Below are 144,179 nucleotides of genomic sequence, written 5' to 3' on the forward strand. Positions count from 1 at the left end.
CATTATTTCTACTGATGATGTATGTCTAAAGTTAAATACAGCTGATGACTTGCTAACATTGTCTGTTAGTAAAGTTTCAGCAGCAGACGGGGAAGATTTTAGAGCCTGTGTCGTAATTAATGGAATATTAGTAAAATAAGATTCGAATGTATGCGCGACCTCTGTGTCGGAATTTACCAATTTGTTATTAATATTTAAAGCTATTTTGCTATTTTGAAAATTAACTTTTCCAGTTTCGCTATTTATTACTTTCCAAGTGGCTTTTATTTTATCTTTAGATTTAGTTATTATTTTACCTAAATAGAGAGACTTAGCTGTATGACAAACCTTTTTAAATATTTTCGAATAAGATTTTACATGTTCATGAAATAAGGGATCGGATATATAGCTTCGTTTTTCGTAAAGTTCGTAAAGATTAGCCCTAGACTTATAAATACCAAACGTGGCCCAGTCACAAAACTTTGATTTTACACTAGTTGAAAATGTTTTTGTTTAAAATTCACTGCTAGCTTCATGTTCAATTAAATTAAAAATATGTTCACATACAATGTCCGGGTCATATTGAGGTACTATGACACTAGATATTTTATGTTCAATTTTATTTTTAAAACGTGCCAAATTCTTTTGTGTTATTTGTCTGCATGTAATTGTTTGAGTCCCTTTAGATCCCTTAGTTTCAATTATAACTTTTTGTCCGTAATGATCAGATCCAAGACAGTCGAAATTCATTTTCACCTTTACTTCACAATTACAAAAAACATTATCTATACAAGTGGCAGAATTTCCTGCGACCCTAGTGGGTTCTAAAAAAAGATTGTGCAAATTAAATGATTTAAATAAGTTAATCAATCTTAAGCTTATTGAGCATTCCGATAATAAATCAACATTAAAATCGCCACATACAAATAATGTTTTATTCCTCCGTGCGACTCGTCTCAATGCTTCCTCCATAGCCAGTTCAAAAGAATCAAAACAAGCCGATGGCGGACGATAAACGCAAATTATTATACAAGTAACTAATTCTACGCAAGATAGTTCAATTGTTTGCTCAATAGAAATATTTACAATGTCTTGACGGTTTTTATATTCTACATCATTTTTTAAAATAATAATTGACCCGCCATGAATGGCATTGTTCCTAGCAAAAAAACTAGCTATATTATAATGTTCAAAAGGACAAATTATTTCATATTGTTTAAGCCAATGTTCTGTCAGACATAACACCCGTACATTGTTAGATTCTAAGAAAAGACTTAATTCTAATTCTTTGCTGGAGAAGCCACGAATATTTTGATGAATAATGACCATATCCTGTGGCTTAACCAATGTCGTAGATGTTAGTTTAAATTAACACATGTCACATTATTAGTATAATTACTAATATTACTAATTAAACCCGTTATACTACTTATAATGGGATCATAAATGTTATACGCTAGTAAACTAGCAATAGTCTTTTTTTGTTTTTTAGGAAGATAAAAATTACCTCCCGTCATATAATAATTTGTAACAAATTTGTTACTTTCAAAATAAAATATATCATTACAATGATATGTCATCGAATAAATTAAATTATTTATACTATAAATGAACTTATTCTGTTCATTAGTCAGGGATTGAGAGTAGGGAAATGCGCATAATAATATTTTACCTATACCAAGCTCCACTATATTATATAATGATTTTATTAAATTAACTATATCAGATTTACGCATATGCAAACAATTCCCTAACGCTATTACTAGGGTCGTGTGAATATCATATTTTTCATTTACTATATTTTTTATAATCTTATATATACCTGATCCCGGAAAACAATTATTTATTACTTGTTGCGAGAGGCAGTTCGATAATAAACTACCTAAATCCTTGCCAAATTCATCTGAATAAACAATTGTTCTCCTGATGGTTTCATGTACAGTGCTGCATTTATTTACTTTTGTACTGTTTCGTGTGGGTAAACATGAAACGTCTGGTTCCGTGACGGATGAGATATCAATGTTCAACTGATTATGGTGGGACGGTTGGATATAGTTATCAGACTCTGGTGAATTACAGTGACATCTATCCGTAAGAGAAACAAACCGCTCCATGTTGTAGTTACCTAATTTTATTAAATTATCCAACTGATCAGAATATTCATGTATTTCATTCTTAGCTGATTCGTATTTCAAAGATAAATTGGACAACGAGTTCTCTAATAGTTTAATTTTTTGTGATAATTCATCTATTTCTAAATCTTTGTTATATATTTTTTCTTTACAATTATTTAATTCTATTGATAAGTCAATTTTTTGCTTCCTAGTAATAATTGATTTTAAACACTTTTTATGACTTTTCACTAAATTTTCTGATTTTCGAATAAATTTATTTAATTTTACATATTTTTTTAACTTCTTACTACTATTAATAGGTACTTTATTAGGACTATAGGAGCTTGGTGTATTTGTCAAATCTATGGTCACAAGGGGCAGAGCAGATGTTTGATCACTAGTAGTATTTAACATTTCTGTATACAGATCCATGGTCTCGTTATAACTACTCAACCGCCTGTGATCCAACAAAGATTTATTTTGTGATTGAACTTCCTCAAGGTGCCGCTCTAGATGAGTGATTTTCTGCAATGCTGACTCATATGTGTCTCTGCACAGATCATATTTATTTACAATTTCTTGGTTGAAACACGAATGGGACAGAGGTACCCAAGCAATCGACTTTTGTACAAAGTCTCCCTCTCCTACTTTTGAACTGTCTAAAACATTTCAAAATTTAAAAGATTTAAAGATTTTTGACGTATCTATTCGTAAAATCTTATCTTAATTTGTTATGTTATCTTATCCTGTCATCTCAATTATGAAAGTTAAATTTGAGCTTAGATAAATTGACAAGGTGTAAAAAACTCAAGATTTTACACTTGCGTATGAGGCGCATTACTGGCCATCATAATACGCCTTTTATATTTTTATATTGATTTTCTATTGTTCTTATGTTTTTACAATTCTGGCATTAGTGTTTATGTTTTCCTACCGATGAAGATCTTTTGTGATAAATTATTAAGCATTTTATTTATCAACCTGTTTCTTTTAACGTGTATATACTGTATTCATTAATGTAACTTAATGCACGTCTTACTTGATTTGTTTTGGAATCTTGCAATGAGGAGGAGGGCGTCGGTATTCACGCCACAGTTTTATATGTACTTCTGCGTATATCATCGGTTTCCAATAATATTGTAATCAATGTTTTTGTTCCAAATAAATTATTATCATATAGAATAAATAGAAAAATACTACAGTAGTGTAAACCTAACGTAGCTTAATAATGGAATTAAATAAAAACATAAATTACAAAGTTTGTTAAGTATGCAGTAAGTAATATTTATTATGTATGCAAAAATAGAATCTATATATTTATATTCTTTACCAGAGGGAGACTATACAAAAGTCATTTGCTTGGGTACCTCTGTCCCATTCGTGTTTCTACCGTGAAGCAGTTGTGTTTGCATGTTTCGGTTTGAAGGGTGAAATATGGCAGTGAATTTACAGGAATAGAGGATTAACACCTGAGTCGTCAGGAATGGCAACGCATGGGGGTACCATGTGCGAAACAGTATACTCTGTTATGTCCATGGTACTGCTCATGTGTATAGGCGACGGTTACCACTTTCCATCAGGTGGGCCGTCAGGTTGTTTGCCTTACACATAACAAAACTATTGTTGATAAAATATGTGTTATATTATAATTAATAAATGAATTTCTGATGAAATTTAGTGTCATCATTATCATATCATTGTCCACTGCTGGACATAAGCCTCCCTTTTAGGGGATTTAGCCAGTAGTTGCCATGATTGGCAGGCGAGTTGGCAAGTACTTAGTACCTAGTATATAGAAGAGAATTCACACCGCTAACGTTAAAGTAACAATGGAGTTCCCTCAGTAATGAAATTCAAGCAATACATATTTACAAGCGAATAACAAACAAGTTATTGTGGGCCAATCATGTGGCGAGCGTGGAGCAATTTGCCAATATACGAGTATAAGATTGGCGGACACCAAGGTCGGACGGCGGACGGTCGTAAATCATAAATCAACTCGCCGCTGCTACGTATGTGTTTTGCACTTGTAAATATGCTATAAATTCGGTATGACACGTGCAATGTCATTATTTTTATTTGTTTTTTATTTTTTTTTTATTTTTATAACACAGGGGGCAAACGAGCATGCGGCTCTCTTAATGGCAAGTGACAACTGTTGCCCATGAGCATTCGAAACACCAGAGGAATTGCAGGCGTGCTGCCGGCCTTCTGTTTATTTATATTTTATATTACTTTCATGTGGTTTCATACTACATATATAAATATAATAGAAATTTATACATATGTATCTTTTAGATATTGTAATAGGAGCGAGAGTGACATCTTATTTTTTTTAATGGACGATAATGGAATGGTAACTCCACCCGCGCTATCGGTATACACCGGCGGGGCACCAGTGAAGGATGATAGGTGAGGATGAAGTAGGTCAATTAGCCCATCGTGACGAATTCAACAAGAATTGTTCACGATGGTTTCCAGGCGGAAACACGTGGAGGTCGACCTAATAAGGCATATTGCTAGCAATGGGGCTGACAAACTCCATTGCTAACAATTCCTTTCCCCCCAATGTGACATCCTATTAGGACAGGACAGGTTATCATCACTGAGAATTTTTTTAAATGAAATTTAGGAATGAATATGCTTTTTTCTTGAAGGGTATAATGTCGTATCGATTCGGAAATACTGCTGCTCGAAGTTGATTCAAAAATATGGTTGTACGTAGAAGAAAGTGCCGTAAAAAACAACAATGGAGACCCTACTCATCTAAGTGGTGGGGACGGAACTTTAGTTTGTAACGAGTTATACGATGCTAAAAATTAGCAGCAGATATCAATTCGAACAATTCCTTAAAATACTCTTTATGATATACTCAATAAAAGATGCAAGGAGATGCAATGTCTCCACGCAGTTTCAGTATTAATTCACACACACACACACACACGCACGCACGCACGCACTCACGCACGCACGCACGCACACACATACACACACACACACACACTTGAATTATTAATAATAATAATTAGGATTCTGTTGCACAAAAAAAAACTTTCCTTTTAGATAAAAATAAATAAAATTATAATTTATAAATACATAATATTTTCGTCATGAAACCGACATTACTGTGTAGATAAAATAAACTGACAGAAATTCTGATAAATATAAGTATAAAATATAATAATTTTAGACGCGTAACATCTACGAGCTACGGCGTAATTGCGCTACGTCGTAGCAAATTATTGTTGATTAAAAAAACGGTAAAAGTACAATATTAGAATAGTATGTTCTTGTATATATAGCAAGTTACAAATTCAAAATTTGTGGATTCAAAGTGGTCACGAATGGAATAGAAAAATAAATTATAATATTTTCCGACAAGCAGCTTATACGGGCTACGGCGTAGCTGCATCACAACGCAGCAAATTATTCATAGCAATGTATAAAGTGGGAGATATTTTACTGTACTGCAGTTATATTTGTGACTACATAAAATATATTTTTATGCAACTTGCAATAGGAACAGGCTACATCATATCAGCCGTTAATTGTTCACTGCTGAACATAGGTTTCACCTATAAGGGTTTTGCCAGTAGTTGCCACTCTTGACAGCCGAATTAGCCACAACAGTCAGGCCTTAGTGATGTTTTAAGAGGGACACTGCTACCCATTCCTAAACTATTTAGTTCCCTCAGTCGATTTACTACATACATGCGAAAGAAAATACCTATTGTATTGTACCGTGAAACAATTGTGTTTGCATGGCTGTGTTTCGGTTTGAAGGGTGAGATATGGCAGTGAATTTACAGGATACAGAGGAATAACACCTGAGTCCTCAGGGATTGCTTCGCATGGGGGGTATCATGAGCGAAACAGTATACTCTGTTGCGTCCATGGTACTGCTCATGTCTATAGGCGACGATTACCACTTTTCATCAGGTGGGCCGTCAGATTGTTTGCCATTATAAGTTGTATAAAAAAAACCTATTATATGCCGTGACCTTACGGTAAATCTAATAATTATTTCAAACAAATTTTGTATTTCAGTTTTCAGCTAGCAAATACGAGTATATTGTATATAAACTGCTGGGGATAATCTGACATAGTATGTTACGTCGACACAATATATAGTGGATTCGCTAAAGAGACACTATGTATCGCCCTATATTATGTATATAGACGCAAATGGCCGCGTTATCTATATCCAGAGGAATGCAGAGCCGTGCGCGTCTCGTCGCCTCATAAATTGACGTGCTTTGTATTGAAGTCGCCACTATTGTATCCTGGATGTTTCTTTAGAGTCGGCTCGGAAAATATGTCGGAAGCCGACATTGAGGATAAATGAGGTCCGGATCCTATTCTTGGTCGAGCTACGTCACAATGAATGTCAAGAAATCAAAATCGTTTATTCATATGAAAGTAATGTATTAAGTATAACAAGAATCAACCTGGTGGAAACGTATTCGAGACACAGAAAGCTGTTTTTTTTTTATACAACTTAGAATGGCAAACAAGCTGACGGCCCACCTGATAGAAAGTGGTGACTGTCGCCTATAGACACGAGCAGTACCATGGACATAACAGAGTATATTGTTTCGCCCATGATACCCCCCCATGCGTTGCCATTATTGAGGACTCAGGTGTTATTCTTCTGTACCCAGTAAATTCACGCCATATGGGATATCCCTTCAAACCGAAACACAGCCATGCAAACACAGCTGCTTCACGGTTGAAACACGAATGGTATAGAGGTACTCAAGCAATCGACTTTTGTACAAAGTCTCCCTCCCTCTCAGAAGAAGCCATTCCTTATTCCAGTAGTATAATATTTACTGATATCGTAAAGAAAAAACGATTTGTTTGTTTGTAATAGATACACTAGAAAACTATAGAACCGAATTTAAAAATTTTCACCAAGAGAAAGCTACATTATTACACACACACACACATATACTAAAATAATAACTCCATCTAGTGGTCAACCTGAGAAGTATTTCTGTTGTTTCCATAATTACAAAATTTTATTCAATGCAAATTATACAAGTTTTATTATATTAGTAAGATTCAAAAATAAATTCGATGGGATCGTTAATTTATGGTACGATGCCGTTGTGGTAAATGTAGCAACCGCGCCGAATGTCGATTACTCGAGATATAATTATTATAATCCATCGCGGCAGGGAGCGACCACACTGTCGTCTTGATTTAGACAAATTAAATCAAGAAAGTGATATCACAGTGTAAGGCACTCTACCTTACTCTATGATATACTATTTTTACACTATGGTGGTATAACAGCAACTAAGATAATTAACACTTTTTTGCATGATTTTTTTTATTAGTGAAATAAATCAAGGTGATACAATTCATGTTCTAAATTAAAGGAAAAATGGTTAACAAAATAAATTTGACAGCTATGTTTTTTTTTCTACAATGGACATTAAAAAGGTATCCAGACACGATCAACTTAAAGTGAACTTGTTTTTTTTTTATATAATTTTTGGGCATTCAATGTTATGATGGAAATTTCCACCATTATACAAAGAAGGGTTAATAGTTGCGTTTCATAAAAAAAAGCCGACTTTAATTGTGATAAAATTACGGATAGATTATTTCCTAATTTAGTATATAGGATTCTTAACATATTAATACACCCAGGTGAAGCCGCGGGATACATCTAGTTTTAAATACTACTACTAGTCGCGTGAGAGTGCTGTCCTCTAGTGTCGAAAATTTTCAGTTTTTATAAGACCTTTATGTATAAGAAGGTCACTGGGGTAGTTTACTGGACGATGGCTTCACATGCTCTCGAAGTAAGTGACAACAATTTTTAAATGATTCAAACATAAATTTAAAAATAGAGAGAGAGAAACAAGAGAGAGAGAGAGAAAGAGAGAGAGGAGAGCACTGAGATTTGAATTTGAGACCTTTGAACCACAGTGAGGGGTTTTTTTTATGGTTGAAAATGAAATGGTAACCCCGCCTGCGCTAACGGGACGCTGGCGGAGCACCATTGAAGGGTGATCGATGAGAATGAAAACATGCCAGTTAACCCATCATGATGAATTCAACAGGAATTAACCATGATAGTTTCCAGGGGGAACCGCGAGGAGGTCGACATGGTTGGGTATATTTCTAGCAATGGGATTCTCAGTCTCCATTACTAACAATCCCTTTCCCCCCCCCACAGTGAGGGGATAACAAGCTGATCTATCACCGTTCTAAATAAAATTTAAATTGACGTATAATTTTATGTGTCAATCAAAGTAGTCAATTAAGGTTAATAAATAAATACCACACACGGGACAGCCTGCTGCGGTACACGAAACGAGTTCATACAAAATGTTCAAATAATTTTTCCCTCTTTGATGGGCGTCGACGGCCCGGAATTGTGTGAATGGTGCTTTATACCGATATCATTACCCTTAGATGAATAGACAGCGTTGAGTACTATAACAATAAGTTTTTGTTTGTACCCGAGTTGGTGTTACCTTGTAATTTACATACATATTTAATATTATGGTATTTAATTACCCAATAAATAGTATTTATCAATATCTGTATGTATTTTATAATTTGAAAAATTAAATTCTGTTTGAAAAAAGCAATAACTGAGTTTCTTGTCTATTCTTTTCAAACTAAAGTGCATACCGAATTAGGCTGTAGGGTCATAAAAAGTGACCATTTTAAAATGATTTTAAATAAGTTTATTTAAATAAAAAAATACTTTATATTTAAATATTTTTATAATCTTTAATTTGATTAATTACATTATAATGTCTACAATAAATATGTTAAAGTAAATAGACAGTTTTCATTGGATACTTTAAAATTTGTCTTTTGATTTTCAAATCCGAACGTGCCTAGATAACAAATTGACTGAATTATATGCACTTATTCTCGACTCTGCTACTGTCTCGCTCGTTTTAATGTGCCTAAAGTTTCTGTCTCACTCGAGTTTTCCAGTTAACGCCTGCGCAAAGAGGTCGCTCCCGAAAGATGTGGGCCACTCGAAGCTGCCTATGGTGAAAGATATTCGTGATTTTCCGACATTTTCCTAGATAAAATACTGTCTTATAGTTACTAATAAATTATCATTCCACGCACTTAAATATTACTTCCTCACAGTTAAAATAACAGTGATAAACTTTTGTCTAAAAGTATAAATTATTGTAAAATTATTATAATGGAAAAATATTAGTGTATATAACACAGGTAATACCTACAGTGTTATAATGCACGTACATTAAAATGATGTGATTGCGAAATGTTGATAAATAAATTGTCTATAAAAATTTATAACAATAGTTACGCAAGAGGGGAGGCGCAGCCTACGAAGCTTCTAGCAGCGGGACAGGCGAGCCGAGAGTCAGCCTCTGGAACCCGCGGGATCTCCCGGGCAGCCGGTCGACGTTCCCTCGCATAAAAATCGCGAATCGCAATCCACATTACTGTAAATTCAACGGAATAACCTAGAAAACAATACGTGAATAGTGTTTGTGCATTAAAATGCGTTTCCCGCGTAATTCTACGAATGTCAATTTTAAATTTGGAATATAACCTCACCTTGTGAGATGGCCAGTGTATGAATGAAGTCGTTAAGCCGATACGTGATATTCGAACTATTTCCTGTTCCTATACAAAAGTAATAGGTTTTTGGTGACCTTTTTTTTTTTGTAATAAGAAAAAGTGAACAGTGATGAAAATATGTTATCAAAGGTAAGTAGACGTTCTTATATTTGATACGTAATTTTATTTATATTGTGTCTATTACAAACTTATTTATTTAGGGATGTTTTATTATATTATTTATTATAATAATTCTGTGTACATTAATAGTATTATTAAAATTGAATTTGAAAACATAAGATATATAGTTACGGAAATAATATTTGAAATCTAAATAATAAAACCTTATATAAATGCATAGACAATTTTTTTTTTATTTTATAGTTTATTATATTAATATACTAGCTGACCCCGTAAACGTTGTTTTACCACTTATTGCGAAATATAAAAATCGCGATTAAAAGACAGGGGTTGATCGTAATACGATGAAAATTTTAAGTTGTGTGTATTTTTCAATGCTAAATCATAATAAAATAAAAATGAAAAAATTTGTTAAAAAAAATAACAAAAAAAAAAAATAGGGGTGGGTCACCTTTATCATTGAGGAGTATGAAAAATAGATGTTGGCCGATTCTCAGACCTACCCAATATGCACATAAAATTTCATAAAAATCGGTAAAGCAGTTTCGGAGGAGTTTGGTAACAAACACCGTGACACGAGAATTTTATATATAAGATAAATATCAAATTATAGTTTATTACTTTACATTTGTACATTATATACCAATTTAGATGTATTGTGATGTTGATTGAATGAATGATTATTATTAGATTTAAATATTTATTAAAATTTTGCTAGTATCTTGTGTGTTCTGTCTTATAAACATAAAAAAGAATTAATTAGACTTTGAATTTATAATATATCTAAATTAAACTGGTCAAGTGAGAGTTGTACTAATACACTGAGGGTTCCGTATATAGAATAATCTTTGAATAGGTTTTTGTTACCTGTAGAGAATAAAAAAAATATTTGAACATTATAAACACGAGATAAGTTCATGTATGTACTGAATGTGTTTATGGTCTTTGTTGTAAGAAATAGATACATTGTTTTTTTTTTAATGGGTGATAATGGTATGTTAACCCCGCTTGCGCTATCGGTATACACCGGCGGAGCACCAGTGAAGAATGATAGGTAAGGATGAAGCAGGTCAGTTGGCCCATCGTGATGAATTCAACAAGAATTGTTCACGATGGTTTCCAGGGGGAACCACGTGGGGGTCGACCTAATAGGGCATATTGCTAGCAATGGGGCTGTCAAACTCCATTGCTAACAATCCCTTTCCCCCCCGATATACTAGTTATTGCACTTACGATTTGCTTACTTTGCGACATAAATATTTTAAACTAGACTACATAATTATAGCCGAAAGATTTTCGATAACATTTTGTCTAAAACTAAGCTATTTAGAAACATTGCTTTTTCTCTACTAATACTAGAAATATGAAAGTAGGTTTGTTCATTAGTTTGTTACCTCTTAACGCCTTAAGGGCTTAACAAATAAATATATTTGGTATAAATAGACATATGGAGGTGAAATAACTTGGTCAAATATACAAAAAGATCTTAAGAATTATCTCATACGATTTTGATGAAATTTCTACAGAATCAATTCGAAAGCATATACTTTCAAATAAAAAAAAAAAAGATTTTTCAAATCAAATAAGTTTTCAAATTGCTTTCAAATAATGGAGTTCTGAGGTGACAAACATGAGAAAAACAACCGACTTGAGAACTTAGTTTTTTTTTAAATGAAATTAAAATAAATGAATTTACTTTGTTAGAATGTAGGTAGTTTTCGATGAAAGAGGTTTACATTTACCATATACATTCCGCCTCTATGTCGGCGTGCAAATTATTAACAATGTCAGAAATTTACATATATTCTACATTAAACTACACTAAAGTTATTTAAAAACAAATTGTGATTAATATACGATATCCATCAATAAAAATATAATGACATTTTGACGGCCATCAACGCTGGCTTAAATTCTGAAATGTAAATCAACAAGATGGACGCTCCTGTCGGCGGTCGCTTGATGAGCAGTATTCATCGTTAGTGTCAGTTGCTGCCAACTTAATTATCGGCCTACGCTCTAATTACAGTGAAACAACTTACAGAATATGCCCCCCCAATTGGGGGGGAGGGAGCTGGTAATTTGATTTTTTTATACAACTTAGAATGGCAAACAAGCTGACGGCCCACCTGATGGAAACTGGTAACCGTCGCCTATACACATGTGTAGTACCATGGACATAGCAGAGTATACTGTATCGCACATGATACCCCCATGCGTTGCCATTCCTGACGACTCAGGTGTTAATCCTCTGTACCCAGTAAATTCACGCCATATCCCACCCTTCAAACCGAAACACAGCTATGCAAACACAACTGCTTCACGGTTGAAACACGAATTGGACAGAAGTACCCAAGTAGACGACTTTTGTACAAAGTCTTCTTCTGATAAACGGACTTTAAATAATTTAAGATTCTTTTCCACAAAAACGAACTGTAATTGTGACATAACCTACCTTACGTCTATCCTAAGCAAGTTATAGCTTTTTCTCAAACATGCTTGAAAATGTGAGCATTATTTTGACAATCTTCTTCAAGATAAATCAAACTTGCCGTACTGGCCAGATAGATGCGGGCAGCGGCCGGCAAAAGTTGTATGAAAATCCATATCTGTCGTGTTTTGCGGCTAGATAAATTACTATGTAAATTCATATCTGTCCTGTAATTTACAAATGGAATGACCTTTTACTTCGAAAGATGGCTACCAAGGAGGTAACTAATACAAGGTTTTATTTAAATTTCGAACTGGCTTGCAAATAGAAAGCTGTTTATTGAAAAAAACAAAGGAACATTATGGCGAGTGAAAAATTATTATTTTTATTCGTTATTCGTCATTGAACTTAAAAAGTAAAATTGTATTTTTGATTGCCGCGCATTGTTTGAGAAAAGTACTATACAAGCCTTGGCCACAACTAGGCATTGATAGACTCACGTATGTGTGCGTCGGCTATGCCTCGGCCCACATTTGCGCGTTCGTCCATCAATGCCTCAGTTGCTGGCCGCTGCAGTAATGTACTATTAAACACAATTTGCACAACTATTTCTTAGAAAAATCACTTTCCCTTTAAACTTCTCCTGCTGGTTGCTCTGTTTGAGTCACAGATTGCTATTTGCTCTTCTATTGCAGTTGTTTTATTTAATTGTTTCATATAGTAATTAATATTTTACGTATCTATTTATGCATGTATTTATTATATGTATATATTTATTTATTTATTATATTATGTGTATATTTATATCAGTCTAATTAAATGTTTATATTATATGAATATATCAAGTATTGCTTTATTTTTTTCTCTATTCTAAAATGCACCGCCTACTTATTTCTCTGTTTGCCCAATGATTGACTGGTAGAGAACACCGCCCGGTGTTGAGTCCGCCAAATGTACATAATTTACTGTGCATTAAAGTTTAAATTAATAAGCAGTTATTTTGATTTCTTAAAACTAAACCATCGAACTGATTTTCGATTCGTCACTTTCAAACCGATTTGGAAAATCATTTTTTTTTTATCTGAAACATTATATTTCAAGTAGTTTTATCATGAAAGAGTAAGAAATATCTGTCTATTTATCCGTCCATCGTTACAAAGTTTCACATTTATTATATTTATTTTACATTTATTATATTAATAGAACGTTGTACCTTCATGCACATAACTATGAAAATCGTATCTAATTTGGTGCAGTAGTTTGCACGTGACATTGGAACAAATATACAGATAGATAGACTAAGTTAGCTCATTTGAATTATCTATTTTGAAAAGTCTTAATTTATTTATGTGAATAACTTTATTGACGAAAAGAAAATATGGCACAAAAGGCGGACTTGATGCTAGTAGCATTCTCTACCAGTCGACCTTTGGCATGAACAGCGAATCACGAACGCGGTACTTCATTATTGGGATAGGTAAAGAAAATAACAACTAATAATATTTTATGTCTAAAATAATACAATTTTGCTTTGAACATTGATTTAAGAACAAGAATATCATATCAAATCTTTCCAAACGATATTCAATTACAATTGGACAGTTCTAGAAGCGAAAATATTAACCCCGGGCACGATAAAAGATATTTTATTGCCACGGATAAATGTATCCCTTGTTTGGGAAACCATTACAATAATAGCAAAGTACATTACCAGAGGGAGACTTTGTACAAAAGTCGATTGTTTGGGTACCTCTGTCCCATTCGTGTTTTAACCGTGAAGCAGTTGTGTTTGCATGGCTGTGTTTCAGTTTGAAGGGTGAGATATGGCGTGAATTTACTGGGTACAGAGGAATAACACCTGAGTCCTCAGGAATGGCAACGTATGGGAGGTATCATGGGCGAAACAGTTTACTCTGTTATGTCCATGGTACTGCTCATTTCTATAGGCTACGGTTACCACTTTACATCAGGTGGGCCGTCAGCTTGTTTGCCATTCTAAGTTGTATAAAAAAAACAACTTGGCTACGGGCAAGGGGAAAAGTTGGACAGCAACATAGAGTATATCATGGTTTTGCCCGCGTGAATTAGTATATATTTAAAGATATGTATAACCTCCTCATGTACTAAATATTATTCAAATTAATTCAGTAGTTTTTGTGTGAAAGAGCAACAAACATTCATCCATACATTTTTTGCATCTATTTATATAATTATAGTGAGATGTTATATAAAATCAAACTTCACACGGTCTTGCCGTAAATTACTGTGGTTAATTCCTCATAAATTCATTACAAAAGAATCGATTTCAATTGTGGTAAACAAGTTATTTTATAGTTTATGTTAGTTATTTTATATAAAAACTAAATTGCTGAATCGATTTTAATAACATTTCTATTAGCCCAATCTATAAATATACTGTAACATAGTTCCATAGTTTTATCTTCTTAGATAAAACTATGGAACTATGTTACAGTAACCACTCATTATTAGGTGGGCCGTACGCTTGTTTGCCACCTAATAAAATAACATATGAAAAAAAATAAAAGAAGCATTTTTCAAATCAGTTTACAACTGACGGAGTTATGATGTAACAAACATAAAAAAATATACAACAGAATCGAGAACCTTCTCCTTTTTGAAGTCGGTTGAAAAATATACCATATTCCTAATTACAGCGTTCTAAACTTAATAGTTTTTGATTTAATAGCATTTGAAATTTATTTTAAAAGTTTACACAAGGGTACTCGTAAACTACTACAAGGAATCTAAACAATACGATTCGCATTGCTTAGTTTTATTAATTGTATCAAACAGTATTAGATTATAAAAGTGTTAGATATTTCTATAGTTATAAAAAGCATTGAATTATATGTGCTTGTTTTATTTCTCATCTTCAAAATCATATTACAAATGGTAATTCTAACTCTAACTGCTTTCAATACCCATGTTCGCGCGCGGAATAATCGATTTAGCGCTTAAAAACAACTCGAGGTGCTTTATCTGGAAACTATTCATGAACTAGTTTGAATTAGTTTAAACTGGATTTTAAGGGAAGTAATGTCCATGTCGTTTCTAAAAATTAATGAAAAAATAAAATCGAATTCTCTATGACGCTTTTAACAAAGTAGAGCGAAGTATGGGAGTCATTATTTTCAATATCAGCGGAGGGAATACATATTCAGACACTTGACACTCAGCAACTCAGACACTAGACACTCATATACTCGGACACCTAGACACGTCACATTCAGACACTCAGACACTAGACACTCGGACACTAGACACTCGGACACTAGACACTCAGATAATCGGACACCTAGACACTTGACACTCAGACACTAGACACTCAGATAATCGGATACCTAGACACTTGACACTCAGACACTAAGACACCAGACACTCAGACACTAGACACTCAGAATCTCGGACACCTAGATACTCACACACTAAATACTCAAACACCAGATATTTAGACACTTGACACTCAGACACTAGACACTAAGACACTAGAATAAATACTGCGCGATCACTTTGTGATACATTCACCATCGTTTATGTTTATGAATCACCTCGACTATCACTCACAGTGACCACATCAAGACCATATATAACATAGCATAGTGGCACAATTAAATACATTTTGTACGCCAGATTCTGGTGAAAAGTGTGAACAATATTTAAATATTATATACCATCCTTTATACCACTTTTCAAACAAAATAAAGCTATTTGTATTTGTATTTATAATAATTCCTGCAAATATCACAACATTCTGAGTTTGGAAAACCGGCGAATTCTATTGGACGTGATGTTTCTGTTTTTTTTTTACACCGGCCCCGGATATTAATTTCCAAGTTTTTAACATTTATTATGTTTTCCTAACTTATGTACTATTACATTCTACATATAAACTACTTATTCTATTATTAGAATCTTAATATGTCTATATTATCTATTCTAACTCCAAACTAGTCTACTATCTAATATATTATCTTGGCTAGAGTGTTTATTCTATATTTTATTTACATTTAATTTACTACCAGTTTTCCTATTTCTACTTATTTTTTAATCTAAGAGGGAGACTTTGTACAAAAGTCGATTGCTTGGGTACCTCTGTCTCATTCTTGTTTCAACCGTAAAGCAGTTGTGTTTGCATGGCTGTGTTTCGGTTTGAAGGGTGGGATATGGCGTGAATTTACTGGGTACGGAGGAATAAAACCTGAGTCCTCAGGAATGGCAACGCATGGGGGGTATCATGGGCGAAACAGTATACTCTGTTGTGTCCATCGTACTGCTCATGTCTATAGGCGACGGTTACCACTTTCCATGAGGTGGGCCGTCAGCTTGTTTGCCATTCTGAGTTGTATAAAAAAAAAAAACATATACTTATTATAAGACTTCAATATAGTCTTATTTGCTAGCATTTTGTTTGTTTACTTTTTCAATTATTTCATTACAATAATTTAGGAATATCTGCCTTGTTTTATTGTCTCTTATTATTTCTTTGTACTGACTTACTATTATTGGCACCACTATTTCTGTATAACGTTTGTAATGGCGTCATTGATAGTATTGATCTTACGAGCATGATGCTGAAACTTGGTACGTTAGCTACCAGAACAGGACATCAACATAAAACATATCATATCATAAAACACTAATTACACACACACATACACACGCACACACGCGCACACGCGCACACGCGCACGCACACACACACACACACACACACACACACACACACACACACACACACAAATAAGCCGTTAACTGTCCATTGTCGATTATAGGTCTCCCCCATAAAGAAGGTTTGCTAGTAGTTGCCACGCTTGGCAGGTGGTCATTTTAAGAATGTTTATTTTTCGACCATCAAGTTCCCTTAGTCATCTTTTACGACATCCATGAGAAAGGAAAAGTGGCCCATTCTATACCGGGATTACACGGTAAGTGCTTGTAAACATGTTTATTTGGATAAAGATTGTCTTATTTTAGATATAAATTGAGGAAGGGACACATGAACGTGTCGTCCCACGTTGAATTCGAAATGTACTGACTATTTTCGTCTCTCTTTCATCCTATCGGGCATTAGTATGTGTTAGTTGCCAAAATTGATACCATAATGATATCGTAATAAACTAAAAATCAAACTAAAAATCAGCGCTGAACGAACATCAGTCCAGCAAAAGCTGAGTTTTTTTTTATACGACTTAGAATGGCAAACAAGCTGACCGCCCACCTGATGGAAAGTGGTAACCGTCGCCTATAGACATGAGCAGTACCTATACATAACAATACACACACGTACTGTTTTGCCCATGATACCGCCCATGCGTTCCCATTTCTGAGGACTCAGGTATTATTCCTCTGTACCCAGTAAATTCACGCCATATCCCACCCTTCAAACTGAAACACAACCATGCAAACACAACTGCTTCACGGTTGAAACACGAATGGGACAGAGGTACACAAGCATTCGACTTTTGTACAAAGTCTCCCTCTGGTATGAGTTTGTACCTATTGCCAGGCATACGAATACTGCACAGTGTATTTATTAATTAATATATGTACATTATAATTTCTCTATTTTTGTAAAGAATGGCAATACATTTTTTATTATTTATTTTTTTTAAACACACATTAGAATGGAAATTTTTGTAATAATTTTAAGAGTGCATTCTTTTATTAAAACTGAATAAGGTTTCTTCAGGGCCGGCAACGAACACGTGACACCCCTAGTATTGCAGGCGTCCATAACCGTTTACAAAAAGACGGGTGGTGTGGCAAACAATACCACTTTCGTGGTATATAAAAAAACATACACAAAATTATGAGTCGAAATACAATAAATATTTTTTAATCTTTCATTCTAATTAACAAGGAGCCCCTAGTGATGCTGTCACATACATAGTGACACATACTTTAATGAAAGCGGTGACCCGTTCTACGCCGGGACCACATAGCAACCCTGAGTAAACTCTTCGAGTATTTTCGGTTCCACATTATACTTATATATGCATATTATTTATTTATTTATTTAACTCTTTATTGCACCAAAAACACAAAAATAAACAATGACATATAAACAATTCAAGTGAAAGTGAAGTAGCATGAAGTACAGATTAAAATATATATATAAAGGTACAAAAGTCGGTCTTATCGTTAGGGCAATCTCTTATTAGTGTATCATCGATACATATTAGTGTAACTTGCCAATGCAACCTATTGTAAACCAATTCCAATACTAACCTAATACCTAATTATCGGGGGAAAGGGATTGTTAGTAATGGAGACTGAGAATCCCATTGCTAGCAATATACCCAACCAGGTCGACCTCCTCGCGATTCTCCCTGGAAACTATCATGGTTATTTCCTGACGAATTCATCATGATGGGCTAACTGGCCTGTTTTCATTCTCATCTATTACCCTGCACTGGTGCTCCGCCAGCGTATCCCGTTAGCGCAGGCGGAGTTACCATACCATTTTCACACATAAAAAAAAAAACCTAATTATCGTGTCATGAGCGCAGAAAAAAATATTATTGGCAATAAATTGGATTAACACTGCCATTAGATTCAAGAGCACATTGTCAGGATTGTTACATCCACGTCGTCAATTCTCAAAAAAAATTAGTTCTTAAAGAACCCCCATACTGTAGTCTCTGTCTATACACAATCAATATTTTAAATGGCAACACATTATGTAAATATACAAGGAACATAACGATTGTAATTTGTCTGAGTACGGGCAGGGGTTGCGAGGAGATGTAGCTCGCGAACGGGCACTCACATCTCATGAATATAATTCCATGTATTATTAATGTAATTTGGACAACATTACTGCCAGTTTAGGCTTTTATTTATTAAAGATTAATGTCGACTATGCATATCATACATATAGAGAGACATTATATTCGGTATTTCTATTATGAAACCGATCACAATAAATGATTTAATTTTTTTTTATACAAGTTAGAATGGCAAACAAGCTGACGGCCCACCTGATGGAAAGTGGTAACCGTCGCCTACGGATATGAGCAGTACCATGGACATAACAGAGTATACTGTTTCGTCCATGATACCCTCCATGCGTTGCCATTCCTGAGGACTCAGGTGTTATTCCTCTGTACCCTGTAAATTCACGCTATATCCCACCCTTCAAACCGAAACACAGCCATGCAAACACAACTGCTTCACGGTTGAAACACGAATGGGACAGAAGTACCCAAGCAATCGACTTTTGAACAAAGTCTCCCTCTGGTATATAATTGTAAACTATAAACCTGTAATAGCACTATTGCTATTACAATAAATTTTGATCTGTATTGCTTTGCTAACAGACATACAAAATAAACGTATGTATTATTAGTCGACTTCGAAAAAAGAGGTAAGTTTCGACTCGGTTGTATTTCTTTTTATGTTTGTCACATCATAACTCCGTTATTTATAAATCGATTTGTAAAATTTATTTTTTTCTGAAATGATATACTTTTAAATTTCGTGGGCATTATTGAATATACTGTGACATCTACCTTTTTTATGTGCTTTTTACCCATTTACTTTCACGGGTTGCCATTTCCTGCCTATCTGGTAGAGAGTAATAACCGTTGACTATAAACATGAATAACACTGGACTTCGCAGAATACACTGTGACATCTTCGTACGCGGCCATTTCTGTGAACTAAGATGTTATGTTTCCGTACCTTATTATCTAAGTTACTTCTGAGCTTTCAAACCGAAACATAGCTATGTTGACACAGCAGCTTGATGGACAAAATACGTATGGGAGAAAGTGTTTTTTTTTGATGGGTGAAAATGGTATGGTAACCCCGCCTGCGCTAACGGGATACGCTGGTGGAGCACCAGTGAAGGGTGATAGATGAGAATGAAAACAGGCCAGTTAGCCCATCATGATGAATTCATCAGGAATTAACCATGATAGTTTCCAGGGAGAACCGCGAGAAGGTCGACCTGGTTGGGTATATTGCCAGCAATGGGATTCTCAGTCTCCATTACTAACAATCCCTTTCCCCCCTATGGGAGAAAGTTACACTGTAATAGTTTAAGATTGTGTTTTACAAAAAAATCTACTTCAGTTATGGCAATAACAGTAATTTTTATTTAAAAACTAAACTACTCAAGTGATTTTATTAAAATACTAGCTGTTGCCCGCGACTTCGTCTGCGTTTTCGTCATTTTTCGTAAAATAATTAGTGTAGGGACACCGTTAAGCGGTGGAAATACGTTTGTCCTTACTTCTGATAATGAGGATGAAGCGATTACAATATTTAAGAAGGTACGTGCACTTACTTGAAGGAATCTCATGCGCCGCACTGCTTTCCACCTTTGACTGGATGCTGTTATAAATTCTTGATTGGTAGGCCTACACAAATCTTTAAATACACAATATTTTATCTGTAATTTGATGATCTCCTAGATCACTGTTCGGTTATGCTCTTGATTCGCGACGGTACGTGATCTCAAGCCGAGTGCAAGGACAAGTTCACTAACTGCCCTCCAACTTAATAAATGTGTAATCGCTTCATATCCGCGAGGTGTGGACATTAGATTAAGAATCGAATAATCGATCGATTGAAGCGCCGTTTGGGACGATACAAGCAGTGCGGCGCATGAGATTCTTGATTGGTAGGCCTACACAAATCTTTAAATACACAATATTTTATCTGTAATTTGATGATCTCCTAGATCACTGTTCGGTTATGCTCTTGATTCGCGACGGTACGTGATCTCAAGCCGAGTGCAAGGACAAGTTCACTAACTGCCCTCCAACTTAATAAATGTGTAATCGCTTCATATCCGCGAGGTGTGGACATTAGATTAAGAATCGAATAATCGATCGATTGAAGCGCCGTTTGGGACGATACATAATTCCGCCCACCAAAATTCGATAGTAATTTTCTTAACAAAGACAAAAACGATACTATAGCTTAAGATAAGATTGAATACAACGATATGATACATACACTACTTGTTAATGACAATATATAATTAAATAAATAAATATATGATAAATGAGAATAATTTACTAGAATGGTTCATTTGGTAAAGGACATAGCTTTACTAGAGGTCTCTTGATCAAATTGTTCTTGTCCGTTTTTATAGTGGCTACACGAACCTGACCATCTGGTCCAGGATGTAATTCTACAACTCTTCCTATTTGCCAGTGCAGAGGTGGATGATTATCATCCTTGATAATGACCATTGAGTTAAGTTCTAATGGTTTGGAATCTTTCGTCCATTTGGCTCGTAAGGTTAATGTATGTAAATATTCATTCCTCCACCTATTCCAGAAAGAACGTTGAAATGTCTGAATTAACTGCCAACGATCTAGTCTATTGATATTAACGTGAGTTGAATCCGTATCCGGAACGGACGTCAATGGTTCGAGAGTTAAAAAATGCCCTGGCGTTAAAACCTGGAAGTCGTTTGGGTCTGAACTCATTGGATACAAGGGACGCGAATTCATGACCGCTTCGATTTGAGTAAAAAGAGTGGTGAGCTCTTCGAACGTCAATACTTGGTCACCTACAACCCGATATAAAAGTGTTTTTGCCACTCTCACTTGGATCTCCCAGACACCTCCGAAATGCGGTGCAGAGGGTGGATTAAATTTAAAATCAATTCGCTCACTTTTAGATGCAGTTTCGGTGAGAGACACTAGTTGATTGCGAGCACCGATAAAGTTTGTTCCACAATCCGCATGTATTGTCGAACACCTGCCTCTCCGAGCAACAAAACGGCGTAAGGCGGCAATGAATCCATCGGTAGAAAGAGTGGATACTGTTTCCAAATGAACAGCCTTCGTAGCCAAACAGATAAATAAACAAAGATAGGCCTTGTCTATTTTAGCTCCACGATATGGTCCGGTTTTAATACGAAAAGGGCCAGCGTAGTCAATTCCTACCACAGAAAAAGGTTTTACTTGATTTACGCGATATTTAGGAAGGTCACTCATGAAAGGTTGTAACGGTTTAGGTTGAAGTCGAAAACAATTAAAGCATTGCGATAAACAGCGTCGAATGACCCGTTTAGCCGATATTATCCAAAATTGTTGTAATATTAAGTATTGTGTGGTATTTATACCACAATGACAATTGTTCAAATGAACCGATTGAATTAATTTTGATGTAAACAAATTATTAGATGGTAACAATGCTGGATGTACCTGTTCGTATTCGAGTCCAGAGCGAGAAATCCTACCGCCCACCCTGAGCACCTCCTGGTTATCAATGAATAGATTGAGCTTACGATACGATTTAGACAACGATTGTCTAGAACGAATTTTCTCAATTTCGATAGAAAACGACAAGGATTGAATATATTTTACGAGCATAAGAAGTGATTGGTGTCGCTCATCGCTTGATAACACTGAATCTGTAGTATCAGATTTTCGAATGACTGCATAGGCAATTTTATCAATAATAGCATCTAATGATAGATCGCTATTGAGTAATTCCTCTAAAAAGGGATCGAGATTTGGATTAATCGGTGCGGTTTGTTGAATTAATAACGTGGTGTTTCGCCTTATCTCCGAAGATATTATGTTATCATCAATGTCAGTGATAGATGCAGAAGATGATGGCCACTCGGTGTGTGGTTTACGTAACCATGTGGGGCCCGCCCACCATAAAGTATTGTCAACAAGTTGTTGAGGAAACTGGCCTCGTGAGCAAATATCTGCGGGGTTGTCATGTGTGGAAACATGTCGCCACTGATCAATAGGCGCTATACTTTGTATGTGGCTAACTCTGTTCGCAACAAATGTAGTCCACTTTGATGAATGTGCTCGGAGCCATGACAGTACAACAGTCGAGTCACTCCAAAGAGTAATAGAGAAATTGATACGCGGCATGTATGTTTTTACGAACTTTAATAAGTCTACTAATAGCATTGCTGCACATAATTCCAGACGTGGTAAGCTTAGTTTTTTCAAAGGAGGACGCGACTTTGGAACATACAAAATAAGTATGTATACGATCACTATTGTCTGTAACACGTAAATAAATGACAGCGCCATAGGCCTTCTCCGAGCTATCACAAAACCCGTGAAGCTCATACGATATTGCGTGATCAACAGTACAACGACGGGGTACGATTAAATTTTGAATGGATGGTAACTGTTGTACATAATTTGTCCACATACGAACAACATTGTCAGGGGGTGTTTCGTCCCATGCTACGCCAGCTACCCAAAGTTGTTGGATTAAGATTTTGATGTGAATAGTCACTGGAGAAAGAAATCCCAACGGGTCGAAGATGCGACTAACCTCACTCAATATGGATCGCTTGGTACAAACTTTGGTAAGAGGTTGCACGTGAAAGACAAACGAATCACGCAGTGGATCCCATTTAAGACCGAGAACCTTGAGTGTGCAAGATTGTGCATCGATAAACGATTTAGCTTCCACAAGACAATGCTCTGGTGGAATTTCTTCCAGCAATTCTGGTTTGTTACTAGCCCATTTTCTTAATTCGAAATTGCCAGATTTGAGCAAAGCGATAACCTGCGACTTCAACTCGCGAGCTTGGAACATAGTATCGGTACCAGTAACAATATCATCAACATAAATATCGCATGTGACGGTTTCTTTTGCTAGAGGAAACGAATCCCCTTCATCTCTCGCGAGCTGCTGAATAGTACGACAAGCGAGATAGGGAGCCGAAGAAACACCATAAGTTACGGTGTTTAATCTATATTCAGATACGGGTTGGTCTGAGTTAGACCGCCATAATATCCGCTGGTATTCTCTATGGGCTGGAGCAACAAGAACTTGCCTATACATTTGGCGTATGTCTGCCATGAAAACAATAGCATGTTCCCGAAAATGTAAAAGAACTTTTGTAATATCAGTTTGACACTTCGGACCAACCCATAGAGATTCATTTAAAGAGTTACCCCGATTATCCTTCGCAGATGCGTCGAACACTACGCGAAGCTGTGTTGTAGGACTGTCGGGCCGTATAACACAATGATGCGGAATATAGTATTTACCGCGACGATTTTCTGAAACAGGTACTAATGACATGTGACCGCTTTGAATATAGTCTTGCATGAAATTAACGTATTGACATTTTAGGTCAGGATTCCGAGACAGACGCCGTTCAAGTGCATAAAAGCGCCTCTCCGCGATTTCACGAGAACCCATGAAAACAGGTTCACATGAGTTTTTAAACGGTAAATATACCTCATATCGACCAGACTTATCTCGAGTTGTGGTTGCGATATATTCTTTCTCACAAAGAATATCTTCAGGAGTATATGAATTTGCTTGTGGTACACTATCGAGTTCCCAAAATTGTTCAACCAATTTCACAAGACGTTCTGATTCAACATTCGATTGCAACGCGGCCAATGATGAACATGATAACAAAGTTTTGCCTAATAATAACCAACCAAACACTGAATTGAATGCTGGTGGCTGCGATGGACCGCCCTTAATGCGTTCGGTAAGGAGCGAATCCGCGAAGACGTCTGCACCAAGTAACAAATCCACAGGGCCGGGTATGTCAAACCCAGGATCAGCTAGATTTAATGGTTCGATGTGTGACCACCCAAAAGTGTTTAGTTTCGCAATGGGTTGATCACAACAGATCTTGGGAATGACGTGCATGTCAAGTTCAAATGACACTTCAGTGTTATTTGCCGATAAGCTTCCAACTACACAGCGTACTATACCGCTAGTTGCCGCCGACACGTCACCCAAGCCTTTAATTGAATAAGAAGAAGAAACTAAATTAAGATTCAAACGATTTACTGCTTCTTCAGTAATAAAATTATTCTGACTGCCAGTGTCAAACAATGCACGAAAAGTTTGAATGTTACCGAGACGGTCCTTTACCGTAACAATCGCTGTTGCTAGCAGCACAGTTGTATTGACACTCGAGTTATGTGTCAATAATGATGCAGTATTGACCGATTTTATTGTGTCTTTATGTAACAGAGTATGATGTTTACGCTTACATTTCTGACATGTAAATACAGAGGCACAAGTTTTTAACTGATGCGAAGATTTCAAACAATTGTAACACCATCTTTTGTCATTGACTATTGCCATGCGTTCGTCAATAGATTTATCGATAAATGATTTGCATGAAGCAATCGAATGAGCCTGGCCACAATATGGACAACCTTTTATTGAGCTGGCAACACTAGATGATGCACTAGTACCTTTGGATTCATTAGTTGCAACGAGTGTGTGAGAAACATTTACACGCCTTGCATGCATCCCGACATGAGTATTCGACGATTCATGATGATTGTAATGCGGTTTATTTGAGTCGGTAAAGTGTGTATCACGACTGTGTGCTTCGCATTTCGAGTGTAAGAAATCTCTAACTATTTTATAAGAAGGTATTTGGATATGTGAATACTTTTCTTCAAACTCACGACGTGTCTTAGTATCAAGTTTCGATAATAGATGATAAATAAGAACAAAATCCCACTCTTGAACGGGTAAATTTACCTGTCGTAATATATTTAAGTTCTCATCGATCATGTCTAGTGAGCGACGAAACTCCTTTACGTTATTAATTTTAAATTCCACATTTAAAATTTCACGCCAACAGGTAAACGCTAAATCACGCTTGTCCCTATAACGATTAACTAGTGCGTTATATGCGTCGATATAATATTCACCGGCTACAGGGTAGGCTCGTATCAACGCTAAAGCATCCCCTGAGAGTGACGATCTCAAATAATGAAATTTTTCCAAATTACTTAATGAGGTATTCTCGTTTATTAAAGAATTGAATGTATTTATGTATTCTGTCCAGCATTTAATATTGCCTGAGTACGTGGGAAGAGTGACCTTGGGTAATTTTATATGTGAAGAACTGTTCTGTTCCGGTTCATTCCGTACCTTAGGTTTAGTATATGTACGTTGCAAGGCTAGAACATTAAAATACATATCATCAAAACTCTCACGAACACCCTCATCATCGGACTCTGAATCATCATGTAAATCCAGAATGAGGAGATGTGCATTCTCGAATTCGGTAGAAATTTTCTGTAATTCATTACAGTACGATAAAAATAAATCCAACTTAGTTGCATCTAACTTCGCGTCATTGCCTATTTGCAATGCCTTAGATAAACGATTAAACGCGATAGTACGTTTTCTTCTTAATGATGGCAAATCACGAGTTGTGTATTCTTCATACTTCGATTTACTGCGCTTTGACAGACTAAGTTTACGTTTATTTATATTAACAGACATCGTGCAAAAACGATCAATTTATAAGTTGTTTACAAATTTAAACAATGAAGAACAAGTCTATAAATAGATTCGAGATTGTTCGAGAATCGAAACAAAAAATAAAAAAAAATATTAATAATTTGAGGGTAAATGTTAATTTCTATAGTCAACGGAACTTTATGTAGACAGAATTTATTACGAGAATATTTTATCAATAGAATATTTATAATTCCACAACAGATATTAAGTTTATTTATATATATCTATAAGTTTTCAATATTAAATTCACTATAAATATTACTAAAATATGCACTAGTTACGAATGAAATTCCTTTTGATAATAATATTTTACAATAATATAACTTGTAAACGAATAAATTTACAGAATCGATGAAAATATTAATATTAAGTCACTATTAATGTAATAAGAAATTTGTCTGTTTGTTTTGTTCACTAAAGACTTAGAATATTACAGTACTTATCCTATGGTAATATGTATTCAATAACTATTATGAACCGATAAGTAGTTATATAAGCACGAATTAAATGAGATTGCTTATATGATTTCACAAAATTAGTAAATACCTATACAATAGATGGATGATCAATTTACGATTTACGTTTAATGTTCGTGTAAGCCGATAAATTATAAAAACACCGATATAAATAAGATTGTTTTTATGATCCTACATAAACATTAAACATCGATACAATGAAAACTAGGAGGAACGAATAAATCACTATAAAATAGTAAAAATAAGCCTACTCAATGCACTGGCAATGGCAAAGTTACAATTCCGCGCGGACTACCCACTTGTTTCAGGAATGTGAATTCCGATTTCTAATTAAGGTTTTAATGATAAAATATGATTTAAAATATAACGAAATTAATAAATATGAGTATTAATTTATATGTAATCGGAATATGTAAAGTCCCAATGCAACGATAATGATCTATACAGCCGATATTTAGATATTACGAGATTTATTTCCCGGGTTTCGGCACCAAAAAGAATGTAGGGACACCGTTAAGCGGTGGAAATACGTTTGTCCTTACTTCTGATAATGAGGATGAAGCGATTACAATATTTAAGAAGGTACGTGCACTTACTTGAAGGAATCTCATGCGCCGCACTGCTTTCCACCTTTGACTGGATGCTGTTATAAATTCTTGATTGGTAGGCCTACACAAATCTTTAAATACACAATATTTTATCTGTAATTTGATGATCTCCTAGATCACTGTTCGGTTATGCTCTTGATTCGCGACGGTACGTGATCTCAAGCCGAGTGCAAGGACAAGTTCACTAACTGCCCTCCAACTTAATAAATGTGTAATCGCTTCATATCCGCGAGGTGTGGACATTAGATTAAGAATCGAATAATCGATCGATTGAAGCGCCGTTTGGGACGATACAATTAGCCTATGTCCTTCCTCAAGGTTCAGTGGTTTTGATGTAACAGACACATTCCCCTTCACTGCTCTACTCCTATTGATCGTAGCGTGATGAAAAGTACACTATAACCTGCCCAGGAGTATGAAGAATAATTGTACCAAGTTTCGTTAAAATCCGTCGAGTAGTTTTTGTTTCTATAACGAACATACAGACAGACAGACAAAAATTTTACTGATTGCATTTTTGACATCAGTATCGATCAATAATCACCCGCTGGTAGTTATTTTGGAAATATATTTCATGCACAGAATTGACCTCTCTACAGATTTATTATAAGTATAGATGTGTGGGATCAATCTGTAAGTATATCTTTTTAGATAAAAAAAGGAATTTTCCAAATCGGTTATTTCGATTGAGTTATAAATGAATGAACAAATAAAAAAAAATCGAATTGAGAACCTCTCCTTTTTGAAGTCGGTTGATAAAATTAGATATTGTTTACGTTTGTTGGTTGTTTCGAATGAGGTAATCGGAGATATTAGTTTGTTTGTTGCCATTGTGGTGAATGGAGTATTAAAGTTACGTAATATATACTCTGTATTTGCTCGCGAATCATAGCTTCACTCGTGTTTAATTGTTTCTTGCTTCCAGTAATAAGATTTTGTTGTACTAATACAGGTGTATTGCTCAAATATTCATGGAAATGAAACAGCTTATTAAATAAGCAAAGGAAGGGGTAAAGAATGCCAAAATAGGTATTTTCACCAGAGGGAGACTGTACAAAAGTCAATTGCTTGGGCACCTCTGTCCCATTCGTGTTTCAACCGTGAAGCAGTCGTGTTTGCATGGCTATGTTTCCGTTTGAAGGGTGGGATATGGCGTGAATTTACTGGGTACAGAGGAATAACACCTGAGTCCTCAGGTGTGTGTGTGTGTGGCAACGCATGGGGGGTATCATGGGCGAAACAGTATACTCTGTTGTGTCCATGGTACTGCTCATGTCTATAGGCGATGGTTACCACTTTTCATCAGGTGGGCCGTCAGCTTGTTTGCCATTCTAAGTTGTATAAAAAAAAAGAATTCAAAATGTAAAACACAATTAACGCTGTGTCGTCACTTCGCGTGGTAGATTTGTTGCGATGCAAACTGCTATAGTTTTTTTTTTTATACACCACTTGTAGTGTGTTATTTGAGCTTGATTAATCGCCTCCGCAAATGTATCGGATCCTTTTTGTTTACTAATCCCTCCAGAGACGTTGTCAGCACGTAATCTACTCTCTTTTATTTCCCGTGTGCACTGCTTATGGAGTGTCTAATCACGATAATAGTAAAATGGCCTATTCACACATTAGCGCCTTTATTCAGTTTCGAGGAAAGGAAATTGTATAGAAAATAAAATTTATATAATTTATCATTTATTACTTTACTAGTTTTTATTTGCGACTATTCATGATTAAGGGTCTCGAATTGATCACGAAACTAGTCGATACCTTTCTCGATCTAATTACATGTAAGTTCAAATGGTAGTTATTACAAAAAAAAAAAATTAAAACTTGTATGCATTTTTTTTATGTATAACACAAAGTGACAGCCCATAGGGAATCTCTCTCTATAAAGGTCTCTCCTTAAAAGGCGAATTAAGGTACGTTTAATTTTTTTTTATAGTGTATGGAGCAAATGAACGTGTAGCTTACTTCATGACAAGTGATTGGACTTCATACATACATTTTTTTTTCACTACTCGCCTTTATAATTTATAACATTTAAAATCAAACCTGGGTTTTCAATCACATAATACAAAGACAGTCAATGTTGCCAGATATCAGAAGTCTAAATAAAATTCTCATCGAGGTAAGAACCATTAAAAATAATAAAAAAAAAACCTCACCAGAGTAACGTCGAATCGGACACTACGTTCGTATCTGTGCTAATCCACGTCTTTCCCATTATTCTTTCTCAAATACTCTGATTAAATAATACCCTCAATGACATATACAAAGAACAATGTTCTTTCAACCCTCGACGTGAAAGGAATAAGACAGGATGGGTTTACATTTCTAAGCATTTGTCTGTCTGCGGCAAGATTTGATTAAATAACTGTCTTCTGAAGCGATTCATTTTATATATTACACACACACACATATACATATAGCTTTAGCAAAAAGTGACTTATCGTGATCACACAAATACACACACCATTGAACATTTCGTAGAAGCGTTTCATTAAAAATATTTGAATTCAGAACGCGGAATAACATTGAAAACAATAATTAAATTTGGAACGCAGAATAGAGTGTATACAAGTATTTTTTTTTTCACAACAGGCAGTTTTGACAATGTAAAAATAATGTTTTAATTAATGACGTTGGCATAGACTAGGGTTTTTTAAGTGGTATGCATTAATCTGGCAATATATATTATTTAACCAGCCAAAAAACTTATTATATCTTTATCTGGTATCACGTGATCGAAAACAAAATGTCCGTCCATGATGTTCCTTTGCGTCCTTGGCAGCAGTGTGCGAATCAAAATTATTTTGTTATTCGAATAATTAGTAATTAAAATTTTTGTTATTTGACTACAAATTAGAAATATACTGTATATTTTCGTTCTGAAATGTTTTTACTGATATAATATTTGATATAAATGAATAATGATGGAAATAATAAATATGTGTATGACATTCAATGATTGTTTACTTCAATATGACATCACGGACGCCATATTGCTTAAAATTATGTTTCGACAGTCTATTTAAATTTTACTATTTTATTTGCTATTTGAGAAATACTTTTATGAATTAAAAATAAGCACTTTTTGAGGGCTCTATATTCATAGACACTTCTAATAGTCTAAGATAATTTCCAGAGTTCAGTCTAATAGCCTAATAGTCGTCGAAAAATTAGACGGAAAGAAATTAAACGAGAGAAATGAATAATATATTTCGCTAACAGAACATTTTTTAATGAATCAGATTTTTTTTATACAATTTAGAATGGCAAACAAGCTGACGGCCCACCTGATGAAAAGTGGTGACCGTCGCCTATAGACATGAGCAGTACCATGTTATGAAGATATGTTGAAAATATTTAATTTATTCATAAAATTCGACAGATACATACATATCTGTCACGCCTGTCTCCCATTAGGGTAGGCAGAAACAATGGAACGCCAAATGCTACGATTCAAACAAACCTCTTTCGCTTCTTCTACATTCATCAATCTTTTCATACACGCTCGCCGGTTACGGGTACTTTTAATTTGGCCCTTCTTCAGCACGTCGCCTATTTGGTCGACATATGTCCGTCTAGGGCGGCCCCTACCAACATCTCCATTCATTCTATATTATTATTATATTATTATTCCATATATTCTAATTCGACAGATAAATCTGATATTGTCACACTTTGGTATATTTTAGTAAGAACGCTGTCCTAAAAAGCTTTTAGGCATTCTCTACACGTTGACGTATGACAAAAACACATGCTATAGCAAATTGTAATGTTAAAAATATACAATTATACGGACCGGCGGGTTTGTTAATCCGTGAAATTGTACATTCCAAATGAATAACCCTTTCAGGAAAAGCGAGAATGTTTTTAGAATTAAATATGACATGCTTTTCCATAATATATACAGAATTACAATGTAATAGAAAAAGTACATTTTAATTTGCAAATTAAAGAATATAACTGCTTTGTTAAAAACGAGTTATTTATTAAAGGTATAAAACTCATAAATACAAGATCTTCAGGGTCGGCAACGCGCGCGTAATACCTCTGGTATTGCAGGTCTTCATAGGCTACGGTAACCGCTTACCATCAGGTGGGTGGTGGTATGCTTGTTTGCCGCCTCAGTGGTATAAAAAAATACAAATTTGTTTATGTATTTAAGAGTTATAGTGGGACAAAGATACTCACATATGTATATTAATTCTGAAAACGTTACACTCCTTTTTTTATCATTCGTATAACAAGAAGATTTTGTTCCACAAAAAAAGTGCATATTCCTTTTTAAAAGGCCGGCAGCACACCTGCAATGCCGTTGGTGTTGTGGGTGATCATGGGCAGCGGTAGTCACTTACCATCCAGATGATGCGCATGCCCGTTTGCCCCTTGTGTTGTAAAAAAAATATATCCATCATAAATTGGCCGGGTGGTCCCGGCATAGAATAGCACACTGCTTCCTTTCGCGTGGATGTCGTAAGAGGCGACTAAGGGAGGGTGACTGCGGTTGCCAATCCGCCTTCGAAGCGTGATAAATACTGGTAAAACCCCCCAAGAGGGAGGATTATGTTCAGTAGTGGACAGTTAAAGATTGATATGATCTTTAGATAGATAGATAGATAATTTACTTACACACAAATTACAATACAAACATACACACAATACACAGTAAAAGAGATAAGAGAATGAAAAACAAAAAAGCAACAAAAAAAACAAAATATATAAAACAACAATTTCCTTTTTTTGTTTCATGCGTATGTCATAGTAATACAAAATTTAGTTAAAATACTGTGCCGCTTAGTTCATTAAAATATTTGGTATTCAATATTTAAGATCAGGCAGAGTTATATAACATTCTTAATTTCAAAATTGGAAGAGTTTTGACTCGACACGGAGATCAATCAAATTATTGAACAAGTTTAGTACGTCTGAAAAAGACCGTTTCGTTTCAACGAACTCTCCATTGATTTATCTGACCTTACTTAGCTATGTAGCACACTGACAATACTGGACTGACCTTCTTATTTATAATTTTTTTTTTATTAAGAATGAAAAAATAGAGAGATGGAGACTGGAACTGTCTTGTTTTAAATTTGATATTGTCTATCGACCTGGTAGACAAAATATAGTATCAGATGCATTATCAAGAGTTTGTGCTAGTACATTTTCACGTAATATTATTTTAAGTGCTTTTACCTTCTTCAGGTATATCAGCCCTATCGTACCCTGAACTGATTTCTCAAACAAAACTTTATCTACTTTCCCTAGACGCGGAAAGAGAAGAATTAATGGGCATCAGTAATTTACAGAGATGTTTGAAAATTTCTGGTTTAGGTTCAGCTATTTTATAAAATTTAGAACCTACAAATCTATTTTAACTGTCACATTGTTTTGTTACTTTCATTCAAATTGAGAATGTAGCATATAAGAAAGAGACACAACAGTTCGATAGCTAAAATAGGCTTATGAGAGATTTGTCGTTTTCTTATGATTGTCTTAATATGGTTATCTTTTTGAGATTGATCCATTGAATTTGGAACCATTTTTAGTTTAGCTCTATTTTATTTTATCTTCATTTGGTCTCCTAGCAATTGTCGCAGTGATAAGATTTAATATTAAAATTACTGTCTATTTATACTTAGTGCACAATCATTTTAAAGGAAACACAGTATGCTAATTAACAAATAAACAATAATATGGCACAACAAACTCTTGTGGTATTTGACATTGGTATAGTTTTTTAGATTCAATAGATGATTGCTTCGCATAAGTTTTAGCTATTCAAATTAACTGCAATGCTTTCCTATAGAAATCCCCTTCTGTATCGAAGTGAATATCCAAGTGTAGCTTGCAATCATTCAACAGCTTGCAAAGACGTGGTACAGTGGAGTTGGCACCAAGAACAGTTTTACAGAATGGCACGGACATTGGACTGATGTAACTACAGGGATAGTGTACAGGCAAATTGATCCATTGAATTTGGAAACATTTTTAGTTTAGCTCTATTTGTCATTATCAACATCATCTCTGTCAATATCTGTTCACTGTTGAACATAAGCTGTCATAAGGCTTCTGAGCCACCTTCATCCAGTGACTTCCTGCAACGTATTTTAGGTCGTTACTCCATCTAGTGAGGAGCTGTTTTGTTTTTTTCACGAAGTATTGGAAGGTAATACAACAGCTACAAAACTAAGGAAATCGTTAAAATAATTTCAGGATGTGTTCTATAAAAAAAACTCAACTTTAATTATGGTAAAACCAGTTATTTGTATCTAAATACTAAATTACTATTTCAATTATGATAACATTTCTATGGGAACAATTTGTAAGTATAACTTATTAGATAATCATCCCATTCGTATTTCAACCGTGAAGCAGTTGTGTTTGCATGGTTGTGTTTCGGTCAGAAGGGTGGGATATGGCGTAAATTTACTGGGTATAGAGGAAAAACACCCGAGTCCTCAGGAATGGCAACGCATGGAAGGTATCATGGGCGAAACAGTATACTCTGTTATGTCCATGGTACTGCTCATGTCTATAGGCGACGGTTACCACTTTCCATCAGGTGGGCCGTCAGCTTGTTCGCTATTCTAAGTTGTATAAAAATGTAAAAAAGAATTTTGAATTAATAAATAAATTATAAAAGAATTATTTTTATGCTTGTTTTGAGGTAATAAACATAAAAACGATACGACCGAATTTAGAATCTCCTTTCTTTGGAAGTCCGTTGTAAACTAGTAAAATATAATGACCATTGTGTTGAAAATTACAGCAGCTATATCCATTTTAATAGAAGCACATAGTTTTTTGGATAATTGGTTTCGGATTTCACTACTATGATATTTTCATTATGATCCAACCCTCCATTCGGTCGTTATAACAAAATAATATAGAAATATAATTTTCCTTTGGCCTCGATATACTTAAAATAAAGTGGTCGAGTTTCACTAGAGCGAAGTTTTAAGTAATTTATCATTATTATTCCATTTCAAAGCGTTAACAGCTTTTTGGGATTGCAGTCTGTACATTCTGCTGGCGTGTTTAAGATTATTTACTTACCGGGAGGGCTTGGCTTCCTTAATAATTCAGATTGCCTTTTGTACCATATTTTGTGGGTCAATAACGTTTAAATAAATGATTTGTGCGCGATAAAGAAAAACTACTTCAATTGTGGCAGAAGCAGTACTTTTAATTGAAAAACTAAACTACTGATATGTTTTTTTTTTTAATTTAGTAATGTAACCTTTTGGAAGAAACAATAAAATGTATCTGTCAGTCTGATTTTGGTATTTTTTTTATGGAACCAAATTATAAGTATATCCTTTCGGATAATAAAAGAATTTTCAAATCGGTTTACAACTGATGGAGTTATGGGGTAACAAATATAAAAAAAATACAATCGAATTGAGTACCTCCTTCTTTTTGAAATTGGTTGAAAAACTTCATATACAACAAAGTAAATTTTTATATTACTTTTGGCCTCAACAGAATATCAGTGTTTTGCTCTTTTGAAGGCAAAATAAAAAACTGAGTTGTGACCATTTTGTGTTACCGTGACATACGTACAAAAGGAAAAATCATGTTGCTTCTTTTATGGGTATGTCTACTTATGTCTATCTATCTATCTACGCGTCCCATCATCCTTTCCTAATCGAATAGCTAAGGAATTCTCACCCAGCGTCTGCACCTCTCGAATAGTATAGACATATTTCGCATAACATGCTCAAAACGTATGTTAAGTAATAAAATACATATTAGGTAAGTTTGTATGTACCATTTTTGATAATATTAATAAATTACATCAGGTGTAATAATATCACAATTATAATTTAAATATGATCCGTTGAATATAGGTCTCCCTCATTAAAGGTCAATAGTTGCGGCAGGTGGCGTGGCAATTGCAGTTTTTTTTAGTGATAATGGAATGATAACCCTGCTTATCGGTATACGCTGGCGGGGCACCAGTAAGAGATGATAGGTGAACACGAAAAAGCAGATCAGTTAGCCTATCGTGACGAATGTACTAGATTTAACCACGATAGTTTCAAAGAGGAATCGCGTGAAGGTTGACCTAATAGGGTGTATTACTGGCAATGGGTTAGTTAGACCCCGTTACTAACAATCCCTTCTCCCCTGGCAACCGCAGTTAGGCCTTAGTGCTGTTTTAGGAGACCCATCCCTCGACCGTTAAGTTCACTTATTACGACACCCACAGGAAGAGAAGTTCTAAATAACTAATGAAGACTACTTATACTGTGACACTAGTACAGTGTAAAGAACAATGAAATCACTTTACACAGTTAATATTAGGGTATACAAAGTGGCTGTCAAAAACCTAGTATTGCAATAAGTTAAAAAATGATTCTCAAATAAAGGAAAATAGTACATTACTGCAGCGGCCAGCAACTGAGGCATTGATGGACGAACGTGCCAATGTGGGCCGAGGCGTAGCCGAGACACACATACGTGAGTCTATCAATGCCTAGTTGTGGCCAAGGCTTGTATAGTACTTTTCTCAAACAATGCGCGGAAATCAAAAACACCATTTTACTTTTTAAGTTCAATGACGAATAACGAACAATAATAATTTTTCACGCGCCATAATGTTCCTTTGTTTTTTTTTTCAATAAACAGCTTTCTATTTGAAGGCCAGTTCGAAATTTAAATAAAACTTATTACTAGTTACCTCCTTGGTAGCTATGTTTCGAAGTAAAAGGTCATTCCATTTTTAAATTACAGGATAGATATGAGTTTACATAGTAATTTATCTGGCCGCAAAACACGACAGATATGGATTTTCATACAACTTTTGCCGGCCGCTGCCCGCATGTATCTGGTCAGTACTGCAATTTTGATTTATCTCGAAGAAGATTGTCAAAATAATACTCACATTTTCAAGCATGTTTGAGAAAAAAATATTTTCAACCATATCCGTTTAACCTGAGGGTAGGGAGGTGAGTAAAGAGGATTTCCCAGTACCGCCCGAGGCGATTAACCATGGGAAAGGTCCCGTATGAAAAGGGTAAAGAGACTTTTTAGGATTCAGCGCCCAGTGAAAGCTAATCAAGTGTAAATCGTACCTGCGTATTCATTGTACCGTATTATCCTGACCAGAATTAGTAGGATTATTGGTATTATAAATGTGTTTTGTAGAAATATTTAAATATTTGTACAAAAGTCGTTTGCTTGGGTACCTCTATCCCATTCGTGTTTCAACCGTAAAGCAGTTGTGTTTGCATGGCTGTTTCGATTTGAAGGGTGGGATTTGGCGTGAATTTACAGGATATAGAGGAATGACATCTGAGTCTTCAGGAATGGCAACGCATGGGTGGTATCATGGGCGAAACAGTATACTCTGTTATGTCCACGGTACTGCTCATGTCTATAGGCGACGGTCACCACTTTCCATCAGGTGGGCCGTCAGCTTGTTTGCCATTCTAAGTTGTATAAAAAAAACTTAAACTGCTGAAAGGATTTGATATAATTTGATTCACAGCCACATTAGTTTAGTTTAGTTCAGTTAAAACTATCTGGATGAGTGGCGGTCCTTTACCGTGCGTTTTTCTAAGCACTTTCTTCCACGCACAAATACGCTTTGAAATCAACTCCCAGTAGCAGTATTTCCGAACCGAACAGTGGGAACCGCGTGGAGGTCGACCTTTTTAGGGTATATTGTTATGAGTTTATTATCTTTGATTTAAAAAATGAATCGCTGAATGTGTTGCTAAGCGCAAATCACGAGAACAGCTGAACCGATTTCGCTATTTCATTTTCTAGAATATTCCTTGAAGTACGAGCATGGTTCTTACGGAGAACAAAATTGAAAAAAATGCCTAAAAAGTCTAAAAACAACACTTTTTCATACTCCCATAAAAACGATTCGTAATAATATTTAAGAGTTAATTTGAATTTTAATACCATACCATAAAGTTCAAGTGTTAGTGGCGAGGTTCCGGGAAGGCAATATAATATGAGTGACGTTAGTATCGTATAATTATACATACTTTTTTTTTTTTTTTTTTTTTTTTTTTTTTTTTTTTTTTTTTTTTTTTTTTTTTTTTTTTTTGCGGGTAGGCGCAGTAAGAAGTGGTTGTAAATTTTACGTGCTCCCAAAATTTTGTTAAATAAAATAGAAAAAATATACATGTGTTAAAATTAAACTAATCTGCACTTGGTTGGCTCATAACACACTTTTTCACAAACTTTCACAAAACTTACGTCACCATGGATACTACAGCAGAGCAGCTTATGAAGAGCATTAACGATCTGGCCTCTATGTTCAAGGGTAGGATGGAGGAGTATGAGAAAGGGTGCCAGCAGCCAGGATCAGTTTCTTCGGGAACTACAGTGAAAACTTTAGCTGCAGATTACGCATCATTTAAAGGTTTTATATGGAAGTCATTGGGAATGATCAAGTCGCAGGTTGAACTACTTTTGTTGGGCTTGGATAGATTGGAGACTCATTCACGTAGGAAAGTCTTGCTCTTCCATGGAATCAAGGAGGAGGATGATGAGAATACCCGTAATAAGCTTTTAACACTTTTATCAGATCGCATGAAGTTGAGTGGTGTGAATTCCGAAGCTATAGAAACCTGTCATAGATTGGGTCTCAAGAAGGAGACAGCCCGACCTATTCTCGTCCGATTTTCTTCAGTGCACCTCCGATCTACAGTATGGAAGGCAAAAACCACATTGAAAGGTTCCAAAGCAAGCGTATCGGAATTCCTAACTAAACTACGGCAAGAAGTCTTCGTCGCAGCTCGAAATCACTTTGGGATGAAGAAGTGCTGGTCTTCAGACGGTATTGTAGTGATCCTTCTTCCTAATAAAAATCGTAGGAAAATTGCTTCAATGGCTGAGTTACAGCATATGATCTCTCTGTATCCCAAAAATCCCGCGGCTGATTCTGTATAACCCTTTTGCTAAACTCTGTACAATTTTACATCCTTACATAAAATACTTTTTTTTTAAACATTGTGTGAGGTACTTTTTAGAATGTAAAAAAAAAAAAACATTAGAAAAACTGTGGGTACTGCATTTCTTTGGTAGTATCTTTGTAAGCGTAATAACACTGAAAATGTTATTTATTTATCACATTCGCAATTCCTTTCTCACTTTAATAATTTGCTTGAGGTTAGTTACAAATTTTATATGATATAAAAAATATTGTAAACCGTTTTTTTATTTGTAATGTTACTCGTCTGAACTGCCAATTGTCAGTGGCTATGAAATATAGTGTTGCGTTTCGTTATTGCTATTCTGGATTGCGTACCCACTATTTTCAATTTATGCTGTAAATTTTCATATATACTATATTTATTTCGTATATGCTGTAAATGTAATACGTTTCTTTCTTTTTTAATATCTTTTTTTTTTGTGTGATTTTTTTTTGTAGTAAGTATGAACTTGACTCATTGCGTCAACCTATGCAGTAATTAAGCAATTTTTTTTTTATTTATTATTGCAGATATATTTAGTAAAATAATATATATTTACTAATATTTATTTATTAATATATTGTTATTTTTATACATTTAGCAAGTATTTATGAATATACATGACGATTACTTTTCTTGTTCTTCCTCTGATGATTTTGATACTGTATCTAGTCATGACTCTTCGTTATGTGATAGTGACCCTCTTGAAAATAAATTGCGTATTGCCTTTAATGACCATTCCAAATTCCTTTCCCTAGTGCATATTAACGCTCAGAGTATTATAGCTCATTACACTGATATTCTCACATCCTTCAGCGCTGGCATAGTTGATTGTATACTTGTATCCGAAACATGGCTAAAACCCTCACTACCATCTGTCAGTTGTGCCATTCCGGGATACAAATTCTTTCGCAATGATCGGACACCTACAGGTGGAGGTGGAGTAGGGATCTACCTTCGCAATCACATTGCTGCGAATGTGGTTTGCGCATCTCAGTCAGAATATAGTGGTTCTCTCGAATACTTGTTTCTTTCTTTGGAAATTCACCATAAAAAGATCTTACTTGGTGTTTTGTATTGTCCTTCCAACAGGATTGATTACTTTGACACCTTAGAGCATCTACTAGAAAATTTAGTGACTCAGTATGATCACGTCATTCTTATGGGAGATTTAAATACCTGCTTGTTGAGGGATGACAACAGAGCGAGTAAACTTAAGAGATTAACTACTGCGCTAAATCTTCAAATACTGACATTGCCAAATCCGACACATTATTTCCCTAACAGTAACCCTTCCTTTATTGATCTCATGATTGTTTCTGATCCCTATATGGCCATTTATCATGGGCAAATGTGCTCTCCTTTCTCTTATCACGATCTAGTATATCTTTCTTATAGGGTACGCCCTCCTAAGACTAAAGGCAAGGTTCGTCTGCTTCGTGACTTTCAGCATATGGATTTGAGTCGTTTGAGAGAGGATGTGAGACGCATGGATTGGTCGAGTTTGCTCTCGGCTGATAGCGTAGACATGATGGTAGAGATCTTAAATCTGGAATTACTGAAACTGTATGATGCTCATGCTCCAGTTCGTCCTGTTCGTATTAGGCATGCACCGGCTCCGTGGCTATCCCCAGTAATTAGAAGAACTATGGCTAAGCGGGATAGAGCTAAGGCCCGGTATAAGCACGATAAATCTCAGGTTAATTTCGGAGCTTATAAGAAACTACGTAACATCTGCAACAGAATGTGTAGGGATGCCAAACGTCGCTATATCCATTCTACCATTCAAAACCTTTCCCAGCCACAAGTCTGGAAATTTCTGCAATCTTTAGGCATAGGCAAATCCTCTAATCAATCTCTTAACAACTTGGACCTTAATGGTTTGAATACTCACTTTTCCACTCCTCCCTCTTCTTTAAGTAATTCTGTTAAGGTCAACTCTCTTTTATATCTTTCTAATGCCGAAGTGCCTGATTGCTCTCCTTTTACTTTCCGTATGGTGTCCACAGACGCTGTCAGAAAGATTATCTGTTCCATATCTACCAAAGCCATTGGCAGTGACAACTTAAGCCTCGATATGATTCTGCCTGTGTTGGATGAGATATTGCCCGTAATTACACACATTATAAATTACTCGCTGAAATGCAATGTTTTCCCAATACAGTGGAAAAAGGCTTTTATTATTCCAATTCCCAAAACTCCGAATCCGACCAGCTTCTCCCAATTCCGCCCCATATCCATTCTCCCCATTCTCTCTAAGGTCCTTGAATCAGTAGTTCACAATCAATTACATCAGTATCTCACGGTCAATCACCTGTTATGCCCTTTCCAATCAGGTTTCCGTCCTTCCCATAGCACTACTGGAGCACTACTTAATATCACTGAGGATATTCGGCGAGCCATGGAGGACACCAATCTCACAGCTATTGTTCTTCTTGACTTTACTAGTGCCTTTAACTCAGTAGATTTTGACATTTTGCTTGCCGTGCTCCGAGCAATAAACGTATCCTCTTCTGCTATTGAATGGTTTTCTTCCTATCTTTTCGGTCGCCGGCAGTGTGTAAGAGCCAATGATGCTTCATCGGATTGGTCTTCGCTCACTGCCGGTGTACCTCAAGGTGGCGTGCTTTCTCCTTTACTTTTTTCAATTTTTATAAACAATATCTCTCGTTATATTAATTCTCCCTACCATCTGTATGCGGATGATCTACAACTCTACAGACACTTCGCATTGCCTGGATTGTCTGATGCCATTGCTGCCTTAAATACTGATTTATGTGCAATACAATCGTGGGCTGATACATTTGGACTTCTCATAAATCCTATTAAATCACAAGCCATCATTATTGGCAGCAGCAGGATGAGATGCAAGTTGAATTGGTCCGAGATACCGGCACTTTATTATGATGGAGTTCCAGTGGCTTATGCCGAGAAAGTTAAGAACCTTGGTCTCATAATGGACGGCACTTTGTCTTGGGCATGTCATATAAATGAACTCAGTAAACGCATGTACTTTTCATTTCACTCTCTCAAGCGACTCCAATACTTTCTCCCGGTAAACACAAAAATTATGCTCGCACAATCTCTACTACTCCCAATACTTGACTATGCCGACGTCTGTTTTTTGGATGTGACTGAGGAGCTTCTAAACAAGCTGGAACGTTTACAAAACCTAGCTATTAGGTTCATCTTTGGTCTTCGTAAATACGATCACGTGTCTGCCTTTCGCAACCAGTTAAAGTGGCTCCCTATCCGACTTCGACGTGATATGCACATCCTTTCTTTCCTTTATAACATACTCAATAACCCCAATTCTCCATCGTACCTCCGCTCCCGGTTTAAATTATTACCACCACCAGTCCGTCCTAAACGCTCCTGTCAACTGCAATCCAGGATGCTTGAACTTCCTGTGTGTAGGACACACTTTATGGGCAACTCTTTCTCGTATCGAGCTGTCCAGTTATGGAACAAACTCCCTTCCCAAATACAAGAGAGTCCCTCTATTACCTCTTTCAAGAAGAGGTTAAAATCACATTTTCTTTCCCTTGAGTAATATATTTTTTTTTTGTATTTTTCTAATTGAACTCTCAAATCTTAAAATCATTAAACGAAATTTCTAATGTATGTAGTATATTAATTTATTTTAACATATACTATATAAGTAGGTAGGTATTGTATATATTTATAGTGTATGTATTTATGTAATATTTTATTATATATTTTAATATTTTATTTAACTGTATATTTGTTTATGTATTAATAGTTGTAGCACTTCAGCTGTCCGCTAACGAAATGCTTTCTTACTGTACTGGGTTGACTGGAAGAGATCTCTGTCAGAGATAAGTCCACCCTTGCTCACAACATTTATAAATAGATTATTTTATATGTAACTTACAAGTGCAATAAAGAATATATATACATACATACATATCTGTCGCGCCTGTCTCCCATTAGGGTAGGCAGAAACAATGGAACGCCAAATGCTTTGATTCAAACAAACCTCTTTCGCTAAACCTCTTCTCTTCTTATAATTATTTATGCCAATATTTGACAATATTGATACGATTGTAACTGGTCATGGCTGGAAAGAAGCCATATAGTATATTTAAAAAAAGAAATAGAATGATTTGAATTTTTGTATACCACTCTTGTATCTCTTCGTGTAATGTTTTTTTTTATTATAATTTTGTTATGTAAATAAATATAAAAAACACTAGTGGGACTATAAAAGTGGTATAATTTTGGAGTACATCATATTAGTCAAACATAAATTGTCTGTGGTTAAGCGGTACGAAGTTCGCGGGGTTAGCTAATCTTTAATAAAAACCAATTGTTATATTTTATTGACCTTCGAAAAACTCCCCAATTCCACTCTCAAGATAATCGACTTTAGTATTATAACACAGTTCGAGTGACTCGGGAAATTCATCGATTAAATTAGGTTATTTCAGTCGCTACACCTCTCAGTCGCAGCCATTCCAACTTATTACGGTTGAATTAACTTGACCAGGTAATTGGGTACGATCTGCCATGGAATAGCTGTTTGAACGGAATAGCGCTTCTGGATATAGTGCGACGGGAAACTTAATAGGATTCGAATAGATAGGTAGGTATATTACGACTAACCTTGCTTTGCTCTGACGTGTTTAACATTTATTTACTAACTAGACATTTATTAATTATCTAGATTGTAGGTAATTCAGTTTTCGTTGATTATATATGGTAGCTTCTAATTAGCTTGTTGTTGTTATGTATTTTATTGTTGTAATTGTTATTACAGATGTAAGCTTCCTTAAAAATAATAAATAAATAGATGAATCGATGAATTTCGTACGGCTTACAACGCCATCTATCGAAAGTAACAATAAGAACGGGGTCGTAAATGGCAATAATTAGCTTGTTGTTGTCATGTATAGTTAATTGTTAAGTTATTACAGATGTAAGCTTCCTTAAAAAATAATAAATAAATAGAAGAATCGGTGAATTATGTACGGCTTACAACGCCATCTATCGAAAGTAACAATAAGATCGAGGTCGTAAATGGCAATAATTAGCTTGTTGTTGTCATGTATAGTTAATTGTTAAGTTATTTAGCTGTAAGATTCCTTAAAAAATGATAAATAAATAGATGAATTAGTGAATTTTGTATGGTTTACAGCGCTATCTGTTAAAAATAGTAATAAGAACCGAGGCGTAAATGGCAATAAACATGTTTTTATTTAATTAGTCACTCACTACGAAACAGGCCTGTGAGACTAGTGTAGTAATCACTGATAACTAAATTGTATACCCGCATTTTAATTTAAATAAAGCTATTATGTATTTATGGTCATTATTATTAGGTAGCGATTCCCATACAAAATTTTCTTAATTTAATTGTTCGATATTTCAGCTAAACTTTAGAGGTTTTAAAAAATGTCGATTATTATTAATACCAGCGACAATGAATATATCCAATCATATATTTTATAATCAATCATCTCGCCACAAAAATAAAGTTTCTACCCAACTATTTGGATAAGTAGCGGTCTAGCATCGTGCGTTTTTCAAAGCGGATTCTTCCACGCACAACCACGTTTTGGAAACAATTCTCAACAGCGACATTTCCGAACCAATACGAAATCGTAACCTTCAAGGAAAGAAAGATTATATTCCTTATTAAAAGGTCGACAGAACACTTATAATTCCTTGGGTGTTATGGGTGTTCATGGGTAGTGAGGACCGTCAGGTGAACAGCATGCTCATTTGCCCCTTGTGTTATAGAAAAATACCTATTCATTATAATACTAATAAATAATTATATTCATGTAAACTTAGTAATAAGCATTTTGGAATAGCAATTTTTTTATGGAACTTTCGCCCAGGTCAAAATGCAAAATCAGCTGAGAAGAACCAAAGAAGTATATAAAATTTGAATGGCATAAAAGTAAACCTTTTTTGTGACAGTCCTTTACCATCGGGGGGAAAGGGATTGTTAGCAATGGAATTTGACAGCCCCATTGTTAGCAATATGCCCAATATGTATATGTTATAATATATTAGGTCGACCGCCACGTGGTTCCCCCTGGAAACCATCGTGAACAATTCTTGTTGAATTCGTCATGATGGGTTAACTGAACTACTTCATCCTCATTTATCATCCTTCACTGGTGCCCCGCCGGTGTATACCGATAGCGCGGGTGGGGTTACCATTCCATTTTCATCCATGAAAAAAAAGTCCTTTACCATCATAAAAACATTTACTAACTCAAAAGTAGGACAGTCAATACATTCTGCTGACCAAACAATGCAAAAGCATAGTGGTATCAAGTGTTACAGTTTGATAAAATCGTCTAGTACCCGCCGTCGTACCGGAGGAGAGCTCCCTAATGACCTCTAAGCGATAGATAATGGGCGACGAACGTGCTTATCTCTTTCTTTGTTACGCCGAGGGAAAAGGACAGATTGTAGATTAGGCATCTCACATGGTGACTGGAGAACGTTTGGCAGCTGATTAAGCGATTTTTTTATACAAACTGTGACGTCATCATTTTAAATTAGCTATCGCGGAGTAATAGTTTTTCTTTTTAAATAAACAAGGTGTGGTTACACGATCCTATTTGTGCGTATTGAAAAATTGGCATGCAAAATTAAAGGGTACTGTTAAAACGAGTCGGTTATTTTTTTTTTAGTTAAGAATCACAAATTATTACGTGTATAATTATATTTATATGGCAGGTTTTCGTATATTTCTTTTTTCGATATAAGTTCATTTTAATTTTGTCTTTGTATTTCATTTCCGTCCGTCTCTTGTTTTAAAATGTAGTATGAAAGTTTACCAGAGGGAGACTGTACAAAAGTCGATTGTTTGAACACCTCTATCCCATTCGTGTTTCTACCGTGAAGCAGTTGTGTTTGCATGGCTATGTTTCGGTTTGAAGGGTGGGATATGGTGTGAATTTACTAGGTACAGATGAATAACACCTGAGTCCTTAGGAATGGCAACGCATGGGTGGTATCATGGGCGAAACAGTATACTCTGTTATGTCCATGGTCTGCTCATGTCTATAGGCGACGGTTACCATTTTCCATCAGGTGGGCCGTCAGCTTGTTTGCTATTCTAAGTTGTATAAAAAAAGCTGTATAATTTTACTATTTTTTTTTTATAAGCAAGGTCTAATCTGACTTTCAAAAGACACATTTACTATCACTTGTTAAATGGAAAGTTTTTTATCACTCATCATTCTGTCTGGAAGTATATGATTTACGTGTAAATAATTTTGAACAATTAAAATTCCTAATATATTATGTCTTGAATTAGATACCTACATTTTTTTTTGGTGGGTGTAAATGGTATGGTAACCCCGCCTGCGCTAACGGGATACGCTGGCGGAGCACCAGTGAAGGGTGATAGATGAGAATGAAAACAGGCCAGTTAGCCCATCATGATGAATTCATCAGGAATTAACCATGATAGTTTCCAGGGGGAACCACGAGGAGGTCGACCTGGTTGGGTATATTGCTAGCAATAGGATTCTCAGTCTACATTACTAACAGTCCCTTTCCCCCCGATACCTACATGTATCATATACGATCCGGTCTGGTCCCGGCATAGAATAAGCTACCCCTTCCTTTCCTATGGATGTCGTAAGAAACGACTAATGGGGCTAAAAGGTCGAGGAATGAGCAGCGTACCTCTTAAAACATCTTCAAAGTGTAACTGTGATTGTCAATTCGCCTGCCAAGCGGGGCAACTATTGGTAAAATCCCCCCAGGGGAGGCTTATGTCCAGCAGTGGACAGTTAAAGGCTGATATGATGATGATGATGATTGATATGATTATACGATTTATAAAACCGTACATTGCACAATTAGTGTATGGCTAGAAACATCTATTCTTAAATTAATAAAAATTATATTGTACAGAGATGATATTTCCAGAAAATAAGTCTTTTATATGCCCTCAAGCTAAAAATAATATTGAATCTAACAACACTGGTGTTAAGGTTCTATTTTAAAAGTAAACACTAATGAGGTCAACATTTAAAATTGAACCTTATGGTAAAGGAGAATAAGTGCAATATTATTTTTTAGTCTAAGATAATTCTTTATTTAAACTTGTTCTACATCCCGACTAACGTTTTAAAAGAAGAATGTTTTCTTTTTTTTTTAGTTTCACAGCTAATAAAACTCAGGCAAAGGAACTAAAACAAAAGAGCTTATTTCAATGTAGCAGTAATGTGTGGGGTATGTTGATAAATTACCATCATCCCCAATACAGTTTGTGTAATACTCATTCTGACCTCAATAGCCCTTAGGGTAGCTGACGACATAATGGCTTCTTTAGCCCAGTGGCTACCATAAGGTTTGGAATCTGAGGAATAATAAGTCTGTTGTTAGTGTAATCAAGATACAGACATTTTCGTCTTTGTGTGCCAACGAAGCAAGAACAAAGCGTATCATCATTTTCGTCCCTAAAATGTCGTAAGTGACGATTAGGGGAATAAAACATAATACGTTATTGCAAGAGATGGAAAGTTCGAAATGGAATGAAAAGCATTCATATACAGGCTGTAAAGGAAATCGTCAACGATACGTAATATTAAGAATTCACCGATGCTCTAGAATGGGTATAATTAGGTCAGAAATTTCGTGAATCATTTTACCAGAGGGAGACTTTGTACAAAAGTCGATTGCTTGGGTACCTCTGTCCCATTCGTGTTTCTACCGTGAAGCAGTTGTGTTTGCATGGCTGTGTTTCAGTTTGAAGGGTGGGATATGGCGTAAATTTACAGGGTACAGAGGAATAACACATGAGTCCTCAGGAATGGCAACGCATGGGGATTATCATGGGCGAAACAGTATACTCTGTTATGTCCATGGTACTGCTCGTGTCTATAGGCGACGGTTACCACTTTCTATCAGGTGGGCCGTCAGCTTGTTTGCCATTCTAAGTTGTATAAAAAAAAAGAATCAAAAATTATTTTGTTTAATTCCGCTACCATTAGTATATGTGTGACTGTCGATACTCGAAGATTGGCCACCACTATTACTACCAGAAGTTCCACAACCTTCCACATTAGCGATCAATCTGCGACTGTCATTTTGTTCATGCACGTTTTGCGAGACGTGTTTCACCTCTAAACGAGGCATCTTTATGTAAATTAATAGTTCGGAGTCGCTGTTCGGAGTCTAGTGTTAACCGTCCGGCGCCCAAACAGCGAATGGCTAATTATAAACCGTTTTGCCGTATTTATATCTTTATAGCGGTGTGAGTGGTACTGTATTATTGTGCATACTTATAGCAGTGGAATTAAACAAAATAATTACAATTGAATAACCAGTGATATGGACTTTCGCAAGACAACATCTAGTTCAGTGAAATATTTACAAAAAAATATCAAATCAAATAAAGAAGGTTCAAAGTCAAAGTTTCAGGTTATCGAATGAGTTCCCTGTCGAGGTTTTTCCAAGCGACTACGACATGGGGTTCTTTAAAAAGGGCGTAAAGAAGTTTCTTCAGGATCTGCCACGAGCGTGTAACGTTTCTGGTATTGCAGACGTTCATAGGTTTCGGTAACCGCTTAACATTAGGTGGGTCGTATGCTTGTTTGTCACCTCAGTGGTATAAGAAAGTTATTTACAATTAAAAAGAGATCACTATAATAAAAATGTAAAGCAAAGTGTCAAAACTTTGTCTATTAAAGTTAATATATATTACTTATTTATTTATTTAACCCTTTATTGCACCATAAATAAAAATATACAATGACAAGTGAATAATTCAAGTGAAATACAGTAACATAAATACAGATTGAAATATACACATAAAGGTACAAAAGGCGGTCTTATCGCTAGGGCAATATCTTACAGACAACCTTTAGTTAAAGGAGAACAGATAGAAAAGGGCAGGTGGCGCAAGAGTGAATTAATAATTTTTGGTGCACTTATTTGTATTTCTGTCTATCTACCCGTGTGTATTCGGGACGTGTATCTAATTATCACATATTTTGAACACAACTCTTCATTTTTTGTTTTCCAAGACGGAAGAGATCCCTCAATAAAACCCTCTGCCATCACAACACCATCATTATTCCCCTAGCGGCCGTATTTCTTTTTTCACACCAGTCTTATTACATTTTCCGCGCCCCATCGGCCGCTAACTGATAGCGAGTCGTTCATCAAACGAAGTGCGCTTCATTTTAACGGCACGACAAATTTCCCGTTTCAATCGCCCGAAACGGATACCACAGTAATATATAGAATTATTATATATGTGACCAGCGTTGTCAAGTTGAGTATTTTATTTTACTAAATTTGGTTAAAACGATTTTCTGTTCACGAAGTCTATTTTGGAATGAATCAGAGAGAGACTGTGTACAAAAGTCGTTTGCTTGGCCATCTCTGTCCCATTCGTGTTTCTACCGTGAAGCAGTTGCGTTTGCATGGCTGTGTTTCGGTTTGAAGTTTGGGATATGGCAGTGAATTGACAGGATACAGAGAAATAACACCTGAGTCCTCAGGAATGGCAACGCATGGGGGTATCATGGGCGAAACAGTAGACTCTGTTATGTCTATGGTATTCCTCATGTCTATAGACGACGGTTACCACTTTCCATCAGGTGGGCCGTCAGCTTATATGCCAATCTTAGTTACATAAAAAAATAAATAAAAAAAACAGCCGGTCTAGATTAAGGGTCCCGAGTATGATAGCTGACGCGTGTTTGATAAGGGACGAGGTGAGATCGCATCGCAAGATTTTTTTGGGAGTTATATTTAAAAAGAACCGTATTATTTTAGATAAGTGTATATTATATTTTAAATAAATATAATAACATATTAACAGAGATTTGGAAATAAAATTATGGGACATTAGTCCCGTAAAGTATTAATTATAAATTTTTTTGTAAGCTCTCAATCTAACTACACTACATTGACAATATCCTATGATTTCAAAAATTTACGCAAATTATAATTAGATTTAAATTTCTTAATTGTAGTTCTAGTTATTGTTGTAAAATAAATCATATGTTTAAATGAAATTAGGTACACGGGTAGGTAAGTTCTTAAGTTCAAATATAGGCTATTTTATATACTGATACACGCAGGCGAAGCAACGGGACACTAGTAGCTAGTAAAATCACTACATAGTATAAAACAAAGTCGCTGTCGCTGTCTGTCCATCCCCATGTATGTTTAAATTTTTAAAACTATACAACAAATTTTGAAGCTGTTTTTTTAATAGATAGAGTGATTCAAGAGGAAGGTTTATATGTATAATACATACATAATATTGTAGAGAAATACTGATAATTTTAGAGGTTTGTATTGTGATGTGATATAATGTGAACCCGCGCGAAGCCGGGGCGGGTCGCTAGTAATAAAATAAACGATAAAACACTAACCTACGTTAACAAAAATAAACGTTCACAAAATGTCTTCTGTCACCACATCTAAGCAAGTCACGCCCCGACATTATCGTTTGGTGGACGCATTATAGTTTATGTCTCTCGTAACCTTACCCACAAACTTACTTCTACATAAGGTTTACATGTATTCTTAGAATATTATTATGGTATAAAGCAGCCGACATATAAAGCATGGCTGTATTACTAAAACTTGCTATTTGCGGGATTTATTCTATGGGAAGTCGTGAGTTACTAAGAGAGAAATTTAAGGAAGCAAATAATTTCACTGTAATTTCACAGTACATATAGATAGATAGATTTATTTTTTATTGTTTGTTTAAAAGATTACAATAGTAAACTTATTATAGATACAAACAATTACAAGAAATAATCACAATGAGAAAACAATGGGCGACCTTATCGCTGAAAGCGATCTCTTCCAGGCAACCTTTGGGTGCATATACGTAAATATTTTTAAATTTTTTTCATCCATCCTCTCCAAATGACCAAACCACCGCAACATTCCTTTTTCGATTTTTGTCACTACATCGTCTTTCAGTCCACACTTCTCTCTTTTCTGTAACTTTATATTCAGGTATATTTGCAGAATTTTTATAAACAACTACAATTTACTTGTGACTTTGTCTGCTTGTCCGGGATATGTTCAATGACCGGCATAAGAAGTAGCCTACGTACTACTTCATCTTGTATACAATTTGTATACCAAATCACAAATAACTACTACTACTATACTAGTAACCAAACTTAGTAATTGGTTAAACAGTTAAGGCGCTAAGAGGTAACAAACAAACTTATTTTCACATTTATTATATCATTAAGAAAGTAAGGATAGCTTTAGCTGTTAAGGCGTTAAAAGATAACAAAAAAACGGACAAACAAACAGGCAAAAAGGTCCACATTTATAATATTAGTAAGGATTTTAATCGATACAGTCCAATACTGTGTTGAGGGGGGAAAGGGATTGTTAGCAATGGAGTTCGAAATTGTTAGCAATATTCCCTATCAGGTTGACCTCCACGTGGTTCCCCCTGGAAACCATCGTGAACAATTCTTGTTGAATTCGTCACGATGGGCTAACTGACCTGCTTCATCCTCATCTATCATCCCTCACTGGTGCCCCGCCGGTGTATACCAATAGCGCGGGTGGGGTTACCATTCCATTATCACCCATTATTATTATATACCCATTAAAAAAAATACTGTGTTGATTTTATATTAATTTTGTCACAAATTCTAGACAATTTTTTCTTAACTACCGACGCAAAAAGGTGTTATACGTTTAACATGTCTATCTGTCTCTCTGTGGTATGGTAGCACCTAAAGGAATGGATCGATTACGGTGCGGTTTTTAGTTTGAAAGCGAACACGATGGAGATAGTTCTAAGCTACAATTTATGAAGATCTGTTTAGGCGTTTCTGGAGTTTTTATTTTTTTTATATTATATGTGTATTTTGTTTGTTTCTATAATTGTCATTTGGATCTTATTTTTTTTTATGGATGATAATAAAATGGTTACCCTGCCTGTTCTATCGGTATACGCTGGCGGGGCACCAGTGAGAGGTGATATCTGAGGATCAAAGCAGGTCAGTTAGCCCACCGTAAAGAATTCCACGAGAATTAACCACGATGGTTTCCAGGGGGAACCGCGTGGAGGTCGACCTGATAGGGTACTTTGCTAGCAATGGTGCTGTTAGACCCCATTACCAACAATCCCTTTCCCCCATTTGGCTCTTATTCACTGTCGTAGTCTGTCTTTTGCAGTTTTCTTTTAGTTTTTTTTTCTCTTTTCTCAATGTCCTCTACCCAAAGGTTGTCTGGAAGAGATTGCTTAGCGATAAGGCCATCTTTTGTATCACATCTCATTAAAATTAAATGTATTTACTATTTTATAAATGGTGCAATAAAGTAGATAAATAAGTAAATAAATAATTATTATCTATTAAATCTACTATTTAATTGTACTAAATACATCATCATAAAGTCCATAATATCCCTCATAATCTCCTTATTTATAAAAATGACAAACTTCTCATGAGCCTATTTTAGCTATTGAACTGTCTTATCTCTTTCTTTCACACTTTTTAAATTTTCAATTTGAAAGAAAGCGACGAAACAGTGTAATAGTTAAAATAGGTTTTTTTTTGATGGGTGAAAACGGTATGGTAACCCCGCCTGCGCTAACGGGATACGCTGGCGGAGCACCAGTGAAGGGTGATAGATGAGAATGAAAACAGGCCAGTTAGCCATTCAACAGGAATTAACCATGATAGTTTCCAGGTCGAACCGCGAGGAGGTCGACCTGGTTGGGTATATTGCTAGCAATGGGATTCTCAGTCTCCATCACTGACAATCCTTTTCTCCCTCCCCCCAATGTGTTAAGTTAGGAGAACATACATAACCTAGCCATGTACAACACACAATTTACAGGGGGGAAAAGGGATTGCTAGCAATGGAGTTTGAAACATCATTAGCGCAGGTTACCATTCCATTTTCATCCACCAAAAAAAAAAAACTTAACACATTGGATATATTATATACAGGGCCGTGCCTGACGGGCGTTCATTGCGTGCACCGCACGCAGGCGGCCGAAATTAAGAGGCGGCCAAATCGTTACAAGTTGTTTACTGGGCAAAAATACAATCGGTTTGTTTTCATTAAGATACGAAGTAAAAACGAAGTTTGATGCCCTGTGTATAATAATAAACATTAAAAATTAAAGTAGTTTTTTTTAATGTTATCCTGGGGGCGGCCATACAGACTGGCACGCAGGTGGCCATATACCCAGGCACGGCCCTGATTATATACTAATACCCGTTATCTATATATATTTCATTACATTATTAAATTACTTATAAAGGAAAGGTGTCATACATACATAGATAAAAAGGAAATATATACATTTATTAATATCAATTCTTTTTTTTAATTGAAATAGTATAGGAAACAATAAAGAGTATCTATCTATCTATCTATAGTGACTCGTAATTAGCCAGAGTTAATTCTTTTCACTTATTCTCAGCGCGCTTGTTACATGTGGACATTTTTCTTTCTCCAAATACGAGTGTCGTTCGTGTATAAAACGACAAAATGTATTCCGCGTGCTCGCGAGAGCTCTTGACGTTTCCTCTGAAAGGTTTGGCATATGTGTCATTACGCCGGTAACATATTTAGCCGTGCTCCCTCACCTACACTGCTTGTTACCGCGTCGTGTCTGAATTTGGTTATGCCACGAAATATAGATAAAAGCATTTTCACCTTATTTGTCAGCTGGCGAGATACAAATGGCGGTGTCAGTCGCTGCTATAAAGGTTTTGGCCCTTAACATGTGGAATTCTATAAATAATCAGAGAAAAAAGTACTCTAAAGCAAGAAGTGTGAATTTTTTATATATCTACCATACTGATTTGTTGTCAAAAGTTTTTATAAATAAAACTCTTGATTTTGTAACGGTTGACTGGAAGAAATCCCTCGAAGGGATACGTTCACATATGTATTTTATCTTTTCCTTACAACCTGTTATTTTTTATTTAGAATATGTATAGACAATATAGCTTATAAACACATTTTATGGTATACAACACAATTTATGGTATACCATACCGTAACGGCCGTTAATTACCCACTGCTCAACACAGGCCTCCTTCTATTGAGAGATTTTACCAGTAGTTGCCACGCTTGGCAAGCGAGTTAGCAACCACAGTTACAGATGACGATGAAAGTTTACCATCGCGCCACGAAGATCGGCATGGTCTTATATATTTTTTTTTAAGACAGAATGGCAAACACTTACGGCCCACCTGATGGAAAGTAGTAACCGTCGCCTATAGACATGAGCAGTACCGTGGACATAACAGAGCATACTGTTTCGCCCATGATACCCCCCATGCGTTGCGATTTCTGAGGACTCAGGTATTTTTCCTCTGTATCCTATAAATTCACGCCATATCCCACCCTTCAAACCGAAACACAGCTATGCAAACACAACTGCTTCACGGTAGAAACGCGAATGGGACGAGGTACACAAGCAAACGACTTTTGTACAAAGTCTCCCTCTGGTAAAAACATAAAGCTATATAAAGCTACATAAAGTACATAAAGCTATATATCCTTTTTACTACATTTTGATATTCATAAGAATAATATTACACTAAAACCCATAGATGTCAGTTTTTGAATATTTTGTTTATGAATTTATTATATTACTATATTATATTATTATTAGAAAAAGAAGAATTAAAAACATACCTACTTATTAGTTGAATGACAGAACACAATTAGGTTTTTAGGTAGTGAAACTGACGTGAAGACAATTTCACTTAAAATAAGGGAATTTACATTTAATTTTTCATGTAATTTAATATTTGTAAACGATATTTGAAAATTTATAAGACCTTTTAAATTTATGCTATCATTTTTGGACTTAGATAGATAGATACTCTTTATTGTTTCCTCCAAAAGATTACAATAGTTAACTTATTCTAGATATAAACATTTACAAGAAATAATCACAATGAGAAAACAATGGGCGGCCTTATCGCTAAGAGCGATCTCTTCCAGGCAACCTTTGGATGGAGAGGAGTAATTATAAACAGTTTGACTTAATAAGTTTACTACAATTTTTTATATATTTATTGGGTCGCGGTAAACAACAGTTAGTTAATTATATAAACTGCGTTCACCGCAACGGCTACAGTTGACAAATGACTCTGCCTAACCCATTAGGAACCGTATTTCTTAGTCATGAGGGTATATTTTATTTTTTTTAAATAAGATCATATTATATTATTCTATACAATATATAATATAATGCAATTCCTTGAATGAACACTTTTTGTAGCGTATATTTTTATTAATTTTCTGTTAGAGAAAAGTACTGGCTGGTAGAGAACGCTATTAAGCCCGCCATATATATGTATACTTACTTGTATATTTTAGCATTACAGTTTAAATAAATAAATAAATAATATTAAAATATTTTTTGGTAAATAAAGTTATTAAAATAAAAATAAATAAAATTTATAATATTAACTAAGGTGATGTAAATAATATTTTAAAAGACTACATAATTTACCGAATCCAGTGTCTTTCAACAATGCGATAGGAGCCGTTACTCTGAAAGCGAATGCAAACGAACTTTTGTCCACGCTTCATTCGAAACTTGGGTAATTAGTAGTTTTTCATTGTTCGCAGGTGAAAAGCGGCCTGGTGACAGACTGACGTCCGATGGATCCCCCCTAGCGGAATGGAGTGAAACTTACAAAAAATGGAAACTTGAATAGCCGAGAAAATGACTAACGTTAAATTAAAATTGATGTTCTTCCTTCTAAACTCCCTCTTGACCGCTGACATTATTCACGCTAGACCGTATTCCGACAGAAATTCTACAGATATTATAATTAAATTTAGTAATAATAATAACACATTCAATATACCTGTAGACTCTAATTCCGATACGCTAATCGTTGCGAACGATGATGAAACACCAGAGGAAACAAACAAAAGTTCCAACAATCAAATGGAGGCTATAGTTAACGCTGAACAAGATAGAGACGAAGCTATGTCAGAGAAGGTGATGAAAGATCAAATAAGCATCGCAGATGCAGAAAAGAAGGACGCTGGCGGCGTAGAGAAACAATTAAACATATCAGGTTCTACGTTAGAACAAATTATGAATTCTGAAACTGATAGGGATGAAACCTTAACTGATATTTTGTTTAGATCAGAATCAGAATTCGCTGATGATATGCCCAAGTTTGAGTTTCTAATCGCTACAAGGATCAATGAGAGCGATACAAACAGGACTGTTAAAGATTCAGGTTTTAGTGATAATAGTTTAGACAGGGTAAGGAACAGTAGTGATGTGTTAAAAAAAGTGGATTACGTGGAGCTAGTGGAAGTATTGAAGCCTAAAATAAGCGAGAACAAGAGCGCTTATTCAATGAACATAACGGGTCACGAAGTGGACAATGACCTAGCGCCAGATACAAGTGAGTGTCTATTTTGACTATCCAATTATATATTTTATTTTTTAATAAGTATATATCATATCTATGAATATAATATAATTATAATATATAATATAGGATTGTTTGTTTGTAATAAATAAACTTAAAAATTAATCCATCGATTTTAAAAACACTTTCACCTTTAGAAATTCTTTATAATCAGCGAATAACATAAGCTACATATTATTTTCGAAAATGTTGTTTACACGTGCGAAGCCAGGCCAAAACGTTAGTTGTATATATTAATATTTTTAATAAAAATAGGTACTCATTTCGTTGGTGCTTTTGCTCTTACACTAATGAATATGTTTTCATAGTTTGTTCAAATAATTTATTAATTTGGACAGCACTTGTACAGGCATTTAATTTCTGTTTACTTCTGTAATAAATTAATATAAGAGTTTATATAACTAATGAAAGGAACTGTAGACTATATATGTAAATTATGTTATATTGTCAAACATTTCCACGCCGACGTAGAGGGAGAATGTATACGGGATATGTAAACCTCTTTCGTTTAAAAATGTAGGTAACATTCCAGCAAAATATATTTATTACATTTAATTTTATATCTGTATTTTTGTCACTAATAAATTACGAAATTAATCGATTTTGTGATATTGCATTAATATATTTGCAGTCAATTGGACTTATTCGCATATTGGTTCCATATTAACCAGATCTATAAGAACTCAGCTTACTAGCTAACATTGCTAGGAGAACTAACTTATGTAAGTAGAAACACTCCTTCCTTTCCCGTGGGTGTCGTAAGAGGAAACTAAGGGAAGTCGAGGGAAGTGCAACGGCGTCCCTCTTAAAACATCTCTAAAGCCTAACTGCGGTTACCAGTCCGCCTGCTAAGCACTACTGGCAAAACCCCCCAAAGGGGGCGGCTTATATTCAGCAGCGGAAGGCTAAAGAATATGTTTGTGACATCGTCTTGTTGTTTGTCGGTGCGTTTTACTCATTTTAACACGAAAATAGTGAGAATACTAATTAATATCGATTTATTTACGTTTGAAGTCACTATTTTATTTTATTGCAGTATTAGTTCTATTTATGTAAGCTTGAAGAAATATACTTATTATATATAATTCAAGTCTGCTATATATTTGACATGGGACATGAATTGTTTACAAACTACTTCAGCTCTACAGCGGCTTACAACGTCGCATTTTACTTCTGAAAAGACTTTTGACAAATTAGCGGGCAGCTGTTATAAAATGCATGCTTCTAGACATCTCTCTGCGTATTTGTATTATGTCCCGGGAATAGCTGTCATAATTTCACGGGTTGCCGCGATTTGTAGCGTTGCTGGGAGCGTAAACATTTGTAAGTAGGTGCGTAAAGATTTGTAAATGGGACCGTAGAGATTTGTCAATGGGAACGAAAAGATTTGTAAATGGGAACGTAAATATTTGTAAATGGGAGCGTCGAGATTTGTAAATGGATGCGTAGAGATTTGTAAGTGGGAGTATTATGATTTGTAAATGGAAACGTAGATATTTGTAAGTGGGAGCGGCTACATTTGTAAGTGGGAGCATTAAATTTGAAAATGGAAGCGTAGATATTTGTAAGTGGGAGCGTATACATTTGTAAGTTTGAGTGTTAGGATTTGGCAATGAGAGTATAAAGATTTGTAATTGGAAACGAAGAGATTTGTAAATGGAAACGTAAATATATGTAAATGGAACGAAGAGATTTGTAAATGAAAGTGTCAAGATTTGTAAATGGGAGTGTAAAGGGGAATGAAGAGGTTTGTAAATGGGGTGTAAAGATTTATAAATAGGAGCGTAAATATTTATAAATGGGAGCGTAAAGATTTGTAAATGGGAACGAAGCGATTTTTTAATGGGAGCGTAGAAACTTGTAAATGGGAGTGTAGAAATTTTAACTAGGAACGTCAATATTTATTTTATTTATACTTTATTGTACACACTAATAATACATAAGGAAATATTACAGCGGAAATCAATTGTATAAAGGCGAGTTTAACTCTACAAGAGTCTCTTTCAGTAAATTAAAAGTAGAAAGCAGCATTAGAGCCAGCCTGTACAGTGTTTTTTTATTTTTAGTTTGATTGTTTGTTATCATTGGTATATTTAAGATTATATACGGGGGGGGGGGGGGGTAAAAATTCACCTTATGTATACTCAGTCATCTATTTGTATACACTTAAAAGCCTATGATTTTTCTCTTGGCATTCTAACATCTCAACTAACAACATAGGCTACTTTTAATCTTGATCAATAAAGATATCCCGGTCTCGCGAGTAAAGCCATGGGTAAAAACTAGTTAAAACAATTTATCACACAAAATAAATGCCACTTGTATTTGCAGTTTGTAAGTAAATAGAGTAACAACGAACTATGTATATATAGGAAGTAAGAGCAAGTACAATGATGTGGCAGGCTCCAGTGGCAGGCAGCCAAGATACTTATCAGAGATACGACTACAGTTTTGTGAACGAAAAAGTTCCGGATAAAACGTTGCACGTTAGAACTTTATGTTTATTTTTAACGTTACGCAATTGTTATAGTGGTGTGATGTGGTGTGCTTTTTATGATGTGATTTGTGGGAAAAATAGCAGTATCAATGATAATAAAATTAAAAGCAAAAAGCGTAAAGCATTTGTTGTCTTTGGTTCTTTAATGGATTGGTAATAAGGTAGTAAATCTACCTATGCTACCGGTATACAGTACATATATAGTACTGGCGGGGCACCAGTGAGGGATGATGGGTGAGGATGAAGCACGTCAGTTGGCTCTTTGTGACATATATATAAATTAAACTTTTAATTTGATACTCTGTTATGTCCATGGCACTGCTCATGTCTATAAGCAACGGTTACCACTTTCCATCAGGTGGACCGTCAGCTTGTTTGCCATTCTAAGTTGTATGAAAAAAAAATGTTACGTGAGTAAAGCCGGGGGGTAATGGACTATTAAATAATAACTTTGTTAACTGCGAAGTTTAAACAAAACAACAACTTGTACTAATCAGCAGCAGGCTAATAATTTTGATGTTAATAATTAACAATTTCTAAGTTTGCGTACAAAGTTCGATTATCGGATGCCCTCGGTTGGTAACATAGTTTAATATACTATCCTGGTAGATATTACACTAATTGACAGATAGATAGATAGATAAATAATTTATTTGCATTACTTACAGCACACAAATAGCAATAGACATAAATGCACAGTGAGAAAAAGATAAAAAACGATATATGTACCAAAAATAAAAAAAAAAAAAAAACAAAACAAAATACATAAAATTAGTAACAATTTTTTACCTTCATGCGTGAAAGCACAGTTAAAAATGTATCTCTTAATTTGAATGTTAATAACTGGATTACATAAAAATAAATTGGTCCCGGGATAGAACGGGCCACCCCTTCTTTACTTGTGGTGATGGACTATTTTATGCTGGAACCACACAGCAATGAATTGCACTAATAGTAGCGGAATAAAAAAAAAGAATTTTTAGGACCAATATGAAAGCCACACAGAAAATAACAATATAACTAACAATATAACCACAGAATACATATACTATGTTAATTTATTATATATATATATATATATATATATATATATATATATATATATATATATATATATATATATATATATATATATATATATGTAGTTTATGTTACATCCAATTCTTTGAGCGAGAGCTCCTTGTGTCACTTACACAAAGCTTAACATTAACTCTTTAAAAGTATCTAGTATTATATATATTACAAGAATATTCAGATACACATCTGTTTTCTCTCTATGAATTGCAAATGTGCAGGTTTTATTCAACCTAAACTAATGGAGGTCAAATTTTATTATGAACTCTCGAATCGAGATTCGTGACTTTATATTTTCTTTACAGCAGTGATTCTCAACCACTGTGCCGCGGCCCATTTTTTGTGTGCCGCCAAATTTTGCAAATATTTAAAATTTTGAAATCGTTAAATATGTGCCGCAACAAAAAAAAGGTTGAGAATCACAGCTTTACAGTATTTTTACTATTTATAAAGTCCTATTACTTGTAATTTAAGTATGAAATCCTTCGATTATAAAATATTTGAACTTACAGACTTACAGTGATAGAGTTTTGAAAAAAAGGTTTTAAAAGATGCAACTTTAGTCTTAAGTAAATTAATGACTTTTTTTATATTTTGTGTGCTTGTTTATATTAGTGCTTTAATACATACATATAAATATAAATAGACTTGTTATTGGAAAGCATTGTACAGCAGTTAAACGTTAGGGAAACTGATAATATTTAAATAGATCGTGCGCCTATTACTATAAAAATATGTAATATATACAGTTATTGTAATACATATTATATTATTACTATTATTTAATTATATATATATATATATATATATATATATATATATATATATATATATATATATATATATAATTTATTTTTATTAAGTATTATTACATTTTTTTTATGGCGCCCAACGTGGGTCTCAATAAATACAATTTATAAGGCCTGTCACTTTCAAATATAATAATATGCCTGTAGTGAATTACTATGTTTTTAAAAACGCTTTCTTAATAGTATTACAATGATGTGTGTTGGTATGCAACTTGTTGAAGTTTTATCCAATTCGTTAGGTTCCCTGATGGATAAAAAATAAATATTATTAATAGGTATTATTTATGTATATATGTATACCCATTATAATGTAAGTTTTTTAACTATAGCATTCCAAATTTAATAGTACTTAGGATTTGCGACTTTATAGATCAAGACCCACGGTGGGCGCCAACTCAATTGAAATACTAACAATAGGCAATAACGATTATTTCTTCTCGACTTGTACAACTTGGAATAGCAAATAAGCTATAATTTATTCTGTTATCGTCACTGTAAGGTTTATTGTTGTAAAACTGTAATGTATACTGTATTAATATTTTGTAAATGACTGTTTGTTGCCATAAATAAATAATTTGACGCCCACCTTATGGAAAATGGTAACCGTCGTCCATAGACATGAACAGCATCATGAACTTCAGAGAATACCAGAGGGAGACTTTGTACAAAAGTCGATTGCTTGGGTACCTCTGACCCATTCGTGATTCAACCGTGAAGCAATTGTGTTTGCATGGTTGTGTTTCGGTTTGAAGGGTGGGATATGGCGTGAATTTACTGGGTACAGAGGAATAACACCTGAGTCCTCAGGAATAGCAACGCATGAGAGGTATCATGGGCGAAACAGTATACTCTGTTATGTCCATGGTACTGCTCATGTCTATAGGCGACGGTTACCACTTTCCATCAGATGGGCCGTCAGCTTGTTTGCCATTCTAAGTTGTATAAAAAAAAGAAAAGAATAAAGTCTAACTTGTTGCTTACGCTTTGTTATTCTTCAGACCGAAATACAGTCATGCAAGCATAGCTTAATAACTACAGGTAGTAGGTTGTATTACTTTGTATTACTTTGCTGGTGTGTGTTGGCATGTGACCTGTCGCAGTTTTATCCGTGTTCTCAGGTTTCACTGACGTGCAGACCTTGTTCCTGGCATGCTTCGGGACGCTGCTGCCCTTGCTCGCTGTCCTCTTCGCTACGCTTCTCATCAGGTCAGTAATCACAAAGTTACTTGAATGGAATGTTCTTACCAAATTAGTTTACCTGTAGGAGATGTTACATTATGGGCCCAGTCATTGTACATTGTATTAAAATGTTGGAAAAAATATTACGATTATCTGAAAATAGAATAAAATTAAATAAATAATTATTTGTTATAATAAATAGTCTAATAAACAATATGTATTTGATGTTTTTGTGCATTATATGTACGTAAAAATTATTAATTCACTCTTGCGCCACCTACCCATTTCTATATGTTCTCCTTTAACCAAAGGTTGTCTGTAAGAGATTTCCCTAGCGATAAGACCACCTTTTGTACCTTTATATGTATATTTCGATCTGTACTCCATGCCATTGTATTTCAATTGAATTGTTTATATGTCATTGTTTATTTTTATGTTTTTGGTGCAATAAAGATTTAAATAAATAACCGAATAATCTGTTGGAACAAAATGTTTTTAATATTTCAATTTATTTTTATTTTATTTTATTATAATAGGGGAACAAACAGTACCTAATATATATTAATAAATACAGCCATAACATGCTATATCAGTAAAGTTACCACAATAAACTCACATATCAAATAAATGAGAGCATATGATTAATATTAAATTTCTTTACATCAAGTTATATGTTAAAAATGACCAGTTCTCTACAAATGTGAAACATCTCTTTTGTTTATTAAGCAGTTGTTTATTTATTTATTTATTTATATGGTCACTAACATAAGATACAGCAAAGCATTTCAATACGATACCCTATTGGATTAGATCTAACTGTTCTTATATTTAGAGGCACAGTACGATTTCGTCGTGTAGCATAAACCAGAGGGAGACTTTGTACAAAAGTCGTATGCTTGGGTACCTCTGTACCATTCGTGTTTCAACCGTGAAGCAGTTGTGTTTGCATGGCTGTGTTACGGTTTGAAGGGTGAGATATGGTGTGAATTTACTGGGTACGGAGGAATAACACCTGAGTCCTCAGGAATGGCAACGCATGGGGGGTATCATGGGCGAAACAGTATATTCTGTTATGTCCATGGTACTGCTCATGTCTATAGGCGACGGTTACCACTTTCCATCAGGTGGGCTGTCAGCTTGTTTGCCATTCTAAGTTGAATAAAAAAAAATAGGCCACCCTACCTTTCCTGTGGGTGTCGTAAGAGGCGACTAAGGGAGGGCAAAGGATAGGCAGCAGCGTCCCTCTTAAAACATCTCTAAAAGCCTAACTTCATCCATTCATCATTCATTTTTATTATTGATGTTAAAAAAAATGAGATTTTTGTTCGACCGTCTTTGAGTTTGCGTTGCAAATGTTGAATTGAAAATTAATTTTATGCCGGCATAAAGTAAAATTGCAAGAAAAGATATTGAAATTTTAATATATTTGGGCAGATCTGTCTTTTTTATTAAAATTATATAATGTGGCATAGATGTCGTATATTTCTGAAACATCTTTATAAAAATACTAGCTTTATATTGCCGAGGTTTTTCGAAGAGATTACAGCATGGGGTTCTTCAAAAAAGAGGTACTGCTGGTATTTCAGGCGTTCATAAGCTATGCATGGGGGGTATCATAGGCGAAACAGTATACTCTGTTATGTCCATGGTACTGCTCATGTCTATGGGCGACGGTTTCCGCTTTCCATCAGGTGGGCTGTCAGTTTGTTTGCCATTCTAAGTTGTATAAAAAAATCATAGGCTACGATAACTGCTTACCATCAGATGGGCTGTATGCTTATTTGCAACTTCAGTGCTATAAAAAAAAAGTTGTTACCTGCTGTTTTGTTCGTGTCCAGTGTATAAAGTATACTGCGTAAAGTTACGATATAATCTATCCGTGTACAAAATTTTATTCAAATTCGTTCAGCCACTTAAGAGTGACTGAGTAACAAAAATCTTCATAAATTTTCATACTTGGATTAATATTATATAAAGGGATTATTTGATTTTTTCTTTTGTAAAATTCTTGTTTAAAAACTCTTTTACTTATAGGAAACTCTTTTTTAGCAAGAAACATAAAGAAAGTAAAAGAAATAAATAAATAAAGAAAGACAAAAATATTTATTTAGTGCTCAATTTCACATTTATTTACAAAAAATATATAACAATAAACAAAAAGAAAAAAAAAAAACTAAAATGGTGTCACTCAGATATATGCCATGTTCTTTTGAACATGATGCTGGCTTTCAGTAGCACCAATTTGTCTCTCTAATTATCACTTAAAATTATACTAGTAAGATAATATAGTTAATTATTCATATATATTAATTATATACAAAATTATATGTAAAAAATATGATCTATCTATTATATACACAGCTTACATCTACGTTCTATACATATAAAAAACAAGATCTTAAAAAAATTACTTAAAGATAAAAAAATTCTTTGAAATCATTGCCACTTAAAATAAAAAAAGCCGTGTAAAGTCGAGACGGGTGCTAGTTGATAATAATAATAAGATTTATTCTCGTTTGAAAGCAAAAGTTCTATACATCTGGTCTGTAGGTATCAAGTCAATATGGCGTATCGTTCATGTATTGAGCTTCTCAGTATGTTTGAGCTTCAATAAGAGTGCTTATTCACGGAAGGACGGACGATTTGATATTATTGGATTCATTTTATGAACACTGCTATTTTTATATTGTTATCTAGAGAAAATTGAAGCAGATTTGATATTACAAATATGTCACATTGTTATAACGGGAACACGTGTAGGTGATCTTTTAAATCTTTATTTTACTTTATACCAGACCAGACAGGGAGACTTTGTACAAAAGTCGATTGCTTGATTACCTCTGTCCCATTCGTGTTTCAACCGTGAAGCAGTTGTGTTTGCATGGCTGTGTTTCGGTTTGAAGGGTGGGATATGGCGTGAATTTACTGGGTACAGAGGAATAACACCCGAGTCCTCAGGAATGGCAACGCATGGGGGGTATCATGGGCGAAACAGTATGTGTGTGTACTGTTATGTACATGGTACTGCTCATGTCTATAGGCGACGGTTACCACTTTCCATCAGGTGGGCCGTCAGCTTGTTTGCCATTCTAAGTCGTATAAAAAAAAACCTGACCTGCTTTATACTTACCTATCACCCTTCACTGGTGCTTACTCCGGTGTATACCGATAGCGCGGGTGGGGTTACTATTCCATTATCACCCATTAAAAAAAAGCCTCGTGTAACCATATCGTGTGCCAATACTAAGAAAGAGGTAGGTAATCGAATAGACTGACGGGCGGTGCGTCGGTAAGTGGAGCTACAGGAGCCATTTATTGTGTTAGATTGTATTGTACGCGTGTTCGCCGAAATAAGTAAGACTTTCGGAATAAGTAAGGATAATAAGTAAGAAGGAAGTTCGACTAAGTAAGAGTAAGAAATATTGGGCAGAAGTGATACTTTTGTGAGTTCAGTAATAAAATCAGAACCGGATACTCCAATCCTCATACTTATTACATTACCGCCTTCTGCATTTAATTTCTTCAAAAATAACGTATTAAGATTTCTTAAGGGTCGATAACGCGAGCGTGACGTCCCTGTTATAGGCATTCATGGGCTACGATAACACCGTTTACCATCAGACGGGCCGTGTGCTTGTTTAACACCATAGTTGAATAAAAAAAAAATTTCGTACTGTTAGTGTGGGCGACTTGTTTAATATAAAAAATAAATTTGACTACACATCAAAGTAACTAATTTACTTTTTACACAATACTAGCGGCCCGTCCCGGCTTCGCATGGGTGGACATTTTTACAACATTTTACATCTTTATCTGTACCTACCTAGCTACCTATTTCATAGATGTGCCCGCCCCCACCTGTAAACCTTCCGCACCGCTAAAATAGGTACGAATAACATGTAAAACGCGACAGCGTTATTTTTTCTATTTCTATGAATTATTAAATTCGTAATATCTATCGAATGGAATAGCCGATTTTAACAATATATTTAAAAATATAAACACAAAGCAATAATTATCGCTGACAATTTACTTTAATCGAAGCACGTCCAAAATGAAATGACCGCATGAATGACATAACAACATGCTTGTACTGTCAACACTGAAAAAAGCTTCAATTTGACAGCACAATCTCCACCTTAAAAAATTTGTGACAAATACAAACTGTATTTGACACAAAAATCCCCATTAATAAAATGATCCGCCATTTATTGCATTCGTTTGTTACAAAAAATGTGACAAATGATGAACCGCTCGACCGATTCTGTGCAAACTTCACACAAACCATCTAGTAAATACGTCCGAACAAAGCCTGAACATTTGGTTAGGATAGATGAGGCCGTTCTTGAGTTATAAAAATACAACGAAAAGTGGCATTTATATATATATATTTATATACCGCGAACCGCGAGGAGGTCGACGTGGTTGGGTATATTGCTAGCAATAGGATTCATAGTTTCCATTACTAACAATCCCTTTCCCCCCTATGGTGGAGGTTTGGGTAGCAGCGTTCCTCTTAAAACAACCTCAAATCCTACCTGCAGTTGCCAGCATGTCTACTAAGTGTGGCAATTACTGGTAAAACCCCTTTTATGGGAAGGCTTATGTTCAGCAATAATTAGTATACACTGGCACCAGTGAGGGATGATAGGTGAGAATAAAAAGACAGGCCAGTTAGTCCTGTTTCAATCCGAAACATAGATTTATTTTCTATACATTATTAATGTAAAAAAAAAAATAATACTATTAAAACTTTACAGTAAAAAATTATAATAAAATATGGCTCCGCAAGGAAGGAACAGGATTAATACGTGGTTTTATTTTATACAATTTCCCTAATTAACATTATCCACCTAATATACTACGGAGACAAATTAACTTTCTTCTCGGACTATCCAGAAGATTTTGATCCTTCGAGCCGGATTTGAACCTATGGATTTATGACCAAATTAACTTTCTTCTCGGACTATCCAAGTCCATCGCGATGAATACACTTGGAATTCAGCACAATGGTTTCCAGGGGGGTACAAAGTGGATGTCGACCGGACTGAGTATATTGCTAGAAATGCCCCTCCCACCTATTAATTGTTACACCTATTATTATATGTATGGTTGTGTCAACTAACTTCGTCTAAGATGTAATGTGCGCAGCGTTTTAATTAAGAAGTTTAAACAATGGATGCCTTATCGAGCCGGTGATTACAGAAGCGATTTCAGAGCTGGGTAATTCGAGTTTTGATTTGATTATGACGCAGTCTGGTAATAGCAATAATTCACACACGCGCGCGCGCGCACGCACACATAGTCTGTATTTTGTTTTTTTGTTAACTTTGCCTAAGTTATATACTAGAAATAAGTTTTAATGTTAAGTTTATTCTTGCACTCTATATCTTATTATTGTTATCTGTGTATTATAACACTAATTGGTTGCCTTGTATTTGTGTAGTCCATGGAGATGGGGCACTGGTGACTTGTAACACAGGTTCTTCTAAACCTACCGCAAGCACCAGTCTCTCACAAAACTGGTCTTCATTTCAAATTGTACCTCATGTTGTTACTCTGTTCCACCTTTTGTGAAGAGAAAATAAACCGTTCATTCATTCATTCATTCATTCATTCATTCTGTTCGGAAGTAACGTTTGGAAAAAGTTAATAGGTCGTATATAGAATAAGGAATGTTATAATAAGATACCGAAGGATATTTTGGACCTACCTTTTGATAAATTTAAAACTGTTATTAAGAAAATTTTATTGAACAAAGCTTTATACACTAAACGATTATTTGTATGACAAATGTGTATGGTGTTAGTGGATCATGCACGGGATTTTATTTAAATCAAACTTGATTTGTATTTTTTTTTGTGAAACATAATCTTAGATTATAATACGTTAAAAAGACTACTTTTTACAAAATATAGAAATGTTATCAACGTTATTATTAACCGAGAAATTTAAATACATTTGTTTTTTGGATAACATAGAATGGCTAACAAGCTGACGAAATGTGTAACCGTCGTCTTTTCTGTGTATAATATTATAGTATACTGTGTCGCCTATGTTACTTCTCATATGTTGGCATATTACTAATACGACGTTCTTCCACGAGGCCTTATTAGAAAGGTTTAGTCCCGTAAGTATCGATACGACCTCAGTTTATTCCCATAAGGAAAATCCTTTGAAGTACCACTCACTTCATTTACGACGAACCTACCTCGCATGTAACTCGCATACAAATGATCTAATATTAATTGCAAACTACACGAATGGTAGTTTATATTCGTCACCGTCATCATATCAGCCTTTAACTGTCCACTGCTGGACATAGGTTTTGCTAGTAGTTGCCACGCTTGGCAGGTAGATTGGCGAACGCAGTTAGGCTTTGGAGATGTTTTAAGAGGAACCCTGCTGGTCATCCCTCGACCATTAAGTTGCAATAGTGAATTTGTGAATCATTTACATTGTAAATATGAATGACGGAGTGGTTCGCTTTATAATGCTAAGTTGTTCATAGAGCTATTTCAAAAGTGGCCATTTTTCGTCCCATACTTTACCCTATTATACTTCTTTACAATAATTGCAATTTTTTAAACATGAGACAATTGTTTATATTGCATGGCGTCGTTTTAATGCATTCTAAGACACCTTATGTTACGAATACTAAACGCCGTAAAGACAAAATGTTCCCTTCCAAGTTTTCCTTTATTAAACGGTTCTTTTACTATTTCGGACCCTTTCTCTATAACAAAATAAATTTAAAAACATCAAGTTTTGGACGTAAAAACAGGGTACGCATATTTCTTCTGAATAAGACATATGAGGAAACGGATTGTTTGATGCAGCTTAATGTACATATATGCTATATTGCCAATGTGTAGGATAGTGTATTTTAATTTTTTTTTAATTGTTAAATTATGTATACAGCTTTATTGTAGTTACTCTATAACAATATTATTTACCCCATAATACTAAAGGGGGTTGGGGCTGTGGCCTCTTAACACAGGTTATTATTTTAACCTATTTAGGAGCCCAGTTCTAAAACCATAATTACTGTACCCTTATAAAACTATAATATGAACATTAGTTAAGAAACTACAGTTATGTTTTTTTTTACGAATACATCTAATTTCATTTCATTTCAATCTTCTTAACAGTAGATAAATAAATGAAAATACAGAGTAGGCATGTGTAGTATGGATATTGATTTGATATCTATACATATATTGGGTTCGTCTAGATTTTTACAAAAATTACTGAACTGATTTAAGTGAAAATTGGTGTATGGATAGGTCATATACTTACTTAGAACAGGATATATTATATTCTGACTTACCAGAGGGAGATTTTGTACAAAAGTCGTTTGCTTGGGCACCTCTGTTCCATTCGTGTTTCTACCGTGAAGCAGTTGTATTTGCATAGCTGTGTTTCGGTTTGAAGGGTGGGATATGGCATTGAATTAACAGGGTACAGAGGAATAACCCGAGTCCTCAGGAATGACAACGCATAGGGGGTATCATGGGCGAAACAGTATACTCTGTTATGTCCATGGTACTGCTCATGTCTATAGGCGAAAGTTACCATCAGTTGGGCCGTTAGCTTGTTTGCCATTCTAAGTTGCATAAAAAAAATACTTACGCTGTCGAAGCTACGGAATATAGCTAGTATAGCATATACATATATGAAAAGATACAAACAGATTAGACACCGCCTTTTTGGTGAGGGTTAAAAATATACTATATATATATATTTTCTTTCACTATTCGCTTCTAGATAGTTTTCGAGACAGTTCTATTGTCCATTCGTATATAAGATACGAGGCATTCGTATGAAAAAGGTAGAGAGAAATTTTATTAAGTTTCTTAGTATAAAAACTACAATATGAAGGTCAACGGAGGGCCGCAAGTATTTCTAAAGCATTATTAAATGTAAGTCTTTGGACACTGTGTTTATGTACCGCTGAATAAACCCTTTTTCACCAACATTTGATGTTCACTTTGTGAAATGGATTGATGTTTTAGAAATATTTTCCTTTTTTATTCGTGTAGATGGTCACCGTCAGCTTTGATCTTTATCGTTTTTTATTGGTGTTATAATATATAATTTTATACCATACTTTGTATAAAAGTCGTTTGCTTGGAAACGTGTCTGTCCCATTCGTGTTTACACTGTGAAGCAGTTGTATTTGCATGGCTGTGGTTCGGTTTGAAGGGTGGGATATGGCAGTGAATTTACAGGGTACAGATGAATAACACCTGAGTCCTCAGGATTGGCAACTCATGGGCGAAACAGTATACTCTGTTATGTCCATGGTACTGCTTACGTCTATAGGCGACGATTACCATTTTCTACCTTAGAAGATTTTGTCAGTAGTTTCCATGTTTGGCAGACGAGCATTTTTCATCAGGTGGACCGTCAGTTTGTTTGTCATTGTAAGTTACATATTTTTTTTTTAAATGTTTTATTACAGCATTCTTTTTCTTTACCTGAATTAAACCGTAAAGGAAGTTAAATTGAACAATTTGAGTTAAGAAATTAGTTAATAGGAAACTGGATCGGGGCCAAAGTTTCATTGAATCCATTCGTAGGTACAAAGTTAGGCACAAATGCTTCCGACATATTCTTCGTTTAGTATTTAATCATATCTTATATTATACTAGATGCAGGTGGCCTCACGATCGTTCCTTATGGTAGTCTATGGGAGGCTTATGTCCAGCTGTGGACAGATAAAGGTCGAGGCGATGACGATGATACTAGATGTCGCCACTGTCAATTTAAAAGGTGATATGTTTTGTTTCCATGGTTTAAATCATGATTATCGTGTTCCTACCGTTATCACAAGTGCTATTCGGGGTCAGCGTAATATGTTTTTCTCTTCCATTTTTCACTACTTACAGTCATTTCCACTTTCATTCCCATTCTGGCCATATCATATTTCACACAGTCTATAAATGTCTTTTTAAATCTTCCTCTGCCCTTAGATGGTTTGAATTTAATTATTTTAATAAAAATTCTGGGCATGAATAACCGGCCGGCGGCCGGCTCGCACCTGTACTGCTCAGTTTGCTCCCACTTATCAGGCTATTTCTCTGCTCAATTCTCCGATTGCTCAGCAGCCAGGTATTGATTTTTTGTATTCAACTTAGAATGGCAAGCAAGCTGACGGCCCACCTGATGGAAAGTGGTAACCGTCGCCTATAGACATGAGCAGTACCGTGGACATAACAGAGTATACTGTTTCGCCCATGATACCCCCCATGCGTTGCCATTCCTGAGGACTCGGGTGTTATTCCTCTGTACCCTGTAAATTTACGCCATAACCCACCCTCCAAACCGAAACACAGCTATGCAAACACAACTTTACAGTTGAAACATGAATGGGACAGAGGTACCCAAGCAAACGACTTTTGTACAGTCTCCCTCTTGTTCATATATTTAATGACAAATTAGATATATATTTAAAATGTTGTTTAAATTTTTTAAGTTTATAAAATAAACCTTTAGCTCACTACACGTTTTGGAATACTGTAAGTGTGGTGAGCAATTTATAAATAAATAAATAAATATATGTTATAGTGCAATATGCTGTTGGTGTTCCTAGAAATAAATAAATAATATTTTAAATTATATATTAAGTACCTATGTTTGTTTATTTCATTCTTCTTTGGTCTCTTTTGTTATATTTATTTTAATATAAAATATATTTCTAGGTGCATGTGCCGGCGCTGGTGTCCTGGCTGCTGCAAGAAGTCCACCAGCTCCTCAGTCTCGGAGAGCAGCGAGAAACAAGAGGCCAATCAGCAGGTCAGTGATGATTATAGTAATGATGATTGGTATCTTTTAAACCGATTTCAAAAATAAAGAGTTAAATTAAGTCATATTTTTGTAATAATTATAACTTTATACCTCCGTCAGTTGTAAACCGATTTGAAAAATTCTTTTTTTATCTGAAAGAATAATGGGATTAAAACATTGTAATATTTTGATTTATTTATTTATTTTTTAGTGCATGTATGTGTACATGGCGGACTTAATGCTAAAATCATTCTCTGACAGTCAACTATATACTAAAATTACATATATTTATTATTATTGACAATGAATTTACTGGGTACGGAGGAATAACACCCGAGTCCTCAGGAATGGCAACGCATGGGGGGTATCATGGGCGAAACAGTATACTCTGTTATGTCCACGGTACTGCTCATGTCTATAGGCGACGGTTACCACTTTCCATCAGGTGGGCCGTCAGCTTGTTTGCCATTCTAGTTGCATAAAATATATATATATATTATATAAACGAATACATTTACACTTACACATATATAAAATATACTATATCATAAACGAAAGTGAGAATAATATATAGCACTTACTTATTATTATTATTATTGATTGAATTAAAGAGATAAATATTGGCATTTACTAACAGTTAATATTTAATAATTATATCTTTTTTTTTTAATTATATACATTTACATCTTCACGCCTTCACGTGGGTAAAATAGGTCCATTGTTTGTAACTATTAAGTAAATAAAAAATAAATTTGAACAGTATCAACAATTGAATGAGATTAAGCCGACGAAAGCCACTGTTACCTTCAAATTTCCTTCTTTTGAAGCAGTTAAGGAAATAGCCACTTACTGAAACGGGGCTCATTATATGAAATAACTGTTTTTGTTTTAAAGCACTCAGATGTTTAACCGTTTTCAATGATAACGGTTAATGAAAACAATAACAGCTATTTATATATTTTCTCAATGACATAATCGACATTGTTTGTGCGTGTGTGTGTGTGTGTGTGTACGTGTGTGTGTGTCTTTATTTGTTTCTATTTATTTTACGGAAAGTTTCTGTGTCCGTATTTATGTTTTCTTGAAAAACGGTGATAAAGATGCCGCTTTTGTTTGTTTGTTTCTTTTTCTTTTAAATTACGCAATGAATTTTGATTTTAATTTCGACGGATTTCATTGTTATTTAAATATTTTACAGAAGATTTTTATGTACAATTTGCAGCCGTGGGAAGCCGTGCTTGGTCACTAGTTTAAATATATAGTCATTGTTTATTATAGGGGGGGATTTACTATAAAATATAAACAGTATAATATTGTTGGTAAATTGAATAAATTTAATGAGTTTTTTTATGTATTTTTTTTTATATATAACTTAGAATGGCAAACAAGCTGATGGCCCACCTGATGGAAAGTGGTAACTGTCGCTTATAGACATGAGCAGTACTATGGACATAATAGAGTATACTGTTTCGCCCATGATACCCCCCATGCGTTGCCATTCCTGAGGACTCAGGTATTATTCCTCTGTACCCAGTAAATTCACGCTATACCCCACCCTTCAAACCGAAACTCAGCCATGCAAACACAACTGCTTCACGGTAGAAACACGAATGGGACAGAGGTACCCAAGCAATCGACTTTTGTACAAAGTCTCCCTCTGGTAATTGAATTAAACTCTAAAAGTATATGCAAGGATGGAAAACCTTGAAACTTTCAAGATAGGCTATATATTAACTTGTACATGCAATAAAACCAGTGTAGTGTGAGCGCCTGAATTATGTCAGTTAGCTCGTAACTACAATTTGTTGCTCACACAATTTAGCCAGGCGTTTATGAAGTTAACGCGTTACTAACGGCTTGATTTCAAGATAATTGCATAATATCATAGATGATATCAATAGACGCAAACAATTTCAGAGCAATAATGTTAGCTAATATTTTATTTCATATAAAAATATCTCTAATTATCAACATTACTCTGTATTCTGTCCCTAATATGTGATGTAACGTTAGAGTTGAAATAAATATGTCAGTAAAACGTTTTTAGTTTAATATTAATAACAGTTCGCGTTATATTAACAGCTATAAATATAACGCGACTAGTGACATAAATGCAAATTTCCATTTTAATATTCTAGCTGGTTGAATGAAATGAAGGAGCAATGTGCCGGCATACGAGTATTAGCTATAACTATATATCGTATACAGCTATGTCGTATTAGTGATGGGCTAAGTCTGGCTGACTTGAGTACCGATTGGAATATCTACTGAGAACTCAATTAATCGAGTTCTCAGTGTACGGAATTTGGATAGACGATTTACGTTAGACGTTTGTTGTTAATTTTTGTTCTTGTTTCAGGGTTTTATTATTTTTTCTTAATTATAGAAAGCGGAAATATTAAATAACTAAACACACATACAAATCAGTTGTAGAATGTAAGTAATCGCATTACTTCAGTACGCTTGCGCCTATTCGGCTAATTCTTTTTTTATTGGATTTGTAATTGTTAGGACGAAGTTTGAATGAAAGGAAATGTTTAAAAAATTGTACGAAAACGTGAACAATTTTGCTTAAAAGAGAGTGAGATTTGGTTTTATGTTCTTCATTTATACATTCGTGCGAAGTCGGGGCGGACAGCTAGTCCTTAAGTAAGCTTCAAAAACCAAATAAAAAATACTTTGATTAAGTATTCGCATACTCAGTACTTATTCGAGTTCTCAGATTCGAGTGAGTATTCGATTATTGTTTTAATGATTATCAGTATATTCGAATTTCAAAAAAGGCTCACTCGGCACATCACTACGCCGTATTATCACCCTATCCTTTGTTTTTAGTGTTTGTATTATACGGAACGCGCTGGAATTTGCAATGTTCTACAATTATGTCATTAACGCTACCGCGGATTAGGTTATTGTTCACGGAATTGAAACGTTTTTTTCAATTAACGTTATTTTAGTTACCTCCGATTAACCGACTACAGAAAGGAGGTTCTCAATTCGACTATATTATTTGGTATTTCAGTTTATGCAATATTTTCATTAATAATATACGGATGTTGTCTTTTATAACACCCGACGCAAAAAAGAGAGCGTTGTAAGTTTGACGTGTCCGTGGCATCGTAGCTCCTAAACGAATGGACCGATTATGATGTGTTTTTTGTTTGAAAGTTGACATGATCGTGATGGTTCCTAGCTACAATTATGAAGATCTATATTTTGCGTTTCGGGGGTTACTTAAAATTTGTAATTTTATTTATTATTTGTATTATTATTTACTAGTTTTTGCCAGTTATTTATGTGTGGATTTTGAAAGTATGTAATCTAACTGGATTATGTATAAAGATAAAACATTCATCAGGTTTTAAATGAGACTTTTAGGATTGCAACAGTAAGAACTGTAGTTCAAATGGTCAAATAGTTTTTGCGTGATACCTGAAAAAAAAACAGAGATAGACGCTAAAATTCTAAAAAATATTGTTTTGACATTATTTAAGAGAATTATCTCTTATAAATAAAAACCGATCCTTGTATATTTACAATTTTATTTTATTAATTAATTAATAGCAAATAATTTATTTTATTGTACATAAATATGTAGATGGTATATAAAAATGTAGAATATACGCTGTGGTATATGTGTATGTATGTATGTATGTATGTATATATGATTATCCGTGTATGTGTACATTTTGTTTTGGTTTTATATTGTATATATAGTTGTAAATGTGTAAGTAAAACTACTTTTTGATGCATAAATTATATTGTGCTTACATACTTGTTTACTGTGTGTTTATGATTTGATCATGCTGTATACCCATATTTCTGGAGGGTTAGCATGAACAAAACATTATTGTACCCTATAAATTAATATAACACTGTTATTTCTTTGTAATGTGTACTATTGAAACAAAATAACTATATATAGTAACAACTCTACGTTTAACAGTTATTAAAATTAAGCTAGTTTATAACTTTATAAATAACGTTATTTATAACAGTTTTTGATTGACGTTACGATACGCGATTTCACTGGCAATTTAGCCACGGTGCAGGGTATTGTTTAAAATTTAAACGTAACAGAATCACTGGCGCACATAACGCGTGACAGTGAATAATTGAGGTTAGAAACATATGGCTTCATTTAGCCGGCGCTCGCGTTACTGCACATGTACCTAACTGGAAATTGAGGGGGAAAGGGATTGTTAGTAATGAGATTTAACAGCCCCATTGCTAGCAATACACCCTATCAGGATTCCCCCTGGAGACTATAGTGGTTAATTCTTGTTCAATTGGTTACTATGAGCCAACTGACATGTCTTAATCTTCACTTGTCACCATTCACTGGTACCCCGCCAGTGTATACCAATAGCGCAGGCGGGGTTTCGACTACATCTTCACCCTTTAAAAAAGATTGGAAATTGAAAAATTAGTTATTTTTTTAAGTTTAATATTTAAGTATTTAAGCATACTAGCTATGCTTGATTTAATAGAGACATTACGATATAGTAGGTTTGTAATGAAACAAAGTATAATGCACCAGTCGGACAGGCGGAAAACATAAAATAAAATTTAATTCGACTATGAATTCCGCAATAGTGACAATTCTTTTTTCTCCAATAATTCTTCTTAATTAATAAAATCTATCAATAAAAAAGCTGACATTTTAAACGCATTTACAGACCGCTACGTGTCCTGCCAAATAACGTTCCCGTATGTTTTTATATTACTACACTAGCGTCATTTATTCACATATGACATGAGAAGTATTACTAGATATCTTGCTGTTATTCCGACTAGATGGAGGAAAAAAGCAATTAGGAATAGAAACAACTGGCACTGGAATAATACGTCATTTATAATAGAATGCTTGATGAATATAGTGGTTTGTATGGCTCTGTATGGAAGCTAAATGAACATATAGATTATAAATATTTGGTCGGTGAATTTAGCTGGTTCATCTGTCATTTGTTGTACTCTTTAACAAATATTATGTTTCTAAGTACTATTTCAATATCATTATAACTAGAAGATCTCTTTTGACAGTTGGAGTGGGACATGGGAGTTATTTAAAAAAATATATAAGTGGTCTTAATAAGAGCAATAGAAGCAAAAAATCTTCTGTCTCCCTGTCTGTCTGTATATTTGTTGTGGCATCACGTAAAAACTACCAAATTAGACATGATGTTAGATTTGGTATGTGTTTTATCTTGATACACTGTCTAGAAGTAGTTCATTTCTTTGATTTTCTTATTTCAAAGATCCACGTGTAAGAAGTAGCGAGCAAAAAGCTAGTAGGGTATTTTTTTTATACCACACAGCTGACAATCTAGCATATGGCCCACCTGATGGTTACCGTAGCCTATGAACGCCTGCAATACCAGCGGTATAACGCGCGCGTTGCTGTCCCTGAAGAAATCTGTTTATCCCCCTTTTGAATAATCCCATGTATGTCATGTGTGGCGTAATACTGGCCACTTTGGTTTGTACTTATTTATTTTCTGTCATCCTTTGTTTTCTTTTTTGTCTTTATCTGATATCTTCTGGTATTATAGATATTTAGGCCTCTATTTTATCTATTATTATCTAATTCTATGTCACCTGTGTTTATAGAACTGGTCTGCTTTTGTCATTACGACAGATTTTATTACAACTCTAATTTTATTCATTTTTTTTTATCATTTTGGCACTTTATTTTTCAAAGTATACTCTTGTTTGAAAAGAGCAACAAATAAGTATCACGCTGTTTTTCTCGACTGAAATTGATTTTCCAATTAAGGGATAGAATCATAAGAAATCAACAATTGAAAAGTAAGTATGAAGTAAAAAAACCTTACATTGCTAAAATGATTTTTCTTTTTCCAACGGCTTTTCAAGTTGCAACTCACGTTCTCGTGGGAATGAGTGGAGGAGAAAAATAAAAAGTTTTTAAGTAACCTAATTTATTTGGAACTTTTTAATTTATTGAGTATTTTTACATTCTACTGTATTATTCTTTAATTTTGAATATTATTATTTAATTCTTTTCCAATTTATTATTTACATTGAAAATAATCCGCTGCGTACTCGTTCGCAATGCTTTCACGTATGTTTTAGAACTTAACAAACTCGGTTTATTCAAATATGTCATATGCGGTATACACACGCGAGTCGAGCGCCAGGAGCCAGTGTCCTATATATTCAACGTACGTTGTACTAACGACGGCTGGAAACCAATTAGAAAACCGTGTGTACATAATTAATACAATAATAATTCCATCCAACGATATGGCTTTGCTTGGTTTTGTTAATTAGAAATTAATCAAACGGGATCATTTATGTCTAGATAGAAGTTAATTGGAGAGCTTAGGAGGGAATGTTCTAGAAAATTGGTTTTGTAAAATGGTAATGCAATCAAATATTCTAGTCAAGGAAGTTTTTGAGTGCGCTGTCTAACAATCTAGTATCAGAATTGTAAATTTAGGGCGGCAATTGTAATTTAGGCTTTTTTATGAAATACTAGTTTTGATTCGTGACCTCGTCCGTTTATTGACTACAATAAAAAGAAACCTACGTCCGTTATCATGTCATATATTCCGGAGCGGACTCACCCAAAGTAGCAGACATGTCTTCATGTATAGCTTTTGGAGTTAAACCTTTCAAATTCAGGTATTTTATCACTGCACGATGTTAAATTTTATCCATTTTCAAAAATAGCTCTGTCTTGACTTACGGTATCACGTGTAAACGAACAATGAGTTACTGTGAATAAACTAAACTGTGCATACTTGTTGCTAAATAATGTAACTACAAAATGAGGGTAGTTTAAAAAAACAACCAATGACTTTAACCATGTTAGGCTAAGAACTTTTTAAATGACCCTCGTAATATGCGAATTTTATGGCGATTGATTAAGAGGTAATAAACAAACGACCAAACTCACTTTCACATTTATAATATTAGTAACGTTGACTGAAGTTATCCTTCTAGCATTTTACTTAAAATAATATTTTTCTATAAATAAGAGTCATAAATTTGTTGATGTTTTTAGATATTTGTTTGAAAGACTACTTATTTATTTTATTTTGTGTTATTTTTCTAAATAAAAAAAAGGTTTACAAATTATAAATGAGAATTTATATTTATTGACATTATTTTATTTCATATTTTATTGGTCAATAAATTTAAATAAATAAATAAATACTTTTTTTAATATTATTGAATATAATAATGAAGTACAAATTATGTATCTGGGATTGGTCCACTACGCTGTGAGAAGGGTTGTTTGTAATATACCAATAAACGGGATACAAATACCAAAACTTAAAAAAAAAACATTCTCCAACCCCATTTCACATTTCTCCAAAAGTTTCTTCAAGAATTTTGTGTCTTAAATATTTTGGAAACCGAAATTTTCATATTATACCCAATATTGCAAAAAATATACCTAATCTGGCAACGCTCTCGCTACTCCATAATATTAAAAAAATCCCTTCCCCAAACTAAGTATTGTTAGCATGTAATTGAGTTTAAATTCAATTCATATGTGGTCAAAATCATGTTAGAAGTTAACATCCAGAGACTTACAACCATAAAAATACATTAAGAATAAAAAATATCTCATTACTTTGTTGGTTACGGCCGGCCCAAACTGCATTTTTGGCTGCAAGTTCTAGAGAGCAACTGTCTGCGTTTCTCGCACACAGGCGATAGAGCGGGATGGGCAGTGTGCGCTTGACCTATGCGCTTGCGCCGACCGATTTTGGCAATTCGGAGACGGTAGATGGGAGTGCTCGCGTTGTATATGGTCAGCATATAAAATTGGAAAAATAACAAATAGGATTTCCATTAAAGTACTAACTTTTGTCTGCGACTTTGTATGCGTGGATTTTGGGAGCAGGAAAACTACTAAAATATACGATTTCTAGATTATGGTAAAATCATTCATGCTCATAGTTTTTTTTATGCAACTTAGAATAGCAGACAAGGTAACGGCCCACCTGATGGAAAGTGGTAACTGTCGCCTATAATGAGTCTCTTCAAACCCACTCTTCAAACTGAAACGCAGCCATGCAAACACAACTGCTTCACGGTTGAAACACGAATAGGACAGAGGTACCCAAGTAATCGACTTTTGTACAAAGTCTCCCTCTGGTCTTGATCTCAATATTGATAAAAAAGGACTTAAAATTTGGTGTTTCAATATCTCAGTAGATAACTCTACAGTATTACTACCATCATTTCAACCATTATCCGTCCACTGCTGGACATAGGCCTCCCCTATAGACTACCATAAAGAACGGTCCTGAGCCACCTTCATCCACTGACTCCATGCAATACAATTGAGATCGTCACTGTATCTAGTGGGATCTAGTGTATCTAGTAGGGATCGTCCTACACCGCGTTCCAAGTTGCATAAAAAAATAATTTATTATCAAAATTTACATATTCGTACACTTGCAATAATTGGTTTAAGACAAAATAATCTCAGACAAAACTATTATTATGTTTAAGTAAATGGTGGTGTTTGAGCTAGTTCGTATTTTATGACCTCTGGGTGAGATATAGGTGCTTTCTTAGCGTGTGTTGGCATTTATTCGTAACTGGTCGTAAAGTAGGGGGAAATGACCTTGTCTAGTTTATTTTATGTATACGTATGCATTAAGAGTGTGATGTTATATCATAACATTTGTTTATTAGTAGTATCTGAGTGGACAAGATGGAATACGATACTGTATTTAGATTATGACTCTCACTATCCCGCGGTTTCGCTCACGGGAATCAATACATAAAGTATCCTATGTGCTAAGATGTAATAGAACCTATCCATTTGTCAAATTTCATTCAAATCCGTTCAGTAGTTTTTACGTGAAAGAGTAACAAACATCCATCCATACATCCTTACGATTTTTGCATTTATAACATTAATAGGATTATTGTTAATTATTAGCTTAAATGTTTTCTATGTTTTTTTTTATTATTTCAGATCTTTTTTTTATACAACTTAGAATGGCAAACGAACTGACGGCTCACCTGATGGAAAGTGGTAACCGTCGCCTATAGACATGAGTAGTACCATGGACATAACAGAGTATACTGTTTCGCCCATGATACCCCCCATGCGTTGCCATTCCTGAGGACTCAGGTGTTATTCCTCTGTACCCAGTAAATTCACGCCATATCCCACCCTTCAAATCGAAACACAGCCATGCAAACATAACTGCTTCACGGTTGAATCACGAATGGGACAGAGGTACCCAAGCAATCGACTTTTGTACAAAGTCTCCCTCTGGTAAAAGAGATCTATATGGGAGTATTTGTTTTTTAAAAACATAATCATCAAGATTCGCTTACAATTAGTTAAATAAACATACATTTAAAATACAAGCGAATTGTCATTATGTACTACATAGGATACTTTATGTACTAATTCACGTAAGCGAAGTTGCAGGATACAGCTAATTTGTACAAATGGGTAGGCTATATCCTAACTTAGTAGTTAGGATATGGGCGGTGGATTCATAAAAATCATAATTCAAAAATGCTTATAATGAAATTTGCTTGAAAAAAAATATATTTATTTATTTTTTCTGTTTTCAATTATTTTACCCGAAGAAAGAGTAAATTTGATAGGACTGAAAACAATATGAATAAGAGGTTATTTAGACAATTGAGAGATGCTACTTAAATATCGGATTAACTCTGCGACAGGGATTTTTTCTTTATGTATAAGTAATATTCCCCAATAAAAGACAAGTAATTTTTAATTTTTTTTTAATTAAATTTTAATTTGCTGACTGTACCACCAAAATCTATATGTACAGTCTTCCTATCCTCTAGTACTTATGAACAATGATTGCCTTTACACATACAAAGAAAAGGCACACAAATACAGTCCCCTAAAAATACTTACTACATTGACGCACACTAGGAAGTTCACTTACAAGATATACGACGCCCATAAAATTACAGTGCGTATTATAGTAGAGCGATTTTGTTAGTATTTTCAACTGTCTTCAAATAAAAGGAGAGCGCTTTAAGACAGTTTTTTTTATCTTTGTTACTTCATAACTCTGTCAGTTGTAAACCGATTTGGAAAATTATTTTTTATCTCAAAGGATATACTTTTAAATTGGTCCTATAGAAATTTTATCAAAATCGGTTTAGTTTTTAAATCAAAGTATCTAGTTTTGTAACAATTTGAGTAGGTTCTTTTTGTGGAACACAAACTTTAGACACCCATAAAACTTGCCACAGAGAAAATCAAAACTGTTAGAAACTATTGAGAAAATATCTTTTTTTTTATGCAACTTAGAATGGAAAAGAACCTGACGGCCCACTTGATGGTAAGTGGTAACCGTCGCCTATAGACATGAGCAGTACCATGGACATAACAGAGTATACTGTTTAAAAATCTGGTATCGAATAATACAAAGCATGTTTATCTAATACCTATGATTTAAAAATTGTTTTCGTGCATTATAATTTACCGTACGTAGTGTACTCCACAAATTATTGCCAAAATTTCCCTTTGCCCTTCTTATGCTGGTGTGAGTGATGCGCACACGCATAATACATAGGTACTAAATGCGAGCGTGTGTCGGTTTTATCGCTGTAAGGGTAAACGTAAGCCGGTTCCAAAGTGAAGTATGACTTAGGGCGATTGATATTTCCCGACAAATATTGTTATATTTACAATAATTTTTAAAAATTAATGAAGCTTTTAGATATCTTAAAATATAATTTGGCTAATAATAATAAATGTCAAATATTTTTTTAATCATAAAAGATATTTTTTCTATTCAATATAATATAGTATATTTCTTAACGATAAGATCGCCCATTGTTTTCTCACTGTGATTATTTCTTGTAATTGTTAATATTTATAATAAGTTTACTATTGTAATCTTTTGGAGGTAACAATAAAGAGTATCTATCTATCTATCTATATTGAAAACTTTGCTGATTTTAAGGTGTTTAAGAGACTGTAATGATATTTTTGATAGCTTTTATAATATGAGTGTAAGTTTAAGACAGAATTATTATATATAACTTAGGTGTTAAAGTAAAAGAAAAGAAAAATATAAGCTCGAAGTTGCTTTGTCATAGGAAATATGAAGAAAACAAGTTATAATTCATTTTATATTTTGAAGTGAAACTTGTTTTAAGTGAATGTTGGTGAGGTTAGAATTAAGTTAAAAGTTTCGTGAATACACGTTAATAACTACCGGTTTAACTTACATGTAATTTAGTTAAGAAAGCTCGACCCTTAGCTCGAGTTAGTAGTTTAGTCAGGCTCGTGCTTGCGTTACAGCCAGAGGGAGGATACCGGAGGGAGACTTCGTACAAAAGTCGTTTACTTGGGCACCTCGGTCCCATTCGTGTTTCAACCGTAAAACAGTTGTGTTTGCATGGCTGTGTTTCGGTTTGAAGGGTAGGATATGGCAGTGAATTTACAGGGTACAGAGGAATAACTTGAGTCCTCAGGAATGGCAACGCATGAGGGATATCATGGGCGAAACAGTATACTCTGTTATGTCCATGGTACTGCTCATGTCTATAGGCGACGGTTATTACTTTCCATCAGGTGGACCGTCAGTTTGTTTGCTATTCTAAGTTACATAAAAAATAAATAAATAAAACAGCTGGTCTAGATTAAAGGTCCCGAGTATGGTAGCTAACGCATGTTTGATAGGGGGCGAGGTGAGATCACAGACATCGACAAAGAGTGTTCATACTATAATTTAGTACTATTATATTATACTTTTTTTTATACAACTTAGAATGGCAAACAAGCTGACGGCCCACCTGATGGAAAGTGGTAATCGTCGCCTATAGACATGAGCAGTACCATGGACATAACAGAGTATACTGTTTCGCCCATGATACCCTCCATGCGTTGCCGTTTCTGAGGACTCAGGTGTTATTCCTCTGTACCCAGTAAATTCACTGCTTCACGATTGAAACACGAATGGGACAGAGGTACCCAAGCAATCGACTTTTGTACAAAGTCTCCCTCTGGTATAAATATACTGTGGTAAATATTTTGTACAATTCACACTAGAATCTTAAAGTTATGAAAAAGAAGAAAAAGAAGTTCTTTAAAGAAGTTTAAAGTTATTGTAAGTGACTGGAGACGAACGCGTGCGTCCGCCCTAAACCCACCACGTTATAACTTCCCTAACTATGTACCGAGAATTTTTGGGGCTACAATCTTGTGGTTACGAGCATCTGTCGAGAACACGAGTATGCGTGAAATGAAACATATTTGCAACATTAGACGTTGTATTTATGGACTGCGCCGTACTTGTATATGTTATAGGCGAAAGAATTCATACATTACATTCACGGTATTACCTTTACGTTCATAATAGTAATAATATTTTATTTTTCCATCCATTCCATACACTCACAAATTAGACAGTCAAAATTCACCTATAAAATATTATTTGGACAAATCTGGTTGGTATCTGGCTCAAAAGGTATCTCTGGCAATCCAACGCGGAAATGTCGCAAGTGCAATAGATACTGCATGGTAACTGGGGGGAAAGGGATTGTTAGTAAAGGAGACTGAGAATCCCATTACTAGTAATATACCCAACCAGGTCGACCTCCTCGCGCTTCCCCCTGGAAACTATCATGGTTAATTCCTGATGAATTCATCATGATGGGCTAACTGACCTGTTTTCATTCTCATTTATCACCCTTCACTGGTGCTCCGCCAGCGTATCCCGTTAGCGCAGGCGGGGTTACCATACCATTTTCACCTATCAAAAATATAAATGGTCATATATAGTTGGTAATTGTTTATAATTACTCCTCTCCATCCAAAGGTTGCCTGGAAGAAATCGCTCTTAGCGATAAGGTCGCCCATTCTTTTCTCGTTGTGATTATTTATTGTAATTGTTTATATATATAAGTTTACTATTGTAATCTTTTGGAGGAAACAATAAAGAGTATCTATCTATTCATCTATAGTGCGGTTTCAGAGAAATTTTCTCTCTTGAACGCTTAGACTGTGGAATGAGCTCCCTGCCGGGGTTTTCCCTAGAGACTACAGTATGGGGTTCTTTAAATAGGATATATTAAGGTTTTCTCAGGGCCGGCAACGTACACGTGACACCTCTGGTTTTGCAAGCGTCCATAGTTTGTTTGCCATTTTTGATACATGAAAAAAAAATTTAAACTGGCCAATTATTTATGAGATTAAAGTGAACAAACATCATGACACGGGATTTTTATATATTGTAATAAATAATAATAATATTATATAGATATAAAACCATAGAGAGACAGCCAGAAATGTCGAAATTAAAATGGTTTATCAATTTTAAAGCGGAACCCTAAAAAGTCTATGGAGAAGTTAATTAACACAGGAATTAGAAGAAAAATGAGTTGATGAGGAAATCTCATTAATGTGTAAATCTCTTTTTAGATAGACACTGCTTCTGAAGTCTAATTTTTTACAGTTAAATTCATTTAGGTTGTGGAATGAGTTTCCTGCCGAGGCTTTCCCTGGGGACTAACTTTATTGAGCTTTAAAAGGGTGTATTAAGGTTTCTTTTGGGTCAGCAATGAGTACGTGACACCCTTAGTGTTGTAGGCATTCATAATCTTGTGAAAAGAAAGTTGATTAATAAACAAATAGCTGAAATAGCTGATGATAAATAGTCACTACCTAGTATAAAACAAAGTCGATTCCCATCTGTCTGTCCCTATATACGCTTAGATCTTTAAAACTACGCAACGGATTTCGAGCCGGATTTTTTAATAGATAGAGTGACTCAAGGTTTATATGTATATGGTAATACAACTAGAGGGAGACTGTACAAAAGTCGAATGCTTGATTACTTCTGTCCCATTCGTGTTTCTACCGTGAAGCAGTTGTGTTTGCATGGCTATGCTTCGCTTTGAAGGGTAGGATATGGAGTGAATTTATAGGGTACAGAGGAATAACACCTGAGTCCTCAGGAATGGCAACGCATGGGGGGTATCATTTGCGAAACAGTATACTCTGTTATGTCAATGGTACTGCTCATGTCTATAGGCGACGGTTACCACTTTCCATCAGGTGGGCCGTCAGCTTGCTTGCCATTCTAAGTTGTATAAAATATATAGACGATAATGAAATAGTAACCCCGCCTGTGCTATCGGTATTTTTTTTTACAACACAGGGGGCAAACGAGCATGCGGCTCACCTGATGGTAAGTGACTACCGCCGCCCATGGTCATCCACAACACCTACGGCATTGCAAGTGTGCTGCCGGCCTTTAAAAAAGGAATATGCTCTTTTCTTGAAGGTTATGTTGTCGTATCGGTTCGGAAATACTGCTACTGGAAATTGATTCCAAAGAGTGGTTGTGCATGGAAGGAAGTGCCTAGTTAAAGTTAGGCTTTGGTGATGATTTAAAAGGAACGTTGCTATTCATTCCTCAATCATTAAGTTCGCTTAATTATTGCTTATAACACCCGAGAGAAAGGAACCAGTGGTCGATTCTATGCCGGAACCATACAGCAAGGATTATAGTCGTGAATTTTTTTTTAATATTTCGTTACTAAAAGCAAAGGCAGGTAATCTATGAGGCTTTTTCACCGCTCAATACATTTTAAGCTAATATACCGAGCTTGTTCAACACGCATCAACTGATATGACTCGTATATCGGAATTCTGTCACGCGCGTTCCTGTCACGCTTAATAAATATGGCACCCGACATGGGATAAGTCCTTGAGGTGAACGGTTTTTATATATTTTTTTATACAACTTAGAATGGCAAACAAGCTGACGGCCCACCTGATGGAAAGTGGTAACCGTCGCCTATAGACATGAGCAGTACCATGCACATAACAGAGTATACTGTTTCGTCCATGATACCCTCCATGCGTTGCCATTCCTGAGGACTAAGGTGTTATTCCTCCGTACCCAGTAAATTCACTCATGATTTTCCACCTAATGGATTAATGGTAACCGTAATATATATATATACATATAGGCATGAGTTTTATAGAATACAAACCCCTTATTCATAAAAATTATAAGCTTCTATAAATCTATTTACTTACATTGTTTTGTTACTTTCTTAAAAAATTTGTTTAATTATGTTAATGTTTAATCTTTTATGTTTATTACAGAGATTTTATAAATATTATACAGATTCTCATAAGAACATTGCAACAACTCTATATTATGTACATGAATGCATTATAATAAATAAATATATATAATTCTGAGTCACGTTGCCCTATCATTAGCATTTAGTGGTAACAAACAACTAAACTACGTGGTTTTATGTTTGTAGTTGTTTGTTTAAAGTTTTCAACGAACGTGAGTTTTGTGTTGGAGTTATCATCGGAACTTTGGTTGCTAAGTTCTACCAAACATTTATAATAATACTTCGAACAACGAGTCAAAAATATATCTTCAAAAAAGTCCTTGTTTACCTTATGAATTCATTAAAACGATAGCAGCTAGTCATTAGTAGTGGGTAATATAATATATAGCAATATATATTTATTTATTAATATATATTTTACTTACAATATCAAAAATTTTTTTTATACAACTTAGAATGGCAAACAAGCTGACGGCCCATCTAATGAAAAGTGGTAACCGTCGCCTATAGACATGAGCAGTACCATGGACATAACAGAGTATACTGTTTCGCCCATGATACCCCCCATGCGTTGCCATTCCTGAGGACTCAGGTGTTATTCCTCTGTACCCAGTAAATTCACGCCATATCCCACCCTTCAAACCGAAACACAGCCATATCAATATGCTGGTCCAATAACGATTATGTTAAAAGTCTGTTATCCAAAAAAAAAAAATTGGATAACAGACATAAATATGTGGTCATACCAGCATACGAGTAAGCATTCGTCACAGTTTATTGCAGTTTAATTTCCAACGCATAAAAGAACACATCCAAATGGCTAAAATATAGTAATGCAATATAAGACACGCCGAAACCTGAATTACCGTTAGTCCCCGAACAAACGGCCGGTAACAAAGATGCTGAGATCTTACGAATCGAACCGATTCTTTGGACTACCAAGAAATTACTGGTCATCTTTGCACCCAATAGATTAAAGTCTAAAATCGCGTAAGTCGTGTTTTTTTAAGGATTTATAATAATTTGCATTTTCGTGTGGTGAATAAGGCTTCAATTTGAGACAATGGTGCAAATCCTTTCTGTGTTATTGCCCCATAACATGCTGTACGCAAGACGTGAAATATTTCAGTGACACGGTCTTTTGTTCGATTCATCATGTCGGCCGTTAACTGTCCACTGCCGATCGCAGGTCTTCCACAAAGGGTAAGGTGGGGGGGGGGGGGGGTTGCCATTTGTTGCCAAGTGTGATAGGTGAGACGGCAACCGCAGTTAGGCTTTGGTTATGTTTTAAAACGGACGCTGCTGCTAATTTCTCGACCATTTAGTTTCTTTAGACTCATTTTTTTTTAAACAACTTAGGGCAAACAAGCTGACGGTTCACCTGATGGAAAGTGGTAACCGTCGCCTATAGACATGAGCAGTACTATGGACATAACAGAGTATACTGTTTTGCCCATGATGCCCCCCATGCGTTGCCATTCCTGAGGACTCAGGTGTTATTCCTCTGTACCCAGTAAAGTCACGCCATATCCCACCCTTCAAACCGAAACACAACCATGCAAACACAACTGCTTCACGGTAGAAACACGAATGAGACAGAGGTGCCCAAACAAACGACCTTTGTACAAAATCTCCCTTTGGTAATTATCCCTCTTATGACACCTACGGGAAAGAAAGAGGTAGCCCATGGTGGTACTATGCTAGGATCACATGGTGATATATTTGTTCGATTAACACTGTGTATATCAAATTTCATAATGATAGGTTGATTCATTAAAACACTAAAAATAAGGTAACAAACAAACTTTCATATTTATAATATTAGTGACTAAGAAGTGACAAAAAACAGTAAGAAAGAAACCGTGAAGCACAATCAATCAACTTCAATCGAATCAATCGACCATAGTGTTATGGTAGCAACTATGAGTAAAGTAGTTTGCAACTTACTTCAAAAAGAAACTTTGTTACCATCATTAATCCGTTAGTTGTAAACTGTTTAGATAGAAAAAGAATGAAGAGTTATAGGAGGTGATAAACATAAAAAATACAATGGAATTGAGATGCTCTCTCTGTTTGAAGTCGGTTAAAAAGAGCGCTGTGGATTTTTGGTATTAAATAAATATATATTTTTAATTTGCAAAAGATGCTTTATTTAATTATACAGCACTATCATACCTACTTGTACAACAATTAGTCCAGTACCCTAAGGTTGTCTTGAAAAGATTGCTCTCAGCAATAAGACCGTCTTACTGTACTTATACAATTGTATCGTTGTGTTTGTAAATTGTCTTGTTTATTTTCTATATTGTATAATGCAAATAAAGTATACTCATTCATTCATTCATTCATATAAATAAATTTTAACTACCTGAATTATTGCCATGTTTATATTTCCGCCATCTTCTCGCTGAACGACTTCAGAGCAGATTGACTGATTATATTCGTGGAAAAGCTATGAATATCAAATTTGAAGTTAAAGTCATGGGATTGCGTAAATTCATGGGAAGGTCAACCAATACATCTATTGCGTAGACAATTATTACTATATTAAACATTAACTTTACACTGCTAAACATAGGCACCGGGAGACTTTGTACAAACCTCGATTGCTTGGGTACCTCTGTCCCATTTGTGTTTCAACCGTGAAGCAGATGTTTGCATGGCTGTGTTTCGGTTTGAAGGATATGGCGTGAATTCACAGGGTACAGAGTAATAACATCTGAGTGCTCAGGAATGGCAACGCATGGGGGGTATCATGGGCGAAATAGTATACTCTGTTATGTCCATTGTATTGCTTATGTCTATAGACGACGGTTACCACTTTACATCAGGTTTGGCAGGCGGGTTGGCGACCGCAGTTAGGCTTTTAGACGGTTAGGCAGTTAAACGCTGCAGCCTATCTCTCTGCCATTATGTTCCCTTAGTCGCCTCTTACGACATTTACAGGAAAGAAAGTGGTGGCCCATTCTATGCCAGAACCATATGGCATATATACTGTATTATACATGTTTAATATTATTGAATAAAGTAGCTTATTATTATTATATTTTGGCTTAAAATCAAATGGACAACATGAATACACGATATAATTCTGAGTAGATACAGACCGAGAACCATCTGCTTGTAATTAGCAGGTGCGAGCGGCGCCGGGTGTTTACATTATCATATTTTGAACTTAGATACTTTAAATTGGTCAAAAACACGTGAGACGTTTAAGCTTTCTTTTTATCAAACTTTAATAAAGTGTTTGGGAAATGTTTGTTAAAAAATAGGGAGTTACATTTTTTTATACAGTTCTGGAGAACCAGTTGTGTTGTATACCCAAAGGAATAGTATATATATAACTATACCATAGATATATGTTATATAACACATATATAATCATATATTTTACCAGAGGGAGACTGTACAAAAGTCGTTTGCCTGGGCCTCTGTCCCATTCGTGTTTCTACGTGAAGCAGTTGTATTTGCATGGCTGTGTTTCGATTTGAAGGTTGGGACATGGCAGCTAATTCATAGGGTACAGAGGAATAACACCTGAGTCCTCAGGAATGGTAACGCATGGGGCGAAAGAGTATATTCTGTTATGTCCATGGTACTATTCATGTCTATCGGCGACGGTTACCACTTTTCATCAGGTGGGCCGTTATCTTGTTTACCATTCTAAGTTGCATAAAAAAATAACACTTTAAAAAATATTACAAGAAAATATCAATACGTCTCTTTCTGATCTAAAGAAAATGAACTTATAATTTTATCTTAGCCAATATTACTAGCTTCATTACTAGCAGTATACCCTGCCGAGTCGACCTCCAAGTGGTCTCCTCTGGAAACCGTCATGTTGAACTCCAGGTGTATTGTGTACGATGGGCTTACTGACTTGCCTTTTCATTCTCATCTGTCATCTCTCACTGGTCACCATTCCAATTTCATCCATTAAAAAAACAGAGTATACTGGTTCGTTTATAATATTCGTTGCATCAGCTTCACCGTCTCTGGTAGAGTTTGTTTTGTTTTGAAAAGTTCTTTATTTATCATAAGTGATTACAAATATAATAAATTCCAGTGTACGTAAGCCTAGAGTTTACAATCAGGCATAAATCGTTCGGCGAGTAATATACACTCCTTCAAACATTTAAAATAGAGATACAAGTATCTATAATTCTACACAGCACTTACTGTACGACTTGACCCACTGAAACTGCGCAGAGATGTTGCATCTCTGTGCATCTGCTACCGAATTTATCATGGGGAGTGCTCTGAGGAATTGTTCGGATTGATACCTGCTGCTGATTTTCACCACCGTACAACCCGCCACAAACTAAAGTTTAATCCCAATCATCTGGACGAGTGGCTGTCTTCCACTGTGCGTTTTTCAAAACACTTTCTTCCACGCACAACCACTCTTTGGAATCAACTTCCAGCAGCAGTATTTTCGAACCGATACGATAACATAACCTTCAAGAAAAGAGTATATTCCTTTTTAAAAGGCCGTCAGCACACCTGTAATGCCGCTGGTGTTCTGGGTGATCATGGGCGGCGGTAGTCACTTACCATCAGGTGAGCCGCATGCTCGTTTGCCCCGTGTTGTAAAAAAAAACAACATAAAAACTTACATTACACAATGTAATTTATTAATTACAATCATAAAATAAACAAAAGATGCAGTAATTTGTAAATTATGCATTATAACAACTCTGGTAGAGTAATGGATTAAATTCCTTCCTCATATTTCCTACTCTCTGCTCCCCCTCAGTCCCATTTAATAATCATCCTCCCCCAATCTTTAATACTCCACTTCTCTGAATTTTCCTATCAATAAATACAATTTTGGCATCTCATATCGTATAAATTCTCGTTAGGTCGAAGGTTCAATCCCGTAACGAGAGAAAGCCGGTTTCTGAGAATAACTTAGCTGAATGGTTACTTAGTAATGTTAAGTGTAGATGTGTTATGTGCGGTCGGCCTACTTTGAAGACAAAGTGCTTTCGCAACCATTCTTGTGGATGCATAAAACGCTTTGGGCACAAAGTAATCACTGCGTTATTCAAGAGTCGGCACTGCCCTTATGTTGAAAAATACAATTTTATCTATGCAACCATTTATATTGGATCACCTACATCATTTATATTGCATACACAAATATAATGATATTTTGTGTATTCAGTCTGGTTTTTATATATATGATAAATAGCTTTTACCCGCGACTTTGTCCATGTAACCGGGATATTTATTTTTGATCGGAATAAAAATAGCCTATATTTTTCTCCATCCCATTATACTAAATTTGTATACTAAATTTCATAGTGATTGGTTAATTCCTTAAAACGCTATACGGTAACAAATAAACAGACATACTCATTTTCATATTCATAATATTAGTAAGAATTACAGCTATTAGAAAAACAACGCTTACATTTCTATGTATTATAAATATACTATTTTTAAGAGAAACACAGCACGCTAGTTTACAAATAAACAATAATATACTTACCCTTAATATATACACACAGTAATTTTTTCCATTAAGTGTTTCGAGAAAAAACAATAGGTCTATTTTAAACGTCTAGCGTAGTACCAACATAATAAAAAAAATGGGTATTCATATTGAACAATGAATTTAAGCAACCACTTAGGAGTATCAACCCAGTTAAGCACTTAAATGAATATTCATAGTGTTGGACAATTCATCTTCGTTTAAAATATCGTCCAATAATTTTATTATCGCAAAAGACCTAGCTACTGAATAGTATAAAAACTGGTTGCATAGATTTCACATAAACGATCTTATATTCGAAACTTCGAATTGACGCGGGCTTGATTATAAAAATGAATAGCAAAATTCAGAATTGGGCAAAATTAAAATCTTTTATTGTTTAATTTTTCTATTGCTACGCCTTGACCAGACCTATCTTTTTATTCCTTTCTTCTCTTCCTCTGTCTAGGGGAGATTGCTATATTGCCATAAGGTCGCCATTGTTGGCTCTTTCTACTTCTTGTAATTAACCCTTAAATACCTGAAGTTTCAAATTTGATACCGGGGTTATAAATTGCATTGGGCGCCTACAATCGATTTTATTTTAATATTTGATTATTTACATGTTACTATTTTTTTTTAATAAATATATAAAAATATCATTTTGATTTTTTTTACTATTTTTCCCTATTAGTAAACACAGTAAAAGTGTACCCTTATATATTTTTTTATTTGATTTAAAAAATCAGGCTTTTAAGGGTTAAGATTTTTGTCTGTGCATATTGGTAACCTTGGTATCTGTATAATTATTAGAAGGGAACAATAAAGAATCTTCATGCATTCAAATTTACAATATTGTTAAGGATGGTAACATTAAAGATTTACCATCATTATCATCTTAGTCCTTATCTGTCCACCATTGAACATAAGCCTCTCCCATAGACTGCCATTAGGAATGATTCTGAGCTACCAGCGTCCATTGACTCCTTGCAATGCATTTGAGGTCGTCACTCCATCTAGTGAGACATTGCGTTCTCACTACTTTTTTTTTTTTCTCTCACTACTCATTCTACACTGCGTTTTTCCGTACGGAGTCGCCACTCAAGAAACTTTCTTCCTTATTGGGTGTTGATTCTTCGAGCTATGTGACCAGCCCTTTGCCACTTCGACTTGCTTATCTTTTTGGCTATGTCAGTGATTTTGGTTCTTTTGCGAATATCCTCATCTCGGATTCTATCACGTAAAGAAACACCGAGTACAACAAAAAAATTACAAGTAGTAAGGATTTATTAAACTTTACAACAATCTTCAACACAGAAATAACAAGAAAACCAATATTAGGGAATACCCAAGCTACTTGTAGATTGTAATGTTTTTCACATGTAGCTGAATTGGGAAACTTTTAAGGGCCCTGTCACACCTGGAGACGGCAAACGTTAGACGACACAACAGAAAGTTTTTCCCACGTTTGTACAGTGACGTCAAATCATTTGTGAAATTGAAGTTCCATTTGTACAACATAAGAAACGGGGGGGAAAGGGATTGTTAGTGATGGAGACTGAGAATCCCATTGCTAGCAATATACCCAACCAGGTCGACCTCCTCGCGGTTTCCTCTGGAAACTATCATGGTTAATTCCTGATGAATTCATTATGATGGGCTAACTGGCCTGTTTTCATTCTCATCTATCACCCTTCACTGGTGCTCCGCCAGCGTATCCCGTTAGCGCAGGCGGGGTTACCATACCATTTTCACACATAAAAAAAATATAAGAAACTAGCTGTTACCCGCGATTTCGTCTGTATTAATGGGATGTGTTGGTATATACATATTATAGTGGCCTATGCCCTTTTCCATCCTCAATAATACGTCAATATTCTATTGTCGAATACTTAAAGGGTAAATTAATATGTCTGCTCCTCTCTCCTCATGTCGTGTTGTATTTTGTAATGTTTGTAAACAATTTTAATCATAACGTGTAATGTAATTATAGTAAGTAATAAATAAATAAATATAGTCAATTTAATGACCTATCCGCGTGGTCCCGACATAGGATGGACCACCCCTTCCTTTCCCGTGGGTGTCGTAAGAGGCGACTAACGACGAGGAGGACGAGGGTTTTTTTTAATGGATGATAATGGAATGGTAACCCCACCCGCGCTATCGGTATACACCGGCGGGGCTCTAGTGAAGGATGATAGGTGAGGATGAAGTAGGTCAGTTAGCCCATCGTGACGAATTCAACAAGAATTGTTCACGATGGTTTCCAGGGGGAACCACGTGGAGGTCGATCTACTAAGGCATATTGCTAGCAATGGGGCTGTCAAACTCCATTGCTAACAATTCCTTTCCCCCTGAGGTCGAGGGTTAGGTAGCAGCGTCTTTCTTAAAACATCTCCAAAGCCTAACTATGGCTGCCAATCCGCTTGCCAAGCGTGGCAACTACTTGTAAAATTCCTCTTCAGGGAAAGGCTTATGTTTAGCAGTAAACAGTTCAGGGCTGGTATGAAGATATTATTTTCTTAAATATCTTATGTACAGATATCGTTTAGTTAAATTTTTATTTAAATAGCATAGGCATAAAAATAAATAAATAGGCAAAGACCTAAGATTAAGGATTAGGTAATAAGGATTAGGCTAAGACCGCCTTTTGTACCTTTATGTGTATATTTTAATCTGTAATTTTTTTTTGATGGGTGAAAATGGTATGGTAACCCCGCCTGCGCTAACGGAATACGCTGGCGGAGCACCAGTGAAGGGTGATAGATGAGAATGAAAACAGGCCAGTTAGTCCATCATGTCACGATGGGCTAACTGACCTGCTTCGTCCTCGCCTATTATACCACACTGATGCCTCGTGCCAGTGTATACTGATAGCGCAGTTTGGGTTACCATTTTAGTACTGTCCAATAAAAAAAAACAGTATTATACATTTTTTTATACAACTTAGAATGGCAAACAAGCTGACGGCCCACCTGATGGAAAGTGGTAACCGTCGCCTATAGACATGAGCAGTACCATAGACATAACAGAGTATACTGTTTTGCCCATGATGCCCCCCATGCGTTGCCATTCCTGAGGACTCAGGTGTTATTCCTCTGTACCCAGTAAAGTCACGCCATATCCCACCTTTCAAACCGAAACACAGCCATGCAAACACAACTGCTTCAAGGTTGAAACACGAATGGGACGGAGGTACCCAAGCAATCGACTTTTGTACAAAGTCTCCCTCTGGTAAAAGTGATTACGTGATGTTTGTCTTCATAACAGGTTTCACGACCAAATGATTTATTTGTATGAACTTTTAGCGTGTGCAATGCAACTGCGACCTCTATTGCGGCTTTTATAAAGCTTTGTATTTTCCAATAACCGTGCCCGCGTCCCGAGAGAGAGTAGCTGTCGTTTTGATCAATAGCCATCATTGTGCTGTAGTGTTGTTCAATAGTCGCTTTGAATCGATTATTAATCGATGATTGTACGTAATCGATTAACAGGAAACTTTATGTTTGTTTTTTTCGGACGAGTTCAATTATACATAACTAGTTGTATCCCGCGACATTTAATGCTTCTTTAAAAATGGGCTGTCAAATATGTATAGAATTTTTTAAATACGACTGGTTCAAATAGATCAGCGCGTTCAATGAAACAAATAAACTCTTCATTATTTATTAAGATAGATAGAGAAAAAATAAAAAAAAATATGTCTGAAGGAACAATGAAGCCAACATATACTACGCTAACTGTACATGTTTGAACTAAAGAAAAATATGCTACATAAAAAATATATAAAGAAGAATAATGTAAAAATATAAATATGTATATCAAAAAAGATATAACTAAATATAAGTCGAGGGATTGGCAGCAGTGTCCCTCTTAAAAGATCATCAAAACCAAACTGCGGCGTCAACCCGCCTGCCAAGCGTAGCAACTACTAGCAAATCTATCCAATGGTAAATTGCCATAAGGAATGGCCCTGTTCCTTATAACATTCTATGGGGGAGACCTATGTTCAGAAGTAAACAGATAATGTCTGAGTTGATGACAAAAGGCAGGCTGGTCAAGCTGACAGCAACATAAAGTTTGTAAAATATATTAATGTAGGTATAGTTTGTTTCGGGCCACAAATCATGTAATAATCGATTACGTAATGTAATAAATCGTAAATGATTAAGGTATTGACAAAGTCAAAATTATATTGGATTAACACAAAGGGCACTTCTAACCTATAAACGTACTTCACGCAGTCAAAGCCACGTCTTACAGCTAGCTTCGATATGAAACTTGCAATCTGTACTCAATCGATATTCTAGTTTTTTTTTATGTGTGAAAATGGTATGGTAACCCCGCCTGCGCTAACGGGATACGCTGGCGGAGCACCAGTGAAGGGTGATAGATGAGAATAAAAACAGGCCAGTTAGCCCATCATGATGAATTCATCAGGAATTAACCATGATAGTTTCCAGGGGGAAGCGCGAGGAGGTCGACCTGGTTGGGTATATTGCTGGCAATAGGATTCTCAGTCTCCATTACTAACAATCCCTCCCCCCCCCTCCCGATATTCTAGGTAGGTAGTTTCTGGACTTAATCGATTAAATGTTAATCGATTATTAGGTACATCACTATGTCTGTGTGTTGTCCGCGGAGCTTTCACCGCGTGTCAGCGGGCGCTAATGTAGCCCACTGGTGGTCGGTGATTTGTTTTTGCTTTTGACATCCTGTAATTAAATTATATTTAACACTGGCGATATCCCGCGGTTTTGCTCGCGTGAAAGAGACTAGAGGGAAACTTTGTACAAAAGTCTTTTGCTTGGGTACCACTGTCCTATTCGTGTTACAACTGTAAAGCAGCTGTGTTTGCATGGCTGTGTTTCGGTTTGTAGGGTGGGATATGGCGTGAATTTACAGGGTACAGAAGTATGATACCTGAGTCCTCAAGAATGGGAGGTATCATGGGCGAAACAGCATACTATGTTATGTCCATGGTACTGCTCATATATATAGGCGACGGTTACCACTCTCCATCAGGTGCAACGTCAGCTTGTTTGCCATTCTAAGTCGCATAAAAGAAAAACACCTATTTCAGTAAAATATTTATTAATTTTCCTTAAATAGGCTCAAAAGACATCCACAAGTTGGAGTAATAATGTTGTGTTAAGATTTTTTCGCGATCAAGGTAATATTGTAATAAAAAGTGCATTAAAATGTTTACGATGTTTTATATCGCCACAGTATGTTTTTTTTTTATACAACTTAGAATGGCAAACAAGCTGACGGCCCACCTGATGGAAAGTGGTAACCGTCGCCTATAGACATGAGCAGTGCCATGGACATAACAGAGTATACTGTTTCGCTCATAATACCCCCATGCGTTGTCATTCCTGAGGACTCAAGTGTTATTCCTCTGTACCCAGTAAATTCACGCCATATCCCATCCTTCAAACCGAAACACAGCCATGCAAACACAACTGCTTCACGGTTGAAACACGAATGGGACAGAGGTACCCAAGCAAACGACTTTTGTAGTTATGTTAGAGATGAGTGGCGGTTTTATTAATGAGACAGGCAGCTCACACAGTGTGAAAAGCCATGTTTATGTTTTTTTTTATGGGTGTAGATGGAATGCTAATCCTGCACTGTCAGTGTACGCTGGCGAGGCACCAGTGAGGGATGATAGGTGAGGATGAAGTCAAGTTAGCCCACGGTGACGAATTCAACAATTATTAACTATTATGGGGGAAGGGATTGTCAGTAATGGGGAGGTTAGAGGTCAGTTCCATTCAGATCGACCTCCACGCGGTTCCCCCTAGAAACTATCGTGACTAACTTATTGTTGAATTTGTCACGATGGGCTAACTGACCTGCTTTTCATTCTCACCTATCACCTCTCACTGGTACCTTGCCAGTGTATACCGATAGCGCAGGCGGGGTTACCATGCCATTTTCACCCATAAAAATAACCCTTACCCCTTGGCACTTTAACAGCTCAACAAATCTTGTTGAAATTTGGTTTACGTGCACAATATTGGATGGACAAGTATTTTGGGTTACTCTGAATAAACAAAATAGCTTATAGTAGTTTTGATTTGTCTCTGTGAGGATTTGTCTGATGAGAGGTCTTGTATTTATACTGTGCCAACATATTGATAGTACAAATAACAAAAATAAATAACCTCAATACGGCTTCATTGTCTGACAATTTGTTGCGAAAACAATAAAAGCTATGTATATGTGGTGGGGTGGGTTGGGAAGGAGGGGGATGGAAACCTTCCGGGTCGAGTCGCGCGGAGTGAGATGGGAATGATAATGCTACTCGTATGCTATAGGTACGTATCAGAAGTACCGACAGCAGATAAATGGAATTTCTAAATTTTAATAATTATTTGACTAATTTTTATCGACGACTTCGCCTGCGTTCGCGAGATAAAAAGCTTATGTCGTTTACCATCGCCTATAGTACCTGTAAGGCAAAAATCACAGTGTTTAACTAAACACTATGATTATGATTAGTACCTTAACAGTTTATCTAAACTGTTAAGGCGCTAAGAGGTAACAAACCAACTGACTGTCATATTTTTAATATTTATATATATTTTATTACCGTCCGTGGTTTTTGTTCGAGTATGGTATGTTTTTTCTCGCGGGAATTACTCTTCTGTCTTAGTCTTTTTAAATTATAGTTGATACGTACTTACAATTTCGTTCTCATGAAGAATTCTGATTATAAGTAAATAATATAAGTAATTCAGTGATTTTGGAAATTTCAAAGTGAGGTATTAAAAAACTATATGGGAAATCTTTTAGTTAGAATTATGGAAGTTTATTTTTGTTCAAAAACAAACGTAAGATTGACAAATTAACATACAATATTTGGATGAAAATTTGTATGCAAATTCGTTAATTTCTTAAGATTGTTTTTTTTTGTAATTATATATCAGGACAATATCTCTTTACATTTTTAGAAGTAGCGTATTTTCAGATATAATAAATCATTTTACTTCTAGAAGAAAACTACATTTAAAACTACTTGTAAGGCATGTCAGTTAGCCCATCGTGATGAGTACACTTGAAATTCAGCACGATGGTTTCCAGGGGGGACCGCATGGAGGTCGACCTACCAGGTTATATTGCTAGCAATGAGACTGGTAGTTCGTATTGTTAACAATCCCTTCCCCTCCCGTATATGTAGTTACTTAATAGTAGTTAATAGTGAGTTACTGGAGACGGGGAAGATCATAGGTTACTTTTTACTATCTCAGTAAATAAATATATTTCGATCTTGTAGACGAAGTATGGTTTAATAAATTGCCATGACATGTTTTTTTTTCTTGTGACCTTATTATAATTATTGTTTTTCTGCAGACCGTAACCAGTGCTCTTTAAGGGCCCGGCATCCAACAGTTACTGGCCATAATTTATCGTTCGCAAACACCTCTCCAAAAACGAAGAACCTTTTAAACGCAGAGTCTGGATTTGTTAACCACTGGATAGTGATCGCATGGGACATAAGGGATTCGTGGATTTATACTCGCTACTAGTATTCAGCCGCGACTTTGTCCGGCTGTAATGTCACTGGAGTAAGGATAAGTTGACTGACTGGTATAAAAAAGCTTATGTTTTTTTTATCCCCAATACCACGCGTGTGTCCAATTCAAAGTCAAACCAGAGGGAGACTTTGTACAAAAGTCGATTGCTTGGGTACCTCTGTCCCATTCGTATTTCTACCGTGAAGCAGTTGTGTTTGCATGGCTGTGTTTCGGTTTAAAGGGTGGGATATGGCGTGAATTTACTGGGTACAGAGGAATAACACCTGAGTCCTCAGGAATGGCAACGCATGGGGGATATCATGGGTGAAACAGTATGTGTGTGTACTGTTATGTCCATGGTACTGCTTATGTCTGGCGACGGTTACCACTTTCCATCAGGTGGGCCGTCAGTTTGTTTGCCATTCTACGTTGTATAAAAAAAAAACTGAAAATTGATTGAATCGTTAAGATGTCAGTAGTTAAAGAACAAATTAACAAACAATTTGTTCTTTTGTGACCTACTGAGTTTTTCTCTAGCATTGCTTGGAGTTTAATGGGCTTTTTGAATTACTTTAAAAAGAAGGGGAAATCTCTCATACAATATATTTTTTTGCTAAACTGTCTTTTCTTAAAAGTTCATTTTGGTCTACAAAAAAGCGTTTCCAATCGTGAACACATACACACATAAGTATGAATGCACGCACGCACACACGCACGCTCGTACACACGCGCGCACACACACGCACGCACGCACGCACGCACGCACACAAACACCGATGAACGACAAGATGTTTCGATATCTTACATTGTAGATATTGGAATTTAGAATGCGGAAACGAGTTATTACATGTAGATTTTGCAGTACAATAAATAGTTTTGTTACTTCGCAACAAAAAACGGCTCCTCCAATTTTGACAAAATTAATAATAATAAATTAATAATACCAACAAGGGAATAAATCTTATCAACCGCAAAATGAAATATTAAAATCGGTAACACAGTTGTAAAAAAAAATACCACATGAATACCGAAAAAGACGGATGTCAGTCTTTTTCGGAAGTCTATTGAAAATTTCGAACACCCAAACAAAACTGGGCAGTTATGGGCTTTCGGGAAATCAAATTTAGAAAAATTTCTCACCCCAGATACTCGTCCAATCCGATAAACTTTATATGATGTATGTGAGTGTTAGGTGTGTGTGTGTATGGTACGCTTTGAGTTCGTACAAAACGAGAAGAAAGTGGGTAAGATTTAATATATTCGTTTCCTTTATATTTTGCCTGATATAGAGCGTGAAAATTGTCTTAATACAACTTCCAGAAGGTTCTAAAAATGCCCGAGTATTTTTTTTTAATAGATGATAATTAAATGGTAACCCTGCGTTATCGGTATACCCTGGCGGGGCACCAGTGAGAAATGATAGGTGAGTGAGGATGAAAGCAGGTCAGTTAGCCCATCGTGAGAAATTCCATAAGACTTAACCACAATAGTTTCCAGGGGGAACCACGTGGATATACAGGTACATTGCTAGCAATGGGGTTGTTAGACCCCATTACTAACAATCCCTTTCCCCCCTCCGAAAATTATTATACATTAGCAATCTTGCCCGGCTTTACATAGATAGATAGGATTTTTGTAAGTAATACTTAACGTAGCCGTGTGGTCCCGGTATACAATACCCCTATACTCCCCGGCTACCCCTTCCTTTCCCATAGTGCCGTAAGAGCCGACTAAGGGTGGGCGAGAAATGGGCAGCAGTCCCTCTTAAAACATCTCTAAACCCTGACTGCGGTTGCCATTCCGCCTGCCAAGCGTGGCAACTACTGGCAAAAACCCCTGAAGGGGAGGCTTATGTTCACCAGTGGACAGTTACAGGCTGATATGATGGTGATGAATGCTGTATGATGTAGCTTTCTATGTATGAAAGAATTTTTAAAATCGTTTGAGTAGTTTTTAACTTACGTTATATACTATTACTTTATAAACAAGCTGACGGCCCACCTGATGGAAAGTGGTAACCGTCGCCTATAGACATGAGCAGTACTATGGGCATAAGAGAGTATACTGTTTCATCCATGATACCTTCCATGTGTTGCCATTCCTGAGGACTCGGGTGTTATTCCTCTGTGCCCTGTAAATTCACGCCATAACCAATCCTTCAAACCGAAACACAGCCATGCAAACATAACTGCTTCACGGTAGAAACACGAATGGAACAGAGGTACCGAAGCAAACGACTTTTGTCCAAAGGCTATAGGCTTTATAGGCTTATCTAATTTACATCTTAATTAGAGTAAACCTGTATGTAACAAACCGAGAGTGATACTCAAGTGTGCCTGTGACCAATTTCGTATGTGTTATATTGGCGGGCGTTTACGGGTACCAGGGATGAGGGATGATAGGTGAGGATCAATCGAATCATTTGTCCCATCGAGACGAATTCGCCAGGATTTAACCATGATAGATTCCAGGTGAATCGTATGGTAGTGACTGATAGGGTATTGCTAGCAATGGGGACACTAGCCTCCGTTACTAACAACTCACTTCACCCTACATTATTCTAGTTTCAATACCGGAAAACTACATGATTCTGCAGGCCTCTATTTCATTTATTATCAACACCATATATTAGGGGGGAAAGGGATTGTTAGCAACGGAGTTTGACAGCCCCATTGCTAGCAATATGCCCTATTAGGTCGACCTCCACGTGGTTCCCCCTGGAAACCATCGTGAACAAGTCTTGTTGTCGGCTAACCGACCTGCTTCATCCTCATCTATCATTCTTCACTGGTGCACCGCCGGTGTATACCGATAGCGCGGGTGGGGATACCATTCCATTATCACCCATTAAAAAAAACACCATATATTATATTCTTTATTGCACTTGTAAGTTACATATAAAATAATCTATTTATAAATGTTGTGAGCAAGGGTGGACTTATCTCTGACAGAGATCTCTTCCAGTCAACCTAATACAGTGAGAAAGCATGTCGTTAGCTGGCAGCTGAAGTGCTACAACTATTAATACATAAATATACAGTAAAATAAAATATTTAAATATATAATAAAATATTACATAAATACATACACTATAAATACCTACCTACTTATATAATAAATGTAAAAATAAATGAATATACTACTTACATTAGAAATTTCGCAGTTCTAAGGCGAAAGTTTAAAAACCAATATAGTTAACGTTAGCTTAACTAACTATGGTTCTCGCATAGGCCGCGTTTCAATCTACCCTCGTGAGGATGTTGGTAAAGTTTTAATTGAAGCGTTTGTTGGTGGCGAGTACTCTCGAGTTTCAACTCTCTACATAGTACCTATAAAACAAAGTCGCTTCCTGCCGTTTGTACGCTTATATCTTTAAAAACTACACAACGGATTTTAATGCGATTTTCATCAATAGATAGAGTAATTCAAAGGGAAGATTTATATGTATAGTTTAATAATGATTTGTGTTAATTTTTAAAACAAAAAGTTTTTTTAAAAAGTAGGGTCTCAACTTGTAACTACCTATTTACATTTGCCTTCAAAACAATATACCGTAAAGTACTAAGTACATAAATCGACTGAGTGTAAGCAACATATATGTATCTACTTTCCTTTATGAATACATAGTTGTATCCCGTAGCTCCGTCTGCATGAAACAGTACATAAGGTATCCTATATGCTGTGTCAGGATATAACCTATTCGTGTACTAAATTTTTATTTATAATCCTTCCAGTAGTTTTTGTCTGAAAGAGTTACAAATATCTGCTGGGGGAAGGGATTGTTTGTAATGAGCAGATTAGCCCCCATTGCTATAAATATACCCTATCAGGTCGACCTCCACGCGGTTCTCCTTGGAAACCATCGTGACTAATTTATCGTTGAATTCGTCGCGATGGGCTAAACTGACCTGCTTTCTCATTTTCACCAATCATCACTCACTGGTGCCCCGCTAGTGTATACCGATAGCGCAGGCGAGGTCATCATTCCATTGTCATCCATTAAAAAACAGATATTTGCTTACAAACTTTCGCAGTTATAAATTATTATAGGATCGAAAAATATTCAAAGTATACGTATATGGGCAAACGATACTATCGCATACATTTTAAATGTTAAAATGATTAAAAAAAACAACAAGAGTATTACCAGCCAATACATATAAAGTAAAGCTGTGTGCACACGGGCCTAAGTCATCAAAACCTCATAAGCGGCGCGGGGCGGCGTGGCGAGGGGGGGGGGGGGGGGCGGCCGCCCGTTGCCAAAAATCTAGTCAAACTGGCTCGCTATAGTGCAACGCACTGCACCGATGAATGCGTGTACGCACAGCGATGCTATGGAGACAGTTTGATTGTAAATATTTTATAACATTCTCTGTGGTCCCGGCATAGAATGGGAAAGGAAGGGGTACTTCTTTCCCATGGGTGTCATAAGAAAGATTAAGGGAGCTAAGAAGTCATATGAAAACTGCGATATATAACAATATAGTACAAATATTTATATTTATAATAAGAGAACTTAATGATTGAACCATGGGCAAAAGTATCCCTCTTAAAATATTACTAAAGCGTAACTGCGGTTGCCGACCTGCCTGCCAAGCGTGGCAACTATTGCAAACCTAAACTACTTCTACAAACCTATTTTAGTTATAACATTGTTTTGTCACTTTCTTTCAAATTGGGAATTTAGTACAAGAGTAAGAGACAAAATAGTTTGATAGCTAAATGTTTTTATCAATATGGGGGTATATGTACACAGAACATCATGATGATTGGCTTTTAAGGAGGGGGGATGGCAAACTACTCCCGGCAGACACAGTCGGCTGAAATTCAGGACCTTAAGCGGAGAAACTGTAAATATAAAAAAAAAAAATAATTACGGTCTTCATCAAAAGTATAAAGACAAAGACTTAAACAACATTTTCATTTTTTAATATTTTTTTTCTTAAGTAAAAAATAAATTAAAAATTTGTATCACGGTATCGTTTATTTATCCTGTTTAATTTGAAAATGTTAAACTTTTGTATTACAAGCCCCTCGTTTCCCATCTAAGAGGGCAGTAATGGAAATGAGAAATAAAATTTATTTTACATTTGCCACCGAGCGGCTTAGACTAAGGGAAAGTAATCCAAGGGAAAATATAAAATAAGTGTGACATGTTGTTGAGAGCGATTGTCAATATGAAAAGATATAAAAAAATACATTAATAAATGAACAAATATATTTTTCTCAAACATGCTTAGAAATGTGAGCATTATTTTGACAATCTTCTTTGAGATAAATCAAACTTGCCGTACTGGCCAAGATACATGCGGGCAGTGGCCGGCAAAAGTTGTATGAAAATCCATATCTGTCGTGTTTTGCGGCCAGATAAATTACTATGTAAACTCATATCTGTCCTATAATTTAAAAATGGAATGACCTATTACTTCGAAACATGGCTACAAAGGAGGTAACTAGTAAAAAGTTTTATTTAAATTTCGAACTGGCTTGCAAATAGAAAGCTGTTTATTGAAAAAAAAAAAACAAAGGAACATTATGGCGCGAGAAAAATTATTATTGTTCGTTATTCGTCATTGAACTTAAAAATTGTGTTTTTGATTTCCGCGCATTGTTTGAGAAAAGTACTATACAAGCCTTGGCCACAACTAGGCATTGATGGACTCACGTATGTGTGCCTCGGCTTCGCCTCAGCCCACATTTGTACATTCGTCCACCAATGCCTCAGTTGCTGGCCGCTGCAGTAATGTACTATTATTTAAACAATAAAAAAGCACCTTATAGCAACGTGGCAGTTATGTATGTGAAAAGGTATAGAATATTGAAGAAATGAACGAATATGTACTTCTTGTAATATATTTTATTCCACAAACTAGCGGTCCGTCCCGGCGGCGCACGGGTGGACATTTTTACATTTTAAAAAGTGGCCATTAGGCTGCACACGCGACGGAAGCTTAAAAATGGTGTAACTTCTCCTGTTTTCCCAACATTTCCCTTCACTGCTCTGCTCCTATTGATCGTAGCGTTATGAAAAGTATACTATAACCTGCCCAGGAGTATGAAGATTAATTGTACTAAGTTGCGTTAAAGTTTTTGTTTCTATAACGAATATACAGACAGACAGACAAAAATTTTACTGATTGCATTTTTGGCATCAGTATCGATAGTTATTTTGGAAATATATTTCATGTACAGAATTGACCTCTCTACATAATTGCCTTATAATATATATATATATATATATATATATATAGCCCAAAATTATATTACACCTCAATAAAGTGAAATACGGCCGACTCCACTGCCACCATTGTTCCCGTTAGATAGTCGTACAGCAAGTAGGTGCATCTAAAAAGTGCAACTCGATTGCAAGAGGCACGAGAAAAAAGACGCGCCGAAAACGCGCGGGCGACGACCGGCCGACGACCCCGGTGGTGTTAGACCTAACTGCCATCTAGCAGACGAACTGGTACTTGCGAGTTTGCGTGGGACGACACTTTTTTTCTATTCGTTTTGGGCATTGGCGTACTTAAGAACATTTTTCGGAGACCTGGCATTTTAAAAAGGGGCGTATGTAAGTACTCTTTACCAGAGGGAGACTGCACAAAACTCTGCTTTGGTACTTCTGCCTCATTCGTGTTTCTATCGTGAAGCAATTGGTTTTACATGGGTATTCTAATAAAATTAAGGGGAATAGAGGCGTAACACCTTAGTTCGTGGGGGAAGTAGGGATTGTTAGTAATGGGGATTAAAAGCCCCATTGCTAGCAATATACCCTGTCAGGTCGACCTCCTCGTGGTTCCCCCTGGAAACCATCGTGATTGATTTATTGTTAGATTTATCACGGTGAGCTGACCTGCTTCATTCTTACCTATCAACCCTCACTTGTGCCCCGCCGGTGTATACCGATAGCACAGGCGGGATTACTATTCCATTATCATCCATTAAAAAAAACCACCTTAGTTCTAAGGAATGGTAACGCATGGGGAATTTTATGGGCGAAACAGTATACTCTGTTATGTCCATGGTACTGCTCATGTCTGTAGGCGACGGTTACCACTTTCCATCAGGTGGGCTGTTAGCTTGTTTGCCATTCTAAGTTGTATAAAAAAAACACACATACCAGATTTTAAGTTCGATCCTTAGAAACATGATTGTGATAATCGCATCCAATTTGGCTTAGTAGTTTCTGCATGAAACAAACAGACAGAATAAAATTCTAAAAATTATAGTTTTGGCTTCTTAAAATAATTTATTAAGATTAAATGATCTTAAGAATCACTTATGTACAGACGTCGTCTCTAGTCACAATTTCATTATCACCATGCCAGCCGTTAACTGTCCACTGCTGGACATAGGCCTCCCCATAAAGGGGGGCTTTGCTAGTAGTTGCCACGCTTGACAGGCGCATTGGCAACTGCAATTACGCTTTTGGTGATGTTTTAAGAAGGACCCTGCTACCTATTTTTCCACCAAATTCCCTTAGTCGCCTCTTACGACAGCCACGGGATAGGAAGGGATATACCACACATTCTAAACCGAGGTTACATTTAATCTAATTAAAAATATTTCACATTAAATAATATTTCATTGATATTTCATATTAAAATGGCTTCCTTTTCGGCTCCGACTTAATCTACATATACTCTCTTTTCTTTATAATATCCTGCGTAATCCCATTGCACCAACATATCTTCGTGAGCGGTTTAACTTTCTGTATTCAGCGAAAAGCAATACTAGGACTCTTAATCGTTCTTTATTGCGAACTCCGATTCATTCTGGTCAAGCGTATTCTGACTCTTTTGTTGTGGCTGCAATTAGATTATGGAATACACTTCCTCATGAAACTAGAAATAGCCCAAGCATTGGGATTTTTAAAATCACGTCTGAAGAATTATTACCTCTCACAATGCCGATGTACGTACTTATTATATTTGTGTATTATATATAATATATATCTATCTATTTATATGTATTTATATATATTTTTATTTATTTATTTATACCTATCAGTCTTTTCAATTGTAACGACATTTTATTTATTTATTATAACTATAACATTTAAGTCGATCGGTACACATGTATGACTGTAACTACTAATGAACTGTCAGTTTTCTCATATTGGGTTTGTTGGAAGAAATCTCCATTGGAGATAAGCTCGCCTTTATACACTATTATGTTTGTTTTTATATTTTAATAACCTTTTGTGCACAATAAATAATAAAGAAAGAATATATAATAATATTAAATAATAACATGTATATAAGAATATAGTCGCCAGAGATGGATCCTTTATGTAGCGTTGATTGATTAATTAATTATAAATCCTTCACTCGGGTTGTTCACACCTGGTCACGGTCCATTAGCTGTCAGAGATGCGTATTTTTTTCTTTTTCATTCCCGCCAAAAACACTCCAATTAAATTGCGACCTTATTATAATAAAGTGTTAACGCTCAATTCTAAAAACCATAATAAATATTACCGATTCTGATCGGTTTGAATAGGTATAAATATAAACAAGGAATTTCTATGCCTATAGAGTTATGACCAGTTTCTCTTGAGCTCCTACGTCCCTTTAAGAACTGAGATAGTAGATGAGAAAAATGGATTTATATGGAAATTTGGGGATCACGAGCGAATGGTAGGTAAAGAATTTGCGTGTGTTCAAATTAGAAGAGTTAGCGTTTTCATTGTGTACTTTTTTTTGCAACTTAGAATGGCAAACAAGCTGACGGCTCACCTGATGGAAAGTGGTAACTGTCGCCTGTAGACATGAGCAGTACTGTTTCGCCCATCATACCTCCATGCGTTGCCATTCCTGAAACACGAATTGGACAGAGGTACCCAAGCAATCGACTTTTGTACAAAGTCTCCCTCACAAAACCGACTTCATATGTAGCAAAACTAATTTGATTAAAAAAGTACTTATATTACAAACTCGATTTTGATAAAATGTCTTTAGAATCAATCTGTAAACATGTCCTTTCATATATATAAAAGAATTTTCCAAATTGGTTTACAACGGACGGATTTGGGAGGAAAGCGATTGTTAGTAATGGGGCGTAACAGCCTCATTGCCAGCAATATACCCTATTAGATCCATTGTGGTTTAATTATTGTGGAATTCGTCACAATGGACCAACTAGCTTGACTTCATCCTCAGTTATCATCTCTCACTGGTGTCCCGCCTGTGTGTACCGATAGCGCGGGCGAGGTTAATTCCATTTTCAACCACAAAAAAACGGACGAAGTTATGAAGTAATAAACTTAAAAAAATACATCCGAATTGATAATCTGAAATGGTATTGTTTATCGAATTAGAAATATTCGTGTTTCTACCGTGAAGCAGTTGTGTTTGCATGGCTGTGTTTCGGTTGGAAGGGTGGGGATATGGCGTGAGTTTACTGGGTATAGAGGAATAACATCTGAGTCCTCAGGAATGGCAACGCATGGGGGTATCATGGGCGAAACAGTAAACTCTGTTATGTCCATGGTACTGCTCATATCTATAGGCGACGGTTACCACTTTCCATCAGGTGGGCCGACAGTTTGTTTGCCATTCTGAGTTGTATAAAAAGAAATAGTTTTAAATAAATGACTTTTAAAGGCATTTTTGCACAAGTACTCCGTAATTAAAACTTGAGAGGACATTGCGAAAGATAGTAGTGTTTTTTTACTTACAGCGTATGAAATTATTTTATTAGTATTACTAATAATAATTGTCTATACCTATCTTGTCGCTATCGCTCATGACTTGCGTCCGGGTCCCCTGTGTGGGCGAAGGTGAACGATTCGTCAATACGAGTCATTAGCGGACCCGAAAGTCAGCAAATAGTGATGTTCTTTGTGCTGTTTCGGGTCTGAGTCATTGCTGTGCACAGCCTTATATTTATTTGTGTCAATGACACTGAAGAATTGTTATTTTTTGCAGCGTTGCATTAGATCGAGTATGAATAACGTTTACAAATTTGTATGGGAAGTAAATATGGCAACTGAATCCCAGGAAATTATAGAACGTTTTTATTTTTTTATAGTTAGTATTTTTTTATACCACTGAGGTGGCAAACAGACATACGGCTCGCCTGATGGTAAGCGGTTACCGTAGCCTATGAACGCCTGCAATACCAGGGGTATTACGCGCGCGTTGCCGACCCTGAAGAAACCTCTTTACACTTCCACATATAATGAAACTCAATTATATTAACAATGTCTTCATCCACAGCTGAAGTCACCGACGGAGGAGAGCGCTGGCGATGCCATAGAGAACGGCGAGGCACCTCCAGCCAACGGCTCCATCTTCACCATGACCCTCAAAAACAACCATCTGATTGTGGAAACTGAAGAAAGAAATGTAAGCAAAATTAAATGTTACTTAGGTACTTACCAGTTTCTTGAAAATTATTGGACTACCTGATGGAAAGTGGTAACCGTCGTCGAAAAATATGAAACGTATTTATACATTGGGATGCTCACAGTGCTCCTCTTGCGTTGTCATTTATGACGACTAGGGCGTTATGTTTTCATACCCTGTAATTTAACAACCATTCTACCCGTCGAACCAAAATACTTCTCAGTTATTTAATAAATAATTAAAGAACGCGTTTTACAAAAAAAAAAATCAAGTTCAATTGTGGCAAAGTCAGTAATTTAAATTTAAGAACTTATACCTAATCGATTTTTATAATATTTCACTTACTAACATAAATAAACATTCTCTCAAAAAGTATATATAAAAACAAGAATTTTCCAAATCAGTTATTCATAAATGGGGTAATAATCATAAAAAATACAAGAGAATTGAAATTGGTTAAAAATCACATTTAGTTTGTTGGCTTTAATTTTCACGTCTATTTTTAACATTACAATAAAATGCTATTACAGATGCAAGTACGTACTCTTTGATACTCTGTAACAAAGTTTAAATCACATAAATTTATTTTAATTACAGGATATCACTAAAAATGGCCGCGAAACGAAAATGAAGTACTCCCCAGACAACGACGGGATATTTGTTGTCGAAGTACAACAGTCGACTGCTTACAGGCCCAATAATAATAAATCTCTCCAAAATTCACCACCTCACGATCCTCAAATATCAACAAACCAGGCTCTGATCCATCGTGTTCCTGAGGAGTTAGACAAAAAGATTGATGAAGAAAGAAGTAGCGGGAAATTTGAGAGAGAAAGGACACTAGCTTTATCTAGTACTGGATTATCGATATCAGATTTAAGTATGTCTTCTATCGGGTCTCACAACGTCAGCTACTCTTATGGAAGCCAGGTGGGGTATGAACAAGGACCATTTGGATATCCACTCTATGCTGGCTACGATATATCTAAAGACGAAGTGGAGGGTATAGTTTATGATAACTCACAGGAACCTTTAATATCAAAAACACCGACTGATCCTGATAAACCTGTTGTGACAGCTGCTATTTTCAAACAAGATTCAATTATTGGTAACGACGCTTTGCAAGGGCCCGGTTATTGTATCGAAGGTTCTAGTGACGGTCCCTTACTATCCGATGTTCAAGCTCGAGAGTACAGTCTCCAACACTTATATGACCAAAGAGAAAAAAAGATAGAAAACGGTGTAGCTGTACCGATATCTGATAAAAATGATTCTCCGAAAAAAGCTGTAAGTAGAGCTGATAGTTTGCCGGTTCGGTTAGAAGAAGATAAAGTTCCAGATAATGTCATTGTGATTGATCAAAATTCTGTAATGGAAACAATTAAAGAAGATGACGTACCTAAAGAAGCGTTTAAAGGGAAAAGAGCGTCATTGCCAATCATAAGGACTGATATGTACGAATCGGTCAAAGATGCTATATTGCCATCTGGATCACCGAAGTTTGAGAAGCTGATGAATGATGCTTCTCCGAGTGATAATATCTTTGAACCACCGCCGATGATCACTATAACAGAGGAGAACGAGTCTGGCAAGTCTGAGGTGGCTAGTTAATTTCCAGGAGGTCCACTTTTACTGCATGTATATAGATGTAAGCCAAAATGTGATTAGAAAGTTTGGGAGATATTCGAATTTTTGGTGAGATATTGATTCGGCACCAGCATTCTTGTTAAATTCAATTGTATTTTCCAAAGAATTTTGATGACACTATTTGCATATTATTTTTATATTTTGATTATTTATAGAACCTAAAAGATTTAGAATTAATTGTAAATGCCGAAATTTTTCAACTTTGTAGAATAACTCTTCTTTATAGATAACTAGAAAGCATGGCAGACTACCGTTATCCATAGTTTATGTGAAACCCTTATGAGGTTAATCTTCCATAGATACAGTAGATAGAGTTTTTGAATTCACTACACCTATATTCTCTGACATTCGAGACACTTTCATTGAAGCTAGATTAAGTGTACTTTGTGATAATTATGTGACTTATTGGCCACATTAGGTCCTGTTCTTATCGGATATAGTTCTCTTACGGATTTGTTTATTTCATTTCATAAAATTATATAATACAATTGTTAGATATTAATATATTACTCATCTGTTCGGAGCTGGTGCCGTCATAGAGCGTACACTATTAGTTGTAATTTTGTAAAATTTATCAGATTATTGTAGTTCCAGTGATAATCTAAGCTTCTGTGTCGGCCTGTGTTACGTTATATATGAAAATACTTTTGTGTTGGAGTTAATTGTTGCTGTTTCTATGTAGTTACCGTTGGACCGTCTGTGTGTTGCTCAGTAGCTGTCTAACTTTATCTAAATGTACGTATAGATTTAGCGTGACATTCATTCTGACATATGGTCGTTATATTTGAAACATTACCCGTATTTATAGTATTTTCTGTGCATTTTATATTACGTTTAAGTTCAGTATAAGTTACTATTGTAAAATATTTTTATAAATTAAGGGTGTAAATTACATTTTATAATTTCTGTAGAGTATTATGTTTTGTATGTATGTATGTATGTATATATAATTATTGGGTTACTAAGTATATGCGTACAAACTAACAGTACGATAATGTCGTTGTGCCACAAATTAGGTTTTAATATGTATAGAATTGTACGTATGTATATCTGATAACGAATGATTGTTGGCAGTTATATGTAGTGTGCATTGTTAATGATAGTTTTCATCATCAGTATACTTGTGATGATCTAATAATATCATCATTTAAAATTTCCAAGGGGAGTTACTACTTTATCATATATTACTTTATTATGCTATTAGCGATAAGGTCACGCATTTGTTTTCTCACTATGATTATTTCTTGTAATTTGTTTGTATCTATAATGAGTTTGCTATTGTAATCTTTTGGAGGAAACAATAAAGAATATCTATCTATCTACTTAGTTGATAATTCCAATACTCTACTGAGTATTGGAAATATCAAATGTGAGAAACTGCTATATGTCCTGTTTGCTACGGCCTTACTATATAAAATATTTAAACCTACAGTTTAACCGTTTATTAAACAAATTTAAACTACTATTTATCTAAACAGATTTTAACAAAACTGATCTGTCTAAGTGATCAAATATTGTTTAGTCAATGTCCAAAATTTATAGATTATTATAATCAACTTTATTACTTTTTGACCCGTTTTTGAGGCTCGATGCTCTCTCTGTCTGTATAATTTAAACAGTGTATATTGTGTCGTCCATGATACTCTTCATGCGTTGCTCTTCCTTAGTATTAAAGCCTCTGCATCATCCATGAAAACTCAACTGCTTCAAGGTTGAAACACGAACGGGACAGAGGTACCCAAGGAGACGACTTTTATACAAAGTCCCCTTTGGTAAAAATAAGTTTATTTATTCATTTATTTTACACTTTATTGCACTATTTATAAAATAGTAAATACATTTAAGTTCATACATACTATATTTAACTGCCATACTTAATGAATTATTCACACCAATTTTGCTTGTAGTGTAAGTTAGTTTTCGTGAAATATATTATAAACTTTATTTGTTAAACTTCTAATGAGGAGTTCCCATGTGTTTCATATTTTTTTTTATACAACTTAGAATGGCAAACAAGCTGGCGGCCTACTTGAAGGATAGTGGTAACCGTCGCCTATAGACATGAGCAGTACCATGGACATAACAGAGTATACTGTTTCGCCCATGATACCCCCATGCGTTGCCATTCCTGAGGACTCAGGTGTTATTCCTCTGTACCCAGTAAATTCACGCCATATCCCACCCTTCAAACCGAAACACAGCTATGCAAACACAACTGCTTCACGGTTGAAACACGAATGGGACAGAGGTACCCAAGCAATCGACTTTTGTACAAAGTCTCCCTCTGGTATATGTATATACGTTATATTTTTTTACTAATTTGTTTTGCCCTAATAAACTATTGGATTGTTTGATTTAATGTTAAATTGGGAACGTACATAAGTACTGGAGCTGTGTAATCTCTCTAATTGCACAGGCTTATGTTGAAATCTTTACCATAATATGTGTTCCATTAACACCCAAGAAGCATGGGTCAAATAATGATAAAAATGTTGAGCTCCCCATACAAACAAATTAGTATGGAACAATCAAAGTATTTTGTCGTTTTTGAATTTTAATCGAATTTCTGTTTTTTTTTTTTTTTTAATATAGCATGAGTGGAGTTTACGTTTCACGTATTGTTAAAGAGTTTAATTTCTTCCTATTTTATATATAAGTAATATATTATATTATATATAATTTAAAAAACTAAAATGTTATCTACTAAAACTGATCATTGGCCTCATTCTATTTTTGGGCACGACTACGTCCTCGTAATACATATATATATATATATTGGGTGAAAATGGAATGGTAACCTAGTGGTAAGGACGAAAGCAGGTCATTTGGTCAACCGAGATGAATTCAACAAGAATTAACCATGACAGTTTTCAGGAGGTACCCAGTGGAGGTCGACTTGGGGTTTTAGACTCCAATGAGTAACAATCTATTTCCTCTGGTGGGACTTAGTGGTGGAATGTTACTGGGTTGTTTCGGCATTACTTTTGGAGTTTTTATTTAGCTGTCATCTGGCATTGTAAATAACGAGAGTTTTACTAATTTCAGGCGTTCCTAAATGCACGTACCTATTATAGAATATGTCGAAAAACTAAAATTGTACAATATTATTTATGTCTAATTTCAACATTAAAAAAAAAACATTAATTCTAAAATAATAATTGTATTTTGTTTTTTAATTAAAAATAAAAAGCAAATATGTGATGGAAAGAGTCAATACTGTACAAAAAATACTTAATTTTTTGTAACCATTATTTATTCTACAATCAAAATTAAAATATTGATTTTTATTTAAAGAATTTGGTAAAAATATTTGAATAAATAAATAATTAATTTACAATAATATTTATTCATGAAAATATTTATATTTATTGTTAAAATTCAGTCACAATATACAATGGCGGATTTGCAGTGTTGGCCGCCCTGGGCCCCCGGCCATGTAGTATGTACCAGCCACCAGTGTCTCAGCACCCATCATGTTGAGTACATAATGACATTTACTTTTTTGACAACATTTATCGAAATCTGTTAGTTGGTAATATTTTCCGAGGTCTCTTTTAGTTATATGTACTTTGAGTTATTTCTTGTCATATCAGTGAATTTTTTGTCACGATTGGCCGCCCCTAATATGGCTAGGAATGGCAACGCATGGAGGGTATCATGGGCGAAGCAGTATACTCTGTTATGTCCATGGTACTGCTCATGTCTATAGGCGACGGTTACCACTTTTCATCAAGTGGCCCGTCAGCTTGTTTGCCATTATAAGTTGTTTAAAAAAAAATCTGGCCGCCCTAAGCCCGGGCCTCCTGTGTCTTAAGGCAAATCCGCCATTGACAATATATCTTACTTTATTAACATAATTATTATATTACATTTTATGTAACTATATATTATTATAATTTTTTAATGATATCATAATGTGACATGTTACTGCTCTCGCCAATGTGTCTGCATTTGTTTCTAAAATTATATTTCCCTTGCTAGTGCTAGTGCTAATATTTTTGTGTATTTAAGTTTAAAATTATTATGTATAAAGTAATATAAAAGAGTATAAAATATATTCAGTTTTAGATTTAGTGCCGTCCGTGTAACAATCGAATGTTTACGTGCCAAGCAATCTTGAACTTTATCGTTTCGTTATAGGACATAATATTATATATGATTAGATTGTGATCGGAATATGGAAATTCTGAACAAAATGACGTATGGATTTTAATATATTTTAACGCTATTATTAATAGATATTATTAAAAATTACGACCAAATTAGGTATATTTTAATTAAAGAGGAGTTTAATTTAATATTTTTTTTTAAATTTAATAATTATGAATGACATTGATTAAATAATTTATTATTATTTAACTCTTTATTGCACCAGAAACATAATAAAAATATACAATGACAATTGAATAATTCAAGTATATCTATATATATTTTTTTATTAGTTTTATGTCACAATAATATATTAATAAATGATTATATCGTTATTGTATAATTTTTGATCAAAGAATTATTGTATTTATATTCGAAATTAATATATGGAAAATTACATTCATATTTTTAGCATTTTTTAATATTTCTCAATAGCAATTTATAATATTTTCTCCTTGTCTTTCTGCACACGTTCTTTGTAAATAAAAAAAAATAAATAAAACTATATACATACATTATTCTAAAATCCATATTTTCACTTTGTTCTTGATTTGTAAGCGTTGTAAAAATGGGGACAAATTTATAAATAATGTTAAGAAGATTAACTAAATATTATTAGATAGTCATTATTAATTTTTATCATGGTGTCTATTGATTTTTATTTGCATCTGTAATTTTTATATTTTATTATTATTCTTATTATATGATTAATTTTATAAATAAAATTTTAAGTAATTTGCAAAGTCAATTTGTGTTTAATTTTTCTTTAATAGTATTTTTATGTGTGCTCCATTGATTCGAGCCCCATGATCGAATTAGCAATGAGGAGGCCCTGCTTGGGGTTAAGGAGAAAAGACAAATTATTAGAACTATTGAGGACAGAAGGGGAAAAATGTTGGGACACTTGATACGACACGACGAACTTATGAACATTATAATAGAAGATAAGATAGAAGGAAGAAGGGGAAGAGGGAGACCGAGACATAGTTACATCAGGCAGGTCAAGGAAGGTGTTGGTGTCGTGTCGTATCAAGAGGTGAAGAGACTGGCTGAAAATCGTAGTGAGTGGCAAGATCTCCACCGACAAGAGCGCAGCTCTTAAATAGGAAAAAAAAGTATTTTTATGATATTAAAAAAGACAAGCTTACGGCCCACCTGATGGAAAGTGTTAATAATTATTAATAAACAAGATAATAAATATCACAGAATACTCTGTTACTGTCATGGTACCCCTCATACGTTGCCACGAAATATAACCTTCCTTTTGTTTGATTAACTTTTAAATTTTACAGTTTTTTTTTACAATGGATATATATATATATATATATATATATATATATATATATATATAATGTTGGTGTCGTGTCGTATCAAGAGGTGAAGAGACTGGCTGAAAATCGTAGTGAGTGGCAAGATCTCCACCGACAAGATCTCATCTCTTAAATATGAAAAAAAAGTATTTTTATGATATTAAAAAAGACAAGCTTACGGCCCACCTGATGGAAAGTGTTAATAATTATTAATAAACAAGATAATAAATATCACAGAATACTCTGTTACTGTCATGGTACCCCTCATACGTTGCCACGAAATATAACCTTCCTTTTGTTTGATTAACTTTTAAATTTTACAGTTTTTTTTACAATGGATATATATATATATATATATATATATATATATATATATATATATATATATATATATATATATATATATATATATATATATATATATATATATATATATATATATACATAAATTAAAACAACGATAAGCATTATGAGATATAATAACTATTGAGTAACCTGTAACTTAGAGCAGTATGAAAGTTGATGGAGGAAGAGGACAAAAACAGATAGCCGTGTTGCAATGCTACATTAATCAGTGTTTTCATATATAAAATTTACATTGTTACTTTATGGTTTCAGAATAAAAAAAATATTTTATCTTATGAAATAATATTGGGACTTAACAATTATTATTAAAAAAAATAAGCAAAATCGAATGGATATTACTATTGACGTGAAGGGCGAAGGTTAAATAATTTAATAACCTTATACTCAGGTCGACCTCCACACTGATCTCTCGGGCACTATCATGTTTCATTCTCGATAATACGTAGCGATAGGTTAATTGACCTGATGTTATTCCTATCATCTCTTACTGCTATTTTGCCTTAGTAGAATGTATTTTTTTAATAGGTAAAAATGAAATAGCGACTCCACTGTCGCTATTAATACAGTGATGAGATGCCAGTAGACAGTTGAAGGTATCTTTATAGGTGAAAATGGCATGGTAATCCTGCCTGCGCTGTCGGTATACACTGGCGGGGTACCAGTGAGAGGTGATAGGTGAGAATGAAAAGGCAGGTCAGTTAGCCCATTATGACGAATTCAATGATAAATTGGACACGATAGTTTCCAGGGGGAACCGCGTGGAGGTCGACCCGATGGGGTATATTGATAGCAATGGGGACTAACTTCCCCATTACTAACAATCCCTTCCCCCCAAGTTATAGTTATCAGACAAGGTACAGTACAGAGTATGACAGCAATGAGGCAGTTAGACTCCATTACTAATAGTCCATTTTCCTTTAGGCAGATGGGATTTTCATTCCTTTTTATTAAAAAAAAAACTATTATTGTTAGTCTATTTAACTATTATTGTTTGTCTTCATAGTTCCGTGAAAATTTCGCTAGAGGGTAGGAAAACTTTCTCGGCTTAATAGTTTCGTGAAAATTCCGATAGAGGGAAACTGAATTTTACAGCGCCCTCTGTGGGGTGGCTAAAGACTTTAAACAGCCCTTGTTTTATACCATGTACTTGATATTTTTTTTTAAATTATCTTACAGATTCCACTAAATGTGTGTAGATGGCTACTTTTCATAATAAAGATAAGTGATCCAAATGCATTATTGTGATTAGTTTGTAAGAATAATCTATTCAAATTTTCAATTTCTTTTATTACATTTCTGTTTTGCCAAAGGTTGATTGCGAGAGAATGCTATATAGTATTAAGTCCGCCTTTTGTACCAGACATTTTTTTTTAACGTGATCAATAAAGAACAAATAAATATAATATCACTTTTATGTAACAGATGATGAATATAGTAATTTAATTATTAAAGATAATATAAAAAGTAATAAGTTAGGATATTTTTTATTAATTTATTTTATTTATTTAACTCTTTATTGCACCATAACATAAATACAGATTGAAATATATACATAAAGGTACAAAAGGCGGTCTTATCGCTGGGCGATCTCTTACAGACAACCTTTGGTTAAAGGAGAACAGATAGAATAGGGCAGGTGGCACAAAAATATCAAATACATATAATTTATTAAACTACTTACTATAATATATATATATATATATATATATATATATATATATATATATATATATATATATATATATATATATATATATATATATATATATATATATATATATATATATATATATATATATATATATATATATATATATATATATATATATATATATATATATTGTTATATTACAGAAACAAACGCTTGTTTGTACGGTCTACATTATGATGAAGATGGTTTGACTCAATGTCAGAGGGAGACTTTGTACAAAAGTCGTTTGCTTGGGTACCTCTGTCCCATTTGTGTTTCAACCGTGAAGCAGTTGTGTTTGCATGGCTGTGTTTCGGTTTGAAGGGTGGGATATGGTGTAAATTTACTGGGTACAGAGGAATAACACCTGTGTCCTCAGGAATGGCAACGCATGGGGGGTATCATGGGCGAAACAGTAAACTTTGTTATGTCCATGGTACTGCTGATGTCTATAGGCGACGGTCACCACTTTCCATCAGGTGGGCCGTCAGCTTGTTTGCCATTCTAAGTTGTATAAAAAAAAATCATTAACAGAAGTTCTATAACCTTCCATATTAACTATCAATCTCCGACCGTCGTTCTGTCTACGCACATTTTGCGACACGTCTTTCACTTCTAAACGAGACATCAACACATCAGGCAAATTAATAGATCACTGGTCGGGCCTAGTATTAATCGTTTGGAGCCAAAACTGCTAATCGCAGTTTGAGTTTATAGAACTTCTGGTAATAGAAGTCAATCTTCGAGTGTTGGCAGTCGCACACATACTAATGGTAGGGGAATTAAACAAAATGATTCTAATTAAATAACCAGTCATATGGACTTCCAAAATAACATTTACTTCAGTACAATATTTACAAATGAACTAAACATAAAAAAAAAAAGATTAGACTGGGATTCGATCTTTAAATTTCGGACCACAGTCAAAGGTTGTGCGGTTGAGCTGCCATCGTTTGTCACGAGACACGTGCCACTCTTTGGAATCAACTTCCAGCAGCAGTATTTCCGAACCGATATGCCATCATAATGTTCAAGAAAAGAGCATATTCCTTTTTAAAAGGCCGGCAGCAATCCCGCAATGCTTCTGGTGTTGCGGACGATTATGGACGTCGGTAGTCACTTATTATCAGGTGAGCTGCATGCTCGTTTGCCCCATATGTTATAAAAAAAAATCTTTCTGATTTACTTTTCATTTTAATGGGTAAAGCTTGAATGGTAACCCAGTCTGCCCTATCGGTATACACTGGCGGCGTGTCAGTGAGAGATGATAGGCGAAAACGAAAGAACGTCATAGCCAAGATTATGGTCAAGAGGAATTGCTTGGAGGTTGACCTAATGGGGTATATTGTTAACAATGGGGCTTTTTAGATCCCTATGACTAATAATTTCTTTCTTCCCCGAGCTTCTCTTGTTTTTTTTTTTTGGTGGATGTAAATGAAATGGTAACCCCGCCTGCGCTAACGGGATACGCCGGGGGAGCACCAGTGAAGGGTGATAGATGAGAACGAAAACAGGCCAGTCAGCCCATCATGATGAATTCATCAGGAATTAACTATGATAGTTTCCAGGGAGAACTGCGAGAAGGTCGACCTGGTTGGGTATATTGCTAGCAATGGGATTTTTAGTCTCCATTACTAACAATCCCTTTACTCCCGAGCTTCTCTTGTTGTGTGTGATTTCGATCATTCTTCTCTTTGTAAGAGAAAGGACAACCCAATACGAATTTTCTTTAAATCCAAGTACAGTAGGTTTAATGAACAGAGTGGACTGGGATTTATTTGATGATTTATTTACAGGAAAATAAAATATTTATTGTTTCTTTTTATGCAACTTAGAATGGCAAACAAGCTGACGATCCACCTGATGGAAAGTGGTAACCGTCGCCTATAGACATGAACAGTACTATGGACGTTACAGTTACTGTTTCGCCTATGATACCCCCATGCGTTGCCATTCCTGAAGACATAGGTGTTATTCCTCTGTACACTGTGAATTCACTGCCATATCCCGCCTTTCAAACCGAAACACTGCCATGCAAACATAACTGTTTCACTGTAGAAACACAGGACAGAGGTGGTCAAGCAATCGACTTTTGTACAAAGCCCCCTCTGGTAAATGTTACTAATATTTAAATTGTTAATAATAACAATTTCAATACATAAGTATATATTGTATAAATCTATTGTTATGTCGGATTTGTTCAAATTACATTCATACATTTATTACTATATATTAATTTTTGTATTAACTCACATTTTGTTCGTATGTAGTGTATTGTATTGATTTTTTTTATACCACTGAAGTGGCAAACAAGCATACGGCCCACCTGATGGTAAGTGGTTACCATAGCTTATGAACATCTGCAATACCAGAGGTATTACACGCGTTGCCGACCCTGAAGAAACCTCTTTACCCTCCTTTTAAAGGACATTCTTGTAACAAGGAATTGCAGTTGGACCCGTTTGTATTTTTGCTGCATTTTGTTAAGAGAGAGACTGGCTGAGAACTAGCGCTGTGCAGCTGTACACATTGCACTGGGACACTCACAGCATCAGCTGAGCCAGTTCCTTTTGCCTAATATGAGACATTTCTAATATATGTAAAATTTTTGTATTTTCTGTTGTAACTAGGTGTTTTCCTAGCAATAAATATTTTCTATTCGATTCTTATGTTTCTTAGATAGATAAAAAAAGTTATTCAGTTAGCTTTATATAGATGTACTTTAAATTTCGAACAGCCTGTTAAATTAATTTTATCCAATTAACGATTTCCCGTATCGCCGTCCCGTTCGCGCCTCCCATTTTATTATGACGACACATTATAAAACAATTTTCCTTAAAAAAAAGCGTTATGTAGGTCAACCGAGGTCAGCATATCGCAACAGGATAGCCGCTAAGCCGGCGGCACCCGGAAAACGGCCCGCAAAAAATTAAACAGACAAAAAGACATTGGCCGCGTCACAAACATCACAACTACCCTCATCTCGCTATTGATTCACTGCGGATAATTGAGTACACGCGTGTCGCCCCCCACAGAGCCCAAACAGGCCCCCCCCCCGCGCGGACCCCTCACACACGCGTCGCACCTCATTTGATTACAACGGAAAAAGCGGCGAAAAATCGAGTAGATGCGATGCAGTAATCGAGCCGTTGCCATAGCGACCGATATTAACGCGGGGGCACACACATAAATAGATTCGTACATAATACGTCCGATTCCACACACGCGCCACCCGCCCCCACCTCATTTTTGTACACTGTTAAAAAGCCTAAAACCTCCCCCCGGCCCAGTTTAAACAGGCCCCTCTTGTGCCATGCAGATTAGCTAAAACTACGCATTTTTTACCCCACTCCAGAGGGATCTTTTTTCTCGTTTCTCCCACCTCGCTAACTACCGAAATGTAGGCACTTGGGGGGGCAGCGAGGGGGTGAGGGCAGGAAAAGTTTGTGTTTTAAATATGTCCGAAGGCACGCATTAAAACGGCTTGCGAAATACAAATGATCGGTACGAACCCTTTTTGTTACCGGCACAATGAAATCCTACTGTGCCACAGGGATTGTTGAGAGTAATTTGTTAATTCTGTATGACATACCTTTAATTTTAAAGCTAATTATACTTTATATAATTAAAAAATATATATCATTACGCGATCACAATAAAGTTTTTTATTCGTTCGTTGTACATTTGACGTGGTCAATATATTAATTCATATTACGAATTGATATTTATGAATCATGCTCAATTGAAAAAATATTTATTTAACTCTTTATTGCATTAAAAACATAAAAATATACAATGACAATTAGAAAATTCAAATCAAATATACTAGCATAATAATGAGAGATTAGATATATACATATATATTATATATATATATATATATATATATATATATATATATATATATATATATATATATATAATTTATTTATTTTTTATTTATTTATTTAACTCTTTACTGCACCATAAATAAAAATATACAATGACAAGTGAATAATTCAAATGAAATACAGTAACATAAATACAGATTGAAATATACACATAAATGTACAAGAGGCGGTCTTATCGCTAGGACAATCTCTTACAGACAACCTTTAGTTAAAGGAGAACAGATAGAAAAGGCCTGCCCTTTGGCGCAAGAGTGAATTAATAATTTTCGTGCATAAAATACAAAAACATGTAATGCACAATAATATCAAATACATATAATTTATTACACTACTTACTATAACAATATATATACATATACATACATACATATATACATATTTAATGATAACCAATTATTAATTTTATCGTTAAGTAATTAATTGAATTGTGTCCCTAATATAATTTCAATCAATTGACTTAAAAAAAAGGGAGTATTAAATTCGGTTGTACTTTTTTTTATGTTTATTACCTCATAACTCCGTCATTTGTCCATGGGATACTTTCTCACAGTAAAGTGTATTAAATATATTGTCTCAAAGTTATGACCTTGTCAACTTTTATTAAACTTGATCTGTTAATATTTGCACGATTCACATACGCGGTCTAACTATAGCTTCTTTTAGGTAATAATAATAATATTCTTTATTTTATATATATATATATATATATATATATATATATATATATATATATATATATATATATGAATGAATGAATGAATGAGTATACTTTATTTGCATTATACAATATAGAAAATAAACAAGACAATTTACAAACACAACGATACAATTGTATAAGTACAGTAAGGCGGTCTTATTGCTGAGAGCAATCTTTTCAAGACAACCTTCAGGTAATGGACTAATTGTTATACAAGTAGGTATATATATATTATAATATATTCTTTATTTGGAACAAAAACATTGGTTACAATATTATTGAAAAACGATGATATCCGCAGAAGTATAAAACTGTGTCGCGAACATCAACGCCCTCCTCCTCATTGCAGGATTCCATAACAGACATATATGTATGGTAGCTAGCCACATCAAGGAAGACATTTTGTTACATCTAACAACCAACTACAATACTAATAAATCATAATTGTTATTATAATTTTAAGTCATTTTTATGTACAAATAATGTTAACAGGCATTTAAAAGAGTAACTGTTGAGTTTCTTGCGGGCTGTTATCAACAGATCAGTTTTTCGAACCCTACAGTAGATAAATAAAAAATGACGATTTAAAAGTGCTTATAAATAAGTCTATTTGAATAAAGATAATTTAAATTAAATTGTATTAATTAAATATATATATATATATATATATATATATATATATATATATATATATATATATATATATATATATATATATATATATATATATATATATATATATATATATATATATATATATATATTGTTTTATTAATTTGTTCTAATTATATGCAGGACGATCCCCCAACTAGACGAGTGCTCGAGTTTTCTACGTGACAAAATCCGAAATGAGGGTATCCGCAAAAGAACTAGTGAGTAACATAGCCCGAAGACTAGGCAAGCTGATGCGGCAATGGGCTAGTAACATAGCACGAAGAACCGAAAACTGATGGGAAATAAAAGTTCTTGAGTGGCGAAACCTTACGGGGAAATACAGTATGCCTCGCTAGATGGAGTGACGACCTAAATGCATTGCAGGGAGTCGTTGGATGCAGGTGGCTCAGGAGCGTTCTCTATGGCTGTCTATGTGTCTATGGGGGAGGCTTACGTTCAATAGTGGACAGATAATGGCCAATACGTTGATGATGATGAATCGTACGCTAATATCTTAATTTTTATGATCCAATACAAATCAGAAGTTTGTATTCATAAAAATTAATGATTTGTATAATTGAATATTTAATATTGAAAACCAGCTGTATGTTCACCTAGGACATACATTAAAGCTGAGTGGAGCCATTTCAGTGTATTTTTGGATGTAAAAATGATTATTTTATGTTAATTTTTAATTATGGTAAATTAAGTTTAATTATATGTACATTTTATTTGCTCATTTTTTTTCTCGTTTGTTGTTTATATTGTATTTTTTACATTGCACTGAATAAAATATTTTTCTTTCTTTCTTTCTTTCTTAAAAAAAAAAGCAACAGTTGTTCTTGTTCATCCATCTTAACTGAAATTGTATTACGAATGTGCGTTAGAATAAAAAAAAAATTCATATATATTTAAATTTAAGTTTAATTGAATAAAAATTATTACGTTCACGGGCGACACAGTATAAACTCTGTTATGTCCATGGTACTGTTCACGTCTGCTGGCTACAGTTGCTATTTTATATTAGGTGGTCTGTTAGCTTGTTTTCCATTCTAAGTTGCATAAAAAAGAAAATGAACCTGAATATTTTTCCCAAAGAAACATGTGTACAAAAACACGTTAAACCGTGTCCACCCCAGAATCGACTAGCTCTCATCCCAAGATTTTAATGAAATCTCACAAATATGTATCTGAGAGTACATATACGCCTATTTTTAAGGTGTCAAGTCCACCTAGAAAAAGAATTTTAAATACGCCAATATTAATATCCAATTAACATGAAAATAAACTCTTTAAAATTACAAAAAAAAAAAAAAAATAAATAAAAATGCAAATTACTTCTTTAGAATAATTAAATATTTAACAGTATTCAGCTTTCTTAAAACCGAAATACTTACATACTAATTAGTATAATTAAAAAAAAAAAAAAACAAAAATCCAAATATCGCATAATTTAACCACCAAAAAGTTTAGATTAATCGATAAACTTTTCTTAAAACCACTCACTTTTAGCACCAAATCAAATTTTACAACGAAGAAAAAATTACCAAATTTTTACATATATTCCAACACTTGACCTCACGAGGGGGGAGGCCGGTGCCTTTAGCAATAATACAATGTGATTATCCATTCTCCATACGTTTGCAGGGTTGAAAAAAGGCCGGCGGCGTCCGTTATTATTTCTCAATTTATTAGTTGAAGGGTCGCCGCTAATTCCTACAGGAACACTGCCAGTATGTGAGCTTTATTTCCAAAACGATTTTAGATAGGGGTTGGTTAGAGATGATTCTTACGGTGCAAGGGTTAAGCTGTTTGCGTTTTAAGGTTTTTTTATTAATACAGTGTGAAGCCATCATGATGTCAGCTGCTGACTGTCTGTAGAATATTGGTAACCCCCATAAGAATAGAATAGAATAGAAACATTTATTGCCATACAATTACAATATAAAATATAAATAACATATACAAAAAGTGTCCCATACTCGGAGTGTCCCAGCGCAATGTGAACAGCTGCACAGCGCTGGTTTTCAGCCAGTCCCTCTCATAACAAAACAACCAAAGTGCAGGGTACCACTGTAAATTACTTCTTACAAGAATTATTTCTCAATACTAATTAAAAAAAAAAGAAAGAAGTTTTTATTTGTGCCTATATATTATATATATATATATATATATATATATATATATATATATATATATATATACACTCCTCGCAAAAATTAAGGGATAATAAAATTTTTTGAAATTTTTGGGTGATTTTCAACAGGCTGTATTTCAGTGAAAAATAATCGTACAGGAAATTTAAAAAAAGGGTTTTGAAGCTTGAAAACTTTAGTTTTCAGATTTTTTGGTAAAAAAATTTTTTGAGCTCCGGTTTCCATGCAATTCTTAAACAAAGCTGAAAATAATTTTTTTCTAAATTTTCTAGGTTTTGTTTTTCACTCTATGGGCATGGAAAATTTTTTTCGAGCTACTCCATTATATAGGTCTCTTAGCGTGTTTATTCAGCTTCAAAAATCGCTTTGGATGGCTCAATTACGACCATTTGTCTCCGAGATATCGAACTTTGAATGCAAAAGCATCCTTTTCCATTCAACTGCTAATATCTCTGGAACTACTGGTCGCACAGCAAGCGGGCGCCGAGTTTCTTTATCTGCATAAAATTTCCAATTAAGCACAGTCAAGAGTTAGTGAAGAAAAAATTTTTTTCCACCTCTAACATTGAATTGAAAAAAGTGGAAAAAAGTGACCTTTTCTCCTTTTTTGGTTACTTGGCTGTATCTTCGCTAATATGGGCGGGAAAGCTAAGGTTTGAGGAAAATTTTACAGTCTATTGTTCCTTAAAGAACCTCCTAAATCCCTGGAGCGATCGGTTCAACGGTTTTTCCCGGACCAATTGATTGAAATTTTGGAAAAAATAAGGGAACAAGGTTTTTGTCCCTTAAACTCACCCTAATCCATTCAAAAATCAATAATTTCATTTGTTTTTCACTTTTTACTCAATTTTTTGTTTTTTAAAAATTCATTATCAAAAAAAAAATCGAAAAAAATCAAGAAAATTTTTAAGAAAAAATTTTTTTTGAAAAGTCGAAAAAAGTTTACAAAAAATTTTTTTTTCGTTTTTAAGGAAATCATAGTTTTTGACAAAAACTTTGATTGATGATCGATTTACCGCCGGCATTAGCGTTACCCAAAGCATACCACGTGGAGGTTGCACGGTCGGATTTACGCTTCTTTTGTGCTTACGCACGTGTTTATGATATGGGATTCTTCAGAAAAAATGAGACCCTGTGGTTCGTCAGCTCCGCAGTATTTCGTGACTCCAAACTCATTTTCTGAAGAGTGTGTGTGTTAGTGTTGTGTAAGTAATTTTTAGAAGAAATGAGACCCCGTGGTTCGTCAGCTCCGCAGTATTTAATGACTCCAAACTCATTTTCTAAAGTGTGTGTGTGTGTGTTTCTCCACGTGGTATGCTTTGGGTAACGCTAATGCCGGCGGTAAATCGATCATCAATCAAAGTTTTTGTCAAAAACTTTGATTTCCTTAAAAACGAAAAAAAAATTTTTTGTAAACTTTTTTCGACTTTTCAAAAAAAAAATTTTCTTAAAAATTTTCTTGATTTTTTTCGATTTTTTTTTGATAATGAATTTTTAAACAACAAAAAATTTAGTAAAAAGTGAAAAACAAATGAAATTATTGATTTTTGAATGGATTAGGGTGAGTTTAAGGGACAAAAACCTTGTTCCCTTATTTTTTCCAAAATTTCAATCAATTGGTCCGGGAAAAACCGTTGAACCGATCGCTCCAGGGATTTAGGGGGTTCTTTAAGGAACAATAGACTGTAAATTTTTCCTCAAACCTTAGCTTTCCCGCCCATATTAGCGAAGATACAGCCAAGTAACCAAAAAAGGAGAAAAAGTCACTTTTTTCCACTTTTTTCAATTCAATGTTAGAGGTGGAAAAAAATTTTTTCTTCACTAACTCTTGACTGTGCTTAATTGGAAATTTTATGCAGATAAAGAAACTCGGCGCCCGCTTGCTGTGCGACCAGTAGTTCCAGAGATATTAGCAGTTGAATGGAAAAGGATGCTTTTGCATTCAAAGTTCGATATCTCGGAGACAAATGGTCGTAATTGAGCCATCCAAAGCGATTTTTGAAGCTGAATAAACACGCTAAGAGACCTATACAATGGAGTAGCTCGAAAAAATTTTTCCATGCCCATAGAGTGAAAAACAAAACCTAGAAAATTTAGAAAAAAATTATTTTCAGCTTTGTTTGAGAATTGCATGGAAACCGGAGCTCAAAAAGTTTTTTTACCAAAAAATCTGAAAACTAGAGTTTTCAAGCTTCAAAACCCTTTTTTTAAATTTCCTGTACGATTATTTTTCACTGAAATACAGCCTGTTGAAAATCACCCAAAAATTTCAAAAATTTTTATGTTCCCTTAATTTTTGCGAGGAGTGTATATATTTGCGCCAATCATTACAAAATTTGTACAAATGACGAGTTTAATGCCATATACTTAGCTAACATGGCGAAACAGTATACTCTGTTATGTCCATGGTACTGTTCATGTCATATATATATATGATTTCCGCTACTATCTATGACTTGTCCAGCAGCCTACATACCCCGGTATGTACCAATAGCAACATCGCCCCAAGGCATCGTTTGAAACGTCAATAATGTTTTTTGTATCGGATTCCTTTATATACGAGCGGCTGAAAGTGAATTATAAGTTTGTTGAAATTAAGTGTTTGTGGTATCGCTTCTTATCCGCTTCGGTCCGACGGAACCTCGGAGGGTATACTTTTATGAATACAAAATGGCGGTTGTCTATCTATTTATATTTAGAGATATCCTTGCCAATATTATTAATGTGAAAGTTATAGATAGATAGATACTCTTTATTGTTTCCTCCAAAAGATTACAATAGTGAACTTATTATAAATACAAACAATTACAAGAAAATATTACACTGAGAAAACAATGGGCGACCTTATCGCTAAGAGCGATCTCTTCCAGGCAACCTTTAGATGGAGAGGAGTAATTATAAACAGTTTGACTGGAGGCACGAAAGATTAATTCGTTTTTTAAATACATATAGAGGTATGGATACGTACAATAATGTGAATATATAAATGTACATTTTAACTTACTGATACACATTAAAATAAATCCATTGTTTTTGTCTTTAATACTGTATATTTAATAGTTTTAGTTTTACTATAAAATAGATATATTATAATTAGATTTACAGCGTAACAATAAGACAGTCTTGTAGTAGTAAAGTGTAGTGTCACACGGAGGGCGTCTCGACCGAGTAATTAATATAAAATTTGCAGGGTAGTATGGTGACCGTTGCGCTGTAATAATTTACACAGCATTGTCTAGGCATGTGTTAGTGTTAACATCTATATATATACATATAAATACATAAACATACAAATTCATACACATACGTAGCTAGTTACGAAAATAAAAATGAAAAGAATGGGAGTATGTTAATCATGAATAAATTACAAATATGACAACATGCTTAGATTAGAAGTCTTCAACTTTTGTTTTAAAACTAGGTAGAGAAGTGAGTTTGTATGTCACCCTATAACGCCGTAACGGTTTAATCAATCACTATTAAAATTGCTATATACGTACTAATGAGATATTATCAATATCTCAACAATAGTTCTGCGATTTATCCTAGAGACTACAGTATGTGGCTTACGAGCTTGCGCCTCACCTGATGGTAATTCACTACCGCCGCCCATGATCACCCACAACACCAACGACTTTACAGGTGTGCTGCCGGCCTTTTAAAAAGGAATATGTTTTTTCCTTGAAGGTTACGATGTTGTATCGGTTCGGAAATACTGCTGCTGGAAGTTGATTCTAAAGAATGGTTGTGCGTGGAAGAAAGTGCCTTGAAAAACGCACGGTGGAAGACCGCCACTCGTCCAGATGATTGGGATAAAACTTTAGTTCGGAAATACTGCTGCTGGATGTTAATGCCAAAGAGTGGTTGTTCCAAAGTTTTCTTCAGAATCAGCAACGTGCACGTGTCACCTAGTGTTGCAAGTATCCACAGGCTTCATTGACCGTTTAGCATCAGACGGGCTGTATGGTTATTTGCCACTTTTGTGCTATAAAAAAAAATCTCCATCTAATATTTGAATTTGACGATTTCGTGAATGCACTGTACACACATAATGCACACCTGCAATACCGTTAGTGTTGTGGGTGATCATGGGCGGCGGTAGTCACTTACCACCAGGTGAGCCGCATGCTCGTTTGGCCCCTGTGTACTAAAAAAATAAAACTAAAACAATAATTAATTTGTCTTAATTTTTTTGTGTAACAATCTCATTCCATGAGATTAATTTTATACATTCCTACAGTCTCAATTTATATTCATGTATAAGTTATAAATGTTTTATGGAAAGATTTTCTTTATACCACTGACATGGCAAACAAGCATACGACCCACCCGATAGCAAGCGATTACCGTAGTCTATAAACGCCTGCAATACCAGGAGCATTACGCGCATGTTGCCGACACCAAAGACACCTCTTTCTCCCTTTTTTTTCTAAGAACCGCATGCTGTATACTGTACTATAACTATGAATAATAAGCAATCTAATCCTAAGATAAAAAGTTGGACTATAAAAATGCAGTTGTATTTGTATGGCTGTGTTTCGGTTTGAAGTAGAGGAGTAACAGCTGAGTCCTCAGGAATGGCAACGCAAGGGGGTGTCATGGGCGAAACAGTATACTCTGTTACGTCCATGGTACTGCTCATGTCTATAGGCGACGGTTACCACTTTCCATCAGGTGAGCCGTCAGTTTGCTTGCTGTTAGAAGTTGCATAAAAAAATCCAATGCAAATATATTATAGTTTTATATTATAGTGATGCATTATAGTTATATTATATATTATAGTATATTATAGTGATGCATTATAGTTATATTATATATTATAGTATATTATAGTGATGCATTATAGTTATATTATACATTATAGTATATTATAGTTATATTATACATTATAGTATATTATAGTCATGCATTATAGTTATATTATATATTATAGTATATTATAGTGATGCTTTATAGTTACACAAATAGTTGTTTAAATTTGTCATTAGACAGATATCTAATGACAAATTAAAACAACTATTTGTTGGATTTATTCAATTGTTATTTCAATTCTAATTCAATCATTGCCAGTATAAATTATTCACTGATTCAGTTCCATATTTGAATTTCTATTATTATAATAAAATTAATAGTTCAGGCATGTTAATTAAAATTAAACAATGATGTTTATTAATTTTGAGTTTATATTTTTATCAAATGGAAATAATATATTTGATTCATATATAATTGTATGAAATAATATATCTATGAACATATTTTCCACAGGTTTGCCTGCATGTATTAGTAAAAAATTAACCATGTGGTCCCGGCATAGAATAGGCCACCCCTTCCTTTCGTGTGGGTGTTTTTCTTTACAACACAGGGGGCAAACGAGCATGCGGCTCACCTGGTGGTAAGTGACTACCCGCTGCCCATGATCACCCACAACACCAGCAGCATTGCAAGTGTGCTGCCGGCCTTTTAAAAAAGGAATATACTCTTTTCTTGAAGGCTATGCTGTCGTATCGGTTCGGAAATCTAATAATAGATCCGTCAGTATTCTACGACTGTGACGATATACTCGTATCTGGCGAATTTATATTATATTTCGTGTAAATATAAATTTAGATTGATTGGATTTGTATTTTTTTAGTCATTAGCCGAGTTAGGGGTTTAGGATTTTGTTATTTGTATACAGTTTAATCACTTTAATTCTGAATAAATTAAACTCTTAACAAAGTGGGATACTTATATAATACGATTAAAATAAATTGACCTACAATACTTTATATACGTGAAATTAATTTATTACTGTTTATATAGAACACGTATAAAGGGTTGCCCGTTGGTTACCTAACTTTTCACTTTAAAGGGTTTTTTCGATGGAGCAGTGATGTGGAGGGGGGCCCCCCTTTATCCCGGGCCGCCCGGGCGGGTCCGCGGTCGCCTGAACAAATACGTAAAAGTGGTTCGAGGTCGCTAATTCGATTCTTTGTATGTACTATTTATGTTTGGGTTATATAAATAATCTATATACGTATGTATATAAAAAAATTAATCCCTATTTGCCTTGGTCGCGACATAACTTAAGAATGATTTAACCGATTTTGTTCATTCTTTTTTTTATGTTTTCTAAAACTGTATACAGGGTTTTGACGGAACAAAAAATAAAAAGAATTGCTCAAAAATTGGAAAATTTAAAAAAACTTACCGACTATTTTTAACACAGTTTTTTTACCATTTGGTCGAGGCATAGATAGAGCCACCTCTGTATCTGTCCTGTACAATGTATTTTATACTTTGGATAAAATAAATAAAAATATATAAATAAATAATAATAAATAATTTATACATAATATGTAAGCACCTACTGCTGGTAACGATAGACTTCATCATATCAGCCTTTAACTGTCCACTGCTGAACATAAGCCTCCCCTTGGAGGGTTTTGCCAATAGTTGCCACGCTTGGCAAGCGGATTGGCACCTGCAGTTAGCCTTTAGAGTTGTTTTAAGAGAGACGCTGCTGCTCATCACTCGCCCTCCTTAGTCGCCCCTTACGACACCCACGGGAAAGGAACGGGTGGCCTATTCTATGTTGGAACCAGACGGTCACTAAAAAATAGATTTACACTATTTCAGTTTAATGTCAGGGCTTCGTTACGTAGTGGGTCGGAAGGCATTCGAGGATGATGCATATTTTATATCCCCCACACAACAATAGGTGTCCTGTTTATTATGTTTATCCCGTTGTAAAAACTACCTAAATAAATTTAATAGTCGCTCATAAAAATCTGAGAGCGAGGTCACTGTGGTAGGTTATAATATAATAGGGAAAATTACAACATTAGAATTGATTAACACTTTTTTTTATGCAACATAGAATGGCAAACAAGCTGACGGTCCACCTGATGGAAAGTGGTAGCCGTCGCCTATAGACATGAGCAGTACCATGCACATAACTGAGTATACTGTTTCGCCCATGGTATCTCCCATGCGTTGCCATTCCTTAAGACTCAGGTGTTATGCAAACACAACTGCTTCACGGTGGAAACAGAGGTGTCCAAGCCCTCTGGTAAATGTACATTATAAATAAATTACTATTTAAGAAAATCATCTCCGCCGTAGTACCTAACATATATTTGTGGGGGAAAGGGATTGTTAGTAATGGAGACTGAGAATCCCATTGCTAACAATATACCCAACCAGGTCGACCTCCATGCGGTTCCCCCTGGAAACTATCATGGTTAATTCCTGATGAATTCATCATGATGGGTTAACTGGCCTGTTTTTATTCTCATCTATCACCCTTCACTGGTGCTCCGCCGGCGTACTCCGTTAGCACAGGCATAACGGGATACGCCGGCGAATGAAAATGGTATGGTAACCCCATATCATTTTCACCCATAAAAAAAAAACATATATTTATATATTTCTCTATATATAAATTTATATATACATGTATGTATATTCATATATATGTATGTATTATTTATTTGCGTTTATTTATATAAGTATATTATAAGTTTTTTTTATTATTTTCTTTATCTAACTTAGAATGGCAAACAAGCTGACGGTCCACTTGATGGAAAGTGGTAACCGTCGCCTATAGACATGAGCAGTACCATGGACATAACAGAGTGTACTATTTCGCCCATGATACCCTTTATGCGTTGCCATTCCTGAGGACTCAGGTGTTATTAGTATTTTGTTATTATAATGTGTAAGCATATCTTTATTTTTCTTGGACTGGAAAATGGTATAAACATCAATGGCGGATCCATCACTCACCTTCGATTTGCCGATGACATAGAAATTATGGCAGAATACCTGGAGGATCTGAATACTATGTTGAATGACCTCAATAGTGCTTCTCAATAGGTAGGTCTTAAGATGAACATGGACAAGATTAAGATCATGTTTAACGTCCATGTCACACCTGTACCGGTTACGATTGAGAACACTACGCTCTAAGTTGTCGATGAGTATGTATACCTGGGACAAGTTGTCCGAATGGGTAAGTTCAACTTTGACCGAGAGGAACTTGAGGCAGCGTTGGGGAAACTGCGCCACATCTTTTCATCCAAAATACCTTAGAATTTAAAGACAAAGGTCTTTAACTAGTGCGTTTGCCAGTGATGACTAATGGAACCGAAACATGGTCCTACACAATTGCCTGTATGCAAAAGCTTCAAATTACTCAGCGGGCTATGGAAAGGGCTATGCTCTGAGTATCTTTGTGTGACAGAATCCGAAATGAGGATATCCGCAAAAGAATCAGTCATCGACGTGGCCTGAAAGATAGGCAAGCTGAAGTGGCAATGGATTGGTCACACAGCTCGAAGAACTAATAACCGATGCGCAAGAAAGATTGAGTGGCGACTCCATACGGGCAAATACAATAATGGACGTCGCCTCACTAGATGAACTGACGACTTCAAATGCATTGTAGGGAGTCAGTAGATGTAGGTGGCTCAGGACCGTTCCTTATGGTAGTCTATGGGGGAAGCCTATGTTCAAAAGTAGACAGATAATGGCTGGGATGATGATCATATATTAGCTTCTCCTAATTATCTATGTTATTTAAAACAATCTCATCTTCCCCATCGCGACGTAGTTTGTTGGCTCGAGTAATTCGTTCTTATTAGAATGTAAATTATAATCGTCTAATTAACCTACGCATTAATGAAATCATGGCGGCCGGAACAGATTCTTTTTTCATGAAGAAAAAACAATTAGGAAAGCTAAAAATATGTAACGGTAATCAAAAGTATCTATTTTTAGAGTTACTCTCTCTGTATGTTGAGTCAATGTAGGAAAATGGCATGGATTTTAACAAATTTTTATAAACAAGGTAACTTTTACCAAGCATAAAACGTAGCTAGTGCCCTTCTGTATCTCCTATAGATAGATAGATACTTTTTATTATTTCTTCCATAAGATTACAATAGTAAAACTAATTATAGATACAAACAATTACAAGAAAATATTTCGAGTACACTGAGAGAACAATGGGCGGCCTTATCGCTAAGAGCGATCTCTTCTAGGCAACCTTTGGATGGAGATGACGATGGATACACAGTTTGACTGGAGGCACGAAACTCTGTTTGTTTCTAAATACACATGGAGATATGTATACGTATAATAATGAGAATATACAAATGTGTACTTTAATTTACTGATACGTACTTAAATAAATTCATATAAATATATAAAAACGTATATATGCAAAAACATTGACCCACTGAAACTGTGTAAAGATGTTGCATCTCTATGTATCCTCTACCGAATTTATCATAGGGAGTGCTCTGAGTAATTGTTCGAATTGATACCTGCTGCTGATTTTCAGCATGCAGGATGAAACTTTAGTTTGTGATACAAACTAAAGTTTCATCCCAACTGGATGAGTGACGGTCTTTAGCCGTGCGTTTTTCAAGGCACTTTCTGCCACGTACAAACACTCTTTGGAATCAACTTCCAGCAGCAGTATTTCCGAACAGATACGATATCATAATCTTCAAGAAAAGACCATATTATTATTCCTTTATAAAAGGCCGGCAACACACTTGCAATACCTCTGGTATCACTTACCATCAGGTGAGCCGCATGCTTGTTTGCCACTTTGTTACAAAAAAAAAAATAAAAACAAATATTTCTTTATAAATATAAATATTTATGTATTTGTACATCCTATGGTACGTGAATACCAAATTTTATTTGATAAGATCGTTAAGACGCTAAAAGGTACCAAACAAACAAATAAAAAAACTTATTTTGACATTTATAATATTCACAGCTATTTAAATAAAGTTATAAAAAAAAGGAAAACTTGAGCTAAAAAGTCATTTACTCTTTGTATTCACAATAAATAAAAATGTATTTATATTTTTATTTATAACTACGTAATTTGTCGAAACTTATATTATTTTGATATTGAAAAAAAAAAAAAGATTTTAAGTGAAGTGCTGTTTTTGAAATGGCGCCATAACTCTGACTGCCTTGTCACCTATTCAAGATGTCCATATTCCGTCATGATGAAATATAGTTTGGTAACATAGTTTTATACAAAAATTTCATTCCAACAACTATGTTCCAATTGTTGCAGGCTTGAAGCATATTATGAGACGAGATAGCTCTTTCTTTCCATAAAGAAGCTTATAAATTGTTTTCGAAATGAATAGTTATCATTATAAAAAAAAAAAAAATATCACGATAGTATTGACAGTAATCTAGATTTATATTTTTCATTTATAGAAAGAATCTGCTTATAAATATTTCACCAAAAACAGTCTAACATTTTTATTCTTGTAGGAATGAATTTGTATCACTGGCTATTCGTAGACTTACGTAGAATAGTAAAATAAATTAGAGTTACGATTTGCAACACCAAAAACCGCGCTGCATTCTTTTTTTTTTTTTCTTTGAGATGGTTTGGATACTCGCGTGATTCAGGTCACTTCGAAGAAAAGGAAACATTTATATGAAATGTAGGAAATCACTTTATTGTGTTTGAAATTTTTATACAACAAAAGAGCAAGATCAATTATGATACATACCTATAGATATCAATATTTTGAATAGAGAGATAGTATAAATAGTTGTACAACACGATAAATAATCGTCTATTTCATTGTGTTGACGTATCTAAGTGGTTACATAGATTCATTTTCCAATTTCGTCAATATTAGACCAGTGCCGACTACCATTATTAGTTGTGTTGGTAATACTTGGTGATTGACGCTTCGTTCAGGAATATTATAAGGTTTATCGAATTATTTTTTTATTTATCATGCGGACAAATTCACAGGAATAGCAAATAAAAATATTAACATTGAGGAACGAATTAAGGAGGGAAATCAAATAATGACTATAGTACGATCACCAGCCCAAAGGGCGGACGGGGTCATTGTCCTAGGCGCACCCGAATTCGAAAGCACTAAAAACTTTTTCAAAATGGCCGCCACGAGACCTGTTACCCATGTAACATTACTCTATGCCAGGGATCGCAAACATTCAACTTTGCATTTTATTTTTTTTCCACGATTCCACTTCACATCTCACCGGGATTAACTAATCTAATAACGGTAACGAGTTTTAGGTAGGTAGCTAGAAATTTTCGGTGAATTACGCCGCATTTTGCGTTATTTCACTGTTACGTAAGTCCCGGTTTTGTATATTTGTTTGTAGTTAGAAATAGGGCTGAGTGGACTCAAATTTATTGTGTTTAGGCTTTGTAAATGTATAATGGTTTATTTTATTGTTCTAATAACCAGGGTATACATACCCGGGTTATATATACCCGGGTTATACATATCCAGGTTTTTTAATGGGTGATAATAGAATAGCGCCGTGTGGTCTCGGTATAGAATGAGCCGCCTCTCAGTATGTCTTTTTCACAGATGTACGTTTTAAGAATCCTTCAGAGTCATCAACGCGCACGTGACACCCCTAGCGTTGCAGGCGTCTGTAGGCTATAGTGACTGTTTACCATCAGATGGGCCGTAACTTTGTTTGCCACCTTTTTGGTATAAAAAAAAAATACTTATATAGTCATTTATCAACATGCCCTTAATTATTATTGGTTTTCATGTTACATACATGCTTTTCCTAATAATATCGTTACTAGTTTAGTACCTAGTTTCTAGGCAACACTATGACACGAGTGACGAGTGGTAATATATTATTGTTTACTCTTTTATTTATATTGTACGATATTTATACCAAAATGATGTAAGAAAAATAAGCATAATGTAATTATTAAATTTTTTTTTATAATTCTAGCAAAATTCGAAACTAAAAATACGCAAATGTTAGAGAGACTAAATAACAAAAAAAAAAAAAAACTAATACAAACATATTTATTTATTTATTCATCAGTACAAATATGTGTACATGACGGACTTAATGCTAAAAGCATTCTCTCCCAGTCAACCACAGGGAAGTGTCAGAATACTCGAATGACTACTATATACTACTAATTATTGATATACATACATATTTGGTGTAATAGTTTATTTATTTAATTTATTATTTTATTTTATTTAATTAGCATGCAAATAACTTAAAAAAACTATGGATTTTAGTACCACTTAAACCTCTTGGGCTTGTGTGTGACACTTTACATTTCGTTCTCAGATGTAAATTTAATTTCTTTTGCATAATAATGCATAAAAAAAAGTATATAATTTACTTGTATTACTACTAGGTGTGTAGTATCAGATTTATTATTTACAAATATGTTTGTTAAAAAAGAAATCAGGTGACCTTTGTCTTTATATAGTTACGCAGTTATTATAAATCGCTGTAATATAATACCGAAAATTATGGACCCCTGCCGCGGTTCTACTCCTTAGAACAAGTCGAATTTCACCCGGCACGCACACACGCGCGCAGTGGTCGTAAAATGCACGTTTTATGCACTAATACGCACCTGTGTACAGAGGCCAAGGAACGGATTCGGGACTAGCATCGAACCGGTTCTAACCGGACTGCACTGGATGTCGTCGGTTGTAACTAGATTAATGAATATAATTGCTAATGTACATATTACAAATGACGAAATGGGTTGTACGATATCTCGTATACGATCGATTAGAATCGATCTATGGACAAACGGCGGATCATTAAAAAAATTAAAAAAAATGGAAGAAAAAATTAAGCGTCACTATTCTCTGGTCTCAAAAACAAATACTTTAATTTGTTAATTTCGCGAAAGTACTATTTTATGGACTATTATAAAATAAATTTATATTAACTTTGATTAAAATCTATTACAAATTTAGTTTAAATCAGTTCTTAAAAGATTTCGCTGTTATATTAAATGAAAAATTTAGATTCGAGAATGGCGCCTTAGAATCGACTCCAATATTACTAAGCACTTTGTACTGGTGAGATTATATTTTAGTTTGTGATTTAATTTCCTTTAAGATTAGACTATACAGTGGGAGACATTGTACAAAAGCCGTTTGCTTGGACACCTCTGTACTATTCATGTTTCTACCGTGAAGCAGTTGTGTTTGCATGGCTGTGTTTCGGTTTGAAGGGTGGGATATGGCAGTGTATTTACAGGGTACAGAGGAATAACACCTGAGTCCTCAGGAATGGCAACGCATGGGAGGTATCATGGATGAAACAGTATACACTGTTATGTCCATGGCATTGTTCATGTCTATATGCGACGGTTACCACTTTCCATCAGGTGGGCCGTCAGCTTGTTTACCATTTTCAAGTGTCATAAAAAAAACTTCAGTCACAGATGAGATGTTCGAAGTGATTTCTCAACTTTACTATTGGAATTCAGCACGATGGTTTCCAGGGGGGACCACGTGGAAGTCGACCTGATATTTGCTAGCAATGGAACTTGTAGTCCGCTTTACTAACAATCCTTTCCCCCATCCTCTTCCGTGCATTACAGCTTCCGAGCTTTTTGGATTAATTCATAATTGTAATTCTAATACAATTGTCGATAGGCATAGAATAGGCCACCCCTGGGGAGAAAGGGGTTTTAGTGATGGAGATTGAGAATCCTATTGCTAGCAATATACCCAACCAGGCCGACCTCCTCGCGGTTCCTGAAAACTATCATGGTTAATTCCTGTTGAATTCATCATGATGGGCTAACTGGCCTGTTTTCATTCTCATCTATCGCGCTTTACTGGTGCTCCGCCAGCGTATCCCGATAGCGCGGGCGGGGTAACCATACCATTTTCACCCATCAAAAAAAATATATATAATTTTCATCGTGCCTCCGATCAAACTGTTTATAATTACTTCTCTCCATCCAAAGGTTGCCTGGAAGAGATCGCTTTCAGCGATAAGGTCGCCCATTGTTTTCTCAATGTGAACATTTCTTGTAATTGTTTGTATCTATAATAAATTTACTATTGTAATCTATATATATATATATATATATATATATATATATATATATATATATATATATATATATATATATATATATATATATATATATATATATATATATATATATAGAAAACAATAAAGAGTCTAATAATCTATCTATCTATTTATCTACAAGCTTACAAATAAATTTGTAAATTGTCCTAGAAGTCCTAGGAATCGCATTTTTACTTACATTTATAAACACTTATCAAATTAAGTTGACGAAAGGTTGAAATTTTAATAACAGCATCTACATTAAAATTTGAATGGACTCATACTACAATATTTTCTTTTTAAGGTTGTGAAATAAGTTCAAAAGTTGAAGAGATTGTTTAGCGATAACGCTGCCTTTTGTATCACTTTGCATTAAAATTTACTGTATTTTTTTTTTTTGTAACTGGTTGAGTAAAGTGTAAATAAATAAAGTAGTTACTTGTTCTAGTTTTTAAGTGTTCATTTCGTGTCGTTTTAATGAGTTTTTTAACTTCAGGATTGGTTTTTTTTAATGTGTGATAATGGAATGGTAACCCCGCCCGCGTTATCGGTATACACCGGAGTAAGCACCAGTGAAGGATGATAGGTGAAGTGAGATAAAGCAGGTCAGTTAGCCCATAGTGACGAATTAAACAAGAATTGTTCACGATGGTTTCCAGGGGGAACCACGTGGAGGTAGACCTAATAGGGCAATTTGTTAGCAATGGGGCTGTCAAACTCATTGTTAACAATTCTTTTCCCTCCCTTCAGGCCTGGTTAATGTAACACTGATTGTCCCAATATCGTACCATCAAACTTTAGATTATATAGAGCATTAAGCGTAAAAAACGGTTCAACTTTCTGTCAGCTAATTTTCAAATTAGCTAATGCATCTTGACGCATCCATATTTAATTCTTTAATAAATAAAATGAGTTTTTGCGCATTAAAAAGATGCAGAATTTATAATACAAAATAAATACAAAAGTTATAAAGGAATCACTCATAACTGTTTAACACGCAAATTTGTATGAAAAAGTTGCTTTTTTCGAAGACTATATGGAGACACTGTCTATATAATCTAAACATCCAACAAACCACGTGTTTCTTTGTCACTTATTGACCTTGTTTTTTTTATTAGTTATGAACTTGTTTTGCTTGTCCAATTTTAGATGAAGACCTAAATTAGACAAACTAACTTAACTCTGCAGGATAACTCGCTATTGTTAAAGTAATAATACGATAAATTATATAGTTATCCCGCCATTTTTCTACGCACTTTCGCGCGCTCACACACACATAGGTACATTCAAATTTTACTGATGCAACCGCAACGCACACACGCCCACAACCAATAAATAGATTGAACTAAACGGTGAAATTTTAAAAAAGGAACAAAACGAACTTATCGTACACACACACAATCAGTACATAATGCAACCCAATCATTAAAAATTTATGTTTGAATATAAATTGTATTACATTGCAATAAAGCTTAAAATCGCATATGCAACTCCTGTTTGTAGAACTAGCATGTTAACATTATACATGCGTGGGAATAACGCTACGAACACACACGTAACAATTTTGATTATAGGAACACCGAATTTCCTCGATGTTTGCGTGAGTTGCACCGGTGTATGTATACGGATGCATTCTTTTTGCATTTGTATCGTGTACGGGTTTTCTCATGTGTACCGTACGAATTGCATTAGTGTGACAACGTTGTTCATATGATGGATTCGCGTGTTTGTATTTGTGCCTTTTTCGTTTTTTTTACACACATTGGGCCGGGTAAGCAGTGAAAAAATAATTTTAACTGGCACACTGCAAAGCGTGTTTAATTTTCGAGCTCTCTGTCCTGCGCGAAATGGAACGTCATTACGTTTTAAATTACGAACGTCGGTTGTTTTTCTTTTTTTATTTATTCGGTTTTTAATTCGCATTGTTTGTTTAATTTGGATCGTGATTGCGGCGCGGGGCTGGCGGCCATTGCTTACCTAGCCGGGTAGACTATTGTATAAAGTCATTATTTTCAGTTATTTTCAGATTAACCCCCTTATTCGTCAACGTCAAACCTCTAATAAACCTATTTTGGTTAAAGAATTGTCTTTTTCTTTTGTACTATATCCACAGTTCGAATGATAGTGACAAAACAGTGTAATACTAAAAATAGGTTTTTAGTAGGTTTTATTTTTTATAAATAAAGGGGTCAATTTGTATTATAATTTATTAAGAGTGTTAATTAATTAATTAATTAAGTATGAAATTGTATTTTTAAAATTCTTGATTTGTTAGTTTTAATAAAAATTCAAGAATTTTTAAATTTTCCGTTTGAATATTTAAATAGTGGTCTGCCTACGAATTAAAATGTTAGTCATAGAATACATCACCATCATCTCAGCCATTATCTGTCCACCGCTGAACATAGGCCTCCCCCATAGACTACCATAAGGAACGGTTGAATGTTACCACACTTTGTTAGGCTACATTAAGAGTTTACTGTTCCTACATGTCAATTTAAGATCGATAATACTTGTAGGTATCTAAAAGAAATTCTGTTACTCCGTACCTTGATGTAATTTAGACTTCGTAGAAGGATTACCTTTGATAAAACAGTTTTTTTTTTTTCAATTATTTGAAGCAATTTTTACTTTACAACAAACAGTATTTTATTTAGCTTGAAAAATTCGACAACCGATGGGGAAGAAAGGTTCTTGAGGCGACTTCATGCGGAAATACGCAGTATAAGACGACCCCTGCCCTATAGATGGAGGGACGACCTCAAATGCATTGCAATGAGTTATGGTAGTCTATGGGAGAAGCTTATGTTCAGTTGTGGATGGAGAATGGCTGAGATGATGATGATGATGAAACAGGATTTTGATTCATACAAGAAATTATTAAATAATAATAAAATTAATCATCTCTCATCAAAGTTTCTAACTGTCCACTGTTTAACATACGAGTAAGCTTCCCCCTTGGGGGTTTTTCCAGTAGCTACCACGCTTGACAGGCAGTTTGGCAACGTCAGTTAGGCTTTGGAGATGTTTTAAGAGGGACGCCGCTGCCCATCCCTCGCCGTCCCTTAGTCGCCTCTTACGACACCCACGGGAAAGGAAGGGGTGGCCTATTCTATGCCGGGACCACGCGGCAAAAATAAATTAAATTAAATTAAATTAATATAAAACCATTATTGAAGTAAACTGTACTGAATGTTAAAATAATTATTCGAAGTTAAGTTAAAAATTGGTGAAGTAGATGAATGATGAAGTAAAAGAAAGATGGATTTTGGTGCATAGATTTATTTTATAAAACAAGCATCAGCTAAGAAAGATATTTTGAAAATTTAAACGTAATGGGGAAACACGACACCGCGTCTGCAAGTAAATCAGAGGGCCTACCGTGAAATGTTTTCCAAAATTTCGGAATAGAACGAAAAACAAATTTGATGTTAAAATTACATAATATCTACATATCATTTGAAAACATTAAAAATGTTAAAATATCGTTCCTTTGGACCTTTACCTTACAAATAAAACATAAACATTCACTTACTGGGCCGAATTTGGTATGAATGAAAACACGAAATTAAGTCCGAAAATTCGGAAATTCATTTCATGGTAGATTCCCAGTAGCTATATCGGAATATAAATATAGACACATCATTGATGTTAGATTATATAGATAGGGCATCGAATATCAAAAACGTGTCAAAATTTAGTTAACTAATTTGCAGTTTGGCTCCCATTTTTTTTTATAAATCTAAACATAGCGCTTTTTTTAATGTTGCAAGTAACTGGATTGAAAATTTCCGATATAAGGTCGATTTTTTTAATTTGAATTTGGAACTATTTGTTTTTTATTTAATATATAAAATTTTCGTGTCACGGTGTTTGTTACTAAACTCCTCCGAAACGGCTGTACCGTTTTTTATGAAATTTTGTGTGCATATCGGGTAGGTCTGAGAATCGGTCAACATCTATTTTTCATACCCCTCAATGATAACAGTGACACACACCTAAATATTTTTTTAAATTTTTGTTTAACAATT

At 34.9% G+C, this 144,179-nt stretch overlaps 1 protein-coding gene across 2 annotated transcripts; it reads left to right on the plus strand.

Annotated features, from left to right (window-relative positions):
- Nucleotides 1-9,356: 9,356 nt before the first annotated feature.
- On the plus strand, nt 9,357-113,448 carry LOC113520843 (uncharacterized). 2 transcript variants are annotated; one of them, XM_052897521.1, is made up of 6 exons: nt 9,357-9,812; nt 55,111-55,907; nt 61,415-61,520; nt 71,198-71,291; nt 109,589-109,717; nt 110,315-113,448. In XM_052897521.1, the coding sequence occupies exons 2-6, from the start codon at nt 55,208-55,210 to the stop codon at nt 111,326-111,328; spliced, it is 2,043 nt and encodes a 680-aa protein (XP_052753481.1). In that variant the 5' UTR covers nt 9,357-9,812; nt 55,111-55,207; the 3' UTR covers nt 111,329-113,448. The 2 variants fall into 2 exon arrangements, with proteins under 2 accessions (XP_052753481.1, XP_052753482.1); XM_052897522.1 differs by having other exon boundaries at nt 61,433-61,520.
- Nucleotides 113,449-144,179: the final 30,731 nt, after the last annotated feature.

The sequence above is a fragment of the Galleria mellonella genome, unplaced genomic scaffold (assembly GCF_026898425.1).
Source record: "Galleria mellonella isolate WM207_F2 unplaced genomic scaffold, CSIRO_AGI_GalMel_v1 utg36, whole genome shotgun sequence".
In the NCBI taxonomy this organism is placed as follows: Eukaryota; Metazoa; Arthropoda; class Insecta; order Lepidoptera; family Pyralidae; genus Galleria; species Galleria mellonella.

Coding starts and splice junctions, on each gene's coding strand:
- LOC113520843 (XM_052897521.1), top strand. CDS start 55,208: ATGACTAACGTTAAATTAAAATTGATGTTCTTCCTTCTAAACTCCCTC. Junction 61,521..71,197: donor TTCGCTACGCTTCTCATCAG/GTCAGTAATCAC, acceptor ATATATTTCTAG/GTGCATGTGCCGGCGCTGGT. Junction 71,292..109,588: donor AACAAGAGGCCAATCAGCAG/GTCAGTGATGAT, acceptor CTTCATCCACAG/CTGAAGTCACCGACGGAGGA.